This window comes from Brachyistius frenatus, unplaced genomic scaffold (genome assembly GCF_029030835.1).
Source record: "Brachyistius frenatus isolate BFR_SWC_R1_liver_20210118 unplaced genomic scaffold, ASM2903083v1 Contig_91, whole genome shotgun sequence".
NCBI classification, from domain to species: Eukaryota; Metazoa; Chordata; class Actinopteri; family Embiotocidae; genus Brachyistius; species Brachyistius frenatus.
Genome location: NW_027210690.1, coordinates 1,545,980 through 1,668,409, shown reverse-complemented (window position 1 = coordinate 1,668,409; position 122,430 = coordinate 1,545,980). Strand labels below are relative to the sequence as shown.

The following is a 122,430-nucleotide window of genomic DNA, read 5'->3' as shown; positions in this document are numbered from 1 at the left end:
ATGAATATAATATATAGTATGAATATAATATATAGTACAAATATAATATATATAGTATGAATATAATATATAGTATAAATATAATATATATAGTATAAATATAATATACATAGTATGAATATAATATGTAGTATAAATATAATATATATAGTATGAATATAATATATAGTATGAATATAACATATATAGTATAAATATAATATATATAGTATGAATATAATATATATTATGAATATAATATACATAGTATGAATATAATATATATATATAGTATGAATATAATATAGTATAAATATAATATAGTATAGTATAAATATAATATATATATAGTGTAAATATAATATATAGTATAAATATAATATATAGTATGAATATAATATATATATAGTATAAATATTATATATAGTATGAATATAATATATAGTATGAATATAATATATAGTATGAATATAATATATATAGTATGAATATAATATATACTATATAATATAATATATATAGTATAAATATAATATATATAGTATGAATATAATATATATAGTATGAATATAATATATATAGTATAATATAATATATAGTATGAATATAGTATATATAGTATAATATAATATATATAGTATGAATATAATATATAGTATAAATATATATATATGAATATAATATGAATATAATATATATAGTATAAATATAACATAATATGAATATAATATATAGTATTAATATATATATATAGTATGAATATAATATATAGTATGAATATAATACAGTATGAATATAATATATATAGTATGAATATAATATATAGTATTAATATAATATATATGGTGTGAATATAATATGAATATAACACCGGTTGAGCATTTTTAATGAGCTGCTGTAGTTTTCTTTTAAACTCAAAACTTGTTTGCAGTGCATTTAAAAAAATTTGAAAAAATGCTTCATGTTATCTGAAAAGTGATGAAATGCAAATCAGAGTATTTTTTTTTTTAAATGCCAGATTTGTGTCGTAGAAAAAGTGATATTTCAGTCTGAGCCCATTTTAAATGTAGAAAAGTGGTCGTTTATAGAGAAGCATGAAACATGGAGGAGGTTCGGGTTGTTTAAATTTAAATGTCTTAAATGTCCCAGTTTAAAAGTCTGGAGCGTGGAGCCGCTTTGCGGCGAAACGTGCTGCCCGATGTTACAGAGCTCAAACACAGTTTTATTTATGTGTTTTCTTTGTCTCTATTCGGCCTGGATCATCCGTCCATCCAGGGAGGATTGTGGGAAAGAAAGCGTCCGCCATGGCGGCTCCCGTGAACATCCAGACCCCCAGTAAGACCTGGGAACTGAGTCTGTACGAGCTGCACAGGAGCCCTCAGGTAACCTTCAGGAACAACCAGTCACACTTCATTTATACGACACATTTCATACATTTTTGGTGCAGTTTCAAAAAGTGCTTTATGGATGATTGGCGGGTCAAAAATAAGACGGACAGTCGGAGGCCAGAAAAAGATTCAATTTTTTTTATTTGATAACAAAATTAAAAACACGATTTAAAACAAATAAAAAGGAAAACAAGACAATTTAAAAGCTATAGTTGGTCAAATAGAGCGAGATAAGAAGCAGAAGCTAAAGACGAGTATAAAGGATGAAAAGTTAGTTAATCAGAGGAATTAAAATGATGTTAAAGGAGCTGGAAGGTTTGAGAGTGTGAAGGAAATAAATAAAGAAAAGCAAATAGATAAAAAGAACAGAATCCCTGAAATAAAGTTTTTGAACATTTGAATTGTTTTACCTTTGTGAAATAGTTGTTAAAGTGTTTCCCCCTGACGTCCACCAGGAGGCGATCATGGACGGGACGGAGGTGGCCGTGTCCCCGCGCTCTCTGCACAGCGAGCTGATGTGTCCCATCTGTCTGGACATGCTGAAGAACACCATGACGACCAAAGAGTGTCTCCACCGCTTCTGCTCCGACTGCATCGTCACGGCGCTGCGATCCGGGTGATTCATCGATTCATTCAGAAAACAGGTTAGAGATGAAGGTAAAACAGGACGAGGAGTAACCGACGTCCGTCCCCTTCAGGAACAAGGAGTGTCCGACCTGCAGGAAGAAGCTGGTCTCCAGACGCTCGCTGCGCCGCGACTCCAACTTCGACGCGCTGATCTCGAAGATCTACCCGAGCCGCGACGAGTACGAGGCTCATCAGCGCCGCGTCATCGAGCGCCTCAACCGGCTGCACAACAAGGAGGCGCTGAGCTCCAGCATCGAGGAGGGGCTCCGGCAGCAGGCGCGCTACAGGTGCGACAGGTGACCGTACTTCACCGGTTCCCCCCGGAGACCGCTGATTGATCACGGTGATGTCATCCCCCCCCCCCCCCCGCAGGAACCACCGCGTGAAGAAGCCCGCCCAGGAGAGCGACAACACCACCTTCAGCGGCGGCGAGGACAACGGCGACTCCCGCTCGCACCTGTCCCACGACTCCGCCCCCTCGCACGCCCCCCACCCCCGCGGCCAGACGCCGCCGGAGGCGGGGCCGAGCCGCAAGCGGCCGCGCGGCTCCGACGACGGCTCGGGGCCCGAGGCGGACAGCGAGAGCCCGACGCCGCCGCCGAGACGCCACAAGGAGGGGCCGGCCTCCGAGATCGAGCTGGTGTTCAGGCCACACCCACATCTGGTCCACGGACAGGACTACAACCAGACCAGGTGAGACCGCACCCGGACTCACAGGGTGGCTCCGCCTCCTCGGCGCCGACCGATGCTGGATTTCTGGGAGTCGATGTCGATATTAGGAAGTAAAAAAAAATTTTTTTTTTTAAATGCAATATTGTTTACGTGTGCTCAGATTTATACAGATTTTCTGTGAAGTCATTGTTTGCGTTGATCGTTGAATGAGGAACATGTTCAGAGTTTTATTTTAACAGCAGAAATAAACCTTTTTATACACTTTCAGCAGAGTTTCTGTTCAGGACTTTTTTTGCAGAAAGATCACGTGAAGTTTATAAATCTAACTTCCCTCGATATCGTGAAGATTGCTTAAATTTGTGTTGATTATTCCCCCTGACGAACTCAAACTTCCCCTCCGGATACTCGACTGAGGAAACATTCCCACCTTCGGTTTTATTTTTTTTTCTGAATTTTCCCGAAACCAGATACGTGAAGACGACCGCCAACGCCACCGTGGACCACCTGTCCAAGTACCTGGCGCTGCGCATCGCCCTGGAGGACAGACTGATGGACGGGGAGGCGGAGGGGGGAGGACGAGAGGAGGCAGAAGGAGGAGGAGGAGGAAGAGGAGGAGAGGAGGGAGGAGGTGAAGGTGGAGGAACAGCAGGAAGTGGAGAGGGAAGTCTGAGCAACATCAGCGAGAAACAATACACCATCTACATCCTGACGAGGGGAGGACAGTTCTCTGTGAGTAGGACATTATTCATTCAGATTAAACATCACGCTTTAACAGTTGAAAAGGGACGTTTTTAAATGAGATTTATTTTCTTAAATATGAATATTAATTTATTCACCTGAGACAGAATAATGATAAACGAGGAGAACTTCAGAGGACAGGAAGTGAACTAATGTTTACCGATATCGGCCAACTATTAACACCATGTCCAAAATACAATGTATTAAATGTCAAATACCATAATATTAAAATATATCATTTGTAAGAAAACCCGAAAATATTAGAAAGATGACTCAGGAAGTCAGCACATTATTCTTTGAGGTATATATTTAAAAAAATGTAAACATTTTTACAGGACTTGAAATTTTTGCTAATTCCTGCAAAAAACAAAATTCTTGATCAAAACGTTCCCAAAAACATTTAAATATCTTCGTTTTTTTCAGTAGATGTACCCGTTTGGTTTTGAAGGTTTTTCTGTGTATTTTTCTAAACTCGGTTCACGAATGTGGAATCAGAATCTCGACGAATAAACCGTCTGCAGCGTAGAGATGGAAAGTTCGTGGCTTCGTACGATGTCGTCTTGACGGGATTCTCCCAACATTTTTTCATCTGTTTTACTCTATTTGCTCCCTCTCCTCCTCCTCCTCCTCCTCCTCCTCCTCCTCCTCAGACCCTGAACGGCTCTCTGACTCTGGAGCTGGTCAACGAGAAGTACTGGAAGGTGCGGAAGCCTCTGGAGCTTTACTACGCTCCCACCAAGGACCAGCCGCCGCCGCCGCTCCAGCCCAAGACTCCTCCTCCTCCTCCTCAGAGGGAGGGATGAGGCCGATCTTCAGCTTCTATTTCCTCACATTTACTGGCGATATGTTGGACTGTTTTGTGGGAAAAAAAGAAAAAAAATTCACGCAAAGAAAGAAAGAGAAAGAAAACGAGGCGGTAAAAGAAGCGGCCGTCGTCCGGACACCTGTTCGCTCTGAGGCCGGTCGGTGATGCGTTCAAGTCCCGTGGGGATTATCCTGCTGCGGCCAGCTGGACAGAAAGTTTCATATAACGTAGAAAAAAAAAAAGCAAAGCAAGCAGCACTGTGCAGACTCTCTGCGTTAACTACGACAAACACGGGGCTCCACGTGTTTTTCACTGCTGGTGCCGAAATAACGAAAAAAAAGTTCCGACACCGACTTTTCCCTGTGTACGTACTTTTTATAACAAAACAAAAACTCATTTCTGTATGCACAAATGACCCAGAGAATAAAATTATTAAAGAAGAAAAATTGACAAAACTTGTTTTAAAAGGTTTTTTAAATTTGCGGACGCCCCATTTCCACTAGGAGTGCGACATCTAGTGGTGACGTTGCAGAATGCAACTAACTGAACACCCTTTGTTCTGACCTCCCCAAAGTGTTTAAAAACTCTTAAATCCAGTTTGTTTTGTCCCCTCCGAGCTACCGTAGAAACAGCGTAGATACGAAGGCTCATTTTCTACCTTAACGAAAACACAAATTCCTTTTTAGTTGGAGGTGATTAAACACTAATACCGAACAACTTCCAAAAAGTATATCAACTAGAATGTTTTTGGGGAGCAGTACATTTTAGTGAAAATGTTTAAACAAGAGTTGTTTCTCTTAAATGTTCGCGTCACTTTTACTGCTTCTCCACCGGAACGTTCTGGTTCTGCCGAAGCGTCACGTCACCAGAAACAAGACATTTTATTTGTTTTAACAGCAAAAAAATACAAAATACGATGGATAGTAATTTAACTGTTGATTATAATCTCGTAACACAAGTTGAATTTAAATATTCCTTCCCCGTTTGGTGTTTTCCTGGCAGGAACATTCGTATGTAAACGCAGCAGCGTGATTAGTTTTGAAATGCTTCTAAAAATTTAAACCAACTTTTCCTGCTCGAAGACCCAAACTGCTTCAAATTCCCTTTTTATTTGATTTTTCCTGCAGAATCTCAGAAACGGATCAAAGTGAGACATCTCGTTCTTTTGCTTCATCTGACTGAATCTATTTATGAAATCTTTTGCGTGATTTTAATTTGTCGCGAAGGACTGAAGCTATTTTTTTAAATATCATAATTTCCAGAGTGACGGATCTGCGAAGAAAACAGGAAACAGATTAAAGACGTGATTTAACACGATCAAGATGTGAATCACGTCTCCGTAAATACGCAGATTCAAAACAACCTACGAAGACGTGCTCCAAACTTTCTGCCATATTTTACCAACATATTTAAGAGCTTATTTTCCTCCTTCAGCGGCGTCCCGTTTACCTTCGTGTTGGAACGTGTTTGCATGAAACCCGTGGTTGTTTTTTTCCTTCGTTAAGTGGGACTTTCCGCTCCACTCGTGTTCTTACGCACTTTAAACTCCCGCAGACGTAACCGCTCCTACTTTACCTCAGTTTCTATATTCACGATGCAATATTTAGTTTCTGTTGTGTAATTGTAACATTTCTCTTCTGTCAGCACAATAAAAACTACTCGACATAAAACTACGCAAAATGGTTTTCTTTTTTCGTAAGAAATATTTTCATTTGTGAATTTTGCAGTGAGGAAATATTAAAGTTCAGCTGTTTGTTTAACAGGAAGAATAATTCTGGAAATAAACGTCTCTTCATTCTGTGAAGTTAAAGATCTTTCTGACACAACGACACCGCAAGAAAACAACTCAACCCTGTTCAGAAGATTTATGCTTAAAACGACGGGATTTCCCGTCCAGATCATTTTAAAAACTCTTTTCCAGAGTGAATTTGATCATTGTTTGGGATCAAGTCGTGGAATATCAGAGAATTTAGTTTTGCGTGTTTAAATTTAAGTTGTCATTAATTAAAACATAATATTTTCCATGAATGTAGCTGTAACGTTCGTTATTGTAAATGTTTGGTGGCGTTGTACCTTTTTACGTTGCGAGTTAATGAAAGTTACTGTTAGATAAATTCTTTTCAGTATTTAAACATGTATTTCAATAACCGGAGCTGCGTTTCAGCGTGTTTTTAAACTGTTAAATTAGAGTGACGGGGAGTTTCTGATTTTTAGTGAGTTTGACATTTGACCTCTTGCAGTTGAAAGTCTTAAAAATTTAGCAACTGATATTTCTTTAAATGGATATAAAACGAGGACAAAATCCAAACAGGACAACTTTTAAAAACAAAACGTCCCGTCGGTGTTTGAACAGAAAACGTCGGCAGCACGAAGAGTTTTGTGAACTGGTCTTTTTTTATTGAAACAAGGGAAGTCGGAGGGAGTTTACTTCTTCTTGGACACGCCGACGGTGCGACCGCGGCGGCCGGTAGTCTTGGTGTGCTGACCGCGCACACGCAGGCTGCAGAGGAGAGAGGACGGGTCAGAACCAACAACCAACAGAACCATCAGAACCAACACATCCTGTTATTACCCACAAACCTGATGGTACACGTCAGACAACGAACACAATAACTCAGGAACTTAAAGTGTCGTCGAGTCGTTAAAACTTCAAACAGCAGATTTCCTTCTTCACGAGTCGAAAGCATCAAATTTCTACTTAATCAAATCTGATTTCCTGAATCCACTAAATGTTTAAAGTGTTGATCTAAATCTCAGCCAGCTGTTTCACATTAACACTCTGAAGGCTGTAAAACTTCAACGCTGAACTACACCAAATGGGTTTAAGAAATATTTTCATTTGTGAATTTTGCAGTCAGGAAATATTAAAGTTCAGCTGTTTAACAGGAAGAATAATTCTGGAAATAAACATCTCTTCATTCTGTGAAGTTAAAGATCTTTCTGACAACTAACCAACTAAACAACTAACCAACTAACCAACTAATCAACTAATGAACTAACCAACTAAACAACTAACCAACTAATGAACTAACCAACTAACCAACTAATCAACTAATCGGGTCTCTTACCCCCAGAAGTGCCGGAGACCGCGGTGAGCCCGGATCTTCTTCAGCCTCTCCAGATCTTCTCTCAGCTTGTTGTCCAGGCCGTTGGCGAGGACCTGAAAGAGGAGAGGGAGACGGTCAGGAGACGAGCTACGTCGGGCGGAGACGAGCTACGTCGGGCGGAGACGAGCTACGTCGGGCGGAGGTCGCCGAGCGCCCGCCGCTCCTCCGTCACCTTACCTGGCTGTATTTGCCGTCCTTGACGTCCTTCTGCCTGTTGAGGAACCAGTCGGGGATTTTGTACTGACGAGGGTTCTGCATGATGGTCACCACCCGCTCCACCTGAAACACACACCGCGGTTAGTACACACACACACACACACACACACACAGACAGGAAGCAGCTGATGTAACAGCTGTTCTCCATCACCTCCTCCTCCGTCAGCTCTCCGGCCCGCTTGTTCAGGTCGATGTCGGCCTTCCTCAGGACGACGTGGGCGTAACGTCTGCCGACGCCCTGAAACCAGGAACACATCAATTAAACAACAAGTAGTTCCTAACAAATCACCATGACAACACTAGAAATATGACTCCGCCTCCTCATTGTGAATATAGAACAGATTTCATAAAACATGTAATTGAATGTAGTTTGTATAATAGTCACTATATCACACTCGCGTGGTGTTGGTTGAGTAGTTCAACGTATTCAAGTAGTTGTTAATATTTATTGATCTTTATTGATCGTTGCTGATATTTATTGATAGTTGTTGATACTTATTGATATTTGTTGATGTTTGTTGATCGTTGTTGATATTTACTGATGTTTATTGATAGTTGATATTTGTTGATATTTACTGAGTTGTTGATACTTATTGATTTTTGTCGATATTTATTGATAGTTGTTGATATTTATTGATAGTTGTTGATGTTTATTGATGTTTGTTGATATTTGTTGATAGTTGTTGACAGTTGTTTATAGTTGTTTATATTTGTTGATATTACACTGGAGGGATCTTTAACGTGATTATTGGTGATGCAGTAGGAACACCTGAGTGTGATGTTTTAAAACGTAACCGTGACGACGACCAACAGGTGAGCTCACCTTGATGGCGGTGATGGCGAAGGCGATCTTCCTCCTGCCATCGATGTTGGTGTTCAGGACACGAAGAATGTGCTGGAACTTCTCGGGGATGACCAGAGACTGAAACACGTGGAGACGTTACAGGAACCAGCGAAACAAGGACTTCACAACCAGCACGTCACAAACATGCGACACAACCAGCACGTCACAAACATCCGACACAACCAGCACGTCACAAACATCCGACACAACCAGCACGTCACAAACATCCGACACAACCAGCACGTCACAAACATCCGACACAACCAGCACGTCACAAACATCCGACACAACCAGCACCATCAAATACTGACTCATTAAAAACAATCAACTCACGTTTGATCAAAAATAAACCCAAGAATAGAAGATATAAAAGTTCAGACTCAAAACAAGACAAAAACAATCAACAAAATGAGCTTTAAATGAGCTTTAAATGAGCTTTAAATGAACTTTGTCTCAAACCCAACAGAGTTTCTGTAAAACGTGTTTTTGAACGTAAAGCTACGAGTTAGCTTCCCCGGCTAACGGCTGGCTAGCGGCGGAAGCTACCAGACTCTGTGAAACGCTCCAGTCCGGTTATGACTCCGGTTTAAATCCGGTAATAACCGGTTATGACTCCGGTAATAACCGGTCATGACTCCGGTTTAAATCCGGTAATAAACGATCATTCTGACGCACAAACAGAACCGGAGGAGAAGCTAACGTTAGCGGAGCTCAGCGACACATTAACACTCAAATGTCGACTTCTACCACCGATGTCGTAATAATTCTGCATCCGTCCGCTCACACAAGCTGTGTAATATTAACCTCGAGTATAAACGTCGGTACAAACAGTGAGATTATAGCAGGATGGTCGTAGATTGTAAACTCCACCGCCTCTGTTCAAATCCCAACTCACCATCTTGGAAGTCGGTTCCGTGCGAAGAGGAAGCTGCAACAATCTCGCGAGACTTTTGACCCGTTTTTTTCCGCCTGAGACCGGAAGTGTGTCCTTTTTAAAACCCGTCCGACGAAGATCAAACAACCGAGTTTGACAAACACAAACAAATAGTGTTAAAAAACGGAATAAATATTCATCGGGTTTTGAATTTTGTTCTTTTATTTACGTACAGTTTCAGCATTTATTTGTGTTCACACGTTTATGTTTTCTCGACGAGGCGGAACCTTTAAAACTAGATGTTCTTCTTTCTTTTTTTTTCGTAGCGTAAATTCGCCGCAATGGCGGAAGGAGCGGCGGCCGCGGAGGGAGCTGCTGCTGGAAACTCTGGGAGCCCGACAGGAACCGCGATGGCGTATTTACAAGACGAGGTGACGTTATTATTTCTGGTCTGTTTGACAGTTGTGTTGCAAAACAAAATAAAAACAAAACATAAATGCTGAGCGGTGTCGGACCCTCTTCCGGTTAGCGTTCATTAATACTGCAGCGATGAACTCAATGAGCTGCGGAGAACAAATATAAATATAAATATAAATATACATAAAACATTTTGTAATAACGAACGATTTATTTCCGGGATTGTTCCCTTGTGAGAAGGTTGACGTTGCATCGTAGCAGTTAGCGTAGCAGTTAGCATGCTGCCGATCAGCTGCACTGAAACCACAACACATCCGGTCGGTTCGGTTCGGTTCGGTTCGGCAGGACTCTCAGACGTCTCCTGACTGTCCTGGTTCCGACTTCCAGTGGTGGAAAGTCCCGAAACACGTTTACTCACGTAAGTAATTAAGTACAAAGATGAGGTATTTGTAATTCTTTACTCCGTTACTTCAGTTTGACAGTCAGAATAAACTGTTCAATGTTCCACAGAAAACCCTCCAACGACCTGAGATCAGCCCGGCCAGTCCGAGGAAAGATGAAGGAAAAGACTCAAATTACTCAAACCAAAAATTAACACAAAAAAACAACAACATTAACACAAAAAAACAACAACATTAACACAAAAAACAACAACATTAACACAAAAAACAACCAAATTAACACAAAAAAACAACATTAACACAAAAAACAACAACATTAACACAAAAAACAACCAAATTAACACAAAAAACAACAACATTAACACAAAAAACAACCAAATTAAACAACCAAATTAACACAAAAAACAACAACATTAACACAAAAAACAACCAAATTAACACAAAAAACAACAACATTAACACAAAAAACAACCAAATTAACACAAAAAAAACAACAAAATTAGATCCAAAACCAACAAAAGTACACAAAAACAACGAAATTACATAAAAACAATAAAATTAGAAACAAAACCAACAATATTAGATTAATAAAATGTTTTAATTCAACAACACTATTAGATCAAAAAAAGCTCAATTTCAAATTTATTTATTTTATAAATGAGATGCAAAACCAAATCTAATCCAGACCAAAGTAAAACAAAATGGTTCTCAATGAAAAACTAAAAATTGTTGTTATCAAGAGTGTTTTCTACAGATTTACTGACATTTGACTGATTGATCGGTCCATCGTGGCAATAACCTTTAACTTCAACTGGAAACGAGATGGAAACGATAAATTTGTCTGAAGCAATGATTGAACTTTCCAGAAGACGGACGGAGAGATGTCCAACCTGAACCTGGGAGAACTGGACTTGACCACGGACGAGTTCATCCTGGACGAAGTGGACGGTGAGGAAACATTTAGATTTACATGTAAAGATGTATTTGGATGTAAAAGATCTGCTTCTCATTCCTTCTTTTGTCTCCTGCAGTTCATATTCAGGCCAATCTGGAGGATGATCTCGTGAAGGAGGCGCTCAGAACGGTGAGAGCGTCAGAGAGGGACGGACTTCTTCCTGTTGAAAGAGGAAATGTCGAAGCTGCATCTTTAAGATCTCACAAACAAAAGATGTTCAGTTTATTATCGTGGAGGATGAAAGGAAACAGAAAATATTCACATTGAAGAAGCTGCAATCAGAAATGTAAACAGGTTCCCGTCTGATTTCAGGGTGTCGACCTCCGTCAGTACTCCAAACAGGTGGAGGCGGAGCTTCAGAGGATCGAGCAGGCCTCCATTAAAGACTGTATCCTCCTCAGTATGATGTCACAACGCTCTAAACAGTCTTTTTTTTAAACGCATGCCGTTTCTTCTGTAAAGATGTTGTTGGTTTCTGAAAGTGTTAAACTGACTCCATGATGTGTTCAGTTTTCTTGACCTTTGGTCCGTCAGACATCAAAGAGAGTCAGAACATCGCTCTGCTGCACAACCAGATCACCGCCTGCGACTCCATCCTGGAGGTAAGACGCCGTCACGGTCCGCCTCCCACGATGCACTGCAGCGTGAGGTCAGCCTGTGTCAGACGGTCTGATTGGTTTATTTCATGTAAAACTGTGGTGGGTTGTCTTTAACGTCCGTCCGTCCGCCCCCTCAGCGTATGGAGGGCATGCTGAGCGGCTTCCAGAGCGACTTGTCCTCCATCAGCAGCGAGATCCAGACGCTGCAGCAGCAGTCGGTCAGCATGAACGTACGTCTGAAGAACCGGCAGGCCGTCCGCAGCCACCTCAGCCAGCTGGTGGACGAGCTGGTGGTGCCCGGAGCCATGATCTCGTGAGTAGGACCGCCGAAACAACCCACGTACACCGGGGCTGAAAGACTCGTCGGGGGGGGGGGCAGCGAGGTGAGTCACAGAGATGGAAACAAAACGTGACGACATCACGTCACCACAAAGTGGAGAAGACACAGGAAACAAAACCGAGAAATATTGCTTTTCATTCATTTTAAATATAAATTAGTGTAAATGAATGAGTCTCAGCCCTGAATGAGATCTTCCTGTTTCATTTTTATTAATCTCAGATAACCTTAGAAGAGTTTTAGTGTCCAGAGAAACAGGAAGTCTCAGTGTGTTCCTGCAGAAGAAGCTCCCGTTCAGAGTTTTCCCGTTTTCCGGTGTCGTCGCAGCACCATCCTGGACAGCCCGGTGACGGAGCAGGAGTTCCTGGAGCAGCTGCACGAGCTCAACAACAAGATCAACTTCGCCAAAGAGCTGAGCTTCAGAGAGACGCTGGCCTGCTCCGACATCCAGGACATCGTGGACCGCCTCAAACTCAAGGTGACGCTCGGACACGGGAATCTTTCTGTCGGCTCGCCGGGACTTTATTTTAAAAACATTTTTTTTAGAAGGTTTAAATCATGAGAATCAAAGCAGAAATTCAGAGGAACATTTTTACATATTTACATCCTCCTGTTTTTTTTTTTTTTACAAAATATCAAGACACAACCAAAAGAAAACATCATGGATCACTGAGTTTTTTTTTGGTTTGAAGCCTTTTCAAAATAAAATGGAGAATGTGTTTCGTCCTCAGGCTGTTTCAAAGATCAGAGAGTTCATCCTGCAGAAGATTTACTCCTTCAGGAAACCGATGACCAACTACCAGATCCCCCAGAACACGCTGCTCAAATACAGGTGATCACGAGACGCCCGGATTCACCACAAACGTGTTTCTGTGAGAAAATGAAAAGTAAGTCTTATTGTGAAAGGTAAAATAAAAAAATAAAAACATCTCGTTGCAGATTTTTCTACCAGTTCCTTCTGGCCAACGAGAGGACGGTCGCCAAGGAGATCCGAGACGAGTACGTGGACACGATGAGCAAAATCTACTACAGCTACTTCAAGTCGTACAGCAGCCGGCTGCTCAAAGTGCAGGTCGGTGCGTCAGCGGAGGTCAAAAGGTCACGAATTAGAGGAAGTGATGTATAAAAAACATCATGTCTCTCTCTCTCTCTCTCTCTCTGCCGCAGTACGAGGAGGTCGCGGACAAAGACGACCTGATGGGAGTCGAAGACACGGCCAAGAAAGATATCCTTTAAAATCTTTTATTATCAAAATGGAAACAACGTATTTGTAAATAGATTAAAAGACAAATCAAATGTTGACATTTTTCTGTTTCATGTAAAAATATAATAATTTTTCGATGGCAGCAACACGTCTCCAAAAACATAGTTGTGACAGGGTCATGTTTTACAGCTGTGCTGCATCACCTCTGCTTTTAACAACACTCTGTAAATGTTTTTGGGGAACCCAGGAGAGCAGTTTGCTGGAGTTTTGAAAGTGAATTGTGGTCCCGTTCTTGCCTGATATTAGGAATTCAGCTGCTCAACAGTTTCGGGATCTCCTTTGTGTCGTATTTCTTTTCATTTTGCGATGCGCTGATAACCAGCTGGATGGTCCCTCTCCTCTTTCGCCTGCTGGATGCAGCGTCCATGATTTCCAAAAAGGACTTTCCCTTCTCTGAAATCCTCTTTTTTTTTATACTCAATAGTGTTGCTGACCTGTTGCCATGGGAACCTGATTAGTTGTGATGTTCCACCAGGTGTCTTTTCTTGACCCCGTCCCAAAAATCTTTTAAGACGTGTTGCTGACATTAAATCCAAAACGAGCAGATATTTTTCACGAAACAATAAAATTTCTCAGTTTCAACATGTGATATGTCGTCAGGTCACGTGACTACCAGCTGTGTTGAGTGTCCTTGACTCGCCCCCCTCTTCCTCCCCCACGCTTCTTCTCCAAGCCGTCGCTGAAGAGCAGGAACACCATCTTCACCGTGGGCCAGCGGGGGGCGATACTGAGTCCCGCCGAGCTGGAGGGTCCGATCCTGGTTCCTCACACGGCTCAGAGAGGAGACAGCCGGGTGAGGAGGCTCAGAAACACCGACGACCAAGATAATCGAGAGTCCGATCCGTGACGTGATTAACCGTGTCTGTCCTGCAGTACCCGTACGAGACGCTGTTCCGCAGCCAGCACTACGCCCTGCTGGACAACGGCTGCCGAGAGTTCCTCTTCCTGTCCGACTTCTTCATGGTGACGGGGAACTCCGCCCACGACCTCTTCAACAGCATCATGGGAAAGACGCTCAGCATGTTCCTGGTGCGACCTTACAGATTATTAGTTGTTTGTAAAACATCAGAATATGACGGAAAATGTTTCATACTTCAGAAGCGAGAAAGTTTTGCAGTTTTAAATATTTAAATTAATTTAATATTCAAACCAAAACTGGGACCGGACTCAACTGAAACGGGTTTGGTGTCCAGAACATGAACGGTATTTCGTATTTGACAGTGTTTTTTTGTCTCTTGATCAACATCAGCGCCTGAGGTGTTTTTTTTGGGCAACAGAAAATCTTCAACACGGCCCACTTACAGCCAAAGTGTTCCTGAGCCCATGCAGTGATTTCCACCACAGAATCATGGCTGTTTTTAAAGCGGAGCCGCCTGAAGGCCCGAAGATCAGACATCAGTATTAGTTTTCAGGCTTCGTCCTTTTGCATCAGATTTTGGGTCACAATTCTTTTTCAACAGGTGTTGTCATGTTGGAGAGGTCTTGTTGCCATGGCGCCACAGTTTGAGGTGGTTTGTTGTCTTCTGCGTCCCTCTACAGAAGAGCATGTCCACCTACGTGTCCGACTGCTACGACAGCATCGCCGTCTTCCTGTGCGTCCACATCGTCCTCCGATTCAGAGCCATCACGGCTAAGAGGAACATCCCGGCGCTCGACAAGTCAGTTTCTTTTTCGGTTCCCCGCCACTTCACCGGAGTCGCGTCGGCTCTCGCGGACGTTTGCTGACTCGGCGTGTCCACCTGTCCTCCTCAGGTACTGGGAGGCGGTGCTGGAGCTGCTGTGGCCGAGGTTCGATCTCATCCTGGAGATGAACATCCACAGCATCAGAAACACCGACCCTCAGAAGCTGGGAGTGTTGGACACCAGGCCACACTACGTATGTACACACACACACACACACACACACACACACACACACACACACACACACACACACACACACACACACACACAGGAACCATTTTACAGACCTGGACGCTACGAACACTTTTATATACAGTGTGTGTGTGTGTGTGTGTGTGTGTGTGTGTGTGTGTGTGTGTGTGTGTGTGTGTGTGTGTGTGTGTGTGTGTGTGTGTGTGTGATCCGTTTTCAGATCACTCGTCGTTATGCTGAGTTCTCGTCGGCCCTCGTCAGCATCAACCAGACGTTCCCCAACGAGAGGACCAACGCTCTGCTGGGACAGCTGCAGGTCACACACACACACACACACACACACACACACACACACACACACACACACACACACACACACACACACACACACAGAACAAGATGTCCGTCACAAACACCCTGTGACTTCCTGTCTTCCAGGTGGAGGTGGAGAACTTTGTGCTGAAGATGGCGGCTGAGTTTCCCTCCAGAAGAGATCAGCTCATCTTCCTCATCAACAACTACGACATGATGCTCAGCGTCCTAATGGTCAGAACCAGAACCAGAACTAGAACCAGAACCAGAACCAGAACCAGAACTAGAACCACAGCCACAAATAAACCTAGAACTAAAACTAGAACTACAACCACAGCCACAACCAGAACTAGAACTAGAACCAGAACTAGAACTGAAACCAGAACCAGCTGCAGGAGTTAAGTGTGTGTGTGTGTGTGTGTGTGTGTGTGTGTGTGTGTGTGTGTGTGTGTGTGTGTGTGTGTGTGTGTGTGTGTGTGTGTGTGTGTGTGTGTGTGTGTGTGTGTGTGTGTGTGTGTGTGTGTGTGTGTGTGTGTGTGTGTGTGTGTGTGTGTGTGTGTGTGTGTGTGTGTGTGTGTGTGTGTGTGTGTGTGTGTGTGTGGTTCCGGTAGCCTGACTCTGTGCGTGTTGTTCCGTGTGTGTCCAGGAGAGGGCAGCAGACGACAGTAAGGAGGTGGAAGGTTTCCAACAGCTGCTGCTCGCCAGAACTCAAGTAAACATCTTCACAATCATAAATATTCTAGTTTCTGCTTATTTAAAACTTTTATACAAAAATATCTCGTTAACATTTAAAATTCTATTTGTTAATGTTTTCTTTGAATATTTAATCCATTTTTAAAATGTATTTTACATTTTTAGAAAAAGTCTTTTTTTAATTATATTTTAACACAAAATATATATATATTTTTTATAGACTTTATATTAATATTTTTGCACGTTTAAGTAATATTTTAATACATTTTGTGACCCTTTTTTAGGACTTAAATTTTTTCTTTAAACAATATTATAGGAGATTATTTCAGTACGTTTTGTACATTTCATTGATATTCTTAAGTTCTTGCCTCCCTGCAGGAGTTCATTGAGGAGATTCTGTCTCCTCCCTTCGGAGGGATGATCTCCTTCGTGAAGGAGGCCGAGGTGCTGATGGAGAAAGGGCATCTGGACCGGCTGAAGAACGAGGAAGGTGAGAGAAACGCCCCGACCAATCGGCATCACTCGGGGCTGTGAGCCCCGCCCAGGAGTCCAGACGCACCTCCTGCTGCTTCAGTTTTGTTTTACGGAGTAACGAGAAGTTTCTTTTATCAGTTTTGTTTCTGGTCAGTTGGTTTGAAGCTGATGAGTCGTCACATCGACGTGCCACTTCCTGTTTCCTCTGAACTGTTGTTTCACGTGAAAGTTCTTCTTCACAGGAAGGAAAAGTTAACTGTGTGTGTGTGTGTGTGTGTTGTGTGTGTGTGTGTGTGTGTGTGTGTGTGTGTGTGTGTGTGTGTGTGTGTGTGTGTGTGTGTGTGTGTGTGTGTGTGTGTGTGTGTGTGTGTGTGTGTGTGTGTGTTGTGTGTGTGTGTGTGTGTGTGTGTGTGTTGTGTGTGTGTGTGTGTGTGTGTGTGTGTGTGTGTGTGTGTGTAGCTCGGATCACTCAGCTGGTTCGAGGTTTTTCCAGCACATGGAAACAGTCTGTGGAGGCGATGAGTCAGGACGTCATGAGGTCCTTCACCAACTTCAAGAACGGAACCAGCATCATACAGGTGAGTCGGTCGGTCGGTCAGGTGAACAGGTTTTTTGGGGGTTTTTTTTGACAAATGAGACGCAGCTGTTTGCGTGACAGGAAGTGTCTGAAGCTCCGCCCCCTGTGCTCCTCAGGGCGCCCTGACGCAGCTCATCCAGTACTACCACGGCTTCCACAAGGTCCTGAACCAGCCGACGCTCCGCAGCCTGGCCGTCCGCTCCGAGCTCATCAACCTGCACCACCTCATGGTCGAGGTCAAGAAGCACAAACCCAACTTCTAACGGCGGTCCGGAGGTCACGGTAAAACCCGAACACACGCACGCCGAAACATCTGGAACACGTTCACGCTAAACATCTGGAACGTGGAGGCTGTGGGACTCTTCGGTTTCTTCACGGTGAGGAAGAAGAAATGAAGAAAAAACCTCCAGCGACCAGATTTAAACCCTGAATTCATCAAACTCTGAACACAATCTCCTCCTCCTCCTCCTCCTTCTCCTCCTCCTCCTCCTCCTCCTTCTCTGTCGTGTCTTTAAGTCGTTTAATCACCAAGAGGTGCGTTTGATTTGTGTGTCGTGTCACTTGGAAAAAAAAAAAGAAAGGATGAAGCTATGCTTTATTTATTTTTTATTTTTCTTCGTGTTAACTAATCCCAGCAGCAGTCGGTTAACTACTTAAACATTAAAAACATAAATTAATACGACTGTTTCTTTTTTTAACTCGACGATTTGATGAGAGAAGTTGAATGGGAGTCTATGGAGCCGGAGGCTTTTTGGAGCCGACCTCTAGTGGCACTCGCTGGTATTGCAGCTGAAGACACTTCTGGATCAGAACCATTTTACAGACCTGAAGCTACGAACTCTTTTAAATCCAGTCAGCACCAATTAAACCACAGAAGAAGACGGCGACTAGATGCCGATGAAATATTTGTTAGCTTCTTTTGAAATAAATCGCAGATCATTGCGTAATCGCTGCGACGAGTCGACTTCCTGCTCGATGAAGCCGCTCGGCTCTTTTTTGATTTGTTGACATCAAAGAAAAAACCAAAGTTGTTTATTCGAGCTGCTGCTGCCTTCAACTGAACCTGTTCAGTCCGTCGTGTTGCGTTCAAGTGTGTCGAGTCATTCCAGTGTTTGAACAACGAATGAAGGAAATCCAACACGTCTGCTTGTTTTTTTTTTAAATCTCTTTATTTGAACTTTGAGAAACAGAAACAAATATAAACTTAACAATTTAGTGTGATTCCAAAAGAACACAAATATATTTACTACTGAAGACAGATTTACATTTGTTTGGACATATTCACGTAACAAATTCCAGGAAGAAAACAAACTACAGATTTTACATTTCTGTTGACTACAATGATGATTTTTTTTTTCTAATTTTAATTAAAATGTATCAGTCAAGATGCCACTCATTATTTATAGATTGATATTTTTTTCATTGAATCTATAAAACAAATATTTCAGTCATGAGCGTGATGTCTTCAGGTGTTCGACCTCTAAACATTCAGCAACATGAAACTGAACAAAGCAGAATTTTTTATTTTAATTTGAGTCTGAAAAAAAATATTGTAGTATTTTTACAAGAAAATTCCTGAAAACTAAATTCATCTTTGCAGCTTTATTTCAGTTTAGTTTCAGCTTTTATTTGTAAAACGAAAAGATTCTGATTATTATAATTATTCATTTGAACAGAAGGTTTCTTGTCTGTTGTGTTCGCTGATTTGTTTTTGTGATGCGTTCAAGGACAAACAAAAAACTTTCCAAAACATCATGACACGTTGGTGACCTTAAACCCACCACGATGTTTCCGTCCGACTTTGACAGACAAGAAAAGCGAACTGGTGACGGTATTGATTGTTTGATTCGTTGATAAAATCTCAGATTGGATACAGAACCGAGTTCAAACTAAAACTATGATGTCACTTTTCCCCAGAAACTCGCTGCATCATCAATAATTATCTGTAAAATTTGACTGCACTCCTGGAAATCAAATGTTATTTTATGTACATTTATATCAGTGGTTATTTCTTCTCCTGCCTCCCTGAATTATTTATTAACATTAATAAATCATTAATTACAGGTTATAAACCCTTAATAAATGATTTATCATGAATAGATCGTTTATTAAGAGTTTCTAAACCCTTTAAGAATGAGTTATTAACATTAATAAATCGTTAATTAAGAGTTTATAACCTGTACTTCACGAGTTATTAACATTAATAAATCATTATTTACAGGTTATAATCCCTTAATGAATGATTTATTAATATTAATAAAGCCTTAATTAGAGGTTATAAACTTTTAATAAATGATTTGTTAACATTAATAAAATTAATGTATTAAGTTTACAACCTGTGATTAATGATTTATTGTTATAACACATCATTAATTACAGGTTATAAATCTTAATGAATGCGTTATTAAAATTAATAAATCATTCAATAGGAGTTTATAACCTGTAATTAATGAGTTATTAACATTAATAAACGCTAATTACAGGTTATAAACCCTTAATAAAGGCGCCTCATCATATAGTCAACCCGGCGTTGGTGTGTGAACTTCAGAGCTGCCGCTCGGGTTAAGTTCCTCAAACAAAGCCACGCTAGCTGTTTCTATTCGTTCCCAGGGTTTATGCTAAGCTAAGCTAACCTGACTCGAGCTTCATGTTTGACGCACATATATGTTGGTGATGTTTACATTTTGGTCCTCAGATGTCAACAAAAATAGAAACTTTTTTTCTTCATCTGTCGTATTTACACCGAACACACACACACACACACACACACGAGACGTCGGTTTAAATGTTCAGTTAATAAACACCATGATGATGACGTTAACTCTCAGCGCTGGCTGGCGATCGTGTGCAGAGTTTTATATCTGAGCAGAAACGTCTCAGAGGAGAGGAAACATCTGATAAACGGAGACGAGGACGGCCGGAAGGAGGACGAGCGAGTAGCTGCTTCGGGCCGCGTCACCTGAAAACACATTTTTTTTAACGATTTAAAAACAAAAGATGGAAACAGATTTTCTTCATCACAATCTCCTTCAGGTTTTTAGAAAATACAAAATGTCCGTTAACAGTAAAACTGATCGTTTTTCTTACTTTATGCATTTCAATTTTAAGTCAATAAATTGAATGTTTTGATTTTATGACCCAGCAAAAACAATTTGAAAACATCAGCTGGCAAAATTTTTAATTTGTGTTTTGTTGCTATTTTGACATTTTATAGACCACAAAAAAGTGTCAAGAAGATAACTGTCAGATTAATTGATAAAAATAGTTTTTAATTGTAGTTCGATTAAAAATCATTAAATTAATGTTGTTTTTAATTGTTGTTTCTTTGGCAATAGATTTGCATTCATGTTGTGTACGAAGGTAAGTTAACATTAGTCTGTAATTTCAGTGTTTTTAGTCTTTTGTAGTAATGAAACCGTCTTTGCGGTTCAGAGTCCACCGGAGGGCGCTGTACCGCTGTACAGCTCGTTTTCTCACCTGTTGGTACGCTTCTGATCATCTGCTGGATTCTGCGATCGGTCGAGTTTTCTGCAAATTCAAATAAAAAACCCGCAAAATTACACAAAAATACAGACAAAGTGCGCTAATGTCTTATTCAAATTATTGTTATTAGGTACGATAAATTGTACGAAGCACATTATCGTGCTCTGAAATAATCTCATGCTGTGAACATTAAACAATTTACGAGAAAAAAAGTTTTTAAGAATGTCAACCTAAAATATTTTTAGAATGATTTTACTCAACGTTATCGTACCTTTAAGAAAAAGAAGAAAACATGATATTACATTTTTGGTTATAAAACAAAGATATTGAAAGAATATTCAATATTGAGGCTTAATTATCAAAAATTAGAAGTCGCTGAACAAAAAGATGGACTAATGGCTTTCAGCGCCGGGATGTCGGGCGTCGGACTCACCTTCCACGGAGAGCTGCACGGTGCTGACGGCTCGGCCCTGCTCATCCAGAACTTTGTACGTTCCTTCCGCCGAACCTTTCACGTTTTTTATGGTCAGCTGGTTGAGCAGCGGATGTTTCCACAGATGCTGGGTGTTTTTATTGTCCCTCATCCACACGTCCGACCACTCGGAGCTGTTCCTGTGGAGCGCGAGTTCACAACCGTTCAGAAAAAGAACAAAACAAAAAGACTCACAGCAGACCGGCGCCCCCCACAGGCTGCAGTGTGCATTATTACAGTGGAGAAGCTAAAGGTTGTAGAGTTTGTCTAAAGGGTTCATCATCTGGGGAACGTCACAGAGTTCAGTAAATCTGCCTTTGAGTTTATTTTTTAGTTTATTGGCGCCCTGTTGGTGTTACTTCTGTCAGAAGGTGGCGGTAATGCACCTAAAAGCTGTTTGTGAGTGAATAGCCAAATAAATAGTCAATTAGTTTGATTGGAGTATTTTTTTGCTTTAAGTGTCCCCCAACAATAACACGACTACTTTATATGTAAATAAAAATAAAAAGAATCTTTACGATTGATTTTGAGTAATTTACATTTTTAGACGCGTAATAAAAAGTGACTTGTGTACTAAGTTCTCTGAAACGAGCTGTTTGGTGAGTAAATATGACGTTTGCGTGAAGTCACAGCAAACGTCTGACTGTTTTATTTTCCGATTATTATGAAATCTGGAAGAAAATCAGATTCAACAGCAGACGTGTGGATTCAATGACAAAACCCACATTCTGTCCGTTTAGATCAGGGGTGTCAAACATACGGCCCGCGGGCCGGATCCGGCCCGCCAGGGGGTCCAGCTTGGCCCGCCGGATGACTTTGCTAAGTGTAAAAATTACAGAAAGACATAAATTGCATTCCTATGAGAATATGGAGGTTTATGAGTACAAACGTTTTGTTATTTTTTTAATGGATCCAGTAATTGCTTCAAAAACAGCGTAAATGCGACGTCTGCTCCGGAGGCAGCAGCTCGCTGTGAGGGAATCTGTAGAGGAGATCCAGGCTGATAAACAGTGGACTGATTCTGAGTTTTTGGTCTTTATGGTTCTAGTTTATTGTAGAAAGACATTAAAATAGGGTTTATCATCCAAAAACCTTCATCAATGATTTAAACAGAGAAATATTGTCGTTATTATTCTATGATTTTACTGGTCTGGACCACCTGAGATCAAAGTGGGCAGTATGTGGCCCCTTAACTAAAATGAGTTTGACACCCCCGCTCTCGGCCCTATTTTGTAAACAGCCTTTATATAATGAGTCATAATTACCAGCAACCTTCAGTCTACTTCACCCAGATGCAAAGTCATTTTATAGTCGGCGTTATTTAAGTGTTCAAAAACTGTTTCCAGTGGGAGCAGAGATGAGACATGGAAAGAAGGTGAAAGTTTAGAGCACGGAAAACAAATCAGTCAAACCAGCAACTCCGCCGGCAACGTTTCCACTTGAGAGCAAATTCAGTCGGAAGTGGCGTCTTTTTTACTTTTATCTTTTTCTTTTTACCAACAAAATGTGTTTGCAGCTCACCTGGCCTGGAAAACAACTCTGTACGAGTGACTGGTGTGAAGCTGCAGAACCAAGTCCTCACCGGGGCGACGCGACTCGTGGGATTTGTGGTCTGAGAAAAGAAAAACAAAACTTTATCAATAATAATACGTGAGAAACCAAGAGGAGGCAAGAAATCAGAATCTACAGGAAAAGTGAGAAAGAAAAGTTTTGACAAATTATATAAAGGAGACGCGGAGCAAAGAAAACGGGTTCGTGAGGAGAGAGTTCGAAACGTTGAGGAGAAACGGAAAAAGTCTCGATAAAATCTTTAGAAAAGTGGGGAGAATAAATGAGATAAAAATGACGCAGTAGAAAATGAAATCAAAAGGAAGACGAGGATGAAAAATTAGCATGAAGTAGAAATAAATTTTAAAAAATAGGAGAAATTCAATTTTGAGATGGAGATTTATTAAAGATATGAAAAAGTGGAATTTCAGATAAAACCAGCAAAAATGAGAATTGAAGTCGGCTTTAGTCTTCGAATGAATATTCAACGGTTATTAGACGAACATGTAAAAAAAAAAAGGAGGACAGAATGAGTTCGTATCGCCGTGGAAACGACGAGACAACACGAAGACGAAGAAGAGAGGAAAACGATGCGTTGAAGACTGACCGAACACGAACAGCTTGACGCTCCGGATGAAGACGCGTCTCCGTTGGGATCTCGTCCCGTCCACCACCACGAAGCTCTCGTAGCGGCCGGCGTCTCCGATCTGAACGTCGCTGATGATGAGCGAGCAGTTCCCCGATCCGAGCTCCTCCCAGGGAACCTCCACCCGGTCCTCGAACCCGTCCGCCTCCCACCTCACCTCCCCCCGCCGCTCGAACACGGTGTCGGCCCGCTTCGCCCACTGGACGTGGCAGACGCTCGGGGTCGCCTCCGCCAGGACAGACTTCCAGCTGCAGGGAAGGACCGCCCGGTTACCCGCCGTCACCGTGACAGGCGGCGACTCTGAGGCGGAGGACAGGTGGGAGGAGTCTGCGAGACAGAGGGCGGAGTTTGAAGACGTAAGAAAAAGTTGCCTCAAAAATATGGACAACTTTTAAATGAGAAATTGCCTGAAGAAAATGAAAGACCTGATAGACCCGATAGCTGTAACCTGACTGCACCACAGGCCTGTCAATCAAACAAGACACGCCCCCAAAAGCAGGTCTTTTTGAATCTTCTTTTCTAGTGAATGAAGAAAATGTTGCGCGGCTGATTTTGATATTATTATTATATATTATATGATATCAGGAGGGGCTCTTTAATAACTTTTGTTTGTTAAAAAAAATTCACAATATTTGTTTATGAACAAAAAAATAACATCTATCGCACCCTGGTGTACCTGTTGCAGTACAGGTTGTTAGCCCCGCCCCCTTCCATGTTCACATATGAGCCATGCTCAAAAAAATATATAGAAGTAAAATAACTTCTTTTAATACAGTCATATATATATTTTCAAGCAATAACTTCTCTAACAAGTTTGTTTTTGATTAGTTATCGGTTGGAGCCCAACACAGTCGAGGGGTGTGGCCTCATATCTGGGCGGAGCATCAATATTACGTCTCCGCACCGCCACCAAACATTTCTGGGATATTTTAGCTTCACTTATGACGTGTTGACGATTGTTTACAAAACGTATCCTGTAATCCAAAAACTGAAAAAAACAAAAAACAGCCACATTATACGGACGGATACTCACCGACCAAAAGGCCAATCAGGAAGCATTGTTGATGAATGAAAAACCTGAACGAAAAACAGGATCAAAACGCCACATTAGATAATAATCAGATTAATAGTGACATAAAGGGAAAACAAATAAAAACACTACAATATAATGATAGTAGAAGAATATTACGGAACTATAAATCCTAAATATAACCTGCAGTTTGAAACCAACATGATTTAAAACTTGTTTTATATTTGCATTAACATTCATACTTTGGTTTGTTTGTGAAAAAAATAAAGACTGTTTATATATATATATATATATATAATATAATATAATATAATATTTAAAATTATATATATAAACAGTCTTTATTTTATATATCTATATATATATATATATATATACTTCTGTATGCTGCTGCAGCGGAAAAAAAATGTCCCCTCGGGGATTAATGAAGTAACTACCTACCTACCGACCGACCGACCGACCGACCGACCTACCGACCGACCGACCTACCTACCGACCGACCTACCGACCGACCGACCGACCGACCGACCTACCTACCTACCGACCTACCTACCTACCGACCTACCTACCTACCTACCTACCTACCTACCTACCTACCGACCTACCTACCTACCGACCGACCTACCTACCGACCTACCTACCTACCGACCTACCTACCTACCGACCTACCGACCTACCTACCTACCGACCTACCTACCGACCTATATATATATATATATATATATATATATATATATATAATACCTACCTACCTAAAATTATATATATAAACACCTTTATTTTATATATCCTATATATATATATATATATATACCTGTATGCTGCTGCCTGTCCCCTACCTACCTACCTACCTACCGACCGACCGACCGACCGACCGACCTACCGACCGACCGACCGACCGACCTACCTACCTACCTACCTACCTACCTACCGACCGACCGACCGACCGACCGACCGACCACCTACCTACCGACCTACCGACCGACCGACCGACCTACCGACCGACCGACCGACCGACCTACCTACCTACCTACCGACCGACCTACCGACCCTGACCGACCTACCCCTACCTACCGACCGACCTACCTACCTACCTACCGACCGACCGACCGACCTACCTACCTACCTACCTACCGACCGACCTACCTACCTACCTACCTACCGACCGACCTACCTACCTACCTACCTACCTACCTACCGACCTACCTACCTACCTACCGACCGACCGACCTACCTACCTACCTACCTACCTACCTACCTACCTACCTACCTACCGACCGACCTACCTACCTACCTACCGACCTACCTACCTACCTACCTGCACCTACCCCTACCTACCTGCCGACCGACCTACCTACCTACCGACCTACCGACCTACCTACCTACCGACCTACCTACCGACCTACCTACCTACCTACCTACCGACCGACCTACCTACCTACCTACCGACCTACCGACCTACCTACCTACCTACCTACCTACCTACCGACCGACCTACCTACCTACCGACCGACCTACCTACCTACCTACCTACCTACCTACCTACCTACCTACCTACCTACCTACCGACCTACCTACCTACCTACCTACCATACATATTCTCAGTGTTTATTAAATGCTTCTGTGCTTCTTGCTCTGTTTTGAACTGCACTCATTTATTTCTTCAGCTGTATTTTGAATTATTTGGCAGCACTGAGCTGATAAGTAGAAGTGAAAGGATCATTAAAGGGTCGGGTGGAAGCAACTGGATCTGCAGGGTAAGTTTCATTTATACACACTGACTGACTTCCTAGAAAACGAAACTGAAGCAGCTGCATAATCTTTTTCTTTTTTTCTAATTCTTTTTAATATTCCTGCAGGTTTGCAGCAGTTGTGCAAAAAATAAATAGACACAGCGTGAATAAAACGTAGCTTTTATTGCGGAGATGTGTCCAAAAAAAAAGTATATTTATGATTATAATGTGTAGACATAAAGACAATTCAAAATAATAATAGAGGTGTAAAGACTGAAACGCGCTTCATAGAAAAAGTGGTCGTTTCAAAATAAGGTGCAGTTTTTTCTTACCAGAAGAAAATGTGGATGGTTTTCATGATGTCCGTGTTGGAGACTTGGTCCACTCCTCCTTTGTCCTCCGCTGTGCGGTTTGTCTTGCGCGTGTTTTCCTTCTCAGTTGAGAATCGTATTTGATCAATTCCCTCCTATTCGACTTCCGGTGTGCGACGACAAGCCAAAATAAAAGCACTGATTCAGCGAATATAACATTTCAGACTGAAATAAGATGGAGAGTTTCAAAACAAATATAAAAACATGACCAACCTCCCTCATACGGTACAGAATCCAGCTGTCAGGATTCATGAATTATCATAATTGTTAATAATAATATTTTAATATCAGTGCAGGAAATTTTAAAAAAGTACTATTTTATTCAGGCAACTTTTTATATTGTGTTTTATTATATTTATATGTCCCATATTTAACTTAATCTATTTCAATCTGTTCTGTTTTTTTGGGGTTTTTTTTTGTTATTATCTGTATTATCATGTTTTGAGTCAAATATAATGAAATATAACAAGATGCATATTCTGGTTTACATGCAGGAAAATGGAAACTATAACTAAAGGAGGAAACAAGGTGATAAATACAACAAATTAAATACAATTAAATGAATAAGTTTTATTTTGAAGCGAGCTTCCGGTTAGGTGACTCCCTTCTGTGGCTCGACGGACCAGCGGAGAAACGAAACCTATCGGCCGATGGGTTCGGGCTCGCGGTAAAGGCCCCGCCCACCTCGAGCGGGTCCTGAGCTCAGGCAGGTCCACCACATCAGGAAGGTGTTTCATGTGTTTTTAACTTAATGGCAGGTCTCACATGGATCCTCTCCTCGCTTTGTAAGTTCATTTTTAAATTTGATTTTTGTTATTATTATTGTTATAAAAATGCAAGCAAGCATGTTTTCTGGTGTTTCCATGACTTTCAAGGACCTGCGTTCAATTTATTTGATTAAATATTTGATTTTATTCATAAAATCTTAACCCCGTCCAAAAAAATATCTGAGTTTGAGTCCCTAATGTGTAATGAACGCTGGAGTTTATCAAACCACACGTGATGACTTTGTGGGAAATATTTACTGACTGAGAGAACTTGATGGTTTTCCAGTGTATTGGAGCCCCTAGTGGCCCTCGGTGGTACTGCGGTTCTCACTTTGTCAAGCCACGTCCACTTTTTATACCGAGCGCACGGCGGCACCGGGGATGCGATCCTACAACCACGTCTTGATTCATTTTGACGACCCTTCCCCGTCCGCTGTCCTCAGGCGCGGCGGCGGCCGGGTTTCGCCCGTCGGCCTCCTCGCCCGTTCTCCACTCGGCCCGGGCGGTCCGGACGGGGCAGAACGTCTCCCTGAGCTGCAACCTGACGTCCGTCGAGGAGGTCACCTGGATCCTGCTGCGCCCGGACCGGCTGCTGCCGCTGGTCACCGTGACCCGGAGTAAGGTGGGCGTGGACGTGGGAACGTTTCACATTGCCAACGACAGTCACGTCAGCTGGAGCGGCGACCCGGTCCGTCTGGACATCTGGGAGGTCCAGGAGGACGACGCCGGGCTGTACTTCTGTACCGGGCGGTGTGTCGGGGGAGTTTGTGTCGGCGGAGGAATTCTCCTGACGGTGAACGGTAAGTAACGAATCAACCAATAACAACGTTTTTTCCTTGAATGTATCGAGTCAGTTTGTCATGTATGAACCAATCAGCAACCAGCAGTGATGTCATCAACCAGCAGTGATGTCATCGTTGGTTTATGAACATTATGAACCTCCAGTTCAGATTCTGTCCGTCACCATCTTTCTAGTTTGAAGCAGATTTAGCGGATCGAGCTTCACGTCGGTTTTATCTTCATCCATATGATTGAAGTCTGTTTTTAATTGGAGGATTTGTTGTTGACATTGTTTTATTGTTGTGTTTGTGTTTTCCAGGAGATGACGGGGAGTCGACCGGACACGGAGCGAAGCCGCCGTGTTGGAGTTCGGCCGTCTGCGTTGTCGCGGCGTTCCTCGCCAGCGTCTGTTCGGCCCTCGTGGTCGGACTCTACCTGCGCTCAGGTGAGCGGCTCGCCGTGTCTGCGTGCAACATCTGTCTTCCTGTTGTCATGGCAACGGGTGGTGGCGACGCGTGGTACTTCTGTGCTTTTGAAAAACTCGGCTGTATTTTCTTTCATTTTATTTTCACTGCAGAACTTTTACTATTTCTGGAAGCTCTTCACGTGAGAGCCTCATCCACCACTAATACAGTAGAGCTACTTGTCGGTGTACTTCTACTGCCCTCTGGTGGCGAACTGCTGCAACTGCAATTCAAAACAAAAACAAAACAACTGATGGGATCTTCTCTGAGCTCTACGGTGGTCCGTGATGGACTCAGGTCCAATTTTTGAGGTACTTTAAAGTACATTTAGCATAATATCTATACTCTAAAGGCAAATATTGTATTTTAATTATAAAAATTATAAAAATACAGAATATCATCAAATCACGATGAAATAACAAAGATAAAAGTTAATCATAATTTTGGTCTTCTGAGTATATTTTGATAACGAATATTACATACTTTGACTTGAATAATAATTTGAATGCATGAGTATTTCTAAAGTAATCCATCGGAGTACTTCTGATCTGTTTGAGAACCAACTATTTACAGTAAAACCTGCAACAACAAAAAAGAAAAAACAAAGTTTGACAAATATGAACAGGGAATATTTTTCCCAAAACTCTTTAAGTCTTGATGTGAGTGTTTAACGATTTCAAACTTTGTGTTTGGCGAAATTCAAAACTCCAAAACAGATGACGGTAAAGATGAAAATCTTACAAATATTCTAGCAAAAGACGAGTTTATGTTTTATAACGTCAAATACCAGAATCACGAATTATAAGAGTTTCCTCACGCCAGGATCTTTGCACTCTTTAATTTACTTTTCATTTCAGACATACAGACAAAACAGAAAAGAACTGATTGTTATAATAAAAACAACAACTGGCCCACACCACAGACAATGTTAGACGAATAAAACCACTTTTAAATTTGCAGAAGCGTCATTTTCTTACTCAGTTACGAGCAGTGAAGGAAGAATTATTCGGTCTCGTGACTTCGTCGGCAGTTTCCTGAGTACGAGGAACCGTTTCTACGCTCATTAAGGCCTTTTCGCTTCTCAGGACTTCCTACTTCCTTTTTTTTTTTTCACTTTTAGTACCTTTAGAAAGGTAATTACTGTTGGCACGTGGTACGAATACAACCGGGACGTTAATCATTAAAAACGCACCTTGAACTTTGACCTTCTTGGTCGTATCAGTCGCTCAACGTTTGTCCAAAGACCACCATTTAAGTAAAATGCGACACGGTCGTAGTTCGGGTTCAGGCGCCAAGACTCCTCGGGAAAGTTTGGATTTACCGACGTAACTTCCCGTACGTTGACGTTATTTGAAAGACATCTCTTGTCAGTATTTGCCCCCCGAGAAGAGGCATCGATATTACAGTTGACAGCTTCTTACAACCGGTCGTTCAACCTCGTGTTGATGGTTCGCGTCGTGAAACTCGGGACTTTTCAACTTTTTTTCGACTTCTCAAAGTGGCGAAAGTGAAAGAAAGAAAGAAAGAAAGAAAGAAAGAAAGAAAGAAAGAAGGAAAGAAAGAAAGAAAGAAAGAAAGAAGGAAAGAAAGAAAGAAAGAAAGAAAGAAAGAAAGAAAGAAAGAAAGAAAGAAGGAAAGAAAGAAAGAAAGAAAGAAAGAAAGAAAGAAAGAAAGAAAGAAAGAAAGAAAGAAAGAAAGAAAGAAAGAAAGAAGGAAAGAAAGAAAGAAAGAAAGAAAGAAAGAAAGAAAGAAAGAAAGAAAGAAAGAAAGAAAGAAGGAAAGGGCGGACGGGCGACAACCGGGAACCTGGTTTAACGCTCTTAAACCAGGTTCCCGGTTGTCGCCCGTCCAACCACTAAGCAGCACGTTTGTTAAAGCCTCTATTTGCTTGATCCCAAAGCAAATACAGGAGGTTATTTTTTTGGAGGTTTTTCTTGTTGATCATAAAGACGCCGGTTTAATAAAGAGTCCCGTCGGACTCAGAGCTGCCGGAGCAGCAGCCCGTAGGGCCGGATGGACTCCTGAACGATGGCTCTGGTCTGGACGTCGCTGCAGCCTTCGGGCACGTACACCAACCACATGTCTTCCCTCTGGCACGTCTTCCTCTTCTCCGGGTTGATGCGGTTCTGGAGCACCGCCTTGTACGTCTTCCCGTCCGCTTTGGACTTGAAGGTCTTGCAGTACTTCTCCGCCACCTTGACGTCCGGGGTGGAGTAGACCCCCCGGCCCTTCGTCTCCCCGGCGACCAGGCAGGCGGCGGCGGCGTCCAGGAAGCTCGGCTCGTCGTCCGGGTTCCCGTCGCGGATCAGGATGACGCCGAGGGAGCCGTCCATGTCGTGTCCGTGGTAGGAGACGGGCCAGGCGTCCGTCCCCGTGCCGAGCCAGCGGTCCCCGCCGTCGTACTTCTGCGTGACCCTCAGGGCGACGCGGTTCCACCCGCAGGGCCGGACGTAGCGCTCGTTGCCCCGCAGGAACGTCTTGTTGCCGTCCTGGAGGGTTATTCACGGAAATAAAATGTCTTGAAGACGTTTGATCATAAAATGTCTTGAAGACGTAGATCATAAAATGTCTTGAAGACGTTTGATCATAAAATGTCTTGAAGACGTTTGATCATAAAATGTCTTGAAGACGTAGATCACGCTGAGAAACTGCAGGATCAACACAAATCAGACCTTTTTTTTATTACATCTTTTCATTTTAAGGCGACAAAATGTCTTTTAAAACAATTTGAAAATTTGTGATTGATTTTTTTTCCCACCAAATGGATGAAGTTAAGAATTCATCTTTTGTGCTACGACTCTTTGTCGCGTTACTTCGCTGCGTTTTTCACAAAAAAACCACATTTAAATAGTAAAGTTTATGTTTGTTAGGCCTTTTTCTGTTGTTGCCAAAAATCTAAAACTATAAATGCCATCAAACAAGTGACATCGAATTTGGGAGAATTTTGTCTTTTGCCTGAATGTCTTCCAGGCTATAAAATAAAGTTGCACCAACAGCGCCACCACGCTGCCAGGTACAGCAATGCTTTGTGGGTCAACGTTTCATTTTCAAAGATAAACTCCTGAATCTTTACAAACTTTGCCCACTCACCTTGATGTTGGTGAAGTCGTAGTCGTACTGAGGGTGGAAGAAGTCCTGCGGGTTGACCTTCACGGTGGGGCGGGGCGGGGCGCGGGGGGGGCTCTCCGCGGGGCTCTCCGCGGGACCTCTGGTCACAGCCAGCGGGGAGCTGTACATGTCCTCGTCCTCGTCCCGCAGGGACATCGTGCCCACGCTCGGGTACTCCAGCTCCTTGAAGCCCTCCTGCTTGTAGAACTGTTTGAGGGCCACGATGTTGACGAAGTCCTGCGGGGAGAGCTGCGACGCGCCGCCGGTGGACTCGACGCTGCAGCCGGACAGAGCCGACAGGGCCTCCAGGCGGAGCTGGGGGTCCGACATGGCGCGGAGGAGGAAGAGGAAGAGGAAGAGTCCGGAAGCGACGAAGAAACGTTGATCCGCCTTTACAGAGAGAGAGAGAGAGAGAGAGAGAGAGAGATGGGAAACCGTCTTTTAGAGTTTTTAGCGTGTCTGAGGTTTCTTGAATAAAAAAAGGCTGAAAAGTGAAGAGCTCTTGTTTCTGCGCGCGGACTCGCCTTCGTTTCCTTTCAGTCTTTCACTTTCACTTAGAGGTGAGTCAGGCCGGTCTGACGGGACGGGGGGAGGAGGGGAGGAGGGGAGGAGGGGGAGATCTGTCCTCAGATCACTGGTCATTTACACAACTTCCATCTGACTTCGTCATGTTTCATTTGATTTATTTCTCTACATTTGATCTGTTTTTGTAGATTTTCTTTTGGAAGAACCTGAGAAACTGTTGAATTTTATTATGAAGTGAATCAAAAGCAAACATGCTCCCAAATAAACAGACACATGTTCACTTTATGTTCGTCAGTAATTCTTTTTTCTGTACGAATATTTAACATTTATTTACAGAACGCTGAGAAACAGTTAGTTTAATTTAGTTCAACTTCAACCACTGAAGTCGTCTCTCAGCTGTCTGACTGTCCATCATCTCTGTCTTCAGGTAAACCGGCCGTTTGCTGCTGTAGTCCGGTGAGACGGGTCGCAGAGGTCAGTAGAAGGTCACGCTCTAACTTTACTCTTCTAAAAAAAGATCAACTTCCATTAAACATAAAAACACTCCTGCGCTTTCTTCGTGTCTGTTTTTCATTAAACACAATTATTTTGAAACAGTTTTTCTTAAATTGTAAAAAAAAAAATACGAAAAAACAACAAGTGAACTAAATAGGCTGAGTAGAGGCTTTCACAGATACTTAAAAATTATAAAAAGGTTTTAAATCTAAAACCATAAAATGTCTGTAAGCTTTTTTTTTTTTTTTTTTTACCATTTACCATTTTAAATCGTCACTTTTATTTTTCTCATTGAACTGAACGTATAAAGTTTTCGCCTCTTTCTAGTTTTCGTTATCTGTAACTGCAGTTTTCTGTCCCAGCTTTTAATTCCTTGCTGGTATTAACTGAAAGATGAATAAATATGTATTGTTGATACATAAACATGTATTTTACCTTTAAGTCTTTTCAACCTGCAGTGAAATCAGTTTTTTTTTTGTCTCTGCAGGAAGAGTCTTTGCATTACTCCAGTCTGAAGCATCCTGACAAGCCCCGCCCCTCGGGCCGAGCCGGATTGGTCGAGGAGAACATCACATACTCCACTGTGGCCTGTCGTATGAACCCAACGAGATCACATGACCACAAATAGACTTGGCTTTTTATTTAACGTATTCAGACATAAAGAAATATTGTTTTTGATTCCAAGTTTCTGTAAATGCTGAAGAGTTTGAGCACCCCCTGCTGGTGTGGAAGTAAACTACAGGCTGTAATTTCTTTAACCCATTTTCTATGTTTCACACAAATTATGGTTAATCGTGTTTAACGGCTAAAAATGAAATCACTCCTTTTGTGAAATCTGAGTATAAATTACAAAAAATGTACTAAAATTATTTTATTATTTACTTAAATATTTTACCAGCATATATTCGCAGCGAAGATATTTATTTTCAACCTGCTATGGTTTCTGTTAATTTTAAGACACATGTATGATTATAGACTTTAGTTTTAGTTTATTAGCAAAGTTTTTCACATGTAAACAAACTGTAAAGTCCGGCCTCCACACACCAGGGGGCGCTGCAGATTAACGCCAATAACTTTTGTAAAAAAATAAAATTTGTCTCTTTCACCCATTAAATGTAGGAACTATACAAAGACATAAGTTCTCCATATTTATATATTCAACACTATATAATATATATAATATATAACAGTGAAACTATTGATCAGCGTTTCAGAAGTACATTTTTTTAAGAGCTTTTTTAATACAACATGAATTTTTATTTAAAACATATTTCAAGGTCATAAGTGTGGAAGTCCAGATCACATGTTTTAGTTCTTCCCAGCTGTTTTATAGCAGCTGGATTTAAAATGAAAAAGATGATCGATTTGACTGTCGTGCCGAATGTGCTGCGTTCAGGTGCGAAACGTCCCGTTAACGACCGACAGGTGGAACTCGTCCTGCAGGTTTATTAAAGAACAGGTTTGTGTCTCGCCGTCATTTCATCTTTTCATCTGTTGAGATTTCAGCTGAAGCAAGAAGTTCGACGTGCCGACCAGAGAAAAGAAGGCGGCGGCACAAGAAGCCGATCTGTCGGGTCACATTAAACACATGATTTTAATCTGAAATAATAACATTCTGGGAAAATCACGTTTTTTTAAACGCAGTGGAACATTTTTATTTTTATAAAACATCTCAAGAATGTGAACAAAAAAGATTTCATCATGATTTGAAAGAACATTTTGGGAGCAAATATTGTTTTTTTTTTAAATCTGAAAAGGTTTTTTGAGGGCAAAAAAATTCTGGATTCTGGATGTTTCTGCAAAGACGTTAAAGGATGGACGGAAAAATGACCACATGGCACAGTGAAGGTGACCTTTGACCTTTTTGGACCCAAAGCGTCACGTCATCATTTTGATCCGGTTTAAAGATTTGTGAAGTCTTGTCGTGTTCTGGGTGAATTCTGGCGTTCACGATCGCAGAAGTGTTCGGTGAGGGCGCAGCGACCTTTGACCTCCGAAATCAGTTTGAAAAAGAAATTCCCTTTCGAGGCGTTTATCGGCGTCGCGTGAGGACGAGGTCTCCGGGACGTCCACCTTCCGAGCCCCCAAATCAAACTCGGGACCGAGCGAGCGTTTGTGCTCGTTAGATCCGGACTCGGTGTTCCCGTCCGTCTATCTGGCTGCAGGTCTGGTGATGACGGACGAGTAGATGACGCTGTGGTTCTGATCCGGTGGCGTCCGGCCGGTTCTCTCCCTCCAGTTCTGTCGGCCCAGAGAGGCGTAGTGGATCGTCGGACTCGTCCACGCTTCGCTCTCTGCGGACGGAAAGAAAGCAAACGCACGTGAATGTTTTTGAGGCGACGATGAACCGCGGCGGTTCGAAGGCCCGGCGGGTTTTTACCCGTCTGTCCGCCGGACGTCCTCTGTCCGCCGGACGTCCTCCACGGCTGCAGCTCCGTGTCTTCGTGTCTCCGAGCTGCTACGGGGAGAAAAAAAAAACATGCTGACCGCTGGATTTTTTCATTTTTTAAATTTCTGAATTCAATGAGAACGTTCGGAAAATTAGACGGCACATTTTTTTAAGATAACAATTCAGATGTTTTTCAATGAGAATCCCAAACATTTGTTTATTTAATAATAGTGAATGAGATCTTTAACAGCGTAAATTTGGTAAACAAATTCAATAACGAAAACAAATCTTCAGCATCTTTGTGCAGCAATTTCTTGTTGCTGATTGACCAACTCGTACTCGTACAAAAATAAGATCAATTACATTTTCTGGAAATCAAAATATACACGACTTTTTTAAATGAGACGTTTTACAATCAGCCATCAGAGCTAAAATCAACATCTAAATAAAGACGTCTTCTGCTCTCCATAAATCAAACGTTTACCCGCTTGTCTGTTTTTCTTCTTCATCCTCCGACACTTCATGCTGCTCAGTAAAACGCAGACGGCAGCCGTGAGGAGGATCATTAACCCCAAACCGACCACGGCAACCAGCAACAGAGCTGCGAGCGACCACAAACAAACAAACAAACAAACAAACAAACATCTGGCAGTAAACAACAGATGTGACTCAGACGACAGCGTTTGTGCTTAAAGTGGCTGACCGACCGTTTTCAGGCTTCTTCTTCATTTCAACCACATCTGATGAACACAACAGGAAGCAAATAAAACACATCAGTTCAAACTTACTGATATTACAGGTGAAAATAAAACATCAACTGCAATAAATGTCAAATACAATTTAGAAAAGAAATAAATATAACCAAAAATCACTCAATAAAATCACCAGATTTCTGTTTTTTTTTATTTTTATTTTTATAAAATTGGATAAAATTGTAAGGAGGTTGTTCATAAATATTGTTCAAAAGAATCATTTTTTTAAATAACAATACTGTCTTCTTAGCGTCAAAGAAAATATTCTAGAGCCATCTTACATGACGCATGTTGTAAACAAACATGTATCTGAATATATTATTTGTCAAGTTACAAACAAAGCATTTTATTTTAACGTCACAAAATCTCGCAAATGAAATTTTTGAAAAAAGTAAAATATTTGTTGACAATCGGAATGAAAGTTCAGCAACTAAAACAACTTTAGTTAAAATCAACTTATTTGATCCTTTTCAGTGTTCTTTGATTCTCATTTCTTCCAACGCAAATATTGATGTCGGAGCACGAAGATAAAACTGCAAACGGATATTTGAAGAAATGTTTTGACCTGTTTTCATCACAGCTGATGTTGGCGTTGTGCTGGGGGGGGGCTCGATGACGGTCGGCTCCGGGGTCGCTGAGTCACAAAATATATACATTTTGATATCAAGTATAACATGACAATATTTAAATTGACAGTCCCTCTTCAACGTGTTCTTTAAGGGAGAATTTTGTGTAATTTGATGGTTAAAAGTAATAAAAAGAAAATCAAATGTCAACATTGAAAATTCTTTTTTTGTTGAGGGTTTTAATACTTTGTGACCACCAAAAAAACTTTGCTATAATGTTGGCTTTATTGACTGTAAATTTTCATAATCCATAAATAAATATATATATCTATATATATAGATATATATATTTAAACTGTGATTTAAAAATGAAATGAATAAAATTTCATTTTATAGTAAATAGTAAATTTAAATTTACTTTTTTAATTTATGACACCTGCAATTTCAAAAAGTGCTGTAAATAATTATTAATTAATATAATGAATTATAAAAAAAAATTAAAAAAATCTAAATTATGTGTATAATTAACATTAATTTAATTGTTCAGAATGACAAAAAAACAAACAAATAAACCATAATTTTTTTTTTAAATTCTCTGTATTTTACGACAAACACACAACCGGCTGAAGTGTTGCACAGAACCTGCGAGGACGGCGACTCGGGCCCGCAGCAGTCCGTTACACAGATACTCTCCAGCGTCCTCTGGCTGCAGGTCGTGGATCTGCAGCGCGTCGTTGGCGAACGTGAGCCGGCCGCCGTCCCTCTCCGGTTTCACCGAGCCGTTTCTGAAGCGGGAGAAGATGAACTCCCGCCGGCCTCCTTCCCTCTGATGGAACCACCTCTGTTTGGGTTTGGAGGAGTCGCCGCAGGGGAGCAGCAGCGTTCGGCCGGCCGACACCGTGAAGTCGCGGCCTGCGGACGAATAAACGGAACGACTAATTAAGTCCCTTTTTCTTTTCTTTTTGATTGTTGAGATCAACAACTTTTGATTTGATTAATAACGCAAGTTTGATTTGAAAATACGTGAACAGATTCTGTTAATTAGCTTTTTTTGTGGAAAATCTTTGTAAAAGAATTTCAAGCTCCCGCAACTATTGCGGAGTTTGCTTGAATTTGTGTCAATCATTGCGACTCCCTGGAGGGACTGAGTAACAGAGGATGTTTGTGGTGGAACCAGTCAGCTGGTGGTCGATTTAAAAAAACGTGCCAACCGACGTGAAGTCGCCCGTCGGTTTGTGAGCGCCCGTTTTAAATCCTCACGTCGGGCGATTTGACCTTTGACTTTGAATTTTGGGAGAGAAATTTATGCTTTTTGAATGTGAGTCTTTTGGAGCCCCTAGTGGCCCCTCAGTGCCCGTCTTTCCCACAATGCACTGCTCGTAGCTCCGCCCCCAGCCTACCCGCGAGCACCTGCAGCTCGGCCACCAGGCGCCGGTTGCAGCGGTATCCTCCGCCGTCCGAGTCGTCGAGCTGCAGGAGGCAGAGGCCTCCGTCAGACATCAGACGGTAGCGCCGGCGGTCCTCGCTGGTCTCGTAGCTTCCCCGTCGGGTCACCAGGACCTTCCTGTCCCGAAGAGTCCAGACCACATCCGAAGCATCGGCGCCGCCACACCGCAGACAGACGTGGTGATCCTCCGGGACCGAGAGCCGGGCCACCGCCGGAGGAGCGAGGTCCGCAGGTCCGAAGCTCCAAGACTCAAGACCTGCAGCAGAAAGATTTTTAAATGAAAACCCCTTTTTTATTTATCATCTTTTCATCTCAAATAAATCAATAAATTGACTGTTGTCGTATTGATTTCTTGACATAATGTCATTGTTTGCAAAAATATTTGTTGTTCATCAACATTTTTCTAAAGTAAACTAAAGATGTATGTGCACCATGAAGATGAAATATTTACATATCATCGTATTTGACTGTTTTTCTGGATTGTTTCATTCAATCGATGAGACAGATTGTAAAATGTCTCGTTGTCCATCACTGAGCCCAAAGTGTTCAGTGATGCAGCAGCTGAACAGCTCATATCCTGCTGACGGGCAGTTTTTAGCCTCGTTTCCTGTTTTAGCTGCTATTCCTGTTTTATCTCTTGGAAACACGCTCGCTGTCGTCATAACAACGGCTGCTCATAAATACCTTCAAAATACAGCATTTAAACATTTTAATTGAGCTCAGATGATAAAAAAAACAAATGTAAAATATTATTTTATGAACGTTTATTTTTATTACTTTCACATGTTGCTGTCACGTGAAAATGACAAACTTGAGTTCATTTTTTTTTTTAAATGAAGAATTAGTTGATGCGAGTTAAAAATATGAAAACAAAGTGGGTTCTTTACCTTTTCTGTTACGTCGGACGTACACACATCACAGTTATAAATTAACATCAAAATAGAGTTATTTAAAATGAAAGAATATGCACAACGTAAAATTTGGACAAGATCTGTAGAAGTATAGTTATGAATAAAAGATTTAATTACAATGCAGATGAAATATGAAATTCTGTAAAAAAAAACAACAACAACTTGAAAATGAAAATAGTTGTACAATATTATAGTAACCAAGCTGCTGTTGCAGATATAAATGATGCTCCATAAAACATGTCTACAGTACAAGTATTAACATTACAGAGAAACCAGCATGTCAAAATATATATTTCTTTGTACCTGTGGAGTTTTCTTTGGAGCTGATCAGGTCTGAGAGCACGAACCCAACATGGCAGATGATCATGAAACTCAACATCTTCCACCGATCTGCAGAGCTGCTGCTGATCTGCCTGAAATATCAACCTTCAGTCTGTCACACGGTTTCCTTCCTCGTCCCTGCTGATGTTCTTCCTCTTCCTCCTCGCCCGGTGACTCAGTGAAGAACTGAGCGTCCTGGAAAAATGTCGGATTCACGCTTCGGTTTCAAATGTGATGTCACCGAATGAGAAGGACGACATCGATCGCCGCTTTCAAATCATGTCGTCAATGAATTTCAGAAAACGTCCCGCAAACTCAATTTCAGTTAAATTTCCCCTGAAAATGGGAATTCACATCAATAACACGGTTGTTTGTTTAATTTGTTACACTGTTTAGTTTAATTTAATATTATTCTATTTTTATTTGTATATAAATTGTATATAATGTGCAATTCAACATTTTTTATATTTGATATTTTTTTTACTACCTCTATTTTATATTCTGTAATCTTTATAGCTTTGCCGTCCCCTTGTGGGATTAATAAAGTATCTATCGATCTACAAATCTCAGTTGATTATATGAATAAGAATTTGCATATAAAAATGAAAAAAAAGTTGAACTTCGGACATTCAATCAAACAGATATTTTGAGTGAGCTTCCTTGAATTCCCACTTTAAGGATATCCATTCCTGTTTTGTAAATATCTAAAAAAAAGGGAAAAAAAACCCTCAAATATAGTTTGGAACCGTCATAATTCTTAATTTGAGATAATGAAATTAAAAAAAAAAAGTCATTAAGGTACATTTAAATTTCCTGATTCGTATATATTGTTGTTTCCAGTCATCGTTTGTGACTCCGCTTTCCAAATTCCTTTCTGGTGTTTTTTTTTATTGTGAGTGTGGATTTTGGGGCTTTTATTCTCTGCTTTATGTTGTTTAATTTTATTGTTTCTTTTGCTGAAAATTCTTTTTGCATTTATTTTGTTTAGACCAAAAAAAATGCTTGAAAAGATGGTGGTTTATTTAGTTTGTTTTGCCTTTATGTAAATAGTTTCCTGTATATGTTTGCTTTTATGTTGATAATGTTGCCTATTTTTGAAAATATTTTTTGTATTTTTTTTGAAAGTGTAGTTGTTGCTGCTGTAATTTCAGTTTGAGACATAGATTTTACCGCAGAGCTTCATGAAGCTGATGACTAATGTTGAGGGAAAGAAGAAACTCCTGAATGCAACAAAAATGTTTGCTTGTTTTTTTTGTTTTTTTTTTTTTTTTGTTTGACCCAACCAACTAAACTTCTTTGGTTGAAATGCAGATTTCAGTTACACACTTTTCTGTTCGACACTTTCGAATATACTCTTATTAGTTTTGCTTGTTGAGAGTAAGATTGAAGGATTGATATCACTCCAACAATAAGAATCCATCTATCAGCATCTCAAAGCTTCGCTGGTTAGATTAGTCAGTTAGCAACGATGTACAGTGCCTCCGGAGAGTATTCACAGCGCTTCACTTTTTACACATTTTGTTATGTTACAGATTTATTCCAAAATGGATTAAATTCATTTTTTCCTCAAAATTCTACAAACAATACCCCATCATGATAACGTGGAAAAAGATTTGGGGAAATTTTTGCAAATTATTAAAAATAAAAAACTAACAAATCACACATACATCAGTATTCACAGCCTTTGCCATGACACTCAACATTGAGCTCAGCTGCTTCCTGTTTCCACTGATCATCATGAGATGTTTCTACAACTTGATTGGAGTCCACCTGGTAAATTCAGTTGATTGGACATGATGTGGAAAGACACACACTGTCTATATAAAGGTCCCACAGTTGACATGTCAGAGCACAAACCAAGACATGAAGTCCAAAGAATCATCTGTAGACCTCAGACAGGATTGTATCGAGGTACAGATCTGGGGAAGAGTACAGAAACATTTCTGCAGCATTGAAGGTCCCAATGAGCACAGTGGCCTCCATCATCTGTAAATGGAAGAAGTTTGAACCACCAGGACTCTTCCTAGAGTCGGCCGCCCGGCCAAACTGAGCGATCGGGGGAGAAGGGCCTCAGTCAGGGAGGTGACCAAGAACCCGATGGTCACTCTGACAGAGCTCCAACGTTGCTCTGTGAAGAGAGGAGAACCTTCCAGAAGGACAACCATCTCTGCAGCACTCCACCCAGCAGGCCTGTATGGTAGAGTGGACGGACGGAAGCCACTCCTCAGTAAAAGGCTCATGACAGCCCACCTGGAGTTTACCAAAAGGCACCTGAAGGACTGTCAGACCAGGAGAAACTAAATTCTCTGGTCTGATGAAACAAAGATTGAACTCTTTGGCCTGAATGCCAAGCGTCATGTTTGGAGGAAAGACATTATTTCATGCATGTGCTTTCAGAGTTTATTGATCGCTGGTGACTGACGTAGTTGAAGACTCAGAAGACGGAGAAGCTTCTGTTTGTCAACTCGGTCCTTAAAGAGTTCAAAGGTCGTCTTCATCATGTCCACAAACACATCCTCATGATCAAGTCAGGTAAAAGAATCCCTCGATTTCTGTCACATGATGAAAAACGACACCTTTACAGTGTAAAACGCCGAGTCAGCATTCGCAAAACTACTTCACTTTTTGAGATTTTTCTTTTCTTTAGTACTTTTACATACTTTCACTGATTTAAATCATTCAAATATCAAAATGTTCAGATTTTCCTTGACATTTCCGCATCTATTCAACTTTATTATTCTATTCATACTTTTTGAAATAGTAAACTGTTTCTGAAAAAAATCCTGCTATTGAATAAAATGGAGATAATTTTCAAATCTTCTCAGACTTTGTCCACTTTGAACTTCAACTAGTTCATTATACTTTTACCTGGAGTCACAATTTAAACTTTAAATAGGCACACGAAACTAAAATACTACACTTCTATTTAGAGTTTTGTTAACTTTCACAGCTTTTGAATAAGAACAGTTTAGGTTTTATGGATTTTTTGCAGAATTTTGAAGTAAAAAAATGGGCGAGTATTGTACAATCAAATTCTTTCTATCTTTTTCATTCAAAAATCTAAATATTCTGCTTTTTGTGAACATTTCTGCATCTACTGAACTTATCAATTATATTTCTACTTTTTGACACTCAACTGTTACTGAAAACATTCCTGCCATTGAAATAAATGGAGAGAATCTTTTAAATTCTCACAAAGTTTCTGCACTTTCTGCAGAAACTCAACTGTACAATCCTGTGATCCTGCTCTGACTAAGCTCCGCCCCTCACCTGACACACCTGAACTGAACCAGGAAACAGGCTGTTATTGTGGCTCAATGACAGAAGTTGAACACGCGGTGAGAGACAGACGATCAGATTGACTTTGGAAAAACAATTCGTGACATTTCAGCAGGACGGAAAGCAAAACTGGGAATACTGAAACTTGAAGCTGCTGAATCTACAAACTGAACAAGAGTTTCTCAGGAGAAAAGTGAAATTCTTCCTGCTTGTTTTCACTCGGAGAGAAAATGGCGTCCAGATTTCAGGAGGATTTCCGCTGTTCAATCTGCACTGATGTCTTTAAAGATCCTGTCATCCTGTCATGTAGCCACAACTTCTGCAGAGACTGTCTGCACAGATGGTGGACGAAGAATGAAAATCATGATTGTCCACTTTGTAATAGAAGAAGTTCAATGGCCAGACCTCCTTCTAACCTGTTGTTAAAGAACCTGTGTGAGACCTTCTCACAGGAGAGAGATCAGAGACCTCCAGAGGATCTCTGCAGTCTGCACTCTGAGAAACTCAAACTCTTCTGTCTGGACCATCAGCAGCCAGCGTGTCTCGTCTGCAGAGATTCAGAAAAACACACCGGCCACATGTTCAGACCCGTCGATGAAGCTGCACGACAACACAAGAAGGAACTTCGGGAAACTCTGGAGCCCTTAAAGGAGAAGTTGAAGGTTTCTGAACGAGTTAAAGAGGAGTTTGATCGAGCAGAAAAACACATTAAGGTCCAGGCCCAAAACACAGAGATGCAGATTAAGCAACAGTTCAAGAAGCTGCACCAGTTTCTAGAGGAGGAAGAGGAGGTCAGGATGGCTGCGCTGAGGGAGGAAGAGGAGCAGAAGAGTCGGATGATGAAGCAGAAGGTGGAGGCTCTGAGCAGACAGATACCAGCTCTCTCAGATGCAGTCAGAGCCACAGAGGAGGATCTGAGAGCTGAAGACATCTCCTTCCTCAACAACTACAAGGCTGCAGCGGAAAGAGTCCGACGCTGCCCCCTGCTGGAGGATCTGCAGCTGCCCTCAGGAGCTCTGATAGACCAGGCCAAACATCTGGGCAACCTGGCCTTCAACATCTGGAGCAAGATGAAGGACAGGGTCTCCTACACTCCTCTGGTTCTGGATCCAAACACTGCTGGTCCAGGACTCGTCCTGTCTGAAGATCTGACCGGTGTGAGACGAGGACATAAACAGCAGCTTCCTGATAATCCAGAGAGGTTTGACTCCCGCTCTGTCCTGAGCTCTGAGGGTTTTAAATCAGGGACTCACAGCTGGGACGTCGAGGTTGGAGACAGTCCAGAGTGGAGACTGGGTGTGTTGGCAGAGTCTGTCAAGAGGAAGGGATTCATATACTCTGGATTTTGGAGAATATATTTCTATAAAGGTAAATTGTCAGCGCAGTCACCAGCAGCTCCAAACACTGATGTCCAAGTACAGAAGAAGCTCCAGAGGATCAGAGTGAATCTGGACTGGAAAGGAGGGAAGCTGTCGTTCTCTGATCCTGATACGAACACACACATACACACCTTCACACACACTTTCACCGACAGGATGTTTCCATTCATTGACTCTGTAGGTGATGTGGAGATTTTACCAGCTAACGTCTCTGTGACTAGAAATAAACGTAAACAGCTGAAATGTTCATCATCTCTTAACATGAATATTGAAAAAAAACAAAAAACAGCTTAAATGAGCCCTTCATTCACTGATGAAAACATCTGGAAACTAAATCTGCACCTTCAGTGCAGGAAAGAGCGCTACCACAGGTCATTTGTTCCGACGGCTGTCAGACTGTACAACTCCAGCCTACAATAATATCGTTGCACTGTTCATCTCATTTCATCTCATTTCATTTCATAGCACCGGACATTTTTTTCCATTCATCCCAAACTGTATTTATGTATTTGTTAATTCAATTTTTGTTGTTTTTGTGTATATAGTCTGTTTGTGTGTACTTATGCTAAAATAATTATTTTTTTTATCTATCTTATTTCATATATTTTACACGTATTTGTAATTTTTTTCATATTGTGTGCACTTTTTGTTTTTTTCTTGAAGCTTTGATGAAGGAATTTCCCCACTGTGGGATTAATAGTCAATCTTGTTTTATTTGATCTGTTTTTATGACCTTTTATTTTGAAAATCCAAACATCTTATAAACCCGTTATTTCCAAATCAAAAACTTTTTACTTCTCTTGGTGGTTTTATGTCTATTTTTACATTTAACTTTCAACTGCAGACACATATTGTTTAAAACTCATAGTTGTTTCGTACATTTTTCATTTCCATTTAATAGAAATCCAGTTTATATGAATATGAACATAAAGAGTTCTCTGAAACTGTAAAATTTTCCGAGTTGAATGTGTATGTAAAAATCTATTGAATGGATCAATGTATAAAGTGTCACGTGTTGTTTCAATTGAACATAAGAGTTTATTGAACCCTGGTGAAATAAAACGCTGAGTCAGCATTTGCAAAATTTCTTCACTTTTTGAGATTTTTCTTTATTTAAGAACTTCTGCACACTTTCTCCTATTGAAACAATTTAAATATCAAAATGCTCAGCATTTTCTGCATATTTACATTTTTATTCAACTTTGTTATTGTATTTATATTTTTTCAAATAGTCAACTTTTTCTGAAAAAATTCCTGCCATTCAATAAAATAGAGATAATTTTCAAATCTACTAAGACTTTGTCCACTTTGAACTTCAACTAGTTTGTCAAACTTTTACCCGGAGACACAATTTAAACTTTAAATAGGCACAAGAAACTGAAATAATACACTTCTATTTAGAGTTTTGTTAACTTTCACAGCTTTTGAATTAAAACAGTTTAGGTTTTATGGATTTTTTGGAAAATTTCTTAGTCATAAATGGGCGAGTATTGTACAATCAAATTCTTCCCAACTTTTTGTCGTTAAACTGCAGCATTCAATCATCCTCATGATCAAGTCAGGCTAGACAATTCCTCTGTGTTTCTGTCACATGATGAAAAACCACACAGTTACAGTGTAAAACGCCGAGTCAGCATTTGCAAAATTTCTTCACTTTTTGAGAATGTTTTTTTTCTTAAGTACTTCTACATACTTTCACCTTTTGAAATCAGTCAACTATGAAAATGTTCAGCATTTTCTGGACATTTACACTTCTATTCAACTTTATTATTGTATTTATACTTTTTGAAATAGTCAACTGTTTCTGAAAAATTCCTGCCATTGAAACGAATGGAGAGAATTTTCAAATCTTCTAAGACTTTGTCCACTTTGAACTTCGACTAGTTCATTATACTTTTACCTGGAGTCACAATTTAAACTTTAAATAGGCACAAGAAACTGAAATAATACACTTCTATTGAGAGTTTTGTTAACTTTCACAGCTTTTGAATAAAAACAGTTTAGGTTTTATGGATTTTTTGAAAAATTTCTTAGTCAAAACTGGGCGAGTATTGTACAATCAAATTCTTCCCAACTTTTTGTCGTTAAACTGCAGCATTCAAAGGTTATAAATATTGTAAATTTAAATTTTTAAATGTTAAGAGCTCTTGGACCATGTTCTGTGGTGAATCTAAACTGTACATAAAAACTGATTGAATTATCAACATTTAAATTGTGATGTCTTTTTTCTGCAGAAAATAAGAGTTTATTGATCGCTGGTGACTGACGTAGTTGAAGACTCAGAAGACGGAGAAGCTTCTGTTTGTCAACTCGGTCCTTAAAGAGTTCAAAGGTCGTCTTCATCATGTCCACAAACACATCCTCATGATCAAGTCAGGTAAAAGAATCCCTCGATTTCTGTCACATGATGAAAAACGACACCTTTACAGTGTAAAACGCCGAGTCAGCATTCGCAAAACTACTTCACTTTTTGAGATTTGTCTTTTCTTAAGTACTTTTACATACTTTCACTGATTTAAATCATTCAAATATCAAAATGTTCAGATTTTTCTGGACATTTATGTTTTTATTCAACTTTGTTATTGTATTTATACTTTTTGAAATAGTAAACTTTTTCTGAAAAATTCCTGCCATTGAAACGAATGGAGAGAATTTTCAAATCTTCTAAGACTTTGTCCACTTTGAACTTCAACTAGTTCGTCAAACTTTTACCTGGAGACACGATTTAAACTTTTTTATGGATTTTTTTTTTGGACAATTCTTAGTAAAAGAAAAGGACTTGTATTACACAATCAAATTCTTTCTATCTTTTTCATTCAAAAATCTAAATATTCTGCTTTTTGTGAACATTTCTGCATCTACTGAACTTATCAATTATATTTCTACTTTTTGACACTCAACTGTTACTGAAAACATTCCTGCCATTGAAATAAATGGAGAGAATCTTTTAAATTCTCACAAAGTTTCTGCACTTTCTGCAGAAACTCAACTGTACAATCCTGTGATCCTGCTCTGACTAAGCTCCGCCCCTCACCTGACACACCTGAACTGAACCAGGAAACAGGCTGTTATTGTGGCTCAATGACAGAAGTTGAACACGCGGTGAGAGACAGACGATCAGATTGACTTTGGAAAAACAATTCGTGACATTTCAGCAGGACGGAAAGCAAAACTGGGAATACTGAAACTTGAAGCTGCTGAATCTACAAACTGAACAAGAGTTCAGCTCCAAACACTGATGTCCAAGTACAGAAGAAGCTCCAGAGGATCAGAGTGAATCTGGACTGGAAAGGAGGGAAGCTGTCGTTCTCTGATCCTGATACGAACACACACATACACACCTTCACACACACTTTCACCGACAGGATGTTTCCATTCATTTACATTGGAGATGAAATCCCTCTGAAGATTTTACCAGTGAACGTCTCTGTGACTGTAAAACAACGTAAACAGCTGAAACGTTCATCATCTCTTAACAGGAATACTGAAAAGAAAAAAAAATAAAGCTTAAATGAGCCCTTCATTCACTGATGAAAACATCTGGATCTAAATCTGTTTTTCTGACCTTTTATTTTGAAAATCCAAACATCTTATAAACCCGTTATTTCCAAATCAAAATCTTTTTACTTCTCTTAGTGTTTTTTTAAAAAAAAATTTAAAGAAGTATTTTCTGTCATTTAACTTTCAACTTGTTTATAACTCATAATTATTTTGTAGTTATTCAGTTTTTATATGAACATAGAAAATTCTCTGTAACTGTGAAGTGTTTTGGGGTGAATCTGTAAATAAAAGTAATTGAATGACTTTGAATACAAAGTGTGACGTGTATGTGTACGTGTATATGTACGTATATATATACGTGTATATGTAGGTGTATATATATATATATATATATATATATATATATATATATATATAAATATAAGACACATGCTCTTACAAGCACCAGAATAAGTCACTAGGGGGCGCTCTGCTTTATCTATATCATAAACAAAAGAGGAGAGCTGCAGGCAGTGTTTCAGCTTGTCCTTGTTCACCTCCTCTGCTGTTACGCAATGACTCCCACTCTCCTCCTAACTTAAAACAAAACAAACTTTTAAAATAATACTGACTGCGGATACAAAGTGCATTTGACATCTTAAATGTTGTTTTTTTTTAGTCATGTGCACCAGTTTTTTGTGTGTTTTTTTTCATAAACTAACATAAACAGTTTTTTAATCGCAGCGCCTGAATCAACGTGACTTACATTAAAACTCTTTATTTTTTGGGCCCCGGTAAACCCGCCGTGATTGGCTTAGCCTTCTCGTCACTTCGGAAAAAAAATAAAATTATTCGCGTTGATTGGTTGATGTTGCCTGTCAATCAACAAGCCACCGTTCCATTGGGCCAAATCACCTTTAAACGCCCGTCTCGCTCTCTTCTCGTCATTGATTGGTTTAGCTACTCCCTCCCCTGTCCGCAATCGCTCCCTTTGAAATATCTCATTGGTCCTTACATCTTGTCAATCACACGTATCTTTGCTGGTATTGGCCAGCTCTGCTAAAAGTGGGTGGTACCTTTCTGGCAAAAGCGTTTCCTTGTGTGTCATATGCGGAGCTCCAGGAAGGAGCCCCCCTCCCCCCTCACCGACGGGACAGAAACATCGACCTCCCGATGGACTAAATCTGAAACACCCTACTTTGATTGGTCAGTGATATCATGGCCGCTGCCGCCGAGCTGCCCGGACGCTGAAGCCAGAGGGTTGTCCGCGTGTTGTTTCGTGTAAGCTAGCCTGTCGTCACGGAGCTCCCCGCCCGCCCGCCGCTGACCCCCGCTGCTCCCCGGACCCAAACGCACCCTTCAGCGGCGATGAGCGCGGAGCTTCTGTCGGACCTGGACAGCCGCTTCTTCCAAGACAACCTCCTGACCAGCGAAGACTGGGGTGAGTTGGTGTTCACACCGGGGGGGGGGCGGGGGGAGGCATGGTGGAGGGAGGGGGCGGAGTGAGTGAGGAACGGCGGGGGGGGCGGGGGGGGCGGAGTGAGGCATGGTGGAGGGAGGGGGGCGGAGTGAGGCGGGGGGCGGAGTGAGGCGGAGTGAGGCATGGTGGAGTGAGGGGGGGCGGAGTGAGGCATGGTGGAGTGAGGAACGGCGGGGGGGGCGGAGTGAGGGGGGAGTGAGGCACGGGGGGGGGCCGTTAAACCTGCTCTAACTGGTATCTTCTTCCTCCCCCCCCCCCCCCCCCTCTCTCCGGTAACGGCGATAATTTGAACATTAAAACGTGTATTTGATGACTTCCTGTTGTGTGTGTGTGAGTGTGTGTCTGTGTCTGTGTGTGTGTGTGTGTGTGTGTGTGTGTGTGTGTGTGTGTGTGTGTGTGTGTGTGTGTGTGTGTGTGTGTGTGTGTGTGAGTGTGTGTGTATGTGTGTGTGTGTGTGTGTGTGGTGTGTGTGTGTGTGAGTGTGTGTGTGTGTGTGTGTGTGTGTGTGTGTGTGTGTATATGTGTGTGTGCGCGGTGCATGTGGGGGAGGAGCTGCGTTCGGTTCGTCCACCCTGACGTGCCGGTTTTATCTTGAAAACGATTCCACGGTAATAAACTCAGGTGTGGTTGTTTCATTCCTCCACCGGCGTCGTTTCGGTTTGTGTTGACATGTTTCAGGTTAAAACTCAGGTCCCGGGTCGGGGGGTGAGGAGGGGGAGGGGAGGGGGGTGAGGAGGGGGGTGATTCTGGGATGTTTTGACCCCCATAAACACTATTTCCTCAGGCACCTCCAGGGCCGTAACTACAATATACGTCTACAATATTTATACCCCCCCAACACCAATATATTGGCATAAAAAAAAAAAAAATCTAAAAATTTACGTGAAATTTTGTGCAAAAAGGACTCTCAAGATCTTTAAATTTGAGCTTTTTTAGCATCCAAAATAATTTGAATTAACGACTTAAATGTCTTTTTCTTTGCTTTTTATATCACAATTATAGAATAGGTAATGTCATAATGCACCATAATGTAGAAGAGTCATTTATTGGCAGTAAACAATGTGGTTCATTAAAAAAATAAATTGAAACACGAGAGATGTAAATAATTAATTTCTGCTTGATAAAATAAAAACTCCAAAGAGTCACAGGTTCATTTTCTTCGATCCACTGTTAAACTGTTTGATTATTTGTTGTTATTACAAAAACGCAGACAGTTGGGCGACTTCTGGTTGCAGCTTGTAGACTTCTTGGTTTTGTTTTAAAGCATTTTAAAGAGTCGCATCAGAAACTGGTGTGAATCCCATGAAAACACCTGCAGTCCTCCGACAGGACGCAAATAAAAAGCTCCTGTGTTTCAGTTTCAAAGTCCAGAGCAGGACACCTCGTCATGACACGCAAGGCATGATGGGAGAAATAAGGGCCCAAACCAGTGTGTTGGTTTTTGACCCGTTTCTACGGGTTTTGGACAGATTGTAGACTTGGTTTCAGGCTGTATTTGGACTTGCTTTAGGCTCGTTTTAAACTGGTTTTGGACTCTGATTGGACGAGTTTCTGACACTTAGGTTGTTGGTTTTGGACTTTATTAAAGGCTTTGTTTGGACGAGTTTTGTAAATGTTCTTGAAGGGTTTAACTGGTTTCAGTGTTAGTTTTTGAACCGGGTTCTGGACTCCACTCTTTATTACCGACCGGCGGACCGACCGCGACCGTCTTCCACGGGAATAGAACCTCCGACGGAGGGAAGGACGCCGTCCTGAATGTGCGACTGTGATCTGACTGTGTTGATGTTCTCTGCAGATGCCTGCCTGTACCAGTGTGAGAGCATGGAGGAGGGCGAGGACGGAGACGTCGGCCGCGGCCTGAAATACGACGCGGCGGTACGAACACAAAGACCGGCGTCTCCGGTTTCTGACCAACTGACACCAACATTCAAAACTCAAACACTTTCACAGTCAGAGAGAAAAGACGCAGTTCAGCTCTGCTGCTGCAGGGGGCGCTGACGGGCGCTACGTTCTCTGCGTACGATCTTTTTATACGTTCTCTAAGTACGTTCTTTTTATAGGTTCTCTGCGTACGATCTTTTTATACGTTCTCGAAGTATGATCTTTTTATACGTTCTCTAAGTACGATCTTTTTATACTTTCTCTAAGTACGATCTTTTTATACTTTCTCTAAGTACATTCTTTTTATACGTTCTCTAAGTACGATCTTTTTATACGTTCTCTAAGTACGTTCTTTTTATACGTTCTCTGCGTACGATCTTTTTATACGTTCTCGAAGTATGATCTTTTTATACGTTCTCTAAGTATGATCTTTTTATACGTTCTCTAAGTATGATCTTTTTATACGTTCTCTAAGTACGATCTTTTTATACGTTCTCTGCGTACATTCTTTTTATACGTTCTCTAAGTATGATCTTTTTATACGTTCTCTAAGTACGATCTTTTTATACTTTCTCTAAGTATGATCTTTTTATACTTTCTCTAAGTACATTCTTTTTATTCGTTCTCTAAGTACGATCTTTTTATACGTTCTCTAAGTACGTTCTTTTTATACGTTCTCTGCGTACGATCTTTTTATACGTTCTCGAAGTATGATCTTTTTATACGTTCTCTAAGTATGATCTTTTTATACGTTCTCTAAGTACGATCTTTTTATACGTTCTCTGCGTACATTCTTTTTATACGTTCTCTAAGTATGATCTTTTTATACGTTCTCTGCGTATAAAATTATATTTGTTATTTTATTTATTTTCTGATTTTAAAAAGTTTTTATATGTTGCAGTTCGTTAGGTTTGTTCCTCGAAAACGTTGAACTGCACACACACACACACACACACACACACACACACACACACACACACACACACACACACACACACACACACACACACACACTAATCCTGCTGGTGTTTGACTCTCTTTTTGCTTCTTGCAGTTCGACAATGACCTCATTCTCACCCTCGACCCGGACAACCCCACGTCGCCGTGGCAACACCTCGACGACAATCTCCTCACAGGTACAGACAGACGCAGATCGGAGCCTTTCCTTAAAGAAATTAGAGCTTTTTGTTTCAAATTGCCACAATTTTACTGCAATAAAATCACTTCAAAGTACCAAATGACATCGCAAATTTGTGGGGGGAAAAAACCCTCAGCAGTTATAACTGTTGAAGTAATAAAAGTTTCATGAGTGTATAAATTTGAATTTATCGTGATTAAAACCTCGGAAGCGGGAATAACTTGTTTTCCTCTGAAGGCGACGCCCCGGTGATAAAAAATGAAATGACGATAACGCAGCCGTTACCGGTGGAAATGTGTAAGTCCCCCCCCCGTCGAGTCTATTCAAAACCTGACTTACGAATGTTTTTAACGTGAAACCGTAATGTTCACTGCTGGTTTTGTTCGTTCTCAGTGTTCCAGGTGAAAGCGGAGCCTCCGTCTCCGGCGTCCTCGCTCGGGTCCGACTGCTCGGCGTCGGCACCGGAACCACAGGTGCGTTTGAAATCTCCGTATTTATATCAGCTTTATTGAACTAAAACAAAGGAAAAAGGGGATGGATAACCCCGACTGACCCCGCCTCCGTACTCCTCTCCCGCTACAGATCCTAGTTAAAGGTGAACACCCTCCGACGCCTCCGTACATGTACGGCGACGTGCTCTCGCCTCCGCTGGGATCCATGGAGGTAACCGTGGCGACGACGGCCGTCGGCCTGCTGCAGACACAACTTCAGACGCCCCTGACCACGCAGATCCCAGCGGTCGTCAGCGGGATACAGACGCAGGCTGCAGGTACGAAGCTTCGACCAGGAGCCAATGGGAGGGCGGGGTTCGATCGCAGGTCGTCAAATCAGAATCTTCTGAAATAGTTTCATTACAAATCAGAAATCCTTCCTTTTTCCTTCTGTTGGAGGTTTCTTCTGTTAAAAGAGAGTTTTTCCTTCTGTTGGAGGTTTCTTCTCTTAAAAGAGTCTTTTCCTCCCAGCTTACGTGGGAATTGTTGTTTTTCTCTCTAACGTTTTCAAGTTCTTTTAAAAAGCCTTTAATATGTTAAGTGACCTGAAATAACCTGTGTTGTGATTTTAGGGGCGGGGCCTGAAGAGGACGACTCCACAACTTTTGAGTGTTGCAATGCAGCAGCTTGTAATTTAATTGAATTGATTGTAGATGAATTCAGTCCATAAACCTCTTTCCTCTGAGAACCATCAGAGAACACAACTTGATTATTGATTGATTGTTTCCATTGATACATTTACATGTGCAGCTCCTCCTGTGTTCATTTGTGTTCATGCAAATGATTCCAGTAAAAACAAATGTGTGTTTGCGCAGCTGCTTTGACACCGATTGGTGTCAGTGCAACAGGTTTCTCTTAATATTTCATGGGTAAAAACAGCCATTTTTTGAATGAAGTCTGGTTGACAGTCTGACTCTCGTCTCTCTCTCCTCCCCTCAGTGCTGCCGAGCTCGTCCACGTTGAAGGCCAGCACCATCCTGAGCACCAAACCTCCCATCCAGCCCAGACCGGTGTGTGTCGCCGCCCTCCCCGTCCCCCAGAACCCCACACCGGCCAAGACCCTCATCCTGCAGGGCATCCCCCCCATGGACCAGAGCAGACCCGGTACGAGAACCCAGCCCTGTGTGTGTGTGTGTGTGTGTGTGTGTGTGTGTGTGTGTGTGTGTGCGTGCGTGCGTGCGTGCGTGCGTGCGTGCGTGCGTGCGTGCGTGCGTGTGTGTGTGTGTGTGTGTGTGTTTTACTTCATAAAAGTACAAATACCACACGCAAAAAAAACGCAAGTCAGCATACCTGGTAAAAAAAAAAAAAAAAGGCCTGATTGAAAGAGGAAGAGATTAAATAAAGATTTTTGTCCAAACAAAATCTTCCTGATTGAAAGAGGAAGAGATTAAATAAAGATTTTTGTCCAAACAAAATCTTCCTTTCCCTCTCCTCTCCTCTCCTCCTCTCCTCTCCTCTCCTCTCCTCTCCTCTCCTCTCCTCTCCTCTCCTCCCCTCTCCTCTCCTCTCCTCCAGTCGTCCTCTCTCCGTCCGTCTGCCTCAGCTCGTCTCCCTCCATCGTGAAGATGGAGCCGGTCTCTCCCGGCGTCCCCCAGCACTGCTCCGGCCCCGTGGCCCCGCCCGCCAGCAAGCCCATCGTCCCGGCGACCACCACGTTACCCGGCAACAACTCCAGTGACATCGACGTGAGTCGCCTTGACACAGTGGAGTCAGATCTGTCAGATGTTCTCCAGCTGAGGGGAACTCAAACACCCACAGCTGCTCGTACACATCTGTAAACAACATCTGTAAATAACTGTAAACATGTATAAACATCTGTAAACATCTATAAACAACTGTAAACATGTATAAACATCTGTAAACATCTATAAACATCTGTAAACATGCATCTTTGTCCCTTTGTTTCTGTCCTCCTGCTGCAGATGAAGGTGCTGAAGCGGCAGCAGAGGATGATAAAGAACCGAGAGTCGGCGTGCCAGTCGAGGAAGAAGAAGAAGGAGTACCTGCAGAACCTGGAGGCCCAGCTGAGGGAGGCGCAGCAGGAGAACGAGCGACTGCGGAGGGAGAACCAGGCGCTGAGGGAGAGACTGTCCGGGAAGGAGGTGAGGGGCGGGGCCTGAGGAGGACGACTCCACAACTTTTGAGTGTTGCAGTGCAGCAGCTGCTGAAGTTTGAAGACCAGAGTTTATATCGCCATAAACAAAATTCATTTCTTTGTTGTTGTTTTTTGTTGTCGTTGTTGTTGTTTCAGGGCAGCGACTCGGCAAGCAACAAGAGAGCTGTGTGCGTCATGGCCGTCCTGCTCTTCATGACCTTCAGCTTCGGACCCGTCAGGTTCGTCCGTCTCTTCACTTCTCAGAACAAACAGCTTCAAACCCAAATCAGCTTATTCAGCATTATTTCAAGTTTCATGTTTTATATCTTATTCGTATTATTTTTTGTTTTATTTTGGAAAAAAGTGTCTTAAATACAGTTTAAGACGTCTTTGAAGAATCAAAATTCAAGGAAGAAAAATTTAATTTCTGCAGATTAAAAGAAAAAAAAGGCTTATTTTGATTTAATTCACAAAATAAATATTTTAAATGTTTTTCCCTTATAAAATTAGATTTGAACAAAAATCAGTTAAATTTAACAAGGAATTGATAAGAAATATAAAACATAAATGTCAATAAATTTCTGACTTTGTACCGATCTGTTTTCGTTCATCTTTTTTTGTCTGTTTTGATGTAAAATTGTTTTCGTGTCGTATTAAAAAGTTGTTATTTTGTGGTGTTTGTTTCTGCAGCATCACAGACAGGAAGTTGTCGCCGGGTCTACAGGAAGACGTGGTGTCGTACAGCGGACGGCGGCTGCTGGAGATCGAACAGCGGCAGCAGCAGGCGGCGGCTGAAGCTCCGCCTCCCAGCAGAGTGGAGGACAAGACGGAGACGGAGGAGGACGGAGGAGACGAGCGATGGAAGGGAGGAGAGACGGACAGATTCACCGCAGAGTCGTATCAGTTCAGGTGAGATGAGGAACGGGATCTTTTACTTTATCAAGAAGTGTGACTGCTTCGAAGCCCGCCTCCTGCCCCGCCCACACGCAAGGCCACGCCCCTTCAAACTGTAACCTGAAAACACAAAGTTAATGTTGAATTGTTTCAAAGCTTTCTGAAAGTTTTATTTGAGGTTCCTCAGTTTGCTGACGTGTGTGTGTGTGTGTGTTCGTGTGTGTGTGTGTGTGTGTGTGTGTGTGTGTGTGTGTGTGTGTGTGTGTGTGTGTGTGTGTGTGTGTGTGTGTGTGTGTGTGTGTGTGTGTGTGTGTGTGTGTGTGTGTGTGTGTGTGTGTGTGTGTGTGTGTGTGTGTGTGTGTGTGTGTGTGTGTGTGTGTGTGTGTGTGTGTGTGTGTGTGTGTGTGTGTGTGTGTGTGTGTGTGTGTGTGTGTGTGTGTGTGTGTGTGTGTGTGTGTGTGTGTGTGTGTGTGTGTGTGTGTGTGTGTGTGTGTGTGTGTGTGTGTGTGTGTGTGTGTGTGTGTGTTCGTGTGTGTGTGTGTGTGTGTGTGTGTGTCACAGGAACCTCAGTGATGTGTTCAGTGACATGAAGGACTTGGTCCTGCAGGACATTGATCGTTACTTCACCTCCTCAGACTGCCGGCAGTTCAACCGCTCCGAGTCTCTCAGGTCGGTCTATTCTTCCTCCTCCTCCTCCTCCTCCTCCTCCTCCTCCTCCTCCTCCTCCTCCCTCCTCCTCCTCCTCCTCCTCCCCTCCTCCCCCTCCTCCTCCTCCCCTTCCCCCTCCTCCTCCCTCCCTCCTCCTCTTCCCCCTCCTCCTCCTCCTCCTCCTCCTCCTCCTCCTCCTCCTCTGAATGTGTGTGTGTTGTCCAGGTTGGCGGATGAGCTCAGAGGTTGGGTCCATCGTCATCAGATCGACCGCAAGAAGTCCGGAGGGAAACCGAAGATCGCCAAGAAGGCGAAGATCACTCAGGTGAGTCTCTGATCACGTAAAACTTTTCTGAGTTTCTTTCAGTCCCATTTTCTTCCAGCATCTTTAGATTTTTTTTAAATGTGTTGTGGTGTCGTTGTGAAGCAGAAAGCTCAGCTGAGGAAGACCAACTTCTCCAGATATCTCCCGGTCCAGACTCACCGCTCCATCGAGAGGTACGACGACGGAGCGATCAAACGCCGCCCGCCTCTCGTTTGGGTCGTAACCTTCTTGTTTGTGGTTTGCAGTCAGCTGCAGGTGCTTCCTGGTCCCGAGGTCACCTACAGCGACTTCCTGGACGCCATCGACCGCCGAGAGGACACCTTCTACGTGGTGTCCTTCAGACGGGTACGACGCCGCCGCCGCTTTTTATATCGTCTGCAGAATAAAAACCAAATGTTTCCGATGATGAACCTCCTCTCCTCCCTGCAGGACCACCTGCTGCTGCCGGCCATCAGCCACAACAAAACCAGCCGGCCCAAAATGTCTCTGGTGATGCCGGCCATGTCCGTCAACGGTGAGTCGGTCAGGATGTAAAGAAAAGTGGTCTGGAAAATGGTTCTGATCCAGAAGTGTCTTCAGCTGCAATACCAGCGAGTGCCACTAGAGGTCGGCTCCAAAAGCCTCCGGCTCCATAGACTCCCATTCAACTTCTCTCATCAAATCCAAAGTGAATAAAATGTGTCCATCAGTTATCTCGGTGTTGTTAGCCAGATAATAACCCCCCCTCCTCTTCCTCCTCCTCCTCTTCCTCAGAGAGCCTCTACAACGCCTCTCAGGGCTACGAGATGATGATGCAGGTGGACTGCGAGGTCATGGACACTCGCATCGTCCCCATCAAGTCGTCCGCCGTTCCCCCGTCCCTCCGCGACCCGCCCCCGCCTCCCCCCTCCTCCCACCACGGCGCCCACCATCACCACGGCAACCACACCTCGCTCCGGGGGCGCCACCACCAGCACCACTCCTCCTCCTCCTCGCCGTCCTCCTCTTCCTCCTCGGCGTCGTCTGCGAGGCAGCCTCTACCCCCCCGCCACCGGACCGCCGAGTATCTCATCAGCCAGTCGGAGGGAGTCTGAGGAGGCGTCGCCGCGGCGACGGTGGGGAGGGAGGTTGGTTGGTTGCAGGTAACAGCCTGAACACACACACACCTCCAGAAGGAGGAAAATTCCTCCGACATGGATTTTGAATCAGTGATTCAGAGACGGATGAGAAGATATAATGTCCTAATATAGAAAAGATATCTGCAGCTCGGACACCTGCTGCATTTTAACATTTAACTGTGAACGAAGAGCGAGAGATCTCACCTGCTTTCTGTTTTACTTTCTGAATGAAACGCTGACAGGTGGCGTCGCAGGACGAAACAGCCTGACGCTCTGTGGAGTTTGTTTATCTGTTGTTGTTGTTGTTGTGGTGACTCAATCTGCAGACACACACTGCAAACACGAACACTTCCATGACGTCGAGACGTTTCTTCAGCGTCGGAGCAGTTCAGGGAAAATTCTCAGTAAATCCAACAGAACTGGAAAAAAAAAAAGGACTTTTTAATGGAAAATTCTGCACATTTTATTTCCCAAAACACCAACAAATATAATCTAAAAGAGAAAGTTGATTTACTTCCTGTTTCTTCACACACGTTAAGACTTGTTTCACGTTACTTCCAGAATACTTTTACTTTGGAAAAAAAACAACCAACATCTTCCTTCCTGTCTTCAGAAGCGGAGATGATTGACAGCATGACGTCTTTTATTAGCGCAGATAGAAAGCTGCTTGCTGCTCCTCGGTGAACGTGTTTCTGCAGCGATCCGCCGACGCTCGGAGGAAACGTTTCTCGGGACTCGACAGCCGCTGCGTGAGGTGGGATCAAAACAAAACACAGAAAACAGAAATACATCTGCTGCTTTTTGGGGGGAAACTATAGAAAGAATAAAGGAACTTTCAGAATTAAAGAATCCAGGGAACAATGAGCGCTTTTAACATGAAATAATGTTTTATTTTTGTTTCAGAAAAGTTGAAAAGCCTTTTCCTCTTTGCTCTTTAGGTTTTGGAAATATATTAAAAATATACATTTCAAAGACCAATTAAAAATGATATCTGACATTAATCGACAATGAAAATAATTGATAGTTTCCGTCCGCCGCTTTTATTTTGATTGAACTAATTCGCTGCTTAATGAAATGATGGTTAAATACATTCACTGATTTAACACAACAATCATGAACTCCTGCTGCTCTGCTAAGCTAGGCTGGGCTAGTTAGCGTTTAGCGTGCCAGCTTCATGTGGCGTTACTTTATTCTCCGTTGAGTTTTCTTTGTGACGAAACAAATTTAATTCAGAACAGTTTTCAGATGTTAGTAAAACAAAAAGTAGCTAAACTAGCTAAAAGCTAACTTTCGCTAGCCTGAATGCAGTCGCTGCAGTTTAAATCCGTTTCTTTTCGTGAATATTTTCATTCAGTTTTTCCCAAAAGTGAAACGTGTATCTGTGATATAATACTTTAAACGTGTCTGATTTTGGTTCATTTTGACCAAACTTGTAGTAAATATTTAGTTTTTCGTGGAAATTTAAGAAAAAGTTGAAGAAAATGTCGGAAGTTACCGTCTCTGATTGTGTCTTTAGTTTTATTTAGAAAACTGACACACATTATTTTTCATTTAAACATGAAAATGTTCATTTGTTGTTGTAGAAAGCTGACGTTTGTTCCCTGAACGTCTTTATTGTTTCCGACAAAAAGCCGTTTCAGCTGCAGACAAACTGAATTATTTTCATGGTACGACAAACAGAATTATTTTTTCCAACCACTTCGGACGCTTCACGCAGCATTCATCCATAAAATCAAGTTTGTTTTGATGGGATTATTTAATAGCTGTAAATATCTGTGTAGATATGTTGTTTGTATGTCACCTTTTTTTAAAGAAATTTTTTTGTATTTCTTTCACAACAAAAAGTAAAAATATTAGAAAAAGAATAAAGTGGTTTGTGTCAGTAGAAATGTTTTTATATTTCTGTGTTCGGTGGACCGACCAGCTTCACTCAAAATATATTTATGGAAATATATACGCAGATTTGTTTTTTTTTATTGTTGTACAGAATTGAGCTCCCGACTGCAGAGGACGATACGTTTTATTGTGAAAACACTCGGAAAAGATGATTGTTGCCTAAATGAAATAAATCTGTTTTAACTGGCTGGTCTGGAACCAGTTTAAAGGGAAAGTCCCCCAGTTTTGCTCGGCCTCATGGGAAACGTAGGATTCAGTGTTTTGGGAGTAAACGTGAAATTAAAGTCATGATTTTTTTTTCTCTTCTTTTTTTTTAATTTGAACGTCTCGAGTAGTTTTTACCTTCGTTAGACGAATGTGTTACTAAACAGTTGAAGTGCCCTTTTAAGATTTCACATAACCAAATTTAATAATCAAAGAACTAAAATCTCTGCAGCTTAAAAGAACTTCAGAGTCCTAAAAACTTTGCATGTACGCCACATTATTTGGGTCAATATAATTTATTTATAAATTGCAAATTAGTTTTAAATTTGCACCATGGAAACATCTTAAAACTAATCTAACCTGAATAGTTTTTAAAGAAAGAAATGATGATCTAAAAAAAAAAAAAAAAAATTCTGGTTCCAGCTTCTTAGATGTCATCTTGCAAATAAATTATATATATATATTTTTTTTTTTGCAAAATGATTAACCAGCAAATCCAGAAATTAATCAAGATAATAAAAATGGTTAATGAATATGTAGCTGCAACTGTTAAAGTTGTGTTTCATCAAAGTGCTTCCTTTTATATGTAATTAACCATGAAAACATCAGATAATATTCCACCATAATAGAACTGAAATGATGCCAACCAGTAATTACTTCATTATCAGTACATCTGACAGTTATTTTACTTTTGTGGTTAAAATATCAGAACATCAGAAAAAAACAAACTCAGATGTCGAGTCACAGAAAAAACAAATATCCTTTTTTTTTGTTTAACAATTCTCTTAAATTCATTTGATTATCAATATTACTATTTTGATAAATAAACTGCCATGTTTCCAGGCTTTATGCTAAGCTGTGCTATGCTAAGCTATGCTAAGCTAAGCGGCTTCACTGAAAAATTCTTGGCAAAGCACCTACATTTCCTAAAATGTTGAACTTTCCCTTTAACCTCTTTATTTAACACGTTGAGACGGATCGCCTCTTCTGCACGTTGTAAACAAAAAAATCTGCTTTGTTTTGTTTTTGTTTTTTATACTGATTGAATTTTTTACTTTTTATGTAAAGAAATGCAAAGATGTAAAAAAGTTTATAAGAAGTTAGATGTATGTTGTTGTTGTTTTTTTAATGATGTGTGGGGGTAGAGGGGGGTGTGGGGGGAGGGGGTAGTTGAACACCACTGGTTTGTATTGATGTGAAAAGGACTGCGTGCAGCTGTTGAGGCAATAAGGGAAATATTTCTCATCTGGTCGGTGGTTCTTTAATGATTGAAGTTGTTCTCAACAGAAAGGAACAAATGTGAAAACTAACTTTAGTGATGTAATAAAATATTATAAATACAGTAAACTGGAGAAAATGAAAATATCTTCACGTGAAAGGATCTTGTAAAAATAACAAAGTTTCTGCCGTAGCCGTCGTACGAAACCAAAGATAAGTAGTTTCACATCACAGAAAACTTAACAAATGTTCATATTTTAGAGGCAGTTTATTAAAAATAAAAGTGAATTAAGATATGACACTATAAAATAAAACCTGTCATTAAGGTTTAAAAACAACATCTTTAAGAGTGTTTGAGAACCACCGTCCGGATGTGAGACGAGATGATGTGGAAACGTTTCCATCACTGCTGCAGTCTGGTGACCGACGGCAACGCTGGAAATACGACGTATACACGATGCCTTTGTCTTTTTTTTAAATTTAAATGGAATAAAACTGTAAACATGTAAATACATCTTTGTACTTCATGTTTGTAGGTAACGAAACGTCAGGTTTGATACACGCAGAATTAACTTACGTTCAAGAGTTCCTGGTGTTTGTTCGAAAGTGAATCTTCAAGCAGCAGCTGTAACAGAATTACACGCTAGAATTTTAAATATATTTAAAAACAAGGAACTCTGTAGTTTTATTTTCAGCTTATATTCAGAAAAAAATCCCAAGATGAGCTGAAGACATTAAAACAGCGTACATTTTTGACTTTTTATTAAATCAGTTTTTACTGTTAAAACCCAAACTTTTGACTTTTTGAATTGTAATTTTTCTCTTTTTCTCGCAATGTTTTCATAATTTGTACCTTGTGAACCATTAAAAAAAATTCTCATAATTTTGACTTTTAAAATATAAATTTTGACTTTTAAAATCAGTTTTGACTTTTGAGGTTCACCTTCTCTTTCTTAGATTTGACCATTTAAATACATACTGCATTACATGTTTTTTATCTTAAGTTTGACTTGCCTCATTATTTTGCCTTTTTATAAAAAATAAAAAAAATCTTGTCTTTTACCTTTTATAATTTTTCCAATAGTAAATTGTAAATTAATATTTTGACTTTTTTACATTAAATATCTTTTAATTGATTGTTTATACAAAGAAAAAAAACGATTGAAAACTCATTAACACAATGTTAGAATTAAATCAAATGAGGAATAACGATAGACGGACAGATTGATAGAAAGACATTACTTCCTTCAGCCAGCAGAGGGCGACAGAGCGCTGCAGACAACTGATTCAGTGACAGCTGGTTATATATAATGATTAAAAGCCTGTAATATCACGCAGACCAACACTGATGAGTCTCAGGTGTGTTGATAGATAGTGGGCGGGGCTACAGGATCAAACAGGAGGTGAAAGGAGGCACCGAGGACATCAAGGAAAAAGTAGAAAAACTTAAAACGGAAAGACTAAAAGAACAGAAATGAGAAGAAACGAGGAGAATGGACATGAAGAACGTCTTCATGGAGAGTTTAACAAAGATATTTTTCTTACCTGTGAATCGAATAAGAAACGAGTCACCTGTTACATTTCTGTGACTTCTGTTGGATCGTTGCTTCTCCTTTCTGTCGGTTTCAAAATGGCTGGTTTCAGAAAAGTCCAGAAATATTCTGGTGATCAAAGCTGCTCGTTCAAAAGTTTTTACTCTGATTTATTCAGTACGACAAACACATGCACAAATGTGTCTTTGTGGTGGTTTTGTGTAACTTTGTGGTGGTTTTGTGTAACTTTGTGGTGGTTTTGTGTAACTTTGAGGTGGTTTTGTGTAACTTTGTGGTGGTTTTGTGTAACTTTGAGGTGGTTTTGTGTAACTTTGTGGTGGTTTTGTGTAACTTTGTGGTGGTTTTGTGTAACTTTGTGGTTGTTTTGTGTAACTTTGAGGTGGTTTTGTGTAACTTTGAGGTGGTTTTGTGTAACTTTGTGGTGGTTTTGTGTAACTTTGTGGTTGTTTTGTGTAACTTTGTGGTGGTTTTGTGTAACTTTGTGGTGGTTTTGTGTAACTTTGAGGTGGTTTTGTGTAACTTTGAGGTGGTTTTGTGTGTCTTTGAGGTGGTTTTGTGTAACTTTGTGGTTGTTTTGTGTAACTTTGTGGTGGTTTTGTGTAACTTTGTGGTGGTTTTGTGTAACTTTGAGGTGGTTTTGTGTGTCTTTGAGGTGGTTTTGTGTAACTTTGTGGTGGTTTTGTAACTTTGTGGTGGTTTTGTGTAACTTTGAGGTGGTTTTGTGTGTCTTTGAGGTGGTTTTGTGTAACTTTGTGGTGGTTTTGTAACTTTGTGGTGGTTTTGTGTGTCTTTGAGGTGGTTTTGTGTAACTTTGTGGTGGTTTTGTGTAACTTTGTGGTGGTTTTGTGTAACTTTGAGGTGGTTTTGTGTCTTTGAGGTTTGTTTTGTGTAACTTTGGTGGTTTTGTGTAACTTTGTGGTGGTTTTGAGCTTCTGAATCGTTTGTGTCTATTTGCGTTGTTTCTAAACAGGCTGGAACATAAAAATGAATCTGTTTATTAGTTTTGTTGTCGACTATGACTGAATGTTTTTTTTTCAGGTAAAACATGCTGCGGTTGTTTCTCCTGTTCTTTTCAGCTCGGCGGTGGTTCTTCTGTGTTCACGTATGATTTCCTACGACAGAAGTGAAGGCTGATCTCCTCCAACACCACCCGGTGATGTTGCCTATCGCCATATTTCTGTCTGCTGCAGGAACGGGAATCTTCGTGTCGCCTCTGAGGTTGACCTCTGACCTCCACGGGGGGAAATACTGCAGCATTATAAAAAAAAAGCTTCACTGCGACTTTAAAACGGTTTAAAATGATGATAGATTATAAAAAAAAAACTACAGATGGAAGTTAATGTCTGCCAAGGAAACTCATGAATGAGCTGATTACTGCTTGTCATGATGTCACATCCTCAGTGTGTGTGTGATGGATGAAGTCATGGTGTGTGCTTCGCTGTCTGGTTTTATTAACGATGGTTTTCGTCCTCGGAGACTCGACAGCTTGTAAATCTGCACCGATGACAAACGCTGGAGAGACGACACAATCTTTCTTTTCTTTCTTTTCCTTTTAAGAAGTTCATTAAAGACAAAGACGGGACGGGACATGTTAAAATGATTTATTTTAAATTGAGACAGCTAATTTTTCAACTCTAATCTCCAGAGTTGATGTCATGAATGACGACGTTGATGAATCCTGAGACTTCAGAGACGAAACAAAAATAGAGGAAAACATCAGATCCATGTGAAGGAATCTAACCTTCCTCATTAATCCATGAAACAGAGATGTCACGTTTCCATCGTATTGTCTTTTTTTTTTTTTTTTTCCCTTTGAGCGCCACCTGCTGGTATATTACGGTTATTTGTGTTTTTCGTTCGGCTATTTTCTTGAACGTTTCATTGAGTTTGTACTTGATGAAATTTTGTTTAATATTTGAGCTGTTTTAATTAAAAATGTACAGCCAGTAGTTTTGGATTGTATCCAGCAGAGGGAGCTCTTTTAAAACTCGATGGTCTGCTTGACTCTTTTGGCTCCCGTTGACGGTGACCTTTGACCCTCAAACTCATCAGTTCATTCTCGAGTCCAAGTTAAACCTTTGGACTGAAATTAAAAATACAACAAAAGAAATCGTTGGGAGTCGTTGAGATGTGATGAAGGTTTGAGGTTCAACGTGGACTTGATTGAACGGACCGGACGCTTCCAGTCTGGCGCGCATTCGGTTCCCGGCTCGTTTTATTTGCTCGTTTCGTTGAGACTAACGTCGCCGCTCGGAGTTTATGACGGAAAAAAAAATCCACACATACGTACGACCGCCTCGTGTGAGGTCATCAGGAAAAACTGGCTGTAACCTGCGAGTTATTCTGAGACGTTTCCTGAAAAACAGATAATGCTCCTAAACGCCGTGTTAAAATAATAAACAGCAATTACAGTGAAGTTTATGGTCTCTGGGTAAAGAAAGGACTCGGCCTGACTTTGTAAATTGGATTTTTAGTTTTTTTACATGTAGGTCGTGTCTGAGAGAGAAATAGTGATTGTATTTAAAAAGTCTAATCCACGAAAAAATGTTCACGTTCAGCAGCTTTTAAAATCTCCTTCTGCAGATAACTTCCTCTCTTCTGAACTTTATGGCAGAAGCTTTAAATCTAACGGAGACACGCCGGCGTAAACCTCGGGGGGGAAGAAAAAAGCCCCGAGGAAGTCAAACCAAATCTGTAAAAGTGCCACGGCCAACGTCGAAGTAAACCCAAACTTTTATTTTTATTTTTAAGTGAAACTCGCCGATCCAAACTTTCATGTTGCCTTTCGAAGAGCTGCAGATGGACGTTGGACCTGAATTCATTTCAACTCGTAATTTTGACGTCCGTCTTAACTCTGAGCTCTGAGATCAGCGGCCGGCTGCCGAGGAGCTCACATTTATGGCAATAATAACGTTTAAATGGAAACTTGATCGTTTACAGTCGCTGTTACAAACCAGAGAACGGTTTGTCTTTCCCCGGATTCAAAAATAGTCACGAAGACATCGGTGTTTGAGTTTTTTCGTGCCCGTCGTCTTCGTCTGTCCGTCTCGGGCCTCGGAGGAAAAACTCCTCAAAAACCAAAAGGACAGTTCAGTGTCCCGAGTTTTTCCGAGTCGCTCTTCAACGTCGAAAAAGAATTATTGTAAATAAGTATTCAGAGTCGTCTCTTGATCGTCATCAGCACCCGAGTTCAACACGTTACCGTGACCGCTGGTAACGTGAACATTTGTGATTTCACCGTGGAAACCTGAAACTGGAGCAGAGAAACAGAGTTTGATGGTCAGATTTTTGGGGAACAGAAAATCTTCAACATGCCAAGTGTTCCTGAGCCCATGCAGTGATTTCCGCTACAGAATCAGGGTTGTTTCTTCAACAATGTTTTTCGTCAAACTCTGGAAATTGTCAACTGTGTCACCGTGAATTTGTCCCCCAGAGTCGGTCTGTCAACACCGAGTTCCACTGAGACCGTCTGAGGGTTGTTAGCATGTTTAACTTGAGTTTAACTGGTTTTCAGCAAACTTCATTCATATTTGAATGGAAGCGTGTTTTCAAGACACCTTGTTGTGAACCACAGCGTTGGTCTGTTAGATTTGAACCGTCGGTCGTTCTTCCTGTAAACCGACCAGCTGACGTCCCACCTCGGCTACGTGGAGGGTTAAATCAAGATAAATGTTCTCGGCCGTCCGGCGGCTGAATTCCAAACCTCGTCGTGACGTCAGCCGGCGGCAAACGAGAGATCGGTGAAAAACAAACCAGATCTTCCACATGTTGGTCGTATAATTCCTTCTCTCTTTTCACGGCCTTTTCACAGTTCACACGTCGACGGGAAGAATATCTGAGATCAGTGTTCACTGAGCGAACGTCCTCGTGACGTCGAGTTTGGAGGTCTGTTTGGTCTTTTGAAGGATCCTGGAACTAATCCTCACCGAAGGCTCACTGAAGCCCGGTTTTTAACGGCGAGGTTTGTTGTTCCGTCACTTTGAACTTTCTCTGATCGTCCTACACGTAAATACAGAGATGACAACTTAGATTTATACCAAAAATGCGATTGGCTGCTTTTAAAATATGAGCGATCTCAGCAAGCGGATGTTTCGATGTTTATTTGCTTTCCTTTTTAGTTTTTCCTGCGAAAAGTTCTTTAATATCCTCCAACTGTGTAATTTAAAGTCCCGTATGTGAAAATAAAATAAGGATTTACCAGCGACCACGGGGAACATCCTCCACTTGTAGTTTTAATATCGTCCAACTGGGGCCTTTAAAAGTTCGGCGTTCACGAACTTTTAATTTCACCGCAGGCGTTCACTTAAACTATCAATCTGATATTTTCATATTAAACCAGAGATAAACGAGAAATCTGATTCTGACAGCCGTGAAAACATCCGACTTTCATTGTGTCTTCAGGACCAGCGGGCAGGTGACTCTGCAGCCGTCCGTCCCAGGGGGACGACCCAAGAGGACCTCGTATGCTTTCTTTGGCTGCGGTGGAATATCGGTGTCACGGCTGTAAAAAATGAAAAGGATTTATTGGAGAGCGAGCGAGACAAAGAGAGGCGAAGAGAAAAGAGAAGTTCTGTGGAAAACAAGGCAGCGAATGTCTGGCAGCGAGAGCGTGTAAATCGGTGCTAATCTGTTCCTGCAGTTTTTAAAGAGGAAATTAAGTCTGAATTTTTTTTTCCTGTCCCGCAGAACAAAATCATCACAGTTCATATGCAGGAGATTGAACCCACAGTAACTCTCAGCAGGTTTGCAGGCTGGAAAAGTGAAAAAAAAAAAAAAAAAAAAATCAACGTGCACACGAAAAAAAGAAATAAAAAAACGGACTTGGAGTTTTTAAATGAATCGAGGGAGGCGTTTAAATAGATCATATTAGATTATAACGTTTAGTAAAATCCTACTAGAAGAATTAAATAATACAACAATAAATAAATAAATGGTTGGAAAACATTGAAATGGTAAAAGAAACTGATTTACAAAAGACACTTATGAAAATAAAAAGCTAAACCAAATTAAAAGGTTACATTTAAAAAGTAAAATGCAAATTGAGCAATAAAAGCTTTAATAACCATCATAAAAATAATAAAACGATCCATTAAAAAAACAGATCAACAATGACTCACTGTAGTTTACGTCTGCGCGAAAACTGTCAGACTGCTTTCGAACCATTATTTGTTCCCAAATACCAAATATCGGGTGTGAAAGGAGTCCCGGTTCACTGTTCGGACCAAAGGACGAACAATTTGGTCTCAGGAAAAGAGGTCGTTTTGGTCCGCATCAAATTGAACCCTGATTTTCTTCGGACACAAAACCGGATCAAATGTTTACAATTGAACAAGAACGTGAACTTTTAATACTTTGAGTTTTGAAAACCAACCCAAAAATTAAAATTTTAAAATTTTAAAATTTTATTTAAAAAAAATAAAAATCAGACCACAAAACAAAAGCTTTAAGTGAAATATAGTAAAAATGCAGAAAACGTTCGCTAACATCAGAAAGAAGGAGCCAAAACAAAATGAACTGCAGAAGTGGAAGAAAATTGGGATTATTCTGTCAGTGAACGAGTTTGTCTCAAAAGTCTCCAGTTTATAGAAAAAGAAGCCAAACAGTGAGCTAACTACTGAAAAGAACAAAATCCCTAATCCCGTCTGATTTAAGCTCCCAGACATTATAAGCAGACGGATATATTTCAGTCACGACGGAACAAACGTCTTCATTTCGTGGCAGCGGCTCTGTGCTAAATTGAATCCATCCCATTACTGAACCGTTCAAATCCCATTCCTCGCCGGCGCTGCTTTTATTATTCCCTGTGATCCCGGCAGCGTGCTCCAATCTCAAGCATCATTACCAGAACCGGGAGGACGTTTCCGAACGATGAGCTCGGCCCGTCGCGGCACCGCGGCCACCTCGTTGGTAACCACCTCTTCTTTTGTTTCCACTGCAGCTCCGACCGCCGCGACCGCTTTCCTCAGTCCTTCAAAAAAAAGAAGAAACATTTCATCTTATTGCAGAGGAGCTCCGTCATACTTAAAAAACCAAATCACATCTGCCTGGTGTTTTCATCACGGCGGAAAGTTCCTCCAGTTCCTCCAGCGCCGATCAAACGGAGCGACCCAAATAGTCCGAAGTGTTTCCCAATAACAGCCCGACTTTACTTTACGCCCCATAAAAAGTACAAAATACCGAAACAGATCTGTTTTAAAAATACTTGAGGCTGAAGGATTTTACTACAGCGAGGGACGTTTTTAAAGCTTGAAAAACTAAAACGACTCCCTACGTACACAGAGTGGAGTCATAGATTTATAAAACAAAATGGAACCTCTTTGAAACCTTCTTACCTTCATGTATCTTCTGCTGCTGTTTCTGGAAATATGCAAATTTCCAAAAGTTCATCTCATCTTAAATTTTCTGTCAATTATTTGCATGCTATTATTTATTATTGCATGGGTAACTTTCAGAACTCCAGAACAGTTTTTAAATTATTTTAAAAACTACAATACACAATTTAAAAAGAATACTAATGCTGTAAATAATGTCTTTGAATTACTTGTTATGGCATTTCATTTGCTACACAGATACAAAGTTTTATTTTATAAACAAAGGGAATTTAAAGGGCTTTACAACATAAAAAAAACAGCCTAAAAACATTAAAAGTACCTTTTTTTTGGACAAAAACAGCAACAGGATGAACGTTGTGTTGGTGTGACAAAAACAACTTTATTAAGAGAAAGATCAGCAGGTTCCTGTGTTACATTAGCGATGCATATTTTACATCCAGCTGTTAAAACCATCACTACAAACCTGAACATCTGGCTGAGGGAGGGGGGGACACATGACTGCATTGCACAACCCCTGAAACTCCTCCCCTTTCCTCCCCCTTCTACCTGAAACACAGCTGTCAGGTTAATGGTTCCCAGGTGAAAGGTTCCCTCTCACGGTTTGCCTCCGTTTCAACCTTTCAATGAAACACGCCTCTGAGCTCATGTCAGAGCGACTTAAATAGAACTTTAAAATTTGCTTACAGTGCAATTAATTCAGTGTACATCAGTGTGACCACCAGAGGGCGCAGCTGTGCAGGTGGCGTGTGGATTAAGACGATGACTATAAAACACTAGAACAAGAATGAATGTACAAGTCCGGTAATAAACCAAAGCGTGTAATACACCCGTCTGTCCACTAGAGGACAACGTGTCAGTCACATTTTCCCCTTGCCTAAGTGGGAAAAGTACAAGAGTTGAAGGAGGTCATGTGACGAGGTACAAAAAGTAGTAACGTCCCAGCCAAGGGGCGACCAGCAGTACCGTCACCATTGGTTCATGAACGTTATGAATCCTCCAGTTCAGATTCTGTTCGTCACCATCTTTGCTAGTTCGGAGCAGGAAGTGACCATATTTGGACGAGCTGGGGGAGGAGCCAGCGGTGGATCTGACCGATCTGATCGGAAACCTGACGATACTACGTCCCGCCCACCGATAGCTGTAACCTGACTGCACCACAGGCCTGTCAATCAAACAGACACGCCCCCAAAAACAGGTGTTCTTGAATCTTCGTTTCTAATGAATGAGGGATTATTTTCAGATGGACCTCCAGAAAACTAAGAAGAAGGAGTGACTTTAGCTAACAACACCGAGATAACTGATGGACACATTTTATTCACTTTGGATTTGATGAGAGAAGTTGAATGGGAGTCTATGGAGCCGGAGGCTTTTTGGAGCCGACCTCTAGTGGCACTCGCTGGTATTGCAGCTGAAGACACTTCTGGATCAGAACCATTTTACAGACCTGAAGCTACGAACACTTTTAGAAACAGTCAAAGCTCCCAATACTGGTTTTTATGTAATATTACTTATTTAAAAGTATTTATGAGTTACCTGGTGAAAAAAATGAGCATTTTCATGTAATTTTGGACCATTATAGTTACAATGATTATTTAAAATTCTGTAGAAAATGGGTAAAAAAAACAACCCACAACTACTATTCAAGTTATAGTGGCTACTTTGAAAAGAATGCTTAAAGTCTTTTAATGAAAGGAAAAACTTGCTATATATATATATATTTTATATATATATAAAACAACAGCTAGAAGTTTTGCAGAACAGTAATTTTTACAATCACAAAAGTCAGCAGTCTCCTTTTTTTTTTCTTTTTTTTTGTCCTGTCTGATAGAAAGTGAGTTTAGAGAACGTCTGTTTTCACACCATCACCGACTGTTTGACTGGAAGAAGCAAAAGAATTTATCACATCATAAATCTATGTTTTGGAAATTGTGCGGACAGAGAGGCGTTCGGCCCGCGACCGACACGCTTGGAAACAGGAAGCAGATTCAGGTGCAGCTGCAGACTCCGATTCTCCGAAAACACACGACAGGAAACGCTTTTAATTACGCAAAAAATACCAAACAAGCAATCCTGGTTTTTAAAGGGACGATCGGCGAACGTCAGTTTGACTGACAGGTCTTTTTATACAGTGGAGACGGAAGAGGATTATTTAATATGTCGATGAAACTCCAGAATCTTTTATGAGTTTGTTTTCAGTCGGAAGGGAAACCTAGAAATTAAACCGAAGAAATAAATATTCATGAAGAGGCCGTTTCCTTTTGCCTCTTCAGGGTTTACTTTCGGTCGGTCTGCAGGTTTTCAGAGAACGCTGTTAAAAAACCCACATTAAAGTCCTGTTTTCTTTGGCCAGAAATCGAACACCGAAATAAGGACTCGGTCGATAGTGAGTTCCTTCTGATGTTTTAACATTTTATTCGAGCATCAACAGAAACGTGTTCAGAGTTTACAGCAGGATGAATATGTTCCTTCCTGCTCCTCTAAAGTCAATATTCCTGCTTCCAGTCAAACAAGCGGCTGCAGTGTGTTTTAATTCACTCATCATATAAAGCAGGAACTTCTTTACTCCTGGTTGGAGACGTGTTCAAATAAATGAAACTATTTCTCACATAAAAGAAGTTCTGTGTCATGAACCGTGATCTGTGCAGGGAAAACCACCGTCTCACTATTTACACTATTTAAGATTCAGAAATGTTTTATATGACATTGCAAACAAACAAAAAAAGAAAACTGACCTGAAAGCATCAGATGATATATTGTTGTTGGGAGAGAACTTTTGAGAAAAAAAAATCCCTGAGGTCTTGTCATAATCTTTCAGATCCTCGTTGAGTCAACGTCATCGAGACATCTGGAAACAGAAACTGAGATTTCTGAGTCCGTTTTATTTCCTTAGTTTGGCGGCTGCGGTTTGTTTCGGACATGTCGGCGTGTGATCTTAAAAGATCCCATTAAATCCTCATCCCGAAGCCTGATTTATTATGAGATTAACATTTCAGAGGAGGTGGGGGATGAAACCGTTTAAAACATGGTAAAGGACTGGAAGGAGGAACGTGGATGTTCGGAGAGACAAACCGAAACGGGAAGTAAACAAACACTTCCAGGAGAACGTCACATTTTAAAGCTTCTTCACGCCTGAACGTTTGAAACCATCTGTTCGTTGCTCTTCGTATTTTTACACTTTAAACATTTGAGACACTTTATTTTGGTTTCAAACAATGTTGGCTATTTAGCCTCGGAAGAAAAACAAATGGAACAGATTCATTTTGTTACGACTACATTATCATCGTTATGGCGTAACAACCGGTGATTTAAAAAAATAAATAAATTCCTTTAAGAAAATAACTTCCGACATTTTTTCTCCGAATTGACTTTTCACATCAGATGAGATTATAATCTTGTCCATGCTAGCAATTTAGTATTTTTTTTTCTACTTCTGGTTCGGGTCTTTTTCCTTCTGTTGTTTAAGTGGTGGTGAAACGCCGCCTCAATTTTCTAGTAATTGTTGTGACAGTCTGAAACCATCCAAATAGTGTTTTTGGTCCAGACCTCGGTCCTTCGATCTGGAACATGGATCGAGTCTACTATTTTTGGTTCAGACCAAACTGAAAAGTTCGATGGTCCGGACCAAAAAACAGCTAAGTGTGAAAGCAGGCTACGTTTCTTTGAGTATTACAGTCATTTTGTTTGAGTTATTCTGCGCACCAACAAGTTCATTACTAGCCAGAGGAGCTAATGAAGGATTTGGTTATTTTCTATCGGTGCCAACGTGACTCAACATGAACATGAAGTTACAAAACCTTCATTACGATGTCCATTTAATTAAGAGTGGAAATGAATGCAGTTCTACAATTATTTAGATTTACCAGACAGAATTTGTTTAGAAATGGTGGGCTTTGTGTGGTGATGATGATGATGATGGTGATGAGGAAGAGGCCTTTGGACCTGCATGACATCACTTGTCTGCGTTGTGCTTCCAGCAGCTCCTTTTCCTTTAGATGCTCGGTTCCCAGATCCCCCGACGATGAAGTAAACTCACAACACAGCCGATCTGGACCTTTTTCTTTTTTCGAACAGAAGCACCGTCGTAAGTGCATGTTTTGTTTTTGTTTGTTGTTGTTTGCGCGTCTCAAACTGGAACCATTTAAGAAAAGTTCGGAGTCTCAGTTCGGACGCCACGTGTCGCCGATCCAAGAAAGTTTGCTCTGTCGACATTTAGCCACCTCAGCAAATCATTTCGACAGAATTATGTGATTGATGGCCGTGAAACCCCGTCTGTTTGGGAAATATCCCGTTCAGACGTCGAGAACAACAACAATGAGCCTAATTTTAGACATTTTTGTTGAGTTTGATGTGTAAAACTGTCCACATCCCCTCAGCGACCTCAAAAAGCTTCACGAAAACACTGTTAATTATATTTCATTTAAATTAGTTTAAAAAAAAAAAAAGAAACCCCCAAAAACCTTCAGCTTTCAGTCTCTGCTTTCTGTTTGAGATTTCTCATTGTCGACATGCCCACTGGTGCGAATGTCTCTGATATTTGTGTAACATCTCCCACTGCTCGGATCTTTGTGGCTCTTCGCATAATTCGAATTTTCCTTCTCCACTTGCGGTAGAATAGTTTGAATTTCCTCCTTTGTTCGGGGAACAATGGCTGCTTTTCACGCTTCCTGGGAACTTCGAGTGGCTTCGACGTCGGCGTTCTGCTGAGACATTTTTGTCCTCACTGATCCTGTGAACTGAATTTAAAAACTGAATTAAGTTCGCCTGTCTGGGTGCTTCAGACTGGAACCGTTAGACTTTTCCTGTTGGAGTATTTGTTGGTTTGCATGACTCTCTTTTGTGTTTTTCAAGTCTCTTTGCTTGGATTTAGTTTTGTGTTTGTTTGTTTTTTTTTACCGCCATGTGATGTCATCTTTATGAGACATCGCTGGAATCCTGGCGTCCGTCCAACTGACGTCATATCACCGAGAGACATTTAACCAAAGAAATATTTCAGCATGTGCAGTGAATTTGCGTCCGAACTTTCCACTCTATGACAAAATACACAAATACGTAAAAAAGCCAGTTCGGAGGGTTCCTGATGTGCGTGAACAGAAGCGCTGCGATGGCACGGAGCAGGTGGAAGCAATAAACTTCAGAGACGCCGCCGCCGATACTTCCTCACGAAGGTCGTTGCTTCTCGCCGCTCCGTTCACCTGCAACAAGACAAGTCTCTGAACTTTTTGATCACCCCTCGTACATGAATGAAACCGTTTTTAAATCTCTCTCTTTTGTCGTATATATTTCCTCCCTCAGAGGTCATGTTTTCCACCTCCGGCTGCTCCAGGTTTCTGTCCTTCAGCCTTTTTACGAGATGAAAGGTTAGGAGTCCCATATGGTGAAGGAATGATGGGGGATGTGGGTGGGGGGCGGGGGGGGGGGGTGAAAAGAAAGAAAAATGAGGACGTCCGGGGGAGTGGGGGGGGGGGAAACAAAGGTAGGTAGACATTTTTTTCTGTCTTGTAAAATCTGCCCACGCATCCCTGTCGGCCTCCGAAGGGTGATCGCTGTGTTGTTTCTTGATGTTCTTCCAGCCTCCCTCTGAGATGGACTAACCAGAGGTTTGAGGTTCGATCGGTGGGGCTGACGTACGAAGGAAACCAAAACAAACACAACACAACAAAGAAGCTACACAAAAACAAAAAAACCCATCTGTCAAATACCGACTGTTCCCATGAAAAACTGAAGGCAGGGAAACATGAGTAAAATGTCAAATCATCGGGGATAATAAGTCTCCTTTTTTAATAAATTCTTTATTAGTGGCCGGTACTTGACAGACTTTCTGTCTTAATGTTGGCATGAATGTGAAGGATTTCCACATCTGCTCCGTCGGCAAGGCAGCTGATTGGTGGAGAAGACGTCCCTCGCCACTCTGCGTTGGCTTTTTATGTGGCTCCATAATATAGTATATGTGAGGAGATGGTTCACGTCGAGCGTCCACTCGGTCCCGAAGCTTGGCCGACGTGCTCCGAGTGGAAACTGTGAGCGAGCGGAAACTTGAGAGTCAGCGGTCCGGACCGACACGTGCCCCATCTTTTACCCGGCGTACGTTGGCCCGCCGTAACGGTCACGCTCTGCCGAGTGTGCATCTCTGGTATGTTCATCTGCTGTGACATGTGATGATTGGAAACCTTTTAGTCCTCTCTCCACGGTTCTGATACAGGAAAGCTCTAATTTACACATGAATGTAAAAAACAAATTGGCCAAAATGACTGTTCTTTGAAATAAAGTTTGTACAGCTTTGGAAGACTTGCAGCTTTAATGAGCCTGTACAATAAGGTACAAAACATGAAAAACACCCGACAAACTCTTATTAAGTGCTGCTGGAAATCTCACACAGTTTTTATTATTATTTCATAAAGTCGTCTGGAAACAAATTTTTGATTCAACCGATAGTTTTCTGATTGTTTTATTGATGTCTGATAGAATATAATTCTTTTATAGTACAAGGAAAACTGAAAAGCAATCCCACTGGTGCAAACACCGAGAAAAGAAAACGCAAACTATAAAAATGACGTGTATTTGCTGTAATCTGTAAGAACAGTAGGGTTTCTGAGTTATTTCACATTTGGAGCTCTATTTTCATCAATCTACGAGCAGGCATGGCCAACTTTTTTGGTTATTTGGTAAACCCAAATGTAAGTGAATATGTGGCGCAATAGTAAAGCCGGGGAAGTAGATAATTAGGTGTGTCACAACCGAATTCAAGAATGGACAATCAAATCAGCTCCTAATGGCCATCAACGACCAACATACTCACCCTCGTGCATAAATTACATCGTGTCACAACTGCATGTTCTTACACGGTCGGCTAGAAAGGCTTTTTGAATTACAACCAAATCGCCCGACTGCCAAATACAAAAATGTGGAAAGTGTCACTATCACAATTAAAACATCCCGGACGAGCCCCCGCATATGTTAACACACCGGCTCAATGGCAGCAACGTTAGCAGAAGGAGGGGCATTTTTAAACCTTGTCAGGTTGGTGAGACTTTCTAAAGGCAAATGATCAGAGCAGGTAGGTACACACAGACAGCGCATCATATGTTAAATAACATCAGTCAGTTGTGGCTGTTGTGGTTAACTGTTGCACGACGCCAGTTTGCGTGTAACGCGTGTAAAACTGACGCGCCTACAGCCTTCATACATGTGTCTGTTGTGTTGGCCTGTTTATTTTTGTAAAGATGTTAAAGGTGTAATGGTGCATGTCCCATAAGGATGACACAAGACCTTACAGCGAGACGACGGTGACCCGTTCACACTGGGATCAATTTCTTCCTTTGCTACGGACTAGACGGACGGCCGGTAGTTTGCACATGGAAGATGTAAAAGGCACAAAAATCTCCAAACACAATACCTTAGTTTCTCGTAGGAGATTATAAACTGCACATGTGATGAGAGACTCCTGGAGCCAAAGTTTGTCTTCAAGTAGGAATGACATTGGTGGCGATTAAAGTCATTATTCCTGAAAAATACTTTTTAAACATTTTGGCTGTTTCACTGAATAAAGAAGTTGTCTCTTCTTCTGTTATTACGGTGCTAATTTCACCATTTCTGTCTTTTCACAGTCGTATCGTCATGTTTTCAAGTCGTCAGTCCCATTCTTGTGAATGTGATATCTCAGGGACGCTTCGAGGAACTTTCTTCAGATTTGGCACAAACGTTCACTTGACCTCAAGGATGAACTGGTTGGAATTTGGTGCTCAAAAGCCACTGTGACAAAACAGACTTGTGATCATGACTCAAGAATTCATACGCTAATTACGCCAAAAAGGACACACGAATTTGTAATAGGATAAAACTGAGGAACAGAAGAGGAGACCAGAAGGATGGACTACCAGACAGTCCCTCCAGGAAATCTATTGTTTTTCCGAAAAGATTTCGTCAGCAGAAGCTGTGCTGAAAGTATTAAGTAAGGCGGCCAATTTAGTTTTCTATATTTTTGCTTTAAACAGGATGTTTTGGGTGTTGAAGACAAAACTGCTCTGGAAAATATACATCGGTCTAACCTCTGCGATAGAGCCTTGCGTATTCTGTGCTGAAGTACTTAAACCAATAAATTGTGTGTCTGTGTTGTGTCACAATTTACAAAAACCCCCGTGTAGAATTTTACCTCCTCATGAACGAGCTCAAGAAACCCGGTTGTCTGCTTTTTTCTGACGCGTAGGTTTAAAAGTTGATTTACAGACTCCACCTTCTGTCCTCTGAAAAACTAGTGGGACCCTCGCAGCGTCCGTCAATGCTCCGTTAGGTAAGCGAGGTTTTGGCAGGTGGAGCGGATGAGTTATGTGCGTTTGTGCGAAGCCGGTTTTTTTTCCCTCTTGTTGTGTGTTGCGTTTTGAGCAGAGGCGAAAGGGCAGGCGTGCAGCCAGACGGACGGACGAGGTCCTGACAGGCCGGTCGTACACGAGCTGCACACACTAATGAAAATGTGATCTGACCTGATGTAGCGCTGCAGTCACTTCAGGTTGGAGCCACTCGGCGCTAATAGATTCTCAGCCTGCCGTCGTATTTCGCTGCAGCTGCTGTGGAAACGACGGTTCAAACACAGAGATTGCATCACTTTGCATTACGGGTTGCTCGTAGCTTTAATGTCTTTGGATCAGTGTGGTTGAAGGTGGAGCAAAAGCTTGTAAGAACAAAAGTGGCATCTTCACGTCAGCTGCTGAGATGTCGATGAGTTGACAAAAGGTGTTCATTTCAACACCACGCGGTTGGTTTTTTGACGGAAGCAGTACACAGGAAGTCGAGGAACGACACGATGCAACCGTTAACCACCAACCACGGGGCAGCTTCTCGGTTTCATATAAACACCCATCGAGAGGGCGCTGGAAGTGGGAGGGGCCAATAAGCCTTTTAACGTTATCAGTTGAGATCCACAACACGAAATATAACCATCAACTGTCCTGCTGACGCCTAGTTCCATCTCCACTCTGTACGTCCTTCAGGTCAAGCTGCAGTATTTTTTGGGGTGTTAAGGTTGTACCGAAGGGTTGTGTCTCTCATCGACACCATCGCGGCGTGTTGGAGAGGAAATGGAAGCGTTTAGACACAAACCCGCCGTTATAAACTGTAGGACCATGACTGAACTGTCTTTATTGTCGATGTTTCATTTTTTGTTATTACTCAGAAATAATTTGCTCTCGGGTATTAATAAATCAGACTGAAAGTGATTGCACTAGAAAACCAGCTCATAATATGAGTTCCCTGGTGAGCCGGTGGTTTTGAGTGAAACCAGACTGGTTTGTGGTCTCACACTTTGTCATTTGTGGGTCAAAAACTGCCAGAAACTAAAGTGGAAAAAAATAAAAATAAACGACCCGCGTTGGAAATGAGCTGCTTCCCGGTCGCACACGAAACTCAATCTGTCACCGTTATTGACGGAACAGTCGAGACATACGTCGTCGACTTCAATCAGCGTTTTTCCAGCTTTTCACAAGATCCGTGCTCTGGTTATTCGCGGGGAACAGCCGCTCGCTCCCATGGACCCGTCTTTGGCTCGGCCCGCAACACATATGGTACAATTAGCCTTTTACTTCAGCGCGCATGTGTTCTTGGTTTTCTGAGGCATTTCAGTCATTTCTGAGCTCCTGCAGAGGACCACGTAAGCTCTGCTGAGGAGTCCCGTGGGCAGAAAAATGGGCAGTTAAAAGGTGGTATTTAAGATGATCGGCTCACCGAATCACCTTCTGCTCGCTGCTTCACTCTAATGACGGTGCGCAGCTGTGGCAGACTGATGATCTGCAGGGTTTAACTGCACCTTATCATCTTTTATTTTGAAGGAGTTCCACAAAAGTGGAAGTAGCTTCCAGGTCTGAAAAATTAGGCTGATGCAGAAGTGTCTTATTATAATTAATATTACTGAATTGTTTTCTTTGAAATACTCAAATTAAATAGTTAAATATACAGGTAAGGCTGAATGAGTTTGTTAATTACATTAACAATTAACAACACTTTAAAATATTTTTGTTCCCTTTTTAATTAACCATTAGCTTTTTCTCGCAGAATGAGCAGGGCATATTTTGAAAAAGGTTTTAAAGTGTAAAAGTGGGATAAAAAAAACAACAGCTTATTGAGTGAAAAGAAATAAATCCAGAGCTACCGTCTTACGAGCGTCCAGGAGAGCGGTGAGCGTCGGTGCGCCGTGGAGGTCTGTCGGGCTTTACTGGCAGCTCGTAAACTTGATAGTAAAGCTGACTGGCCTTCAGCCTCTGATTAGTGAGCCTGAATGCCTCCAGGCTGAATCTCACACTGCAGCGGACAACCGTCTTATAGATTCAGATAATCGGCTCCTCAGGGCAGTTTTAAGGTTTATTTCTGTTTAAGCTAACCGCATGTTTAAAGAGGGGTGAAAATGTTTTGGTGGATGACCCCGTTTATTCCAAAAGACTTTGTTCCTGTTAGAAAAGCCACATGAATTCGGAAAGAAGTTAAGTCCTCGTCGCTGAAGCATTTTTATGAAATTCGTGAATTTGGTATTGCAGCTTAAGGCATTCTGCATCGGCCTCATTTTTCAGACCCGGAAGCTGCGAACACTTTTATAAACAGTCTGTGTGCTTAACTCAGTGCTCAGTTTTTATATTCCAGTGGTCCCACTAATCCCAAATTATAATCAATTATAAATACTTTCCTTTTTCTTTTTGAATTTACACAACTGAAATGTAAATTTGTTTTAATTTAATGTAATTTTTAAAAAATTGAATGTAAAAACGAAACTTGATAGTGATGCTATTATTCTCATGTAGGTTTGAACCGTGCATCATGTGGTCCTGATACAAATCTTATCCAAACCTGCCATCCAGTATTAGGAGGACGTTATCGGCAGGTTTTTTTTGCTATTGGTTTGTTTTACATCCTCTCTGAACAAAAAAAAACAATCGCGATGCCGGCCAAAGTGTCTGATGTCAGGTTCCTGGAAGCCGCTCACAGTTCACAGCAAACGGAGGGGAGATGCATCGAAATCAGACTCCATGTGATACAAACAAGAAGAGCCAGCGTTCCCTTAAGAAAAAACCCCATTTAGAAATTCAGATGTTTTCCATCGTGACTCGTCCGCCCAGCAGGGACCTGTAAAGCACACAGAGTTACATCACAGAGGAGGAGAGAGCAGGAGGGAGGACAAATTCTTCAAGTATGAGAAGATTTTACTGCTCTCCTCCTCCTCCTTTCTCTCTCTCTCCCTCTCCGTTTGTCCATCCTCCTCCTCCTCCTCCTCTTCTTCCTCCTCGTCCTGCAGGCCAGTCAATGAGAGCTCCGCCGAGTCGAGAGACTCTCGTTGGACCGGCTGGGAGAGAAAACTCGTCACGTCTCCGAGCAGGTAAGATGCTTCGCTTCGCTTTTCTTTCTGAAGGTTCTCAGATCAAATGCAAAAGTTTTTTAAAAGAAATGCTCCTTTTTGCAACTTTCATTCACAAAAGACTTTTTGGTGATAATTTCACTGATGTTGCATCAACGGTGCACAAAGAAATAAGAGTTAAATATGCTTATTTTATTTTTTTAAACAAAGTAATCTGCAGCTTTTTTTTTTTTATCATCAATCGCTGAAACAAACTTCAGATGAATCCAACGACTTGTTGCTTTTTCTTCGTTTTATTTTCATTATCGTTTTGGGGATTTTTTTTGAGCTGCTGGTTGAACAAAGTTGAAGATGCTGCAGTTTTCTCTGGTTTAAAAAAGAATCTGTCTGGAACTATTTTCATTGTTTATGAATCACTTTTCAAGGCAAAATGCAAATTATTTCTTAGTTTCAGCTTCAGAGTTGTGAGGATTTGCTCCTATTCTGGTGTCTTTTGATATTAAACTGAATGTTGGTTGGTCAAAAAGAAGCAGCTCGAAGAGTCTTCTGTTGTCTTTTGGATATTTATTGCTGTTTTCAGACATTTTAAACACCAAACGATAATTCAGTTGATTAAGAAAATGAATGACAGATAACATATTGCATTATTTTGATTTGATTTTTATTGTTATTTTCAAGCACAAATGAATATTTTGGTGTTTTTGTGCTGCTGGCTGCTGGGGGGGAAAAAATATTTGAGAATAAATGTTTTAATTTTTCACTGTTTTCTTACATAATAAAAATCAATTCTAAATTGAGGCACAATATATTCAAAAATTCAACATTAAAGGCTTTAAAACTGGTTTCAGTATCTGATTTGTTAAAAAAAAAAATGCAACATTTAAACACCTTTGCTGAAGCATAAAACAAATCATTTATATTTTTTTGTCTGTTGTTGGGTGATAAAAATGTTCTTGTGCAATTCAATAAAAATCTTTTTAAAGTATGTCTTCAGTAATTGTAAAAAAATCCCAACTCGAAAAATATGCCGGTTATCCTGCAATGTTCTTCACAAAAAAAACCAACTTCCATAACAAAACTGCTGCAGAAAATTATACCTAAACAGGAGAATTTGTACTAGAAGTAAAAGACAGACGTTCGGATGCTGCGTACGTTCATTAAAGATGCTTCAGTGAGTCGACCGCAGCGAGATGAGATGGAAATCGATGCAAATTTATGTGAAGAACGCAAAACTCTGTGAGCGAATGACTTCATCGTTCTGCGGCGTCCTCGACCTCCGACTGTAAAAAGTCTGACACCTCGTCTGTGATGGATTTCACAGCAGCTTCCTGTCTGGACTTCAGCATTCGCAAAACTAACGTTAACTCCAACCAAAACATACAAGTTGTTTTATCACTGTGTTCCTCACGGTTTGTTCTTAGTGAGATAAAAGAGACATTTTTAATTTTTTGGTCAAATGGCTTTCTGTTTGACAAACAAACACAAATAAATCTCTGATTGAACATGCTGAGGTTGAGTTGCATTGTGGGTAACGTAGGCAGCAGGTTTTGACATAGAAGAAGAACGTGATATACCAATCAGCAACCAGCAGTGACGTCACCACGTTGGTTCGTGAACGTTATGAATCCTCCAGTTCAGATTCTGTCCGTCACCATCTTGTTAGTTCGGAGCGGTTTGGAGCAGGAAGTGACCATATTTGGACGAGCTGGGGGAGGAGCCAGCGGTGGATCTGACCGATCTGATTGGAAACCTGACGATACTACGTGATTGATGAGAGAAGTTGAATGGGAGTCTATGGAGCCGGAGGCTTTTTGGAGCCGACCTCTAGTGGCACTCGCTGGTATTGCAGCTGAAGACACTTCTGGATCAGAACCATTTTACAGACCTGAAGCTACGAACTCTTTCATATCCAGTCTGTAGTTTATACGACGTTAACTCACTGAAAGCAAAAAAAATTATAACATTTTATCTTCAGGGAAGTCTTAATTCTGACTGCTTTTTTTCTTTCATTTCTGCGTAAGGAAAAGGAGAAAATTTAAAGGTTTAAAATCAAGTTAGAAATAAATGTAATTGTTTAACCAACACAGTCGAACACCTTCAGGTTCTTACGACCCGATTGTCCAATCAAATCATTAATCTGAGTTAAGTTTGTGTTTACCAGGTCGATCGGTTTCATGTGTCTGCTGACAGCTGGACTCCAACAGGAGGAAAAAGCTGCAGCAGCAGAGAGAGAGGGAGTGAAGGTGAAGTTCTTTACGGGGGCGTTCTGGGAGTTTCTATTGGCCCCCCGAGACCCGACCCGACCGTAGCAGCTGGAACAGCTGTGGCCTGCAGGTATTTCACAAGCTAATCGTTCCCGTCGAGGTCCAGACGGAGACGCTGAACCCTTTTTGTGTCGGGTCGGAGAAACTCCATGTGGACCGACGGGTTCACATCTGAGCTGCAGCAGTTTTGAAGGAGGCAAACAGGAAGTAGTGTTCAGCAATTCAAGTCGGGAAATACCAGAAAACAGTATCGGACACATCGGAAATAACATATTGAAAGTAATAACAGTTCTAAGAGGAAACTCATTTCTGTCCTTTTCATTCAGAGATCTATTAACACGTGTTCTCCTAAATTTAATTTATTGCTGCAGCAGCAGGATGAAAGACGTGATGATGTCGCCGTGGACTCGGTCCAGCGGCTGCTCTCCACATTCAGACCTGCTGCTGTAGCTGAACGCAGATCTGAGCAGGAGATCTGTCGAGTATTAACCAGCTTCGGTTGTGAAACCTCTCGGGGGAGTCGAGTCAGCTCGATCACTCAGCGTCTGACTCATATTTGTGGCTCAGCTACTGTGTGCTGCAGGAAATGTCAGGCGGAACTACTGTGTGGTCGTATTTATCACTTAACATAATTAAATTTGTGGTTTATATTGTTGAACGTACACAAGAGAAGCTACTTTAAAATGAGAATTACGGCCTACCGATTGTATTCTTCCACCAACTAAGTTGTGGTTTACGTGCTCATCGGTCCAAACTCAAAGATGTTCGGACCCTCAAAATAAAATGATTTGATCCCAAGTCCAAGTAATTGATTGTCCCACATTTGAAGAGATTCCCTCGAGAAGTCGCGTTCACAGTGTGAAACGGATGCGAACTCACGGTGGCCTTGACCTTTGACCTCTAACCACCAGAATTGTATCGGTTCATTCTCGAGGCCAAGTGAACGTTTGTGCCAAATTTTAAGAGATTCCCTCGAGGCGTTCACGAGAATGGAATGGGCGGACAGTGATGGACGTAAGGTCACAGTGACCTTTGACCTTTGACCACCAAAATATACTCGGTTTATCCTTGAGGCCAAGTGAACGTTTGTGCCAAATTTTAAGAATTTTTCTTGAGGCGTTCTTGAGATATGGTCCGAGTTTTGAAACGGATGCGAACTCAGTGACCTTTGACTTTTAATCACCAAAATGTCTCCGGTTCATCCACGAGTCCAAGTGAACGTTTGTGCCAAATTTGAAGATGATTCCGTCGAGGCGCTCCAGAGATATTACCTTCACGAGACTGGAAAGAGCAGATAGTATTGGGCGTGAAGTGACAGTGACCCTTGACCTGCGATAACTAAAGTCTATTCGGTTCATCCACGAGTCCAAGTGAACGTTTGTGCCAAATTTTCCCAAAACAACTTTTTTTTAAACTTTTTTTTAGCTTGACTGAGTCGGATTCACAGGAACGATGAGGAGGAGTAAAGTTCGGAGGGGGAAGTCTTTAGACGAGTTGACCAGCAACAGTTTGGACCCATTTTAACCATCGTCAGGGGCGTTTGTCAGTTTGAGTTCGATGTCTAAGTTAATTACCAAGAACATAACGTAGTGTACAGTTATTATCAGATTTGCAGGTTGTGTTAAAGTTTATGCCTGTAAACAAACAGAATTATTTTAAGCTTAATTTTGTCCCTCTTATGTGTAAGGAAATTCTAAACCGGGATCTAAACGTGGTGCCAAATCGCCCCAAATGCCCAATTAAGAGTGGAAGAAATGTCCCGGCCTCCAGCCCGGTCCGTGTGCTCAGGATAACAAATACTCTTTCAGACCAAGTTACTTTTTTCCGTTGGGGTTTTATTGGCCGACACACTACACCGAGAGGCCCGTAAACAGCTAATGCCCCCATTTCTGCTAATTGTGGCTAAAGTGGAGTCTGCTGAGTGTACGTGAAATTTAATGAGCTTTAAATGTGTAATTCTGTGTCTGTTCCAGGGAGGAAAATCCCCGGAGTCCCGAAGACAAGAGCAGAAAACGTCTTGATTTGGAACAACACGCCAGCGAGATCCTGTTGACCTGCAGCTCGACGTGCCGCCCGTTCGATTCCTCTTTGAAGAACCTGGAAACGACTCGGCTCAACCAAAACAAACCGCTCACTTTTCCTGAAAAGTCCGCCATCTGTTTATTTTTCTAAACAACCCCGGGGGGACGACTTTTCCTGGTCCGACCCCAGCGATGTCTCCCTTCGTCCCCTCCCTCCTCCTCGTCCTCCTCCTGGCTGGCCCCGCCCTCCCGACCCCGGCGACCTCCAAGGAGTTACAGGTCGGAGGTCAAAGGACACCGAGGGACGCCAAGCAGGACTCCATCAAGGTGACTCATTAGTTGGTTGGGATGAATTGGTGTCTAAACGTTTCATATTTTATAGTCAGTGTTTCACCAATGACTGCGTTGCCTGGAGTAACTCCAGAGATAATGCTTTAACAGAGCGTAAGTACAAGGGCTCATCGTTTTTAAACCAGAGATCTGTTGGAGAGATCCGATAAAATCACCCAAATTCAACCATTTATCAGCCAGAAACTAAAAAAAAAAAAACTAAAAAAAACTTATTGTCAGATTTTCATATAACCAAAATCTTCAATCGAGAAAAATGACAAATAATCTGAGTTTAAAGTAGTATTTCTTCATGAAAAACAAATTTGTCCAAAAGTTAAGCATTAGATCCAGATTGTGAAGCCTTTAATGTCTCGGCTGAGGCCGACAGACGTGTGACAAGAACTCAGTAAATTTTCAACATGACAAAATTCTTTATAAATTGTCAATGTGACAAAAATTCTGTATATTTTTTATGTAAAACAAAAGTCAGTACATTTTTATCGCGACAACAATTCTGTATATTTTGAATGCAACAAAAATTCAGTACTTTTTTGATGCAACAAAAATCCAGTAAATTTTTAACGTGACAACAATTCTGTACATTTAAGTAAATCAAATTTATTTAAATGTACATTTAGAATTTTCATCATGCCAAAAATTCTGTATATTTTTCGACGCAACAAACTTTCGCTGAATTTAAACTCTCTTTTATTTATTCATTTTAGCGGGTTTTCCTGCTTTACATTATTTTATTTAACTTTTAATGGATTTTATTTCTTCAAAATGTGTATTTATCTGTGAATTTTTGTTGGTTTTCTACTCAGTATATTCTTTTACTCCATTTTAGCATTTTATTTAACTTTTAACAACAATTATTTCTTTAATTGTGTATTTATTTATACATTTTAGTGTGTGTGTACTTTGTATTCCAGTGTGTTTGTAGTAACGATAAACTGGTAAACAACAAACCTTGTGTTAACACGTGGAATGCTGCTGTTGCCATGGAAACGTCCACCGGACGCCCCTCGTGATCAAACGTGTCCTATAAAAAGCGATGCTGCGCGAGCAGAGTTTAACAGTTGAATTAACTTTACGGCGTTCGTCTCTGTCCCAGTGAACCCCCGGTATGCTGCCGCCGCTGGAGTCCGCCGTCGGCCAGGTCTCCGCGGTTCCTTAACTCATCAGCCATCTTCCTGCGACCTTTTAGACCGGCGGTCCAAGCAACACGGTCCAGTTAGCAGCCACGGTACTAAACGGCACCTGTAGTGTTCTAGACATTACGGTAAAACGCACTGCCTCTTTATACCGGACGTTACGGTAACTGAACCAGATTTAAAAAATGAAAGCAAGCTTCCGGTGATGGGACATGAACAGAGAATTAATATAAGACCATTTTTGATTGTGGTGTGTTTTTATTTTATTTTATTTTTTTCATATTTCACTCCAGAATGATATTAAACCATCTCAACGTGTCATTCGGACAATATCAGGGCATTTCTGATCTGAACTTTTCAAAATTAAAGCCCTCTAAAATGTCATATGAGCTATATTCCCTCGGATTTCAGGTTGATATGGAAAGAAAGCTGCGTAAAAATAATAATAATAATAACTGTCCAACAGCAGGACAGTTGATGGTTTTATCTTCTGCTGTGGACAAATCCAACGGCTCCTTGCACAAAAGCTTGTATAACTCGGGTGTTGATGCCGATCAAGTGACGAAACTTGCAGCGCTTCCTCGCGAAGGTCACGGCTTCCTCCTTGCTCATTGCACATCACGGCGGTACTCACCGTTCCCAAGAAACAGGAGCAAACGTTAGCATCGACTCTTGTCAATTTGATCCCACCAACGGGGAAAAAAACAAAAAAGGGACAGTCAGGTGTCTTACAATATCAGGACGGGATCAGTCAACTAAAACAAGGTCCAGATTTACAATATTAGGTTGTCAAGTGGACTCTGGGCTGCTTGGTGTCTCCGTCTGCTCCGTATTTAGGCACAATAAGCAGCCTAAATATGAAAAATAAAGTGTTGTCCTCTTCCATTGTTGCAGGTGGTGATCTCAGAGGGATGCGCCACTCACGGGGACTCATCTGATGGGAACCAAGGAGGTAAAAGACACCTGCTGATTGGACATGTTTCAAAAGACATATCACGCATTATGTTACTGTAGGATTTCTACAGTCCAGTATGTGATCATGAGCTCGTCCCCCACACAAGGTAAAGAGATCGACCTGGTTCCCGGTTCCCCTCTGATCTTGACCCATAAGATCAAACTGGTTCCGTCCGGGTCCGGGTCCTGCGGCTGCGAGGCGGACTTCGCCGCCCTGCGGGAGCGCCTGGAGAGGCTGGAGAGGGAGGTGTCCGCCCTCCGGGAGAAATGTGGAGGAGCCGAGGGGAGCTGCTGCACCTCCAAGGAGAGCAAAGGTAAAAGCAGGAAGTCTTTAAAAAGCTTCCTGTCCAGCTCAGTGAAGCGTTCAGCAGCTAAAGAGCCACGTATTTCCCTCAGGAGCTGGTGGAGACCAAAAACGGAGCTAAAAAGAGAGTAAATAACGGACTTGTGTTCATCCTGTGGACACAAAACTGCCTCGTATTTCTGAGCAGACGTCAACAGCGTTTCCAGACGTTTGGAGGCAAACTGTTTGTTTTTTCCATTTGAGCTCCAATAATCTCAAAAAAAGTGAAATAATCAAACATGTTGGATCTTTGTCAGTAAATGCTGCTGCTGATGATGAAGATGATGATGATGATGATGTCGTCCTGCCCGCTGCAACAATGATCCAAAAATCAACTCTAAAAGCACCCTGAAGCATGTCTGTCTCAACGAAAAGGAAGTAATGAGGTCGAACGCAGAAAAGAACAAATATTCTCATAAAAATAAACACCGGACGTTTTTTTGGCCGGATTAAGTGCTTGTTGATCAGAGAGTCACGAACACACAAACAACGACATTAATACCCCTAAAACAAGAGAGGAAACACCAGAGGATAATTAATTTTAAACAAACCACAATCACACTGATGAGTCTTTAACCATGACAACAAACACAAACACACAAATCTGAGTTTCCCCCGAGAACATCAGAAGTCTGGACTCTTATTGTTGTAAATTTTCAGCTCGTTTACAGTCGTTACTGAAATGACACATGGTGCCGTCGGCGGTGTCCATGGCAACGTGTTCAACAAACACTTTTGTTGGTGGAAAAATCCCCCCGTCTGTTCTCCAGTTTTCTGATCAATTCTTGTTTTGAGACCAAAACGCTGCAAAACTTCCCAGCAGCTCAACGCTAACTGAGAAATGACGCTTTCTGTACGTTAAAAATGTAATTACACTCAACGGGCCTCATTCAGTGTCACGATGAATCTTAATGTCTTCAGAAATTGTCAAATTTAACATTTTGAAAGCTGAATCGTGAGTTTTTTTCTTCGGTTAATGTTAATTTATTTAATTTTTTCCCCTATCATTCCTGATACAGGAGATCATTCCAGATACAGGAGATCATTCCAGATACAGGAGATCATTCCAGATACAGGAGATCATTCCAGATACAGGAGATCATTCCAGATACAGGAGATCATTCCTGATACAGGAGATCATTCCTGATACAGGAGATCATTCCTGATACAGGAGATCATTCTTGATACAGGAGATCATTCCAGATACAGGAGATCATTCCAGATACAGGAGATCATTCCTGATACAGGAGATCATTCCTGATACAGGAGATCATTCCAGATACAGGAGATCATTCCAGATACAGGAGATCATTCCAGATACAGGAGATCATTCCAGATACAGGAGATCATTCCAGATACAGGAGATCATTCCAGATACAGGAGATCATTCCTGATACAGGAGATCATTCCAGATACAGATCATTCCAGATACAGAGATCATTCCAGATACAGGAGATCATTCCAGATACAGGAGATCATTCCAGATACAGGAGATCATTCCTGCCGACCGCAATAAGACTGTACAATAACTCACCTCTGGCAAAATCCATCACAGTACAAAAACACTGTTACTGTGTTTCTTGGTTGTTTGTATATAATATATATAGATATATACTGTACTGTATATACTGTGCATTTTATATTTTTTATTTAATGTTTTTTACTGCTATTTTATTGCTTTTCTATTATTCTATTATTATCTTATTGCTTCTGTATGCTGCTGTAGCGAAAAAATTTCCCCTTTGGGGGATTAATAAAGTAAATACCTAACCTAACCTAACCTAACCTAACCTAACCTAACCTGACCTATGATAATATCTGAAATATCTAATAGATATTTTCTTGCAGTAAAATTCACTCAACTTTCTTGATTTTGTACAAAATTGAGTCGTCAGACTTTTCAGCGAAACAGTTGATCTAGTTTTTGAGGAAAATATGAAGAAAGTTTACAGGTTTCATAAAAAATATTTTGTCATTTTATGAAGGAGCACTCAGAACTGATCACATGATAAACAGTGTGTGTGTGTGTGTGTGTGTGTGTGTGTGTGTGTGTGTGTGTGTGTGTGTGTGTGTGTGTGTGTGTGTGTGTGTGTGTGTGTGTGTGTGTGTGTGTGTGTGTGTGTGTGTGTGTGTGTGTGTGTGTGTGTGTGTGTGTGTGTGTGTGTGTGTGTGTTTGTGTTTAACTGTGTAAAAATCAGTCAATTTGATGTTTTAAGATTTCGTATTAAGGTTCGAGTGGGTCGTCAGGAAATGAATGATAGAATATAATGTCCCTGAAGTGATGTAAACGTGTGTGTGTGTCTGTGCCCAGTGTGATCTCAGTCTCCGTCACCTCCCACTTCAGTGAAGGTCCTCCACCCTCCTCTCACACACACACACACACACACACACACACACACACACACACACACACACACACACACACACACACACACACACACAGGGGAATAATCAGTCAAAACGAGGCTGCATTACAGCCTAATTAGAGCAGATTTAAACCTCGACCCCCAAAAAACCAAAGCAGGCCGACGAGGCAGAAGAATTCGGTTCTAATTCATTCAAGACGGTTTTTTTTGTTTTGTTTTTTACTCAACTTCATTCATTCACTACGAACCGAAACTGTGACGGCGGTCCGTTTACGGCAGCTTTTATTTCTGACAAGGTTCAGATATCTACTAGTTAACCCGACAATGAGACTAAAACTCTTTTTTTCAGTATATTTTTTCAAACGGTTGCTTTTGTCGAGTGAATTGTCACACGCAGCCAGAAATACACGTATTTTGTTGAAATAGGTAAATAAAGGCATCAACCAATCACGTCACAATTTCTAATGTTGAGTCCTTTATTCATGTAAACATATATATCACTTTATTTTTTTCCAGATTGTGAAAGGTGCTCTCCTCAAAAGTTAAATAAAAACTATGAAATAATGTGAATTTTAAAGAAAAAGCAATTAATAAACACAAATAGTGAAAATTGAACAAAACAAGCAAAGTTCACAAAAAGAAGTTGGAATAATTAATGATTGCAGATTGAGTCTGTAAATATGACGTCTTATTTCGATGTTTTATTTTTTCCATATGTTGAATTATGAATTATTATGAAAGTGTTCGCTGACGGAGTCTTTTTCTGTCTCCGTCCTTCAGGCGCCGGCTGCTCCATCAAACCGGAGGCGGAGTGTCCCAACGAGTGCAGTGATCAGGGCCGCTGCGTGGACGGGAGGTGCGTCTGCTTCGTCGGGTTCGGCGGGCCGGACTGCAGCGACTCCGACTGTCCCGGGAACTGCAACAACAACGGGAGGTGCGTGGACGGACGCTGCGCCTGCGACCCCGGTTTCGCCGGGCCGGACTGCTCCCGGAGCGCCTGCCCGGACGACTGCAACGGCCGCGGCAGGTGCGTGAGCGGCAGGTGCGCCTGCGACGCCGGGTTCGCCGGCTCCGACTGCTCTGACGCATCCTGCCCCGGGAACTGCAACAACAGGGGGCGCTGCGTCAACGGGCGCTGCGCCTGCGACGCCGGGTTCGCCGGCCCCGACTGCTCGAAGAAATCCTGCCCCGGTAACTGCGGCGACCGAGGCAGTTGCGTCGACGGCAAATGCGCGTGCAACGACGGCTTCGCCGGCGCCGACTGCTCCGAGCACGCCTGTCCCGGGAACTGCAACAACAGGGGGCGCTGCGTGGACGGAGAGTGCGTTTGCGACGAGGGATTCGGCGACCGAGACTGCTCGGAGAGAACGTGTCCGAACGACTGCAGCGACCGCGGCAGGTGCGTAAACGGGAAATGCGTGTGCGACGTGGGCTTCGCCGGAGACGACTGCTCCAGAAGAACGTGTCCGAATGACTGCAGCGGCCGTGGGAAGTGCGTGAACGGGAAATGCGTGTGCGACGTGGGCTTCGCCGGAGACGACTGCTCCAGAAGAACGTGTCCGAATGACTGCAGCGGCCGTGGGAAGTGCGTGAACGGGAAATGCGTGTGCGACGTGGGCTTCGCCGGGCCGGACTGCGCCGCCAAAGGCTGTCCCGACAACTGCAACAGCCGAGGACGGTGCGTCAGAGGGAGCTGCGTGTGCCGGCGAGGCTTCGCCGGACCCGACTGCAGCCGCTGTCAGGACGGGATGACCGGACCCAACTGTGACGTCGGTGAGTAACCGTAACCGCGACAACAGGAAGTGACGGGGTTTGTGGTAAATGTGGTCTCATGATGGGAATGAGGAAAACGTAAAAACGAGATTTCTTCACACTTCCAGCTGGCAGAGACTGAACTTTGTTTTTGGAAATACAGCTTCAGTTGAATGTTACAAAACTTTTGTAACTAACTTTAAACGTCGCCACGGTTCTTTAAGTTCAGAAAATAAAATATTTCCGTGACGTGGAGCATCTTGTTGACATATTACTCATTCTTTTACTCAGTAGAATTTGTTATTTTTTTAAATGAATGATTTTTGAGAAAAGATGCTTGAAATCAAAACATTTTTGATTGCGAAAATCCCGGAAGAATTGATAAACATCCGTTGTGTGAGTTCGTGTTTTTTTTTTTTTTTTTACCTCAGGAAGAACAATTTGCATTCTTTGCTTGATGTGAACATCTTAACGAGGCCAAAACACAACAGAGCAGTTTGTCATTTCTGGGCGGATAAAAAGTTGGCTTGGCCGTTCAATAAATTCATTTTACATCTCGATTTTTTTATAAATTCGCATGCCTTTACGTGTTTTGTTGTTGTTGTTGTTGTTGTTGTTGTTGTTGTTGTTGTTAGGGTGTGTTGCGTAATTAGTCGGTCCCTGTGGAGCCGATTGAAGCTGCAGTGACGGAAGCGTTTCATTCAGACTTGCTGCCCATAAAATGGGCGTCACGGCTTCCTGACGCAGGACGGACATGTGAGAGGGTGTTGAGTCCAGGGAGTTTAAATACGACGCTACTTTTTCCTTTTCTTTCTCTTTTCTCAGAGGATGTACCTTCTGCTTATAATTCGGGAGACTCGATAAAATCGAACTCCATTTATAGTATAAAATCAACAGGAAACACTTTACAAACAAATAAAAAATTTAAATGAAGTATAGGAAATGTTAAAACAAACCATAAAATCCTAGATATAGATAGTTGGCCTCAAAAAGCTGTTTATTTTGAGAGGGGGCGTTTCTGTTTGATTGACAGGCCTGTGGGTCAGTCAGTATCATGGTTCATCGTCAGATCAGTCAGATCCACCAGCTCGTCCAAATATGGTCACTTGGCGACGGTGGAAATGGCGTTCTCAAAGGCTTCAGAATGAAACAGTTGGTATAAATAGAGTTTGTTAAAGATCCGAAATTAAACCTTCATTTTGTTGGTTGGAGAAAAGTTGCATTTTGTCTTGTTTTACACTTTTAGGATTTAAAAAAAGCAGAAACCGCTTTTCACTTTTTTTTTTTTTTTTTTTTTTTTTTTTGCCAAAGATTTGAGTGAAATATGTGTGTTTGTAGTTTCATCTGTGTCTGTGTGCGGTCAGCTGTAAGCCCGCACCGTGTCCCTTTTTGCAAGGCGTTAAAATTAGTCGTTAAAACAGTAGGAACGACAAAAACATGTAAAACCAGCGAGAGGTCGTCGCAGCTGAACATGATAAAAGGCTTAAAGGAAGCTTCAGATGCAAACCAGAAGATTTACAGTGCAGTCAATATAAAACAGCTCTGAGACAAATGAACAAAAGACAGAAAGCAAAATGACTTCAGACAAGAAAAAAAAACACGTGCGGTTGTTTTTAACCAAGTTTTAAGATTACGTGCAAAGGAGCTGTTTGATAGAAGGATGTTGCAGAAATGGAAGGCTTTTATTGTGAAAAGCCGTCCTGCTAAAGGATGTTTCTTTGTCCTTTGGAGTGCATGTGTGACGTGCACGTTGGATTTTGGCGATTGCCTGCGGGGACGTTACACTCTTGGACCTCGTGAGGTTTTTTCAGCTCCAGTTTTATGAGAAAAGTCGTTGCAGTAAAACAAATCTGTGAATTATTATCACGGTACGCCTCCATGATGTGAAGTTATACATCAGCTGTGCCTCCCCCCACCAACAGCTTCACACTTCAACGTGCCACAATGTGAGTTTTGTTAGATAGAACAACGACGTCGCTTCAGGTGGAGAAAACTAATTGTTTGCACCGCGCTGCTCGTGAACACGATGTATCTCGGCAACGCCACGCGGGAATTTCTTCAAAATTGGCACAAACATTCACTCGGACTCGAGGTTGAACTGATTTGAATTCGGGGGTCAAAGGTCAATGGGACCTCACGCCCGTCCCATTCTCGTAAAAGGTGATATCTCGGGCATACCTTCAGGGAATGTCTTCAAATTTGGCACAAGTGTTCACTTGGATTCAAATGTGAACTGAATGGAGTTTGAGGGTCAAAGGTCACTGTGACCTCACCTTCTTCCCATTCATGTGAAAGTGATATTTCAGAAATACCTTCAGGGAATGAAAACAATGTATTAAAGCTGCATTATTTGAATTTGTGCACAAAACGTTAAAATATAACGCATCTCCTAAAATATTATCGCCTCATAAAGTTACTTTATACCTGATCATCCCATTGGAGCGCAATCAATTCCAGCAGTCACTCTTGAGTTTAGCTCTGCTTTGGTCTCAGCTGGCTCCGAAAGAAATAATATGTTATAGTTTTATCTGAATGTCAGCTACTTTTCTCTAATCTGAACTCAGGCCTGCGGGGCTCCCAGAATCCCCGAACCTGGACGAAACCCTTAATGACAAAACCACCCCTCGTCGTCTGAGCTGTATCGTTTTCAACCAGCAGATCAGACGGAACAATTTGTCTTATTGTTGCGGTGCCAGGAAGCAGATGGTTTAAGATTTGGTACGTGCGTCACTCCGGGTTTTTCGTAAGGTGGACGTCTTAACTGGAACTTTGCGAAGAGGAAATAAAAATTCAGCGACGAGACAAATCGATGTTCATTTGTTCCACCTGGTCAATCACACAAGAAAGAAAAAGAGACGTGAAAAACCTCTGGTTTGTTCCAGGACGGACAAACACGTTTTAAAATGGTTTCGTACGAAGAAATGGCGCAAAAACAGTCCGTCGACTTGCATCGACTTGTCGTCACTACGTGTCTTAATAGATTAATTGTGTGACATAATTTTTGCACTTCACAAACTGAAGGACTTCATCAAAGTGTCGTGTCTCTCTTTCAGCCATGTCCGGCGTCTCTCAGCTGAGCACTCAGGACATCACGGAGACGTCCGTCACTGTGGTTTGGACTCCACCCCCCGTCCAGTATGACACCTACCGCCTCACCTTCAACAGCCAGGTACGCAAGACACCTTCCTCAAAACGCGGGTTTGAGTTTGGCTTCAGGAAGCAGCAAACGTCTGTTTGCATCCGCTGCATTTAATGTTTGATTTATCTTCCGTTTGAACACGTTCACCCGATTAGATCGAAAACTCATTTCACATTTTCTCCTGCAAGATGCAACTTTGTTTTTTATTGCCTTTTCTCGATTTGACTTTGTTTTCCTTCCATTCAGAGGTTCTGAATCATTCACACCGCTGTGCAGCGAGTAAACAGATTTATTATGGCAGCAAAAAACATTTAAATCTTCATTTAAATGGCTCACATTTCCAAAATACAAGTCTTTGTGGTTGTTTTGTGTCTTTGAGGTTGTTTTGTGTCTCTTTGTGGTTGTTTTGTGTCTTTGAGGTTGTTTTGTGTCTTTGGGGTTGTTTTGTGTCTTTGTGGTTGTTTTGTGTCTTTGAGGTTGTTTTGTGTCTCTTTGTGGTTGTTTTATGTCTTTGAGGTTGTTTTGTGTCTTTGAGGTTGTTTTGTGTCTCTTTGTGGTTGTTTTGTGTCTTTGTGGCTGTTTTGTGTCTCTTTGTGGTTGTTTTGTGTCTTTGAGGTTGTTTTGTGTCTCTTTGTGGTTGTTTTGTGTCTTTGTGGTTGTTTTGTGTCTTTGAGGTTGTTTTTTGTCTCTTTGTAGTTGTTTTGTGTCTTTGTGGTTGTTTTGTGTCTTTGAGGTTGTTTTGTTTCTATTTTGTTGTTCAAGTTGAGGAAAATCTCGTGCAATAATGGCGGACAATAAATGAACTCGGGATTGCAACTCAGCGAACGGAGTCGTACTGAGGAGCGTCACGTCGGCATGAAATACATGAGACCTGGAGTTCAAATGTTTTAGAGATTTATAAGTTAAAACGAATCTAATGTCTATAAACAAAGGAAGCAAAATGACTTCCCGTCTTTATGCTTCCTGTTTTGTCTTTTTTTTGTCTTTGTAGTTGTTTTGTGTCTTTCTGGTTGTTTTGGGTGTTTTTGTAGTTGATTTACAGCTTTGTGTCTCTTTCTGCTTGTTGCAACTCTTTTCCTTGACTTTTCATAAAAATGCAAAAACGTCACTTAAAACTCCACAAAACATAGATTGTAGTTTTTGGGAAAAGAGGCTGCAAAATCAAAAAAAATTAGTGCAACAATTACAAATCCTGGAGGAACCGATATAGTTTTCTTTGAAATTCACACTTTGCTTTTTAGACAGTTTTTATAATAACAAAATAACAGCAGCTCTTATAAACGCCTCATTTCACATATTTGTAGCTGAGGAGTGACTAATATTTCTGAGGGATTGATTTGTCTCATACAGACTTCAGTTGTGGTTCAAAAGTGACTTGTTTCACACATAAACAAATAACTGCGAACGCTGACGTCCACCCAGTAGGGGGCACCGCAGAGAGAAGTTAAAGTATGACTCAAAAATAAGTGTTTTTCCCAAAACAAAAGGTCTGTAATGGCACAAACTCTTTGTTTTTCTTCAGTATTTTCTAATCTTTGATCAATCTTTTATAACTGATGCCGCAGTACCAATAAAAAAGCATTTTAGAGACATTTCAGGCTCCAGTGTTCACCGGGGCGTGATGGAGAGGTCTACGACTGTTATCAGATCAAAGCTACTTACATAAAAAACATCTAACATGTCTGACTGATGAATCATTCAGAGATTAAATCATTCTGTGTCAAACTCAATTCAAACTGTTTGTAAAAAAATCAAGTCCCAAAGATTATTCAGAATAATGCAGATGCCTTCCAATAAATGAAACCCAGAATCCGGAGCCATGTGAGAGACTCCAACCAGGTTTTATTTCCATGACAAATTCTATAAAAATCTGCCATTAAATTCAAACTAATCCCCCGGGGAGTCTCAAGATGGCAACGACGGCTCCGTCTCTTCCATGGAAAAATAATATCGGCGGAGGTGGAACCAGCTCTAATACAAACATATGAGGTTCTCGTTTGGCATCTGCAGAGCAGAAGAAAAACCGTTAAAGCTTTTAGATAACAAAGGAAAGGTAGAAACACACAGCGGGTTTACACTGAGAGCTACAGGACGAGGGAGGCTGGCAGATTCACTCTTTTTTTTTTTTTTTCTTTACCAAAATTTGGCTTTTGTCGATTTTGTTGTTCAAACGAGGAAAAATATCTTGTCTCGTCTCAGTGGGATGAACCGGACGTTCAGAACCCATGTGGAAGACACTAACACCTCATCTCCTTTTAAACATGTGTTGCATTTCCTCTGCGATTCCCCTTCTGCCAGATTTTCATACTTTTATTTGCTTCCCTCACAGGAAACCTTTTAAAGATTCAGCTGGCAGCGGGGGGGGGGGGGGGGGGGGTCGTTAGCAACAGAGTTAGCAACACAAAACAGCATCAAAAAGTTGTGTTGGATAAACATGAACTGCAGCATAGCAACAACAAAAAATCTCTTTCAGACGAATCGGCTCTGAAGTTTGTTTCAGAGTTTGATGACGAAGACGAACCTCGCATGTTGCGGCCTGCAGGGGGAGCACTAGCACCGCTTTTAGTCGTTTTGTCTTTGTCGGTGATGAAACTGCTGTTTTTGAAATACATGCTAACTAAAGTTAGCTTTAAGAATTAGCTTTGGAGTTTGAAAAAAAATGTTGTTAACTGAACTTGAGGAAACAAGTACAATCAATTTAAGACCTTACAGTTGGTTCAACTTAAAAATGTAAGTTCGCCTGATGCCTTAAAATGTGCTAAACCTAACTTGAACAAGAAGTTTAATGTTGGCTTTTGAAAATGTGATAACTAAGTTAACTGAGGAATTGAAGAAACTGGTATAATTAACTAAAACGTATTTACAGCTTACCAACTGCAATATATTTAGTTGGTTTAACCTAAAAACACAAATACCCTTAAAATAAAAACTAAAAAGTTGGCTTTTAACTTTAATGAACTCAAAATGTTAAGTTGGATCAACAACTGTTGAGTCACTCTGATCAGTTTTAGACAGATCTGTTTTTCCATTGACATTTTATTTGTTTGATGCCAATATGTACTCGAGACAAATTCAAGGCAGCTTGTGACTTTTTTAAACCTAAAACCGAGTCAAGTAAACAGAAATTGAAAAGAAGAGTTCAATAAACAAAAGACATATTCAGTTGATGAACTAAAAAAAATAATTTTAAGTTGCTTCAATTTCTGAATGCAAGTTCCCTCGCCGCCTTAAAATGCGAGTTTAATGAACTCCTGAAAAATGATTTAACTCCCAGTTGCACATTAATTCAATAAATCACTTTAAATCAAAAGAAAAGACAGTTTCCTCATCGAAGCCGTCCAACCATCTGACAAACATTTCCATGAAGCCGGATTTAGAATATCGTTAGTAATGTGGGTTAAAATAAAGATTACGATCTCTCCTGTATATAATAATGTTCTGTTATCAAACACTAATTAATCACTGAGCTTTTAATCATCAAACTCATCAACCGGATGCTTTTGTAAACGTTGTTTCATCGTCTGTTCACCCAAACATGTGCGATCAATCTGCGGCACGAGGCATTAAAAAGAAGTGGAAAAATTACTAATTGCGTTGGTATTTGTGAGTCGTGTTGAGAGACGGCCGAACAACGAAAAAAACACTTTCTAAATCATTTAAAGTCACAAAAAACGTCACTGAGATCAAAAGAAAAAAAACCTGCTCGCTGCTTCAGATTACGGCGCACACACACTGGACAGTTTACCGCCTCGACCGCACATGTCCTGGCCTCCTCTCAGACAAGTGTTATACACACACACACACACACACACACACACACACACACACACACACACACACACACACACACACACACAGTGATTGCCTCATACTGTCATTTCTTTCGACAAAACACACCAGCGATCTCCCCGCGGTGACATCATCGAGGGATTAAGACACTGGAGAGAGGTTTGAACGGGACCTAGCAACACCAGGAAATATTCACAACCCCCCTCCTCTCCTCACAACCCCCCCATCACCCCTCAACTTGCAGGAGGGACGAAAGACACGATTGGACGGATGGAAGCGAGATGAGGTGTTAAGAGATGCAGGAAGTGTTGGCGAGATTCCCGAGGAGGGAATAAAACCCTCGAACTGATGAGAATGACACGGATGAAAAAACATGGAGTCAACATGTGTTCGTCTTTACGAAGCCACAGCGAGGAGAGAGAAGTTATCGTAAACTGGAGAACGGAGAGACTGAAAGTAGACGGGGTGGGAAAACTGGAAAAGAAACAAGTTGCAGATTTGATTATGAGCAGTTTTACAGCATCTTCTTGTTTCCGTTCTGGTTTCAGAGTTTGTTTGGGGGTGTTGAAGCTGCGACCTTCACGAGGAAGTATTCAGAGTGTCGTCCTCTTGATCGACATCATCAGCTGATTTCCGCGCGTTCACGTGACCGCTGGTAACGTGAACGTTTGTGATTTCAACCACGGACCTGAAAGTGGAGCAGAGAAACATACGATTTTTTTGGGGGTCAAACTTTTGGGAAACAGAAAATCTTCATGTTTACAGCCGAAGTGTTCCTGAGCCCATGCAGCGATTTCTGCTCCAGAATAGATAGATAAATAGAATAGTGACTGTGCACCGTTCACGCACAGCAGGAACAGTCCCTGACGTTTCAGTTCTGGTTTCAAAGCTGGTTTTTGTTAGACTGGTTCTGGATCTGGTTCTGGATCTGGTTATGGACCTTCATTCAGGGACCAGTTTAAGACTTGGTTAGGAGCAGTTTTGCAGCATCTTCTTTCGGACAAGTTTCAGTTCTGGTTTCAAAGCTGGTTTCAGACTTTCTGTAGGACTAGTTTGGGGCTAGAAACCAGTTGGATTTCTGACCTGGTTTTGGACTTAGTTTTAGGACTGGATCCAGACTTTGTTTGGGGGTGCTTTCCGGTGTTTTCCGACTTGTTTCTGGCCCAGTTTTGGATGGCCCAGATGTAGACTTTGTTCAGGAGCTGGTAGGAGACCCTCGGGGTGAACCCAGAACACACTGGAGGGATTATAGATGACATCTGGTCTGGGAACAACTCGGGATCCTGCAGGAGGAGCTGGAACATGTTGCAGAGGAAGAAGGAGGTCCGGACTAACCTGCTCCACCTGCTGAGACTGAGATCGGACCGGATCAGAGGCAGAACGTTGGAGGGATGGATTTTTTTAAATGGTCAGTTTGGTCCACGTTTGTTCTTTCAGTAAAGGCCAAGAAGTCAAACTTGGTGTGGTTTGGATGACTCAGCTCTGAGTTTTAGACTCTGAATCATCTTTAGTCTCTGAGGATCTGAATCACTCACCAGTGAATGTGTCTCACATCGTGGCCAGAATGTTTTTAACCCTCGATGACCGATGAATTCCTCGTGTTTCCTCTGCTGACTTTTAACCTCCCGTTAGAGGAGCACAGGACGGAAAACAAAACAGGACAAACAAGCCGAACAGAACAGACGAAACTGGTCTGAGTTCAATGAGCCTCGAACACGAGAGAGGAGGCGGTGAACGAAGTGAACTCTTAGAAGTCCAAAGGAGAAAAAAGATGCAGATGTGGGATGCTTGTTGCCACGGAAACGTGTAAACACTGTCAAAAACATGTCGACTGCCAGAGGGATGACATCACCGCCGACCCACAGCTGTGACACACACAGAGAGAGAGAGAGAGAGAGGGAGAGGGACGACGTTCATCAGCAGTCGTTCACCGGACCGACACGTAAACAACACATAAACAACATGTAAACAACATGTAAACAAGAGGCTGTCAACAACAGCAGCAGCAGGCGTGAGAACAGATCGTTGTTATTACTTTCACTGGGGAAACATGGCTATTGGCTGTTTTTCCAAAATGCCTTTTTATTGTGTGTTGTTCTATAAACTTAACTCGACTTCATCTTTGTGACCAGATGCTGCTGCAGATGCATTTAAGGGAAAGATTTAATTAATAAAAGACAAGAAAACAACGTGTTGCATTTACAAAACAGAAGCTTGACGTCGTCGTAGCTCCGTCCCTCTTGAAATGTTGAACGTCACTCAAAACACGTCGCCTGGCTCGTCGCTTCATCACCGCAGACTTTTTGAAGACTTTCAAGGGTCTCTGTTGACCATTTACAGAGTTTGACCCCAAAATCTGGTAATGTCTGTGATCTTTAGGCCCTCAGGGGGCACCGCTTTAAAAACAGCCACAATTCTGCAGTGGAAATCACTGCATGGGCTCAGGAACACTTGTTGAATATTTTTTTGTGTTCCTCAAAAATTTGACCCAGTTGCTCCAGTTTCAGGTCCGCGGTGAAATCACAAACGTTCACGTTACCAGCGGTCATGTTAACGTGTGAAACTCAGTGATGATATTGATCAAGAGATGACATTTGGATTACTTTTTAATTTTTCTGCTATTGTTTCAGTGCCTCTACTTGAAGAACTTCTTCTGGTGTGGAGTAGTACTTCACTGAAATACTTTGTTTTACTCGAAGCAACAAAAAAAAGCTCATACATTATGATGACAGTTCATCATGAAATGGAACCAAACACAGAAAAAGGGAAAAGCAGGAAAATGACCATAAACATGTGAAATCACTCTTCGGGGTGTCCCTGAACGCCCCGCGGGGACGCCACACAGCCTCGGCCCGTTTTTTTAAAGCGTATCGTTGAGTTCACTGGAGCCTCAGTTCTTAATGATGTCACCCTCGTTCGTATGGAAATGGATGAAAGCATTTTGACACGGGGACACTGATCCAAGATGACCTCTGGAGCTCCGTCACCAGGCAACCAACATAGTAACTAACATGGCAACCAGCTGTGGTCCATTTGCTTTACAACACGGTATCCATTCATTAGGGGAGCCCGGCACTGAGTTACCGAACGAGTTGCAGCTTTTTAATTCACAGGAAGCTTCTAGCTTTCCAGGACATGAATTAAATTACAAGGACTTGGTGCTTTTTTTTTTTTTAAATTTGCCTTTTCCCCCTCAGCCCTACAGTCGCTCATTCAGGTATCTGTGCAGCATTTTACTGACTCTACTACTTTCTTTCTTGGGCCAACAGAAGGAGAGCGACCAGCAGATAACTGTCCAGGTGGAGGGCAGCTTGACCACCTTCACGCAGACGGGCCTGGCAGCCGGTCAGGAGTACCGCGTCAGCATCGTCGGAGAGATCGACGGCAGGACGGGAGCCGAGAGCACCGGCGAATTCGTGACCCGTGAGATTTTTTTTTTTTTACCTTTATTTGTCCTTTGTGAAAAATTCCTTGTTTCTCTTCTCGATGCAGTTTGAACAAAAATATTAACAGCTGGAAATGTTTCGATGATGTTTTCCAAATTCCCCAAATCATAAGAAGTAAACTGAAACTGAATTTTAAGGTAACTTGTGGTGAGTTCGTGCCATTAATTTCTTGAATCATCTTGAAAAAAAATGATTTTGTAGGCAGGTTTACTGTCATTTCAAGGTCTCACTGCTACGGAGGTGATGGTAGGTTTAACTTCAGTCAGTCAGGGTTTCACTGTGTGTTTCGTGAAGCTCTAAATAACTGTTTTAGAGTCTGTTTTACATAAATGGGGGGAATGCATTGGAAAGCTGTACTGTTAATCATCAACTATCAGAAAGAAAATGCAGTTGACAGCATTGCTTATGACTGTAAGATATCCAATCTGTAAAAGGGGAGTCTGAAGTGTGCCTGTTAGTAAAAAGGAGCCTCTGACCAACACATTGGCACATGTGAGCGTCTCAAATCCCCCAAACTGGCAGCGAGAGTTTAAACATTTCCCTCCCGGCGCTCTTCCTGTGAAAGATTAAATCTTGTGGCAGTTGCCGGGCGGACTGCGGGGAGAGTACCTGTGAGTTTAGGAAAGAGAGGAGGTCGGAGAGCCAAGTCTGCAGGGTGAAATTTAAAAAGCTGATCTCTGTGCACCAAACCTGCACTCAAAGATAGATATAAAAAAAAATCTTCAATTTAAAAAGTTTTAAATTGCGTCTTTTTGCCTTCTTCAGTCCTCTCGGGTCCCGCCAACCTCCAAGTCGTCAAGACGACCTCCACGTCCGTGGTGGTCCAGTGGGAGCAGTCGCGGGGGGAAATCGACAGATACCGACTGACTGTCACGCCCAACGGCGGAGGGGGGGGGAGTCGGGAAATGACCATCCCCGCTGGGCAAAACTCCGCCCACATCCAGCAGCTGGAGGCGGGGCGTCTGTACGACGTCGTGCTTGTGGCGGAGAGAGGTTCGACCCGGAGCGAGCCGGCGACCACCCAGGCAGTCCCTGGTGAGCACGACCGAAGACGACGTGATTTTAGGTCCAGTTAAAAATATTGCGTTTTACTATAATGACACAATTTTTGGTTATAAAACGCCTCACAAAAGTGTATAAACAAACTATGACACGGATGACATCACAGGTCAGAAATTATTATTTTTTTCATTAGAAAGAGAAACACCCCAAAAAAATGCTCCATTTGAAAGCCAGTCAAATGTTTTTTCTGTCCTGGCTGTACGCAGGTGGGAACAACCCGGTTCTGCTGAGTGAACCGCTACGTGTCCAGACACCTCATTATTCAATGAAACACGTCCTTTAAAAGGCACTGCAGTGTGGAGAAACGCTGCTGTGAAAGTTAATGAAGCGATGTGCTGCCGACCCTTTTCAGAGGAAAACATTCCTCAAATCTGCTGCTGAACTCGCTCACAATGTTTCCTTCTCCGCAGCGACACAAAACACCAAGGCTGTCCAAGCAAAACTTTAATTATATGTCAATTTTCTCCTTGCAGGTTTCTACGAGGATCCCGCCGACCTGAGTTGTTTTATTTGCTCTCGTAATAATAACCGACAAATCACGAGTATTAAAACTGCTTTTCTTCCTTTGTTAGATCTGATCTCTGCTGGATTGATAACAGCCAGATTATGACGATTTTTAACATTGAAACCAAATGCCATTCACATCTGTAGGAAACGCGTTACCGAGGGTCACGACGGCGGCTCTCGGCCCGCAGGTCACGCCGGCACCCGGTCGAGATGTCGCCGGCGTGGACCGAGAGTTGAACCCATCAGCTGAGGTGCAGGTGTTCGACCAGCAGGGGGGGAGGGAGGATTTTGGCGACTCCTCAGCGTCTGCGATCGCCAGAACGAAACCTCTAATCGGCAAGACGAGGCCCACGTCGCCCAGGAAGCCGGGCCCATTCCGTTTCAATGCAACCAGAGTCGTGCCCGGAGGGAGAAAGTTTGTCCCTGGAGCCTATAAAAAAGCTCCAGTCGTAGTGATGAAGCACTCAACAACACCCCAAAAACCTAAACCAGGCGCATCCGCCGTCGGAGACTCCGTCAGAGACCAGATTTTAGAGGCATTGAGCCCCGAGAGGAGGGAGGACAAAATTCCGGACTCGCCAACAAACAGGCGGACAAATGAGCAGCCGGATGTCGGCTTGGCAGACCGCGGGAACGACACAGATCCGGTGTCTCCGGAGCCAACTGGGACAGCTCGGAGTCAAGAGAAGAAATGTATGAACAAAGTCAAAGTGACACACTTCAGATTGCCCCCAAAGGACAGAGGGTGCCGAGGGGATGGGACGGGGGTCGCTGGGAACACACTATCCGGGGAGACGGACCTCGACTACTCACCGGATCCTCTCCATAAACTCCTGACGGACACCTTTGACAGTTTGAATATCACGACGTTTTCCGTTCACCTGTCTAAACCGGCGGACGTCTCGGACGACGCCGACAGAGTGACGATGCAGATTCTGAGAGGGCTGAAGCCGCTGGGTTCGTCCTCATCATCCTCGCAACCGTCATCGGAGTCATCATCCTCGCGCTCGTCAGACGCACCATCATCTTTGGCGCCGTCTTCGTCGGTTTCATCAACAGCAGCGCCGTCGTCCTCACTAGGGTCTTTGATTTCATCACCATCGTCTTCCTCACCATCGTCATCCTCCCCTTCCAGCTCGGCTAACTCAGATTCACTTGGAAGTGACAGACTAGAAGGCGCTGCGTCACCTGAAGACCAAAAACCACCGCCCTCAGGAGAAGGCGGTGCATCTCTTCTCCACCAAGCACCTCCAAAACGTGGATTTGTACATCGTCCACATGCAAACTTTCCATCGTTTCAGAACAAAACCCGTTTGAGTTTCAGAGTCGCTCCTCGTCGGAACTTCGTCCCCAGAAAAGAGACGGAGGCCGAACGTCTGTCCATGAGTGAATTATCATTTTCATCTGCTTCGGAAGAATCATCTTCCGGTGAGGTGAATGCACCGGTGAAGGATACGAGTCGGGACAAAGATGGGACAGCTACACCTGCGTCCTCTGGTGTAGGACTAAACCCAAAGAAGACGTTGACGGAAAGAGGACGACTCCCAGTTCGCCGTCTTCCTCCAGAGGGAGGATACCAGCGTCGGCCGTTTTTAAACAGGGGGCCCTTTCAGAACCGAACGCGCCCAAATTCAAAGTCCTTTACTCGTCCCTCCCAACCTTTAAATCCTGAAAGACAGTCACAGAAAGAGCAGGCGTTTTCCACCGAGCTGCCAGCCACTTCACCTCCGTCTCTTCCTCCGGCCGAAACCCACGTCGGTCCATCTAATACGGGGACAGTAAGAGAGGAGAACGAACCCTCGAGCGGGGCCACTGAGATTGATCAGACTCTCAGGGGTCGTGGAGGGCCATCCCTCCATCGCCCAAACACCAAAGTTGCCTACTTCCGTCGCCCACAACACTATTCGCAAAATAAAACGCGCACAAACCTGAGAAACTCTCAAAATCCACTTAGAGGTCTTGCACGCAAGCCTTTCCAAACAAAAAAGCTAAATGGAGGCGGCGGGGTTACTGTTGGAAGTCAAACTAGCCAACTGGTAAAGGATAGTACCCTTGAAAACCAATCAGGAGAGCAGGACGCCCCCTGGCCGACCCAAGGAGTCCAAACGAGACAATCGGGAGAGCAAGAAACTGCAGATTTAACCGAGAAAGATGGCCACGACACTACTGTTAGAGCTCAGACTGATGAGTTAGGAAAGAGAGACGACGCTCTGAACCTAAAAGAAGAAACTAGCAATACAGATTCTGTCATCCACAAAGAGAGAATCGACGTTGGCGGAAATACCGGCGCGACACTACAAGGTAGACCGACCCTCAAACGAACCTCCTCTGACCGAAGAGCGTCAAGACCAGTCACACTTCCAAAGAGACCGCCAACAAGAACGATTACAGCGCAGCACGACGCCGTCACCGGGATCCGAACGAGAGACGACCACAAAACAAATCACACCGCAAAGACCGGAGAGACGGGAACTGCTGCATCAGACGTTTCTTCTAAAGTCACAAGGGAACCTCTGGACTTTGTGGGAGTGACAAACCGGACCTCTGACGGATTTACGCTCACGTGGGACGCACCGGAAGGGAAGTACAAAAACTTTGTCGTGACGAGGAAAGAAGCTGGAAAAGATGAGCATCCGAAGCTGAAGGAAAGAATAGAGGAACCGGAAGAAGAAGGCTCGGACGATGAGGATGACAGCGATGCGGACGAACGAACGCGTCAACCCACCGAAGAATCCCAACGTGGAACTCCTGAGGACGATAACAGGGTACCGAAAAGTTTCACTCCAAAGATTCAAAGCGGCATGACGACCAAGCCAACAGAAAGCGACAAAACCTTCAAAAAAGTGCTTCCCGGTTCAGCTCGCTCCTTCCAGTTTGAGGATCTGATCCCGCAGACCGACTACACCTTGACCTTACTCGGAAAGGCTCCCGGCCTTCTGTCCGGGCTGCACAAGCTTGTCATCAGTACAGGTACAAGCCATTGTGACAGTGGAACAACACCAAGTTCCTACTGTACAATTAAGCAACATTGCTGTCAATGTTGTCGAGTCTTGTTCGTCTTGATTTTCACATCTCCGTCAGTCTCAATCTTATTCACCGTAAAAAAATTTTTTTTAAAAAAGACTGTTCGTGCTTCTTCTTTTGTCTTCGCTGCTCTTCATCACGTTGACCTGATTGAAACACAGTCGTTAACTAATCCATCGTTCGTCTTGACTGGAAACGTCTGCACTAAATGCTTCCTCCGTTTTTTTTTATATCAAGAGCTCCAACGCTGCGGTGCTCTTGAAAACTGTAAACTTGTGATTTTACAGTTTGAGATTCGTCGTCTCGTTTGTTTTTAAGTGTTCGGTTCAGTGACATTTAACCTGTTTTTGTCGTTTGTTATCATCATCATGTTGTTGTTGAAATAGATATTTAAGAAGTTTGTGTTTTTCTGTCAGTCCTGTATTTGTGCACTCACTCTCAAGTGACCATGAATATGTGAAATACTCATATTCATGCATTACTGTATATTAATCTCCACCATAAAGACACACTCCGTTGTTTGATGTCGAACAGACCTAAGACAATGTACCAAATGTTGAAACTGAGACATTTTATTGTTTTATGAAAAATATATGCTTATTTTTAATATATTTTTCATAAAGTAATACAAAATTCTCTGTATCAATATTTTATGGTTTCTTCAGTCTATTTTTAATTAACATAGCGTCCAACTTTTTTTTGGAAACCAGAATTGTATAATTCGGCCTAATGAAAGCATATAAATATTTAAACAGAAGAGGACCAAGGATTGAGCCTTGGAGAACTCCACACATTATGTTCATGGATATTTGATACAAAATAGTTCCCAGGGCTTGAACACAGTCATATATTGTATGGTCAACTGAGTTGACATCAAAAACAACAATAACAACATAACACTATTCATTCATTGCTGCTCTGGTCTTCTCTCATTCAGGGTAAGCTAACAGCCAGCTTCACTGACACCCCTTCACCTCTCACCCAAACCCAGGGTAAGACCACGGCTGGTCTCTGTACATTTGGTCTGTCTGCAACTTTTACACTTAAATACAATTTGTGCATACTGTAATCTAATTTTTTAAGAAAAATAAATAATTTTGTGAATGTAGATATTTTAGAATTAAATTGGTCTGGGAGTCAAAAACAGTATCTATCAGTACTGTGCAGGTTGGCAGTACTGTACATTCTTCATTTGACTTTATAGGATCAGATTATATTATGAAGAGGAGTCTAAATATTCTTGGTAATATAATTTTTTTAAATATATTGAAAACTGTTAAATTTGTGCAATGATACCCAGCCATTTTTAGAGTGCAGCAGATTTGTAACTTCACTTCCAGCTCTCATGATTGTGTCACATTAATATCTGATTGTTTTTGTGTTTGTTTCCTCTTAATAATCTTATCAAATTGTCTCTTTTTCTTCCTTTTGTTTCAACGTCTTTTATTCCTACCACGCTTTTATTTTCAGGTTTGAGCGACCAGCTAACTGCCGTATTAAAATGTCACCATTCTCTCCTTTGCTGCTGGCCAGGACCATTTATTTGTTACACTCTATGTCTGTATATGATTTGTATACTGTATATATGTTTGCACTGTACATATATACACACAAACTCACTGGAGCACTAATAGCAAATGTGTGGATGAATAAATAATAATGTACACAGTTTTCACACTTTCAGTGTCCATTTTTGTCCTTTTTCATGAAACCCCGTTATTCTTCTGACCTCGTCTTTCTCTTCATAAAATGAAGACACTTTTATTTCCTCAAGTTTCTTCTTTCTTTGTTATGCTTCTCCTTTTCTTTTTTCCTCCTCTTCTTCTTCGCTTCCTTCCTTTCCTTCTCGATTTACCTCTGTTGTTGTATTCTTCGTACCCTCCAGGCCCCGAGCCTCCGTCCGACATAGTCTTCAGCAAGGTGACGGAAAACTCTCTGACGGTGTCGTGGACCAAACCAAAGAGTCCCGTCAGTGGTTTCAAAGTGACGTACACTCACGTAGACGACGGTGAGAAACAAAATGTGTCTTTTATTTCAACTTTTTTTCTGAAGGCTTTTCAAATAAGCATTAAAACAGATCGCAGCTAACAAGGTCATCTTAATCCAAAGGGTTTCATCTGTTTCATCCTTGGTTTTTGTTTGGTAACTTTATAATATATAGAAATGTCCTTGTAAATGCTCCACTCTAATATCATTAGATATCCATTTTTATGCAGACGACACCCAGCTATATGTCTCAAAACTTGTGCTGTCGAAATTGAAACTTCTCTGTGGAGTACTTTGAATTTATATCATTTAGTTACGGGCAAAGACTGTGTCTAAAAATGTGCCTTGTGTCCGAGTCTATAAAGTGAAGTCTTATAGTGCAATACCGCTGAGGGCCACCGGGGCCGTGTCCAGTAGACTTCCATTGAAAAAGCATTAAGTTCTCTCCTGAAATACAAAGTTCTGGTGGTCCTTCTGAAAATAACTCCAGAATTCATGTCAGGACTCAAAAAGTGTGTCCAATCAGATCGAGTCAGATCCACCGGTAGCTCCTCCCCCAGTGCATCCAAATATGGTCACTTTTAGATGACTATCATTGACTAATTGTCACTGGTCCGCCTGCAGGCGAACCGGTGTCGGTGTCCGTGGACTCGGCGGACTCCTCCCTCGGCCTGTCCCAGCTCTCGCCCGGTTCTTCTTACGAGGTCAGCATCATTTCCACCTTCGGACTGGACGAGAGCGACCCAATCAAAGACTTGGTCATGACACGTGAGTTCTGCAGGTTTCCGTTTTTTTAATGGTTTTATTAACTGTGCTTGAACGTCAACATTGATGCTTTTTTTACTTTAAACGTGTCCCAGTTTCTTTTTAAACACCAACAAATCCTGCTTCCTGTTTCTTTCTTTTTACATCAACATGAGGACTCTTGAAGGGTTTTTTTGTGGGGTTTTTTCTGCATTAAAAAAAAGCATAAATCAAATACTCGGTGATGTCTGCAGCAGGTGCTGGATCTGGAAAGGATCTGGGAATTGTTTTGAAGGTTTTCCTCTGAGGAGACTCATCCTGGACTCGTTTCAGTACGCTGCCTTGTTTCAAAATGATGACTCCCATCACAATTACAGCGCGGTTTCCTCCCTTCACACATTCCAGCATCATTCGGCTGTTTTGTGAAGCTCTTGTGTTTATTTCACCGCCTTTATCTGTCTCTCTCAGTCCCTGACCCACCGACGGACCTGCGGACCCTTAACGTCACCGACACCTCGGCCTTGTTACTGTGGCGTCCAGCGTTGGCCGCCGTCGATAAGTACGCCATCGTCTACAGCGCGGGTTCAGGTGAGCGGTGACGCCGTCGAGTTTCTTTTCCATCTATCGTAGCTTCTGTGTCCCTTTACCTCTTCACGTAGCAGCTTGTGTAACGTCTTGGGACTGCTTTTATGGTTCTCCATTGACTCCATCCTGCTACAAAACTGCAGAATAAAGATACGTATACGCAGTTCATTTGTGTTTATTGTTTTGTGCAGGTTCAGAGTTGAGGGTCACGGTGTCTGGAAACGCAGCCGAGCAGCAGCTCAGCGGCCTGGAAGGATCCACCACCTACACCGTCACCATAGTGAGCCAGCTGGGCAGCGCAGAGAGCTCACCGGCAACCACCAGCTTCACCACCACCAGCGGTCAGCGCACACACTCACACACACACACACACACACACACACACACACACACACACACACACACACACACACACACACACACACACACACACACACACACACACACACACACACACACACACACACACACACAAACAGAAAGTTCAGAGAGTGTTCCTGAACGCAGCACGGTGATGCACTCGGAGCAGCAGGAAGCAGCGACCTTCATGAGGAAGTATTCAGTGTCGTCTCTTGATCGACGTCAGCGCCTGAGTTCAACACGTTAATGTGACCGCTGGTAACGTGAACGTCAGTGACGTCAACGTGGCGACCTGAAACCGGAGCAGAGAAACGGCTGCGTTCAGGAACAGACTCCGAACTGTTTGCTCGACCCTCGTAGAGCGTCCACAGATCTCTCTGCTCGTCCTCTTCAGGCTCTGGGAGAGGCGGGGAGGCGCCGCGTGACCTTCTGGCCCGAGACGTGACCCCTCGCACCGTCTTGTTGTCGTGGAAACCGCCGTCACAGCCCGCGGGTCGATACAGATTGACCTATCAGACGGAAAGTCAAGAAATGAAGGTTAGAAAAGAGATTTTTTTTTTTTTTTTTTGCCTCCTCTGGGTCACTGCATCTTAAAAACAGATATTTTGGGGGTTTTGATAACAGCGATGTCTCGCTCCTCTTTTTCTTTTGGAATATTTTTACCTCTCAGTCCCGTTTATTTTCTTAAACCAGAATCTTTAATCCCCAGACTTTCACCTTTTGTAACGTTCATTTTCCCCCAAAGGATCACTCCTCCTCACTTCCTGTTTTGTTCTGTGACAGGAAGTGATTGTGGACGCCACGGTAACGCAGTACAACGTGACCAAACTTCATCCCGGCTCCGTGTACACGGCGCGGCTGCAGGCCGAAACAGGAGGACAGTACACGTCGGCCGTCTCCACCGAGTTCACCACCGGTACTTCTGTCGTGTCACGTTAGAGTCGTCGTTATTGAAAAGGTAGACAGTTCCTCTCACCTCCTCTCACCTCCTCTTCCTCCTCTTCCTCCTCAGGCACCCTGCGGTTCCCCTTCCCCACCGACTGCTCTCAGGAGCTGCTGAACGGCATCCGGACGTCCGGCGAGGCGGAGATCTTCCCTCAGGGGAAACTGGGGACGCCGATGATGGTTTACTGCGACATGGAGACGGACGGCGGCGGCTGGACGGTACGATGACATCACTGACCGCCACGTTTACGCTTTTCTCACCCAGAACAGATATCCAGTTTTTCTCTGCGAGCTCAAAACAAAAGTTCTGACGGCGTTCAATTCCTCGTCAAACGTTTAAATCTGAGTCCAAAAGGTTTCCTTTAGGAAACAAGTTAGAAGTTAGAAACAATGAAAGGTGACATTAAATGAAATTGAATTTTATTTAACTGTTATACTTCATTTTACTTAATTTATTTTTCATTTTGTTTTATTTTAATTTAATTGTGTATTACTTTATTTTACTTAATTTAATATAGTTGATAAGATTATATTTTATTTTAACTGTATTTTCTTTTCTTTTACTTAATTTGATTGAATTTAGTTTCATTTTAATTTAACTGTATATTACTTTACTTGATTTGATTTAAGTCTACCTGTATTTTACCTCATTTGCCTTAATTTATTTAATTGAATGTAATTTAACTGTATTCTACTTTGTTTATTTCATTTTTGTATATTTCATTACTTGGTGTTCTTTTAAATCCCTCCTCCTTCTTTCATCATCTCTTCGTCCTGCGTCTCAGATATTTTAACTTTAACATGATTTTTAAGTTGATTCGTCCTCAAACAGCTGCTGTCTGTCTGCTTTGCGATGAAAAAAACAACAACAACCCAAAAAACGAGCTTGTAGAGTCTCCGTACGAGATCTCAGGAACTTTTCCCGACATGACGAGCGTCTCGGTGTTTCCTGTCTTTAAAAACATGTCAGAAACACATGTTGTAAAGAGGCGGCTAGTTTATTTCTGGTAATCTCAAGGTCCACCTGTTCCTCGTGGTTTATATTCGGTTTTGTCCCGTCGGATGCAGGTCTTCCAGAGGAGGAAGGACGGCTCGGTGGATTTCTTCCGGGGCTGGAAAGACTACAGTAAAGGATTCGGCGATCTGAGCGGGGAGTTCTGGCTCGGTGAGCGAAACTCTCTCTGCGACGTTTCACTGCCGAAGGTGATAAAATTGCGCTGACTTTGCACTTCCCCGCTGCCTTCAGGCCTCGAGAGCATCCACAACCTGACGGCGATGACCAACATGAACCTGCGCGTCGACCTGCGGGACGGAGGCGAGTCGGCGTTCGCTCAGTATTCCACGTTTGCGGTGGCGAAGAGGAACTACAAGCTGAGCGTGGGCGGATACAGCGGCACCGCAGGTGAGACCGGAAGACCCCCCAAAAAAACAAAAAACGTCCCCATAGACGTTCCTTTTTCTTCTTTCCACACCGTTCATCCTCTGCCGTTTCCACGGTTTCAGGCGACTCTCTCAGTTACCACAACAACCGCATCTTCTCCACCAAAGACCGCGACCCGCAGCCCTTCATCACCCGCTGCGCCCTCTCCTATCGAGGCGGCTGGTGGTACAAGAACTGCCACGAGGCCAACCTCAACGGGCTCTTCGGCATCGACGTCAAACACCAGGTAACCTCACCTGAGAACCGGGAGCAGGTTTACGTTGGGAAAAACGTGTGCATCGCTGCGCTGCGTTCAACAGCAACAGAATCTGAACTGTTTGATCGATCCGCGCAATGAAAACATGACAGTGTGGATCAAATTTAATGCGGATTTTGTGTGTGTGTGTGTGTGTGTGTGTGTGTGTGTGTGTGTGTGTGTGTGTGTGTGTGTGTGTGTGTGTGTGTGTGTGTGTGTGTGTGTGTGTGTGTGTGTGTGTGTCTCAGGGTCTGATCTGGACCTCCTGGAAAGGAAAAGAGATCTCCATCTCGTTCACTGAGATGAAGATGAGACCGGCAGCCTTCAGGCCTCCAGCCAGAGGATGAACGTGAAAGAGAGGATGATGAACTGCTAAACACACACACACACACACACACACACACACACACACACACACACACACACACACTGACGTGAACACATATTTCTACAGGGAGCCTCGCTCTCCGTCGACAAGAGATGAAGACTTATTTTTTCATTTGTATAGCAGTCAGTTATTGGTATGTTATTGTAGATTGTACAGCTTCCTTCTTTTTATTTTAAAACAGGCCAACTTCCTCCATATTTAAAGGCTCTGTTCACACAAATTACAACAACTACGAGGAGTTTCTTACGTCCGATGAATGTGCCACGTCTCGTCAGGTTTCAATCACCCTATGACTTTACGTCGAAAAATCACATTTTGCTGTGTCGCCATGGTGACACTCTTTGACAAAAATACACGGGCTTCTCAAGATATCATCACCAACGTCTTAAGATTATTCTGACCCAATTTGATGCGATCAAACAGCTTGACGTAGCATGTGAAAGTATGAAAAATGGCATTTCCTGTCGCCAGCAGGTGGTGCTATGACTATGACTGAATATGACCATGCAGGTGTCTTTAGGGCGGGACTTTTATCAAACATGTAAAGTTTGAGGAAGATCGGATGACGTACATCGAAATTACAGCAACTTGTAATTTCATGGCAAAATGGTCAAAAATGGCCCCCACGCCACGGACACACCGCTCAACGAAAACAAATTATTATCGTAACTTTTCATCCCAAACGTCTTAAGACTGGACACACCAAATTTCAAGTCGGTCCAATAACATCTGTGGGAGGAGTTCGTTAAAGTACAACACGTGCAAATCGCCAAAATGGCCTCTAAATTCAAAATGGCGGACTTCCTGTTGAGTTTAGGTCACGGTGCCGATAGACTTTTTTGTACATCTAGGTGTGATACACGTGTCCATCAAATTTTGTTCATGCAGGTGAAAGCAGCCTTGAGATCATTTTTAGGGGGCGCAAGCGAGCCGTTTCATGACGCCTATGACCAAATCCTATAAAACACTTGTGGAAAGTTTAATGCTTTTTCGAGCATGTTAAACAATAATAATAATAATAATAATAATAATTATAATAATAATAATTATTATTACAATAGGGCCCTAATTAAAACTCCTACAAACAGAATAAAGAGGTGAAAGATGCTGCTTCGTGTCCATGCATGCAGATTTATTTTAAAACAGGACTTTCAGGAATTTATAAAAAAAACAAAAAAACAGGAATGTTTTCAGGTTTTTTTGTCGGTGGATTTTCATTTGCTTCCCGAAGAGAATCTGTTTTTCTGTTTCTGATCAAATTGTCCTGAAATCAAACCAAACTCAGAGGACTCCTGTGGTTCTTGTAGCAGCTGGACTAGTTATTCAGCCCCCAGCTTTAGAGCTCAGCAGCGCCCCCGGCTGTTCACTGTGAGGCACTTCAGCCTACAAACTACAAACTACAAACACAGTGGTGTCTCCTCTGAGGGGGAGGACTGGGTCAGGTGAGTCGTGTTTGTACCTGCTGTCCTCATCAACATCTGTTTTATTTTTGTATTTTTTTTTTTTTATGTATATTTCCCCCTTAAAAGAATAAAACGATTGAAACTTGAAGCTGCAGAGTTTCATTTGTTGGACTAAAAGTCGTCAGATTTAAAGATGACAAAAGAGCCATAAACATGATTTACCAATAAAAATATAGATTGAACGGGGTTTTTTTTGGAACCCAAAATAAAGAGTTGATTTCATGTCATTTTCAGCCCTGTGATTGTTTAATTACAGCTGACACATTAATGTTGTGTAGTAAAATATAATATTTCTCTGGAAAAATGTATTTGTTCGTACTCTGGGTCTTCATTAAAGAGGAGGAGGAGGAGGAGGACGAAGAGGCCTGCGGAGTCTCAGTAAGTATCAACACCTCCAATATAAAGTGTTGTTTTTGCTGTGTTGCTTTATCATTATTTGTGTTTGTGAATTGTTTGATATTTACCAATAAACAGACAACTAAAGAGGACATTTGTTAAAACTTCTTTCTGCAGCGCCCCCTGCTGTGTGGATGCTTTTTGACACTTTTGATGCTTTTCTTTTTTTTATAATATTTCAAAATAAAAAAGAATAATAAAATAGTCATTTTTAAAAATGATTCTTACATTTTATTTTAGATTTAGAATGTGAATTTTCTGTGAAAATATATATCAGATTTATAATATGTAATAAATGAAACGGTTGGATAGCGGTAGGTGACCACTGCTGTATTTTAGGGTCTTCTGAAACCCATATTTGTGGCATTTTTGTGAGTAAACAATCCAATTTTTTTTTGGTGCGATAAACCTTTCGGAAGCTATTTAAAATTTTCCCCTTTTTATTAAACGGGCAGAACTCACCTGGAAGACTCCGCGGGGGAAAAAAAGGTGAGTCTTCGTTCTCCTGCACAGATCCCAGGTGTCCTTTTATTTTTAAACGCCTCTTTTAATTGGTCCCCTGGGACAGGCCCCGCCCACCCAAGCACCCGCTAAACCAGGCCGGCCAATCACGTCTGTTCTCACGCATCCTTCTAAGCGGGCGGGGAGGTGGGGGGGTGGCCTTTCTGGTTTCCAGGTGTGGGACCGGGACCTCACCTGGGGGACTTGTGGTCAGATCAGCTGATTGGTGGAGGGATGGAGGTGGAGCTTCAGGTCAGGTGGAAATGATCCCCAAAGCAGAAGACGGGAGGATGCAGACACACCTGAAGGGGTGAGAGCCGGAGGGAAGCTCTGGATTTTATAAAGCTGGAGAGTCCTCCTCTTCCTCCTCTTCCTCTTCCTCCTCTTCTTCTTCTTTTTCTTCTTCTTCTTCTTCTTTAAGGTCAAAGGGATCATACGGAGCACACTCAGTACAAAAAACAAAAAAACCCGAGGCCTCCAAACCAGACAGGTAAGCTCCTGCTCATCTCCTCCCTCCTTTTGCTGCCTTTTTTTTTTTTTTTTTTTTATCATACAGATTTATGCTGCAATAATTATTTTCATGAGCAACTAATCTGTTTACTATTTTTAGTTTTTGAATCTGGTCAATAAAGAAAGAACAATCCTAAAACAAAAAAACAGTTTTTGTGGATAATAACGCAGATAATAAAAGTAGATATGGATAATAAACACGAATGAAAATAATTAAACGTCACGCTTTTTGTGTGCTGCGTGTTTCTTAATAGATAAACGAGTGTTTTTTTCAATGCTCTAATGAGGCGCCGTGATTACGGAGCGAGACGATAATTAACCGCCTCCGCCTCCTCAGGACCAAATCATGATGTCGCCAGACGACCGAGCCCTCGAGGACCTGTTGTACGGCAGCGACCTTGGCGACGAGGCGGAGCCGGGCGGCGGCGGCCCGGCGGGGGCGGAGGAGGGCGACGCCGCCGCTGCAGCTGACAACGTGATTATAAACGTCTTTTTCTTTTTTTTGTCGTGTCGATGCAAACGTGCTCCAAACCGTCACAACGGTTTTATGGTTTTGGTCGCGGTTGACTTTTGCGTTCAACCGTCGGAGTCCTCGACACCTACAGACGGTTTTAAAGACACGCCCACCTCACTTCACATTTTAACAGCTATTTATTGACATTATAAAATGAACTTAATTGTCTATGTGGAAATTGAACGAAGTAACTATAAACAAACCAGAATCTGACTTTTGGATGGCTAACCCTTATAAAACATATTTCATAAAAATGTGTCATATTTTAGGAACAAAAACAACAGAACAAATCTTAGATTATATTATAGGAACAAAAGTGACAAACCTAGTCCTAAATGCTAATTAGCCTAGCTTAGAAAACAGCAGATAGATTTAGCTTAACCTAATTTTTTCCTGTTTCATATCATTGAAAAATCTGTTTTGATGCTTCCTTATCTCAATAAGTGAATGTGACAAAAGATAAATCTTCAACAACACACAAAAAAGAAAAAAGCTAGCTAGCTAAATGCTAACTAGCTAACTAGCGTAGCTTAGTAAACAGCAGTTGATGGGTTCTGCTGAGCCCAGTTCATTGACTAGTTCATATTTCATGGAAGAAGAAAAAAGTTTTGACGTTTGCTATCACAAGCAATGAAGCTAAACCTAAATTTATATTTGATAGTTAAAAGTTAACCAAACTAACTAGCCGGTTTGACTGGTGACATAAATTTGATCTCCAATGATTTCTTTCCTGTTTCAATTGTTTTAAATATTTTAACATCAGAACTTGAAGCAAGAAGCAAAATACTGTAAAAAATGTTTTTGTTGTTGCTGAAATTGACAGTTTTGTTTCTGTTTTTAAAATATCAGCATAATAATTTACTTTTTCTTCATTTCTTCTGTAAACTTTGTATTTTGATCAAATTAGTTCTTCTCAGTCTCAGTTTAAATAGTGACTTAAATTTTAAGACAAAGTAAAGCTTCTTTTTATAGAGCTTTCAAATATCTTTTTTCATTATTATTTAAAAAAAAATTTTTTTAAAATAAAAAGTCTAAAGCACGTTTCAGGCAAAGATGGAAATTTGAAATTGCAAATAATTGGTAATAAAAAGTTCCAAAACTAAAATATTTTTTTTAAAATCGACCATATAAATACTAAATACGTACAATAAAAATGTTTGCATTCCGTCCAAAATATATACTTTTAACGGTTTGCGTTTACGTCTCTATGACATTATAAGTCTGTCCTCCGAACCTCGTCTCAGGCTCCAACGGCCGTCTCCATCCAGGAGCCAATGACGTGCGCCGGGTGCAGCGAGCGGGTGTGCGACCGCTTCTTCCTATTGGCTGCCGGGAGGGTGTGGCACAGCGTCTGCCTCCGCTGCAGCCAATGTCGCTGCGAGCTGCAGACACACCCCTCCCTCTACTGGAGAGACGGGAACATCTACTGCCAGCAGGACTACTGCAGGTATTCACCACCTGGAGCCTGATTCACTTCCTGTTCAACACTTCTTCTGTTTTGAATATCTGATTGGTTTCCTCTTCCTGGTCAGGATGTTCGGAGGCGGCCAGTGTGCTCGCTGCTTCCAGCCAATCCCAGCTTCCGCTTTGGTCATGAGATCCGGCGAGCTGACCTTCCACCCTCACTGCTTCTCCTGCCTGGTTAGCTTTTACAGATATGTGTAGATATTTTAATTTTATGACCTAAAAAAAAAGACAAATAAATGCAGATGTTTCTTCTGGTGTTTTTTTGCAGGAGTGTGATGTGGAACTGTTGCCTGGGAACTTGTACTGCATGCAGGGACCGAATCTCTACTGTCAGTCACACTATCGGGACGACGGCGGCGCCCCGCCGCCCCACGACCCCCACGACCCCAATGACCCCAACGACCCCAACGACCCCAACGACCCCCGGCCCAAACCCAACGTGAAAGATGGTGAGTGTGTTGTTTTTATAAACTGCGTGTGGAAAAAGATACAGATTCAGTGGCTTATATAAAAGACAAAAAAAATGTAAGTAAGGTCCCCAAAACTGAAAAAATAACCACATTTATATTCCTTTATTAAAGAGTTTAAAAAAAGAGATTGGAAGAAATTAGGGAAGCACTAACGTCATGCAAAAAATTTGGTAGAAAACGTAACGCAGTGGCTATAAAGGTCATTTAAAGATTCAAATCAAACATCGCCTCCTAGACCACAGGTACAAACAGAAGTGCCTTAAATTGCAATACCACTGAAGGCCACTAGGGCCTGGCTCCAAAAAAAAACTCTGGCTCCTTGGACTCCCATTCAAAGTGTTTTCAGTGTGGTTTATTTGTCTGTTTGTCGTCAGGATTACGGAAAAACTACCTTGACAAATTTTGTAGAATTTGGTGGAAGGGCGTAAAGCATAGGCTCCGCCCACCTGTCGCTCACACCTTCAGTTTTTCTTCTCTGTCAATAACAGTCTGGCAACTCGTAGGCTCGTATTAGCGTTTGCAAAGCTGCACTCTGAAGGGCGGACCAAGCGGTGGCAGTGTCGGCGCATGCTGATTGGTTAAAATGAACCTGAGGTCTACGCCCAGTAGGATGGAACAACTGCAAAATATTGCACCATATTGACACAGTTAAATTGGGTCGAGTTCACACCAGGCTAGCAAGGCTGTAGCACCGGCCAACCACCAACCCGTTACATTTTTTGGAGTGGATTTGAATCACATGGTGGAAGTAGTTCGACAGTTATCTGGTAAAAGTTGTAGCCCATCAGGCGGGTTTAGCCTCAAAACTACGAACTGAAAGAGGCTAAAATGTGCATTTCTAAAGCAGAGGTTTGTTCCACAGCTTTATCTTAACACTCTCGATAGGTCAAAACCAGGTGTCGGGTGAAGGGGAGGAGTCTGTCAGCAGCCCAGAGCCACGGGTGGACGACGGGGCGGCGGCGGGCGGACGGACCCGCCGGCGGACCAAGAGAATCAGAACGTGTTTCCGCAGCGAGCAGCTCAGAGCGCTGGAGTCGTACTTCGCCCAGAAGCACAACCCCGACGGCAAAGACTGGACCTGCCTCACGCACAAGACCGGCCTGCCCAAGAGAGTCCTGCAGGTACCGGGACATTATTTTGGTTTGTGAGGTGCATTACTGCCATCTCCTGGCGGGAGGAAAAACTGCTACCAGGCACCAGTGAAAACATTTCTACTTTTTCTATTATTTTGAGTCTCTTTGTGTCGATCACAGGCGGGCTGCCATTTTGGTTCTGACGTGGTCCTGTTCACATCTGGAGTCCATCGGCCCTCTAACATCTAAAATGACTAATTAAGAATAATCTTCTAACGTATTTTTTTCCCCTCAGGTGTGGTTTCAAAACGCTCGAGCCAAACTCAGGCGCTCCCTCAACTCCGACGACTCTCAGGTCAGCTCGCCCTCTGTTCCCTCCAGAGGCGTAACCACGGCGACCGGCTCCCCGCCCGGAGCGTGCTCCCCGCCGAGCCAGTCGCGGCCCTTCCCCGCCAGCACCATCGACCACCGGCAGCTCTGCCTGCTCACCGCCCCGCTCGACGAGCCACCGGCGAGCCCGACCGCCGACCGTCCGTCGCGCCAGCTGCTGCTGCAAAGCCCCGCCTTCTTCCTGGACTACGATTCCCAGAGCGCACCTGGGTGTGTCTCCTCTCTGGATGCCTATGGGGACTTTGGGGAGGCAGGAGGAGGAGGAGGAGGAGGAGCAGAGGGTGGAGTTGACCCCAACACTTTGGGACCACTTACTGCTGGTCAACAGCTTTTCGGTATTAGAGAATAGTTAAAGAGTAAACCGTAAAAAGATCCAGAAGTCTTATTAGCAGTAACTTCATCCAGCTGCAGGTGACTGAAGGTGCCGATATTGAAGAGGTTTAAGGTCTGCAAGTTTTTTTCCCACAAACAAGAAACACTTTGATGAAACGTTGCTGCTTTGTTTACCACAAAAGTTAAATAAACTGTCGACTGTTTCAATACGTCTCCCTCCTCCGAGTTTCCCTTCGTTCCTTCGTGTTTACACCTCAGACCGGATATAAAAGTGTTCGTAGCTTCTCGGGTCTGAAGGTGAAGCCGTGAAGTGCAGTACCACTGATGGCCACTAGGGGGCTGGCTACAAAGAAACCTGTGTCTCCGCTAGACTCCCATTCAAGTTAGGTGAATGGAAGTCTAGGTGGGCGGAGTCTACTGTCAAATCAAGTCAGATTTTCCCGTTAGCTCCTCCCCCAGTTTGTCCAAATATGGTCACGTCTGGTCTTAAAGATGGTGATGGCCAAAAATCTGAACTGGAGGCTTCAAAAACAGCTACAACGGGTGACGTCACGGCCGTTTGGCACTCGGTTTAAAGTTATTAACTCAATAAGACGTAAAAACAATACCTATACGATCATTTACAAGAACATTTTTAAGAAGTTTTTTCTTTTGGTGTCACAAACGGTTTCTTGATTAGACAACAGCTGAAAAATTCATTCCTTCAAACACAACACCTTTCCTTACTTAAAAGAAAGAATTTGAAACAGTTTTCAGTCCTGAATGGTTCACATCTGTATTCACCTCTTTAACCCACTTTGGTTCCTCATTTTCTTCACCAATCAATAGTCCGAAACCTGAAACCTTTCAAATACATACTTTTTATTTTTGGTTTGTTTGCAATTCATCTGCTGATATTCCTCAGGCTGACTGTCTTTTAAAAAGCTTTTGTGAAGAACAAATTATCGAAAGGGTAATCGTTGGTAATTTAATTCAGAGAATGGCTTCTTTTGCTTTTTGAGTAGGATTCCTTTAAAAAAACGTGTTGAATGACATTCTTTCAGGTTTGTCTGTTTTCCCGGCGCGACGACCTTCATAACGACGCCAACAAGAAACCTGAAGAAGAAGCCTCTCTCTGTCTTTCTCTCTTTCTCTCTCTGCTCAGAAACATCTTAATGAATCGGCCGTCCTCCCAATCAGGCCGCGATAATTGAGACAGCTTCCACCGCTGGAGTGGGCTGACGTCTCTCAGCTGAAAGAATGAAGGTTATGACGGCGTCTTGGCCTACGTCAGCCGGGGGGAGAGGGGGGTTAAAAAGGTTAGGGTTGATAAATGTTGGAGAAGAAATACGGCAAGTCGTCGGACGCGGCACAAGGTAAGAGGAAACGGGAAACTTGGGATGTTTGTCTTCTTCGTTGGTGGTAAATGACGCGAAGCATTGACTCTGTTGTACTCGGAGGTCGGTACTGTAGCCAAAAACTGTACTTAAGTTAAAGTACTTTGAAAACAAGTAGAAATACAAGTTAGAAAAAACCCCAGTGGTGAATTTACTAAAGTACTGCACTTGTTGACATTCTTTTTTCTTTTTTAAATTTCAAAACTGAGATTTTTTACATTCAAAAAATTATGAAATTTTACTGTCTAATTGAGCATTTTTGTATCATTTGTTCTGGGTTTTCAAAATTTTTGTAAAATTTTACACAGTTGTTGTGATAGAAATGGTCAAAAATGATGTGAAATTGAATATTTGGTTGAATATGGCAGTAAAATATGAACCACTAAACATTTTGAATGTTTCTGAATGATTTTTCCTTTGAAGAAAACATCAATAATGATATTTTCTGGAAGTACATTAGTATAATCACATGTAATGCACATCAGGTGAACTGAGATTTAATTATTCTGGAAGTGTTTCTTTTCATTGACGGGTTTGTTTCTAAGATTTCTGAAAAATCACAAACTGGTGAATATTTTGTTTCTTTTTGTTTGAAATTGACAGATCAGAAGATTTTCCACTTTATTTAAGATTTTCAGTAAAAATTCTTCAACCGATTTTGATTCATTTACATATTTATAACTTTTTTTTTTTTTTACAGACTTTCTTTGTCATTAACTGACCCAACTATTGGAGTTATTGACTCAATTTAAATATTAATATATGAATATTTTAAGGTATCATAAGGACTAATCACCAGAGCTCAGAACGGTTCTTTTAAATGTCCGACTTTGACCAGCAGCCAAAAAAAGAGTCAAGTGTACCATTGTGTAAATTGATATTTATTGGCCATACTTTTTCTAATTTGTGTTTTTAGACCACAGAATTATCTGTAACTGTCGCTAATATTTATTAAATAATATTTACTGCTTAATAGTGAGTTGGTTAAAAAGGCAGAAAACTTGTGGCCGTTTTATGTTGAGACGGCAAAATATTTTTGTGTTCAACATAACAATAAAGAACTTGTTATAATCTTGTTTTTTATGTAGTGAATGCAGAGTATTTTATAGTATTTTATTGTATTTTAATCAAAACTTTTCTAAGCTTAGAAATAAGTGCACGTGTTGTTAATTGAATGAGAAAAAATGATAAATCTTAGTTGAATGAACTCAAAAATCAAACGTAAACTTCTCGATGTTCCTCGAGTCCACGTCGAAATCTTTTTTGTTCTTTTTTTCTGTTTGTCTGATTTATATGTTTCTTATTTTATTGCTGCACAAATATTAGATTTTAAGAAACATCTTTGTCTCTTACTTGACTTACTTGACTTCTGTGTTTTTGTTCATTTGTTACAGGTTTTTATGTTTTAAAAACCACGT

The 122,430-nt window shown here is 41.9% G+C and overlaps 12 protein-coding genes across 16 annotated transcripts in view; 8 read left to right on the top strand and 4 right to left on the bottom strand.

Moving 5' to 3' along the window:
• The first annotated feature begins 1,131 nt into the window (after positions 1–1,131).
• LOC138627764 (E3 ubiquitin-protein ligase RING2-A-like) lies at positions 1,132–5,879 on the top strand. Its single transcript, XM_069710330.1, has 6 exons — positions 1,132–1,361; positions 1,823–1,983; positions 2,066–2,281; positions 2,367–2,687; positions 3,134–3,395; positions 4,055–5,879. The coding sequence occupies exons 1-6, from the start codon at positions 1,284–1,286 to the stop codon at positions 4,205–4,207; spliced, it is 1,191 nt and encodes a 396-aa protein (XP_069566431.1). The 5' UTR covers positions 1,132–1,283; the 3' UTR covers positions 4,208–5,879.
• Positions 5,880–6,584: 705 nt separating this feature from the next.
• rps18 (ribosomal protein S18) lies at positions 6,585–9,372 on the bottom strand. The gene is made up of 6 exons (XM_069710319.1): positions 9,272–9,372; positions 8,356–8,454; positions 7,684–7,770; positions 7,494–7,595; positions 7,278–7,369; positions 6,585–6,709 (listed from the first exon to the last, which is right to left on the bottom strand). The coding sequence occupies exons 1-6, from the start codon at positions 9,272–9,274 to the stop codon at positions 6,634–6,636; spliced, it is 459 nt and encodes a 152-aa protein (XP_069566420.1). The 5' UTR covers positions 9,275–9,372; the 3' UTR covers positions 6,585–6,633.
• Positions 9,373–9,385: 13 nt separating this feature from the next.
• vps52 (VPS52 subunit of GARP complex) lies at positions 9,386–17,831 on the top strand. The gene is made up of 20 exons (XM_069710302.1): positions 9,386–9,681; positions 10,935–11,016; positions 11,100–11,152; positions 11,336–11,411; positions 11,558–11,625; positions 11,760–11,935; positions 12,287–12,437; positions 12,691–12,791; positions 12,899–13,031; positions 13,127–13,184; positions 13,883–14,016; positions 14,097–14,252; positions 14,763–14,881; positions 14,976–15,099; positions 15,319–15,414; positions 15,537–15,644; positions 16,057–16,122; positions 16,482–16,593; positions 17,037–17,155; positions 17,271–17,831. Exons 1-20 carry the CDS (start codon positions 9,592–9,594, stop codon positions 17,415–17,417), a joined length of 2,169 nt encoding a protein of 722 aa, XP_069566403.1. The 5' UTR covers positions 9,386–9,591; the 3' UTR covers positions 17,418–17,831.
• Positions 17,832–19,012: 1,181 nt separating this feature from the next.
• Positions 19,013–26,521, bottom strand: igldcp (Ig-like domain-containing protein). The gene is made up of 7 exons (XM_069710310.1): positions 26,399–26,521; positions 24,337–24,380; positions 23,265–23,630; positions 22,631–22,721; positions 21,071–21,249; positions 20,632–20,682; positions 19,013–20,113 (listed from the first exon to the last, which is right to left on the bottom strand). Exons 1-7 carry the CDS (start codon positions 26,422–26,424, stop codon positions 20,031–20,033), a joined length of 840 nt encoding a protein of 279 aa, XP_069566411.1. The 5' UTR covers positions 26,425–26,521; the 3' UTR covers positions 19,013–20,030.
• A 574-nt stretch (positions 26,522–27,095) lies between these two features.
• LOC138627806 (uncharacterized) lies at positions 27,096–34,104 on the top strand. Of its 2 annotated transcripts, none has more exons than XM_069710392.1 (5): positions 27,096–27,222; positions 27,648–28,004; positions 28,304–28,429; positions 32,509–32,555; positions 33,064–34,104. In XM_069710392.1, the coding sequence occupies exons 1-5, from the start codon at positions 27,189–27,191 to the stop codon at positions 33,202–33,204; spliced, it is 705 nt and encodes a 234-aa protein (XP_069566493.1). In that variant the 5' UTR covers positions 27,096–27,188; the 3' UTR covers positions 33,205–34,104. The 2 variants fall into 2 exon arrangements, with proteins under 2 accessions (XP_069566493.1, XP_069566494.1); XM_069710393.1 differs by having other exon boundaries at positions 32,509–32,566; positions 33,064–33,178.
• LOC138627804 (uncharacterized) lies at positions 30,272–32,081 on the bottom strand. The gene is made up of 2 exons (XM_069710391.1): positions 31,539–32,081; positions 30,272–30,937 (listed from the first exon to the last, which is right to left on the bottom strand). The coding sequence occupies exons 1-2, from the start codon at positions 31,884–31,886 to the stop codon at positions 30,428–30,430; spliced, it is 858 nt and encodes a 285-aa protein (XP_069566492.1). The 5' UTR covers positions 31,887–32,081; the 3' UTR covers positions 30,272–30,427.
• A 603-nt stretch (positions 34,105–34,707) lies between the features above and the next one.
• Positions 34,708–39,020, bottom strand: LOC138627785 (uncharacterized). The gene is made up of 8 exons (XM_069710360.1): positions 38,945–39,020; positions 37,684–37,986; positions 36,926–37,195; positions 36,283–36,351; positions 35,673–35,705; positions 35,450–35,566; positions 34,957–35,034; positions 34,708–34,870 (listed from the first exon to the last, which is right to left on the bottom strand). Exons 1-8 carry the CDS (start codon positions 39,018–39,020, stop codon positions 34,728–34,730), a joined length of 1,089 nt encoding a protein of 362 aa, XP_069566461.1. The 3' UTR covers positions 34,708–34,727.
• Positions 39,021–42,196: 3,176 nt separating this feature from the next.
• Positions 42,197–44,128, top strand: LOC138627801 (nuclear factor 7, brain-like). The gene has a single exon (XM_069710388.1). It carries the CDS (start codon positions 42,472–42,474, stop codon positions 43,912–43,914), a length of 1,443 nt encoding a protein of 480 aa, XP_069566489.1. The 5' UTR covers positions 42,197–42,471; the 3' UTR covers positions 43,915–44,128.
• Positions 44,129–48,231: 4,103 nt separating this feature from the next.
• Positions 48,232–57,581, top strand: atf6b (activating transcription factor 6 beta). Of its 2 annotated transcripts, none has more exons than XM_069710327.1 (17): positions 48,232–48,541; positions 50,376–50,455; positions 51,516–51,597; positions 51,837–51,896; positions 51,993–52,072; positions 52,182–52,368; positions 53,030–53,194; positions 53,606–53,775; positions 54,013–54,192; positions 54,342–54,424; positions 54,876–55,094; positions 55,641–55,748; positions 55,953–56,052; positions 56,158–56,225; positions 56,298–56,397; positions 56,482–56,566; positions 56,806–57,581. In XM_069710327.1, the coding sequence occupies exons 1-17, from the start codon at positions 48,469–48,471 to the stop codon at positions 57,123–57,125; spliced, it is 2,160 nt and encodes a 719-aa protein (XP_069566428.1). In that variant the 5' UTR covers positions 48,232–48,468; the 3' UTR covers positions 57,126–57,581. The 2 variants fall into 2 exon arrangements, with proteins under 2 accessions (XP_069566428.1, XP_069566427.1); XM_069710326.1 differs by having other exon boundaries at positions 56,155–56,225.
• Positions 57,582–79,623: 22,042 nt separating this feature from the next.
• LOC138627740 (tenascin-like) lies at positions 79,624–114,070 on the top strand. Of its 3 annotated transcripts, XM_069710290.1 has the most exons (19): positions 79,624–79,705; positions 83,922–84,296; positions 86,348–86,405; positions 86,515–86,721; positions 89,897–90,889; positions 93,922–94,037; positions 101,066–101,219; positions 102,008–102,277; positions 107,721–107,843; positions 108,446–108,589; positions 109,034–109,153; positions 109,342–109,491; positions 109,905–110,047; positions 110,294–110,426; positions 110,523–110,674; positions 111,524–111,620; positions 111,702–111,857; positions 111,959–112,122; positions 112,380–114,070. In XM_069710290.1, exons 2-19 carry the CDS (start codon positions 84,162–84,164, stop codon positions 112,476–112,478), a joined length of 3,414 nt encoding a protein of 1,137 aa, XP_069566391.1. In that variant the 5' UTR covers positions 79,624–79,705; positions 83,922–84,161; the 3' UTR covers positions 112,479–114,070. The 3 variants fall into 3 exon arrangements, with proteins under 3 accessions (XP_069566391.1, XP_069566389.1, XP_069566392.1); XM_069710288.1 differs by lacking the exons at positions 79,624–79,705; positions 83,922–84,296; positions 86,348–86,405; ... (3 more) ...; positions 101,066–101,219; positions 102,008–102,277 and adding an exon at positions 102,317–105,781; XM_069710291.1 differs by lacking the exons at positions 79,624–79,705; positions 83,922–84,296; positions 86,348–86,405; ... (14 more) ...; positions 111,959–112,122; positions 112,380–114,070 and adding exons at positions 102,317–105,781; positions 106,773–107,056.
• A 1,665-nt stretch (positions 114,071–115,735) lies between these two features.
• On the top strand, positions 115,736–119,652 carry LOC138627779 (LIM/homeobox protein Awh-like). Its single transcript, XM_069710354.1, has 6 exons — positions 115,736–115,864; positions 117,148–117,350; positions 117,436–117,544; positions 117,639–117,733; positions 118,703–118,961; positions 119,209–119,652. Exons 1-6 carry the CDS (start codon positions 115,736–115,738, stop codon positions 119,650–119,652), a joined length of 1,239 nt encoding a protein of 412 aa, XP_069566455.1.
• Positions 119,653–121,030: 1,378 nt separating this feature from the next.
• The window catches only part of qrfp (pyroglutamylated RFamide peptide), a 2,690-nt gene continuing 1,290 nt past the window's right edge, over positions 121,031–122,430 (top strand). The window contains exon 1 of the mRNA XM_069710337.1: positions 121,031–121,075. The gene's annotated coding sequence lies outside the window, so the exon portion shown is untranslated. The remainder of the gene's footprint in view (positions 121,076–122,430) is intronic.

What these genes read in the sequence shown, in the direction of transcription:
- LOC138627779 (XM_069710354.1), top strand. Translation starts at nt 115,736, where the DNA reads ATGATGTCGCCAGACGACCGAGCCCTCGAGGACCTGTTGTACGGCAGC. An exon ending in CCGCCGCTGCAGCTGACAAC is followed by an intron (nt 115,865 to 117,147) that starts GTGATTATAAAC and finishes ACCTCGTCTCAG; the next exon opens with GCTCCAACGGCCGTCTCCAT. An exon ending in CGGGACGACGGCGGCGCCCC is followed by an intron (nt 117,734 to 118,702) that starts GCCGCCCCACGA and finishes TTTGTTCCACAG; the next exon opens with CTTTATCTTAACACTCTCGA.
- LOC138627785 (XM_069710360.1), bottom strand. Translation starts at nt 39,020, where the DNA reads ATGTTGAGTTTCATGATCATCTGCCATGTTGGGTTCGTGCTCTCAGAC. An exon ending in CGAGCTGCAGGTGCTCGCGG is followed by an intron (nt 37,196 to 37,683) that starts GTAGGCTGGGGG and finishes ATTCGTCCGCAG; the next exon opens with GCCGCGACTTCACGGTGTCG. An exon ending in GACGTCCGGCGGACAGACGG is followed by an intron (nt 34,871 to 34,956) that starts GTAAAAACCCGC and finishes TTCCGTCCGCAG; the next exon opens with AGAGCGAAGCGTGGACGAGT.
- vps52 (XM_069710302.1), top strand. Translation starts at nt 9,592, where the DNA reads ATGGCGGAAGGAGCGGCGGCCGCGGAGGGAGCTGCTGCTGGAAACTCT. An exon ending in TGAAGGAGGCGCTCAGAACG is followed by an intron (nt 11,153 to 11,335) that starts GTGAGAGCGTCA and finishes GTCTGATTTCAG; the next exon opens with GGTGTCGACCTCCGTCAGTA. An exon ending in CGAAGACACGGCCAAGAAAG is followed by an intron (nt 13,185 to 13,882) that starts ATATCCTTTAAA and finishes TTCCTCCCCCAC; the next exon opens with GCTTCTTCTCCAAGCCGTCG.
- igldcp (XM_069710310.1), bottom strand. Translation starts at nt 26,424, where the DNA reads ATGAAAACCATCCACATTTTCTTCTG. An exon ending in CGTGCAGCTCTCCGTGGAAG is followed by an intron (nt 20,683 to 21,070) that starts GTGAGTCCGACG and finishes TTGAATTTGCAG; the next exon opens with AAAACTCGACCGATCGCAGA. An exon ending in GATCAGAAGCGTACCAACAG is followed by an intron (nt 20,114 to 20,631) that starts GTGAGAAAACGA and finishes ATGTGTTTTCAG; the next exon opens with GTGACGCGGCCCGAAGCAGC.
- LOC138627740 (XM_069710288.1), top strand. Translation starts at nt 102,937, where the DNA reads ATGCCATTCACATCTGTAGGAAACGCGTTACCGAGGGTCACGACGGCG. An exon ending in CAGCTTCACCACCACCAGCG is followed by an intron (nt 109,492 to 109,904) that starts GTCAGCGCACAC and finishes CGTCCTCTTCAG; the next exon opens with GCTCTGGGAGAGGCGGGGAG. An exon ending in CGGAAAGTCAAGAAATGAAG is followed by an intron (nt 110,048 to 110,293) that starts GTTAGAAAAGAG and finishes GTTCTGTGACAG; the next exon opens with GAAGTGATTGTGGACGCCAC.
- LOC138627801 (XM_069710388.1), top strand. Translation starts at nt 42,472, where the DNA reads ATGGCGTCCAGATTTCAGGAGGATTTCCGCTGTTCAATCTGCACTGAT.
- LOC138627804 (XM_069710391.1), bottom strand. Translation starts at nt 31,886, where the DNA reads ATGTCGGACCCCCAGCTCCGCCTGGAGGCCCTGTCGGCTCTGTCCGGC. An exon ending in ACGACTTCACCAACATCAAG is followed by an intron (nt 30,938 to 31,538) that starts GTGAGTGGGCAA and finishes ATAACCCTCCAG; the next exon opens with GACGGCAACAAGACGTTCCT.
- atf6b (XM_069710326.1), top strand. Translation starts at nt 48,469, where the DNA reads ATGAGCGCGGAGCTTCTGTCGGACCTGGACAGCCGCTTCTTCCAAGAC. An exon ending in CCTGACCAGCGAAGACTGGG is followed by an intron (nt 48,542 to 50,375) that starts GTGAGTTGGTGT and finishes TGTTCTCTGCAG; the next exon opens with ATGCCTGCCTGTACCAGTGT. An exon ending in ACTCACCGCTCCATCGAGAG is followed by an intron (nt 56,226 to 56,297) that starts GTACGACGACGG and finishes TGTGGTTTGCAG; the next exon opens with TCAGCTGCAGGTGCTTCCTG.
- LOC138627806 (XM_069710392.1), top strand. Translation starts at nt 27,189, where the DNA reads ATGGCAGGTCTCACATGGATCCTCTCCTCGCTTT. An exon ending in CGGACTCTACCTGCGCTCAG is followed by an intron (nt 28,430 to 32,508) that starts GTGAGCGGCTCG and finishes CTCTGTCTTCAG; the next exon opens with GTAAACCGGCCGTTTGCTGC. An exon ending in CGGTGAGACGGGTCGCAGAG is followed by an intron (nt 32,556 to 33,063) that starts GTCAGTAGAAGG and finishes TTGTCTCTGCAG; the next exon opens with GAAGAGTCTTTGCATTACTC.
- rps18 (XM_069710319.1), bottom strand. An exon ending in TCGCCATCACCGCCATCAAG is followed by an intron (nt 7,771 to 8,355) that starts GTGAGCTCACCT and finishes TCCTGGTTTCAG; the next exon opens with GGCGTCGGCAGACGTTACGC. An exon ending in GAGAGCTGACGGAGGAGGAG is followed by an intron (nt 7,596 to 7,683) that starts GTGATGGAGAAC and finishes TGTGTGTTTCAG; the next exon opens with GTGGAGCGGGTGGTGACCAT.
- LOC138627764 (XM_069710330.1), top strand. Translation starts at nt 1,284, where the DNA reads ATGGCGGCTCCCGTGAACATCCAGACCCCCAGTAAGACCTGGGAACTG. An exon ending in AGCTGCACAGGAGCCCTCAG is followed by an intron (nt 1,362 to 1,822) that starts GTAACCTTCAGG and finishes GACGTCCACCAG; the next exon opens with GAGGCGATCATGGACGGGAC. An exon ending in CGGCAGCAGGCGCGCTACAG is followed by an intron (nt 2,282 to 2,366) that starts GTGCGACAGGTG and finishes CCCCCCCCGCAG; the next exon opens with GAACCACCGCGTGAAGAAGC.